At 49.3% G+C, this 139,783-nt stretch overlaps 6 protein-coding genes across 29 annotated transcripts; 2 read left to right on the top strand and 4 right to left on the bottom strand.

Moving 5' to 3' along the window:
* Positions 1–1,697: 1,697 nt before the first annotated feature.
* On the bottom strand, positions 1,698–4,056 carry LOC122372656. Its single transcript, XM_043350153.1, has 2 exons — positions 2,789–4,056; positions 1,698–2,662 (listed from the first exon to the last, which is right to left on the bottom strand). Exons 1-2 carry the CDS (start codon positions 3,509–3,511, stop codon positions 2,108–2,110), a joined length of 1,278 nt encoding a protein of 425 aa, XP_043206088.1. The 5' UTR covers positions 3,512–4,056; the 3' UTR covers positions 1,698–2,107.
* Positions 4,057–30,079: 26,023 nt separating this feature from the next.
* Positions 30,080–45,986, top strand: LOC122372655 (ribose-5-phosphate isomerase-like). Of its 13 annotated transcripts, none has more exons than XM_043350146.1 (9): positions 30,088–30,139; positions 32,318–32,394; positions 36,476–36,551; positions 37,207–37,267; positions 38,323–38,572; positions 38,997–39,138; positions 39,516–39,618; positions 40,023–40,775; positions 45,931–45,986. In XM_043350146.1, the coding sequence occupies exons 2-8, from the start codon at positions 32,336–32,338 to the stop codon at positions 40,103–40,105; spliced, it is 774 nt and encodes a 257-aa protein (XP_043206081.1). In that variant the 5' UTR covers positions 30,088–30,139; positions 32,318–32,335; the 3' UTR covers positions 40,106–40,775; positions 45,931–45,986. The 13 variants fall into 13 exon arrangements, with proteins under 13 accessions (XP_043206075.1, XP_043206081.1, XP_043206082.1 ...); XM_043350147.1 differs by having other exon boundaries at positions 32,315–32,394; XM_043350143.1 differs by having other exon boundaries at positions 30,088–30,150.
* A 239-nt stretch (positions 45,987–46,225) lies between these two features.
* Positions 46,226–56,900, bottom strand: LOC122372654 (KAT8 regulatory NSL complex subunit 3-like). Of its 3 annotated transcripts, none has more exons than XM_043350137.1 (13): positions 56,833–56,900; positions 54,757–54,916; positions 54,376–54,500; positions 51,537–51,689; positions 51,017–51,278; positions 50,562–50,711; positions 50,147–50,291; positions 49,398–49,840; positions 48,906–49,128; positions 48,451–48,737; positions 48,082–48,259; positions 47,250–47,402; positions 46,226–46,913 (listed from the first exon to the last, which is right to left on the bottom strand). In XM_043350137.1, exons 2-13 carry the CDS (start codon positions 54,877–54,879, stop codon positions 46,534–46,536), a joined length of 2,622 nt encoding a protein of 873 aa, XP_043206072.1. In that variant the 5' UTR covers positions 54,880–54,916; positions 56,833–56,900; the 3' UTR covers positions 46,226–46,533. The 3 variants fall into 3 exon arrangements, with proteins under 3 accessions (XP_043206072.1, XP_043206070.1, XP_043206071.1); XM_043350135.1 differs by lacking the exon at positions 56,833–56,900 and adding an exon at positions 56,122–56,300 and having other exon boundaries at positions 54,757–54,950; XM_043350136.1 differs by lacking the exon at positions 56,833–56,900 and adding an exon at positions 56,122–56,300.
* A 1,452-nt stretch (positions 56,901–58,352) lies between these two features.
* Positions 58,353–69,376, bottom strand: LOC122372650 (insulin-degrading enzyme-like). Of its 2 annotated transcripts, none has more exons than XM_043350123.1 (2): positions 69,255–69,376; positions 58,353–62,428 (listed from the first exon to the last, which is right to left on the bottom strand). In XM_043350123.1, exon 2 carries the CDS (start codon positions 62,281–62,283, stop codon positions 59,314–59,316), a length of 2,970 nt encoding a protein of 989 aa, XP_043206058.1. In that variant the 5' UTR covers positions 62,284–62,428; positions 69,255–69,376; the 3' UTR covers positions 58,353–59,313. The 2 variants fall into 2 exon arrangements, with proteins under 2 accessions (XP_043206058.1, XP_043206057.1); XM_043350122.1 differs by lacking the exon at positions 69,255–69,376 and adding an exon at positions 64,154–64,230.
* Positions 62,917–135,995, top strand: LOC122372652 (BTB/POZ domain-containing protein KCTD9-like). Of its 9 annotated transcripts, none has more exons than XM_043350127.1 (7): positions 62,917–63,063; positions 106,587–106,706; positions 106,932–107,102; positions 107,344–107,495; positions 108,250–108,678; positions 108,912–109,045; positions 135,338–135,995. In XM_043350127.1, exons 1-7 carry the CDS (start codon positions 62,990–62,992, stop codon positions 135,452–135,454), a joined length of 1,197 nt encoding a protein of 398 aa, XP_043206062.1. In that variant the 5' UTR covers positions 62,917–62,989; the 3' UTR covers positions 135,455–135,995. The 9 variants fall into 9 exon arrangements, with proteins under 9 accessions (XP_043206062.1, XP_043206069.1, XP_043206068.1 ...); XM_043350134.1 differs by lacking the exon at positions 62,917–63,063 and adding an exon at positions 100,669–100,720; XM_043350133.1 differs by lacking the exon at positions 62,917–63,063 and adding an exon at positions 100,669–100,816.
* On the bottom strand, positions 69,857–72,758 carry LOC122372651 (uncharacterized protein K02A2.6-like). Its single transcript, XM_043350124.1, has 2 exons — positions 70,264–72,758; positions 69,857–70,024 (listed from the first exon to the last, which is right to left on the bottom strand). Exons 1-2 carry the CDS (start codon positions 72,671–72,673, stop codon positions 69,966–69,968), a joined length of 2,469 nt encoding a protein of 822 aa, XP_043206059.1. The 5' UTR covers positions 72,674–72,758; the 3' UTR covers positions 69,857–69,965.
* Positions 135,996–139,783: the final 3,788 nt, after the last annotated feature.

Below are 139,783 nucleotides of genomic sequence, written 5' to 3'. Positions count from 1 at the left end.
CATATAATTTCACAGGATAGGCCATGACGAGTCGTTACTGTTTAGACGTGGGCGGTGGTTCCTGATCATCAAAGACTCGGCTATTTTTCGATCCGGGTGGTCCTTAGACCTGTACATGACTTTCACAGTGAGAGGTACTTTGCCATCTACTGAAATATTAGAGTGGGAGGCCTGGAATGCTCTCCCATGGGAGTATCTGGAGTTCTATTTTTGAGGTCACGTACCTACATGCTCGTTGAAGCGCAGTCGCAGGGGGCGCTTCGTTTCACCTATGTACACACAGTCATGTCCATCCTGGCGACAAAGTTCACATCGAATTTCATATACAACATTTTTCTGTGTACAATCCCCCATGAACCCAGTTGAACATGTGTGGCATCTCCTACCCCCCGGACAGGCTGGCTTCGACATAGCGGATCGTACTAGTTTGTTTTTTTTTTTTCCTTGTTTTGCCACGCCACCCGTATGTCTAAGCCTGATCTTTTGACCTTACTTTTAATCTTGCACAGCAGCTCCTCGTCTATGTATGGTAGACAAAGGAACCCGTCAAACTGCGCTCGGCGCTGATGCCCATCAGCCGAAGGTCTTCTCTGTGCTCTCGCCTCTCGCAGAAGCCTTCGTAGAATGTGATTAGGGTACCCATTTTGTTGTCTACCATACATAGACGAGGAGCTGCTGTGCAAGATTAAAAGTAAGGTCAAAAGATCAGGCTTAGACATACGGGTGGCGTGGCAAAACAAGGAAAAAATAAAAAACAAACTAGTACGATCCGCTATGTCGAAGCCAGCCTGTCCGGGGGGTAGGACTAGGAGATGCCACACATGTTCAACTGGGTTCATGGGGGATTGTACACAGAAAAATGTTGTATATGAAATTCGATGTGAACTTTGTCGCCAGGATGGACATGACTGTGTGTACATAGGTGAAACGAAGCGCCCCCTGCGACTGCGCTTCAACGAGCATGTACGTGACCTCAAAAATAGAACTCCAGATACTCCCATGGGAGAGCATTTCCAGGCCTCCCACTCTAATATCTCAGTAGATGGCAAAGTACCTCTCACTGTGAAAGTCATGTACAGGTCTAAGGACCACCCGGATCGAAAAATAGCCGAGTCTTTGATGATCAGGAACCACCGCCCACGTCTAAACAGTAACGATTCGTCATGGCCTATCCTGTGAAATTATATGTATGTACATTGTACCTACATGTGTGTATATGTGTTGTGCGAACTCCTTTGAGATATGTATTAGTGATTTGGATTGTTTATTGATGTGCTTGTTTTCATTTGATTTGTATAGACTCACCTTCCACACGCGGTCTTCACAGATGTTAGGATAATTTCGTCTTAAACTGTCCTTACTTTCTTTCGGTCTAAAGCCTTTGTCATGATTTTCTAGCTTTATGAAGGTATCTAAACCTGATTATAGGTATTGTTATTGGCCGGTAGGTGTATCTAAACCTGTGTACTCATAGATAGAGTTTTCACCTTTCAACGGAATTATAATACTTGTACAGTGGTACGATATCGATTTTGTCACGAACTGATGTACGTAATTTTGTAGAGGCAGTTGGAACGCGAGCGGCGAAAACGAAACTATTGTTTATCTTGTTATATATGTTCACAAAGGCCAGTGGCCGAAATATCACATATTTTCTGTCAATAAATTACATTTTTCGGCACTTTGTTTTATTCAATATCGAGGATAGGTCATGCTTATATATTTTCAAATAACTATTACAATGTTCCTCGCACAAGCACTTAACTCCATCAATAAAAAAAACTTAGCTATGTAAATCTTAATTTCTTCTGATAAGAGCAATTGACATTGAAAATGTGCATTGTTTTTCATTAAAAACAGATTATATATTGCGGTAAAGTGTCTTTATTTTAGTGGTCGCATTTTACTAAGAATGCGGCATACACACCGCACACCACCGTCAATGCCGCAACGCAGCTTAGATTTCGAAAGTAAACATTTATCCTCGCCCGAGACAGCACGATATATACCGTATAATCATAGTTCATAACATCCCTACCGCACGGATGCCAGCGGTATTATCTGGAGCTGGACCTTTGATCATCCGACCGTCCATTCCATGCGCGGTCTAGCCCTCCGCCTTGGTGCTATGCAGCAGCCTGATCAACTGGGTGGCCATGCGCAGTTTCCTCCATCCCCAGCCGCGCGTGCGTGCCGGCCTCTCTGGCACCCTCCTCTGAGCGGCCAGCGCCAGCCGCGTCCACTGGCACGAGCAGCGGCCGCGGCACCGGCAGCACACGAACATGGCCACCACGCAGTCGGCCGTCAGCGTCAGCCGGTCGTGCGCCAGCGCAAACTCCACCTGGCACCAGGCGCCGCGCTCGGCCGCCTCTGTGACCAGCGCGCGGCTCTCGGCCGCGTCCAGCCGGCTGTAGAGCAGCCGCTCGGCCAGGGGCGGCGCGCCGCGCGCCACAGACGCCGCGCCCACGCCGGCGCCGGCCGCCGTCGTCTCCACCTCGATGCCCTCCTGCCACTGCTGATCGTAGTGCTGCAGCTCGCCCGTCACCTGCGTGGGGTCAGCCTGGGGCGGCGGCGGCGCGTCGCTCCGGCGGCGCCGCTCCCGGGCCAGTCGGCAGTGGTGGTCCCGCACCCAAGCGGCGTGCAGCCGCAGACTGGCACGGGTCTGAGGAATAAACTCGTTAATGTTCAATGGCGTTACATCCAAACTGTAAACATTCATTACCAATAATTAAGCCTTACTTTACTCTCATTCTCAGCTCACGGTGTAGAACACATAGCAGCGGCCCACCTTCATAAGCTCGTTGGTGCTGTGTTTGCTCTTCTGGACGCAGCTGAAGTACTTGCGCAGGCAGTGGCTGTAGTCGGTGACGGGCCGGTACTGAGTGTCGCGCCGCTCCGCCAGCTGCGCCGTCTCCGTCTCCAGCTGCCGCAGGCGCTCCAGCAGGCGGCGCTTGTCACACGCCTCCTCCAGGCTCAGACCCTCGATCAGCCACGGTTTGACGGCGGCGGCCGGCGGCGGCGGCGGTGGCGCGGCGGCCGCGTCCCCGGCCGCCGGCTCGGCGTCCTCGCTGTCACGGTCGGCCAGCCGCAGCCGTTCCCACTTCCTCAGCAGCCGGCTCGGCAGGTCGGTCGGCGGCGCCGCGGCCAGCTGCAGCTGCCGGCGCGCCTCCGCCAGCAGGCCGTCCAGCTGCCTCTGCTGGTCGGCCAGCAGCCGCCGCCGACTGGCCAGCTGCGCCAGGCGCGGACGGCAGGCGGCCTCGCTGCGGCTGCGCCAGCGGCTGGCGAGTCGGCCACGCAGAGCGCGCCACTGCCTCTCCTCCAGCCGCTCGCTGGCGGCTATACAGGCCTCCAGCTGCTGAAAGGCGGCGACCAGAAGCGGTCGGGAGCTCGAGGAGCGCTTCAGCAGGACGGTGAACTGCCGGCGGGCCTCCTGGAACGTCTGGCGCACGGCGGCAGCAGCGGCGGTGCGCGGGCCTACCCTGGTGACAGTGCGGCCGGCAGCTTGCTCCATCCTCCACTGCTACCACCAACAGGTCAGTAACGATAGTCTGACCACCGCCAGCGCTGGAGGCTTGGTTACTAGCTTGGTTTGGCCTGGTTTAGCATATGTTGCGGTCTTTATGCTATAGGTATATGTACATACATACAGATAACCACATTTATGTGCCAGGTATTTTTATTATTAACAATGCTGATGGGCTACACTAAACATTAGGCGCTTATGGTGATCGAATATGTTACAAGTTCGCACAAACTTCATGCGATTCGTAGGACGTAGATAGTTTGTAGGTAGGTACTTATCTACCACAAACCCATGTACCAAGAGGTCACCGACTGAAGCTTCCAGGGCACTAGAATCGCGCAATGGGCATTAAAAAAACGAAAGTTACTCTAAAAAAAGATTCTAACGTAGGTAGGGTAGTGCACAATACGAATACAGAAGTTACCCGAAGATCTGAACAAGCACTCCGGTCAGCACCACCAGCGCTGAGGCTCAATTGTTAAAGCAAAATACAAGCAAAATAGGTACAAGAACCCCAAGAACCTTTAAAATGCCTGCGTTATGACCGGACAAATATGAACTAAAATCACTGTCTCGTGTTGTTTTTGCTGTCCCGCTTCCCGAAAAGTTTATTTTTCATCATTTCGGTCGCTTGCTATGCTGGGACGAAACTGTCGCGAAAAATGTCTTAACCCTCGCCCGTAAACGGCGATCTGCCACCTTCGCCCATGCAGGGGGGGGGGGTTGGTGCGACCCCCCCTTGGCGTTTGAAAACGGAGCGTCGTAGAGCTTAGCGGAAAAGACCAACGGATTGCTCTCGCCGAGATCTCGCGATTGGTGGTATATTTTTTGGTCCTAGGTCAACATTTGACCTACTTTTGACCGGTCAAAGGTCAAATTTTCGGAAAAATAGACTTTTCAACTTTCCGCGGCGATTGCGGCAAAACGGTGGGAGATATCGACTTGAAACCTTCACTATCGTGTTCCTTGATCAATTCTCTATCGTTTGGTATGTATTTCGTTTCACTAGCTCTAAAAATGGCGCGTTGGGAGCGCCGGAAGTCGGCAAGGTCACAGTCGGCGGCAGAAATTCGAAAAATCAAAATTTAAATTTTTGAAATCTTATTGTATTTTTGGATTTGGAAGGTCCATTTGCTCCCTATAGAAGCTAATATTGCTGCATATTCCCATTGAGGTGACAAGAATTAGCAAAATAGTGGTTCGGGCGTTTTTCAAAAATAGTACCGGACGCTGTTCCTCTTGTGACGTCATAGCTCCGTGACCTGACCTGACCCGGTCAAGTTTCTTATACCATATGATAGCCAATACTTGCCCCAACATGCATGGGAAGTTTCATCACGATCCATCAACCGATGTCCGTACCACCGGCAGGAAACCTCGGGCGTTGGCACTCAGTTTGTGAAAATCCGGCCGGAGGCTGTTCCCTTTGTGACGTCATAACTCCGTGACCTGACATGACCCGGTCAAATTTTTTTTATCAAAAGATGCGCAAGGTTTGCCTCATAAGGTACCCAAAATTTGGCGGCGCTGCGCGCCGCCGTTTTTGCACTATTTCCGAAAAACCTCGGGGGGGGGGGTTGCACCAACCCCCCCCCCCCTACATGGGCGAGGGTTAACCCGGCACCGCCTGGGCTATTTCCGTACCAACGACAGCCTGGGGGGGGGTCGGATCCGACCCCCCCTGTTATCCCAAGAACCAATGGTCCTATCGAGCCCCGCTAGGCGGCGTTTGAAAGATCTCTACGAGAACTTCCCAAAGCACTCTTAAGATTTTAAGAGTGAGGTCAACTTTCGGGTCAAGATCAGGTCAAAGGTCAAATTCTGGGGTTTTGCATGATTAGGCTTGCGGACAGCGGAATCGATAGCTGCTGCTCGAAACTCACCAAAAATCACATCAAAGACCTAGTGAAGGTACCATGTGCGTATAGGGGTCATACTAAGTACGGGTCAAGGTCAGGTCAGGTCACGAAAGGTCACGGTTTTCACTTTCTGCTACATGGGCGTGCGACACATGTTTTATGGCTTATTTTTCACGCCGAATCCGATGGTAATGGTTACCTACATGTGACCCCAAGTCACTGTGCTGGTGTTAAGTGTGCATTGTAAGCATAAAAATCGTTTATACCATACAAAACTAAACGAGGGCTAAGAAAAAAGTCAATTTTTCAACTTTTTACTTTTAACATAAAAATGCACTTTTCTAGACGAGCATTGTCCCAGGAATCTAGTAGTGGTGCCATTGGTTTTCACATACGATATTCAAAAGTGCCTCTAATTTGCAAAAATGCTTATGACGTCACCATGCCCAATGCATGTTGGAGCTATTTTTTACAATTTGGGGGTCAAAAATCAAGATAGAAAGTTGAAATTGGGACAACTTATGTTCTAATAGAGCTCTATAACATATATTCCGTTTTTTAATACCTATCAAAAGTTTGGATTTTATAAGCTGTTAAAAAAAAAAGTTTTTTGAATTTCTAGGGGTGAAAAACGCATTTCATGGAAAATCCGAGATAGCCATTTTAAAGAACACGTTGAGCTGCGTCTGTTCATGTCCCTAATTTGCAATTTGCTTTAAACCTTGCTCTTGGCGATTTTTAAACATTTACCACTTTTTGACTGAAAACGCCATGTAGTTACCTACATCACTGAAATCGATATACCTACCTAAAAAATGGGAAAAAATGTTCTTAAAAATTACACAGGAGATAGAGGTGGCAAAATGTGGACCCTCGACTCGGAGGGTGCTTTCCCCAATTTCTAGTACCTACCAATTAGTTCCATATAATGTTGAACTCAATGGGCAGTGCCAATTGCAGTTTCAAATCAGTCCCAAATGATACCAAATGCATTGCCGCGCGTGTTAACCCGCGCCGGGCCGGTGCTCTGAGATTCCGCGCCGGGCCGGGGGGGTGTCTGAACACCCCGCTTCTAACTCGGCTCCTGGACCAGGTAGCTACACGTGGTAACCGGCAATCGAAAGAACGTCCAAAATAAGGATGAAAACACTTCGGTCATTTTTTCGGTCAGGTCAAATGTCAGGTCACCAGAGGTCACCAAATGTAAAATGTTGACTATTTCAGCATTTTTGAAACTGCCAACGGCTATCTCGAGAACCGATAGAGCTACAGCGCCGCGGAAAAGCGCATTCGATAGCCCTTTTACAGACCTTTCTGAGCAATGTTCTCAGATTTGACTTCAGGTCAACGGTTTAGCCTCCAGAGGGCAAAAACTCCAAAATAGCCGTTTTTACGAAAAGCGTTTTTTCGGCAATAACTTTTGACTCACAAGAGCCATGACATTACATTTGCCAGCATCGTGTTCCTCTCGTCGAGACGCGTCGAATGAACTATAATTTGACCTTGAAAGGTCAACTTGAAAATTTGCCCTCAGGTCAAGGTCATGACCTGACCGGAAAAGGTCATGTTGTATATCAGTTCATCGGCAACGTCAAGCCGAACACATCTAGGGCATTTTCAGCGCTTTAGCACGCCTCTATCAGAAGTTATTAGCGAAAAACTGTTAGATTCTGTTCGTGACCTGAGATGACCTCGGGGACATATCGGGGGTCACAGTTGCCATTTTCTGGTTCAGTCAGTGTGTCAATTTCACCTACATCTTGATGTTTGAGAGTGTCTAGAATAGCGTTCGTGCAAAACAGACGCTTTTCAATTTTCTCCCATTGACTTATAATGGAGAGGCCGCAAAATTGACCTGACCTTAGGTCACCGATATCAAAATTCCGAGACGAACATTTTATAGATAGTGTTGCTCTAATCAATCGCTGAAAGTTTCAAGGCAATCGTTCAGTCGGTGTAGCTATGACGAGCATTCTTATTTTTTCTGAGGTGAGGTCACTTGGCGTGACCTGGTGACCTGACCTAAGGTGACCTTGGTCTGAAATTTTCACAACATGTGCGGAAAAGATGTACAAACAGGTGTGCCAAAAACGGCGGCGCTCTGCGCCGCCGTTTTTGAGATATCTGCGAAAAAACGCAGGGGGGGGGTTTCAAACACCCCCGGCCCGGCGCGGGTTAGCATTTGGAACTACAGGGTGGGGCAGCATAATCGGGAATAAATATCAAACGGGATTATTTGGTCATGAATTTAAAAATATAGCTCCAAGCACTATTTTAACAGCATCCCATCAATCGGTCACCTTTTACCTATCCCTCATCCTATTTGACCGCCCTTCGCGTCGATGACCTTCTCAAGGCGGGTCCAAAAGCACGCGCATGCACGTGCAGCCTCCTGCTTGTCCATGATCGCCCATCAGCTTCGTACCTTGCACTGAAGACCGTTTTTACTGATGATAAGTTATTCATTAAACTTCTACCAAAAAACGCTCCATATAAAGAATTTGGTCGGATTTAAATCGGCGGAGTTGAAGGACCAGAAGTTTTTGGTTCATCTCAGGTGGAGGTGCCCTACACAATAACATGTCGTCCTCACTGCAGTACCAGCACGGACAGAGTCCTCGTAAGACGTGATCTGGACCGTCAGTGATCCTCTCTTCCGACGACTCCACGTGAGTCTGCCAGAGTGTGGATGTATTTACCAGAGGTGCTCGTTTTATCCGGGCTCGATGAAGTAGGGTGCACCACGTGCACCTCCCTTGAAGACCACCCATAGGTCCATCACCTCAACAGGATGTTTACTTTGCATGACCGCTGCAATATTCTCGATACAATCCCCTATATGGCATGCCATTCTTTTTTATCGTATTCCAGTCGGTGATAAGATTTTTGGTCGCTGAAGTTTTGAACATTGTTTCTTTTTAATATGCTCAAGAGCTTCTTCCTTATATTCAAGTGAGTCATCTTGTATGTCCTCTGCTAAGAGTTATTTTACGACGATTACGTTAACTTTTTGTCCTAAGTATCCCCACACAATCCTTATCGTCCGTGATAACACGTTGACCTGTCCAGCAACCTTTACGTGGAATGGCATTGTTTTAAACAAAATGTTCTTGTTTTACTCGTTTAACATTAGTGTCTATGGGCGCGCGCAAAGCACTTGGAGCACCGTCGAACTATTTTGCTGCTCTTTTCCAGGAAGTTGCATGCTCATGGATGTAGTCATGTCAGATGATGCACAACTTTTGGGCGTTTCATTGCCATGATATAATTTATCAAAATAATGCCATGCCTACTCATGACCAGAGCCCAAAAAGCATTCCCGATTATGCTGCCCCACCCTGTATTTGGGCCGCATTTGGGACTCATTGGCACTCGATTGGGACTGCCGGCCAGCGGCGGATCCAGCGGGCGGCGGGGGAAGCTGGTTGTCTTCGCCCCGTTTCGCCGGCCGGCCACAGGGTGCGCTAGCGTCGACTGCGCGCGGCGGCAGCCGGGCGGGCGGCGCTGAAAGAACGTAATAAAATGACAACATAAAAATGTTTTATCTTACATATCTCCGCTCACATTAGTCGCAAAGATTTGTTCTTGGATTCAATCGAAGGCGCTTTCAACAAGCTATGTTGCTATGCAAGGTTTATGCCCGGATATAGGTAGTCGTCAAATGAAGTTATTAGTGTTTGAAGCCGTTTATTTGTCCTATTATTTCGCATTTTGCTACGTTTAGTTGTTGCCTCCTCTTTACCAGCCCTATCAACCGACACGCCATGTTGCTATGCATCCTTTCTGCTAGGATATGATAATTTAAGGAAGTTATTACTTATTGGTGCTTGGAGCCGTTTGTTTATCCTATTATTTCGCAGTTTGCTACGTTAATTGCTGCCTTCTCTATTCCTACGGCTGGTATCATTTTGACCCTCGCACTTGATCCCCGGTATGATGGCGACCTCATGATGGCGAGGTCAGGAGTCCGAAATGACCTCACGTGACCAGGGGTGTCGTTTTCGGAAAATGATTGGTAGAGCCCAAAGGCGGCGGACGTCCATATATGACGGGGGCTTACCAAGGTAGGATACCCCCAAATCTGCCTTTCTCATCGAATTTCGGCCACTTATTTTTCCGTTTTGATCACTGACAACTACAAGGCAGACTAATTTTTTTTTTTAATCTTGGAAATCTAGTCGCTCACCGGTGACCGGACTCGATGCACACAATGTGCAGTTATAAAGGCACTATTATAGTGTCAGCGGAACACATGCCATTCTCAAAGAATCCCACGCCGACTAAAAAAGACTGTTGAGCTGAAAGGGGCACCCGGCAGGAAATAGAGGTGGCAAAAGGTGAAAATTTTGGGAACCAGACTCGAGCCAGACCCGGCTGCGAGTTACCTAAGTGTGGAACTACCCAGCGCCGAGCCGGCCGGATGACGTCACACCACGGCCAGTGCCGGCGCAGCGGCAGACTGGCCGAGATTGGCATGGTCTTAACTTGGCGAAGAGGCATCGAACGCCAAACTTCTGCTGCAGCTATAAATCACATTTCATGTGTTTCTTCCATGTGTATGAGCTATTAAGTCCTTCGAATACCTAATGTGTAAGTGAGCGTACCTGCATTTAGCAGTGTGTGCTATGCTATGTGGATTGAAAACTGGGGGCACATCCGACACACTGCGCAATGGATTCTGATATTGCTTGGCTGATTCTGGTTTTGTGTCTTCGCACGAACCATTGAAAGGGAGGACGTCATTTTTAAAGGTTGTCAGGTGCACTCAAACGTTTTAATAAGCAACTGCTAATTGAATTTCTGGCGAGGGGTGGTGGAACGTTCTGTTCACAAATGAGTATCTACCTACCTAGTGCCTACCTACATTGGCAAATAACTTGGTCGCGGTCAATTAGGCATGATTCACGATGTCCCTTATCTTTTATTAGACTTATTAAGCCCAATGTGCAGCATTTGCGTCTTTTCACGTTGCATCGGGTAGCAAATGAGAAAATTTGCCTCTTCTCCACAGCCCTCAATTAAAAAAAAACGTCCTTTTCCTTATCACACCATTCCATAACATAATTTTCAAACATGGGTATCCTCCCCACAAAAAAAAAAACTGAAGCAGTTTCATTCGGCTCCAATGCGCCGCTCACCCAGGGAGACGGAAGTGTTATATTCTCGGCGGTCCAGTCTGCATTCTGCAGCACAATTAAACTTGGCGGACCCCCAGCGCACGACTGAACGATTCGTATTGTTGTGACTTGTGAGTGACTGTGACGACCGACCCCCACCGGACACGATTTGGTAGCCGAGGTCTGTGACGTCAGCCGGGCGTGAAGTTTTCCCTTCACCATAGGCTTTACACACAAACTGGCCAAAGTTCAAGCCAGGATAGCCCGGCCTGAAAGTGCAAAAATGATTAAAGTTTGCCCTCATTAGATTCAGTGCTTCATTTTATAACTAAAAACGTCCATTATTAGGCCTCAATGAAGGTACAAAGTACTCAAAATCGAAATTCAAGAAGATGCTGTCCGAGCACAATCTGGTAGCATCACGTGACTTCTTTTCAGCAGATTATAGATAATTTCAGGATATATTCACACGATTGCTGCCAAAACATCATAATAATACATTTGCAGCATTTATTACTTCCGTTAAAGTCATAACCTCGTAAAATGCAAAGTGTATCATGGTAGTCACGTGACCAAAGGTATAACAGGGGGTTGGGACAGACACTCAAAGGATTTCGAGTTTATTATTTAAATTATATAATTTTCATGGTGGAATTGAAAGATTCTATTTTTTCCTAAAAGCATACAAATTTTCGTATGTAAAATATTTTCCTTACGGGTGAAATTCTCCATATAAGAAGTATCAGTGACGTCACCAGGGCTTTACTACGGCTTTACTCAAAACATCGGACCTACCTGTTTCTTATAGGTATCTTGGTGACGACAGCAAATGAATTCACTGGTGGTTTCGGAATAATTAACAGGCGGCGCAGCCCAGTGCCTCTTACAATGAATTACAGTGGCGAATGCACTATTGCAGAGAAGAAATGGATTGAGCAGATGCCCAACCTCGCTGTATTATCAACTAAACATTAGATACGCTTTACATTTTAATCAGGCAATCATGGAAGCAAACGACTTGCGAGTTGCGACCCTTCCGCCTTACTCGGCAGAATGCCCCTGAGTCGGCTAAACTACACTGCATCTCTTCAAACCCTAAGTATTTTACAATTTACCACTCAGCTATGCAACAGGCTTATAATTCACTGCTAAAGTCTCAACTCCTTTTCCCCTATCATCTTCTTGGCACCGTCAATCGCCATCTGCGCTGCCCACTGTCCAGCAAATAATCCGGCCGTCTCCAGTCCTCTGACAGGGGCTTCCAAACTCAAGCGAACTCGCCGAAGTTTCGCCATTCAATGCGCAGGATCTGTACAATTCAGTTTGAGAGCCTCTGGGTTGGCTCCGCTGCGCCGTTGGTCCGGCCGACCCCACCAAACACGATTTGGCAGCACTGTAAAGACGTCTGCTGGGCGTGAAGTTTTCCCTTCACCATAGGGTTTACACACAAACTGGTCAAAGTTTGAGCCAGGATATACTAGTCTAAAAATGCAAAAAACGAACAAATTTTGGCATCAATAGATTCAGCATTTCATCGTGTGCCTCAAACCGTCCATCATTTGGCCTCAAAGGAGGTAAAAATTGTTCAAAATCGAAGTTGAAAAGATGCTTTCTGAGCACATAATCTGGTAGCAATCACGTGACCTGCTATAAGCAGCTAATCGATAATTTACAAACATAATTATTAAAGGGACCCTCCCACCTTCAAAAAAGTTAATGAATTGGCATGAAAGTGATGTCGCTCGGTTCAGAAAGAGCAAAAACGAATATCTACTAATGTTTCATCGAAAAATATTCACCGGTTTTCAAGATATTAGACTTTTACTTTTGTTTACTTTTTGGGATCTCCGCTGTTCCTAGCGACTTTATTTGAAAGTGCGGCATTTGTTTCGCGCAAAGCAGCATATACCACCGCGCGCTACAAAACGTTTTAGTCAAACATTTAACGGACGTTCGAAAGCCTGATGACGTCATCAGATTCCCGTAATGGTTAAGAGATAGGGACCACGCTGGTCCCACCCTGCAAGTAAAGGGAAGAAATTTCTTGAACACCATAAAGCTGCGGGGGTTGCGACCAGGATAAATGGTGGTTTCTGAGCCTGGCCGCAAACTTGGCTATCTCAACTCAAAACTAATGTTAAGGTGGGAGGGTCCCTTTAATATGCTGCTTTAAATAACATTAATCATTCATTTTGAGCTTTCAGTACTTTAAATAAGGTCAAAACATCGCAAAACACAAAAGTTAATACAATAGTCACGTGGGTGTCAGGAAATGTCACAGGTGCGTCAAATTTGTGACTGGGGCTTTACTTTCAAACATCGGATCTACCTGTTTCTTATAGGTATCTTGGGTCCGGCCAAGTACGCGAGTGACGTCATGCTATAAGCGTCATCCCCCGACCAAAGTCACCAATCAGAGCCCTAGAATCGACTTAAAACGCACATGCTTTTGACCCAAGACAAGCGACAAATGACTTTGACTGACATCCAGATGGCCTTCAACGACCTGGTGGAGGACCACCCGGGTTATCGCATCCTATATACTGATGGGTCCAAAATAGGAGATTCCGCTACCTGTGCTTTCACGATAAATAATGCCTTTTTCTCGTTTAAGCTCCAGGACGGTTTGTCCATATTTACTGCGGAATTGGTGGCTATAAGAGAAGCGATCGGGTATGTTCGCGCAAAAAGCATTCCAAAAGCCCTTATTTGTACGGACTCTTTGTCCGCTATCAGGGCCTTGAAAAATAAAAATGACGATCATCCGATTCTGGAAGCTATTCTAGAACTAAACCACACCAATGTATGTGCTGGCTTAGAATGTACCCTAGTCTGGATACCAGGTCACAGCGGTATTGGTGGCAATGTGAAGGCCGATTACTGGGCCAAAAAGGCACATGATAAACCAAACGTGACAAGGGTCGCGGTAGGACCGCGGGAATACATACCTATGGTGAAAGACCGCGTAAGGGAACTCTTTTCGAGGCTGTGGCAAGATTACCGCAACACCCAGTTGAAGGTCATCAAACCGAACATTGGTTTCTGGTCATCATGTGTACGTGAAAACCGCAAGGAAGAGGTTGTACTTTGCCGGCTCAGGATAGGGCATACTGTACTTACTCACTCACACATCATTGACCATGATCCAGCGCCTGTGTGTGAGGTGTGTCGTTGCCAACAAGACGTGGGACACATTCTCCTTGATTGTCGACAATATCGTGTGGAGAGACTGCGTCTGATCTCAGCCTGTAGGACCAGAGGCATCCGCCCTACAGTGGAGAACTTGCTTGGAAATGATTGTGAAGTACTTGATGCTCTGTTCTTGTATCTTCGACAGTGTAACCTTCTAGATAAGCTGTAACCATACCCGTCCGTGGATCTCCAATGTAGCACTTCTGATTACAGTGTGCACTCAAAAATACTAGTTTTAGGAAATCGAAAGTGATCATTGTCTGTCATTATCTTTCCGGACCGGATAGTGATCGATCGCAAAGTTGTTTGGTCGTCGTCCGTCTGTGTGTTTGTGTATTCATAGTCCTGTCAAAACTGTCTTGTTCACATCTGCGTACTTATGTCTTTAAGCGCTCAATTCCTCTGTGAGACACGGTGCTCTTGCGCACCTGTCTCTAGTCCTTACTACATCTCAACCTTATTTATTTACTTACTTATTTTTTGTTGGTTTCTGTTAAGTTGTAACTAGAAATACTGTAGCGTTTGTTTTTCCCATTTTTTGTTTAGCCTTAGAGGCCGCTTATTCCCGCACTTAGTAAGTAGCTCGAATGTAGACGCTAGCATTTCGTAGTTTACCCTCCCGTTGCAAATCCCACCTCGCAATATCTCTATCCTGTTTACTCTATACTATTACGTGATATACCTTGCTTAGTACCGCTTAGTACCCCTCTTTCACGGAAAAGGGAAGTGGCAAAGTTAAATGCTATCAACATCTACCAAAACGGAAGAGACTAAAGTTTAACGCTACCAACAAGACCGAGGTGACTAAAGTTTAACGCTACCAACAAGACCGAGTTACAAGACCAAGAACAAGACGACCAGTGAAGTTGGACGCCTGGGTCTCGAGGCTGCGCGTCCTAACCCAGCAAGCAAGCAAGCAAGGTAACTCGCGACCCGGCTGGACATTTCTGGAACCAGTCAGACCCGGTATAAGTTGGAATCGGAACCAGTTGGACGGGCATATTTTAACCCTCGCCCTGTCAGGGCATTTTTCATAACACGGCCTGGCAGGGGGGGGGGTCGATGCGACCCCCCCCCCTCGCGATTGGCTCCTATGGCACCTAGAAACACCAAATTTGGTAGGTAGGTGGTCCCCCTGGAGATCTCGCACCTGTGCAAATTTGGTTGCTCTAGGTCAATATTTAGGGGGGTTTTGGGGGGTATAAATGTAAAAATTTCGCTAAAAACAGGTCAAACGTTTTTTCGCTTATAACTTTTGATCTAATTAAGATAGAGCAAAAAGAAAAGCACCAGTGAACTCAGCACGTCAAGGCGCGTCGAATGATGTACTTTTTAGCTTGCTGATGTGTGCTTAAAGTTTTTCTTAAATTTTAAGTAAACTTAAATTAATAAATTAAGTTAAAGTTAACCAAATTGCATCATATCGCATATCATTCGATTCGGCTGATCACCAGGAACACAATGATACCATTTTTTAAGCTCTAGCGTCATTATGTGCCAAGTTATTGGCAAAAACGTCATTTGACCTCAGTTGACCTCATTTGACCTGACCCATGGATAAGTACACCAAACAAAGAAGCACCAAGTTACCTGCTGTTAAGTACTGAGGTTTCAAAGCACAAAAGTGATAGAACGAAGCGGATATCTCCAGTATTTTCCGAATTTAGTATTTTCCCATAGGCTTAACATTACGACGTAATGACCTCTAACTGACCTCAGGTCAGTGACCTCAAAAAACCCGAACTATATGTTATACAACTCGGTGAACTTAGCACATCCTGAAAGTTTGAAGGAAATCAGTGCAAAACTGTGAGTTGGACAGGTGCAAAAAGAAAATTGAAATTTGACCATGACCTTGTACCGGTTTTCTGACCTGGTGACCTGACCCAAGGTCACCCGGACCTGAAATTTTCAGATCATATGTAAAAAGGTTGCCCCATAGGCTGTGCCAAATTTGGCGGCGCTGCGCGCCGCCGTTTTTACGCTATCTTCGAAAAACCTTAGGGGGGGTCGCATCGACCCCCCCCCCCTGCCAGGGCGAGGGTTAACCCGCGCACCGACGGGGGTCTGCGCCAACTTCGCACCGACGGGGGGGGGGGGCGGATGACCGCCCCCCCCTGAGATCTCGAGAACGAAGCAAGATAGCGACAAGCGGTAAACGGCATCGGATACGCACGGACAAGGTCTACAATTTTTACAAAGGTCATTTTTAGGTCAGGTCAAAGATGACGTCACAGGGGTCGAAAAAGTCAAAATGGCGGCGCTAGATATGGAGAGAGTTTTTCTCGAATAACTTTCGAATTAGTTAAGATAGGAACAAACTAAGGGCATCATCGTGATCCTCTCGTCAATCCGCATCGAATGATATATATTTTGACCTCGAAAGGTCAAGGTCAAAGGTTGACCTCAGGTCACGTGACCTCGAGGTCATCATGTATATCATTCGATGCGTCTTGACAAGCTGAACACAATGAGACCATCCGCGCGGCTGTATCTTGTTCCTGTACGGAGTTATTGGTAAAAAACATTTGGTGACCTTTGATGACGTCACATGACCTTACAGCTGCCCAACAGAAAAACAGACCTCAAGGTAGTGAAGGTTGATTCATGTATATGAAGTCATGTATAGTATATGGGGCCATTCCGACCCGTTTTAGTGGTAAAAACAGGGAGTTGATTTTTCCCCATTGACTTATAATGGGGAGGTCGCGAAATTGACCTGACCTTAGGTCACCGATATCAAAATTCCGAGATATACAAATTGTAGCTACTTATGACCTAATAACATCCTGCGACTTTCAAAGGCCTCCGACATCTACTGTGGCTCTAGCACGGTGACAAAGTTGCAAAAAAGTGACTTGAGGTTGGGTCATTCAAAGTGACCTGGTGACCTGACCTTAAAAGTTAGGAGGTTCAAACTTGCACACCATGTGTAAAATTGATGAGAGAATAGTCGTATCAAATTTCGCGGCGCTACGCGCCGCGGTTTTCCCGCTATCCGCGAAAAACCTCAGGGGGGGCGGATATCCGCCCCCCCCCGTCGGTGCGCGGGTTAAGGATTTTTTACTGCGTCCCAAAGGTGTCATACGGCACGTGTTTCGATCGGAAAGGGCACATTGCAAGCGAAATATAGTAGGTATATAATGCAAGTGAGATAATGTACAGACAGATATTACTCATTGTGTACATAATGTGCTGGTGAAGGGGCAGCAAGCGGGATATTGGGAGCAGGCTGTTGTAATTGCTTTTGGCCAGTATCGAAATTCGCAATTGTGGGACGCAGTGGTCCAAATTTCGCGAGCACTACGTCCCAAAGGCAGGGGGCTGCGTCCCAAAATGGGACGCAGTCAGTGTGTTAAAATATGCCCTGAGTTGGACCCGTTCCCCAAAAGTCAATTAATACAAACCATTTGTAGAAATCATTAGCTGCATCATGTAAAACAGCCTTTCCCCACTGGGAATACTTATGAGCTACAGTGTGGAAAGGAACATGCATGAGCAAATGTTTTCTTTCCATTCACTTCATATTTTGCAATCAGGCGTAGTGTGCAAGATGTATAATGGTTTATTGCAAGACCCGGTTGGACCTGTAGGGTAAGGTGCCTAATTAGCAACCCTTTCCGGTTTGCGACCTACCTCCCTACAGAAAAACTGGCAGGAGAAAACGGGGTAAAAACATCGTCAAAAGGTCAGCCATACTTTGGTTATCAAATTAAATTATTTTCCGGTCGTCGATGTTTCTGGTGGGACGTTTCAGGTGCGTTTAAATAAAAATGTCGAGTTTCTTATCCAAAACGTGTGTGTTTGGACCCTCTCTGATGAAAAGCGATGCACATTAGGATGATGCACCTTTTTTTATTCTGAATCGACATTCCTTTTTCAATTGATTGCCGTTTTCCCATAGTGAATCGCTCAACTGTGCACAGCATGGCGGTTAAAAATGTGTCGCAACTCATATTTCCTATTTGCGCCTGACATGGTCGCAAATAGCTCAAGAAGGGAAAGAAAGGGGAAAAGAGAGAAATGAAAATGAGGTGTTGCTGGCGCTTGCAATGTGTGGCAGGGGATGCCAAATGTCGTCACGGACTGCAGGGGTGCCGAATTCAGCGCGGACCTCGAAAATCATACGAGATAGCCCGCAAAATTTGGGTTTCCGCCTTCTTTTCGCCTTCGGTGCATCACGTGATCAGTTTTTACTTACGTAAATGTGTTGGATAAACGTTCCTGTTCGAGTGATTGAGTGCTTTGCGTATAGGTAACCTTTTCAGTGTCCCAAAATTGAGTTTTGTCTTGGGTGTCAGAGGGGAAAATTGCCCACCAAAAAGAGGAGAGAGTGGAAAACTGTTGATTCGGTTAGATCCAAAAAGAGTGAAAAACGACAAAAAGCATACATTTAATTCTAAGGTGTAGAATGCTTGATGCTAAGCCGGGCATCCACACAACTGTTTTTCTATAGGTAAAACAATCTAGGTTTTCTTGGTTGGGAGTGGAAAATTGTTCTTAAAAATTGGTGGTGAGAGTGGAAAATGAATTTCATTTGCATGTCGTTTGCCACCCAAATCGACAGATTTTGGGACATTGTACCTTTTTGAGATCATATTTCATCTTTTCAGGCGTCGCATTTTTTGCCATATGGGGAAACCCATAGACTTATTAGCGACCCTCTCCAGTCGCTAATCGGGAAGAGTTCCCTATTAGGATTTTTGCAATGGTTTGCCAAAATGTTCACTACAAATAAGTTAGTGAATTTTGGGGCAGAAAATGACTATATTTTAATAGAAAAATGAACGGTCTCTCCGAAAATCAAGCCAGAAATACAGTGGCACCCACAGAGCGTGAGCAATGACGGTTCAAATTAAGGGGGTCGCTAATTAGGCACCTTACCCTATAGCGGGGCGTGGCTGCAAGAGATTTATTTGTTTGTTTGTTTTGCGAGGCTGGTCAGTCACTGGGGTATATAGGCTGCTACACTGTGCGGTGATGGGTCATTGGGCAGGGTAACTTTTAAAGGGGGAAAGGGGGAATTTCCCCCCTTCGAAAATTCCACTCCCCCTTTCAAATTGTGCGTGAACGGCTAAGGAGGGAAGGGGGAATTTCCCCTTTTCAAATTTATTCTTGAGCCCATTTTCAATCAATTCGCTACTCAGATTCTATAATCATCGTTGATCAGACTCTAGTCATCAATCAACGTTGCTGCCGCTTAGATAATTTTCAATTTGAGGTTCCATCCAACCATTTTACGTTCAGTGCAGCGGGAACTCCAGATTTGACCCGATACCGATCGGATGGTCGGTGGGACCGTCTCTTGTCTTGTCTCTTCCGTCTCTTCGCAATCACTGACATATCGCTACAGGTGTCGGCGTATAGAAACCGGCGGGGTACGGGGTCATGACCTCTCTGAACCAAGGGTCTTCCTTCGAACCAGGGTCCTTCAATCGGTCTTGGCCTAACAAAAATAGTCGCGTGTTAACCTCTCTCTATTTAGAAAGGCGCTACTTGATGTTTGGCCAGGGTAAGAGGTTGATACTATACTACTGATTGACAATTGCAAGGGCGCAGTCAAGTTGGGACCTCCCCCGCCCCTTACCGCCATGGTAGGTACCTACGTATAGCTTTTAGCTATTTTTTTTGCAACCTAACAATATAAAGTGGCCAGATTCCGGGGAGAGAGTAGGATTTGGGGGTAGGTAAGGTTCTGCAGGCGCCATCCTAACAAAAAACCTAATGGTATTGGCCCCCCTTTCAGATGCCCGTGGGAACCCTCAGAGGTTGGGCACGCCATCAAACCCAATCATCATCATCAGATGCCCGTGGATCCGCCCTTGCCCCGAACCTTATTCCCCCTCTCGACTTTTCCTGTAAAAGTAACCCTGTCATTGGGTTATGGGCATTCAAAGAGGATAATTTACTCAGGTTGACTGCCCGAGGCTCTCTCTCAACCCGGTTGGGACCCTCCATTAAACATATTTTTAAGGTGTAATATCCGAACACACTTGACATCACGGCAACTGCACGGAGGCGGATAACTCCCACTGGATAAAACACATTCATGCTTCCACACGATCATCCTTCACCCATGCGCTCATTCACGTCCCTTGCATACAGATAAAATGTCAGATTTCCAGTCTGATCCCTCCCTATTTTCCTAACTTCCCCCAGTGGTGTACAGATTCAGAAGCTCGTTAAATGTAAGCATACTAAATGTTAAACCCATGACATCGTCGAACAAGATCCTACTCGAAATGACCAATGCGCGCCCATGGCTACGTGCAAGGCCATGCTACGTGGCTGTCAACGACATGGCCAGTGTCGGTTCGCAGCACTCACGTGTTCCGCACGCGTGGTATATAATGTTACCTGGTCGGCCCCGGAACTCAACTAAGCCGGTTCCCCGCGCCCTCCTGGCGTCTCCCGCGCCCTCATGGCGTTTCCCGCGCCCTCATGGCGTTCCCCGCGCCCTCCTGGCGTCCCCCGCGCCCTCATGGCGTTTCCCGCGCCCTCATGGCGTTCCCCGCGCCCTCCTGGCGTCCCCCGCGCCCTCATGGCGTTTCCCGCGCCCTCATGGCGTTCCCCGCGCCCTCATGGCGTCCCCCGCGCCCTCATGGCGTCCCCCGCGCCCTCATGGCGTTCCCCGCGCCCTCATGGCGTTCCCCGCGCCCTCATGGCGTTCCCTGAACCGACCTCCATACATGCTTATTTCCCTTGCCACTTATTTACCGCATCAGATCAGTTTCCAGGTCACCAGATCACACATCGCAAGATCCTTCTCCGACCAAACCTATTCAGAAAGCAGTAATTCCTCTGTAACCCAGCCGTTTTAACCTATCATTCCGGAACAAACCAGTCGCTTAAATTAAGCACCTCTAAATCACCAACGTTAACCCGCGCCCCGCTGGGGGAGGGGGGGCAGAATCTGCCCCCCTCTCGTTTTTCGCCAATAACTTCTAAACGCGTTACGCCAGCGACGTCAAACTTTCAGTACCTTATCATACATCAATTTGACACGTTCCCTGAAAATTTGAGCGAAATCCGTCGGAATTTTTTTTTTTAGAAAATGACGTTTTAGTGACGTCATGTTCGCCATTTTCGCCTCAAAAATCGCAAAATTTCAAACGCCGCTAACATCTTCATTTTTAACCCGCGCCCGGCTGGGGGTCCTGGATTTCCACGCCCTGCTGGGGGGGTGTTTGAACACCCCCCTTCTAACTCGGCTCCTGGGCCACGTAGCGATACGCAGAAGGCGGCGTTCGAAAGAGCGTGAAAAATAATGAGGAAATTACTTCGGTCAATTTTTTGGTCAGGTCAAAGGTCAGGTCACCAGAGGTCATTGAAGGCAAAATTTCGCCGATTTCCGGGTCGAATGTCGAAAATTTCCAAGAAGCCAACGCATAACTCGGGAACCAATAGAGCTACAGCGCCGCGGAAAAGCGCATTCGATAGCCCTATTAACGCCCTTTCTGAATAATTCTCTCAGATTTGACCTAACGTCAACGGTTTTGCCTGCAGGAGGCAAAAACTGCAAAAATAGCCGATTTTTCGGAAACAGTTTTTCTGCAATAACTTTTGACCCAAGCCTTGTACGAGCTTACTTTTACCGGGATCGTGTTCCTCTAGTCAAGACGCATCGAATGAACTATAACTTAACCTTGAAAGGTCAACTTGAAAATTTGACCTCAGGTCAAGGTCATGACCTGACCGGAAAGGGTCATGTTGCATATCAGTCGATCCGTATCGTCGAGCTCAACACATCTAAGGCGTTTTCATCGCTCTAGCATGCCTCTATCAAAAGTTATTTGAGAAAAACTGTTAGATACCATTCGTGACCTAAGATGACCTCAGAGCATAAACAGGGGTCACGGACACCATTTTCATGTTCAGTGTGTCTAAACCACTTGCAATTCGGTGTTTGGGAGTGTTTATAATGTCTTTCGTCCAAAAGAGGCGCATTTCAATTTTCTCCCATTGACTTATAATGGGGAGGTCGCAAAATTGACCTGACCTTTTGTCATCGATATCAAAATTCTGAGATATACATTTTGTACATGCTATTGCTCTTAGCAATCGCTGAAATTTTCAAAGCGATCGGTTACTCGGTGTAGCTATGACAGACATTGAAACTTTTTATGAGGTGAGGTCACTTCAAGTGACCTGGTGACCTGACCTTGAATGACCTTGGTCTGAAATTTTCACAACATGTGTAGAATTGATGTATGATAAGGTGTACCAAAAACGGCGGAGCTTTTGAGATATTCGCGAAAAACCACAAGGAGGAGGGGTGTTCAAACACCCCCCCCCCCCAGCAGGGCGCGGGTTAAACGAATCAAGACGTAACAAAAAAGGTGATACGTGATTCTACTTTGTCTATCAAATGGCTATCTCGGTTTTTTGAAAATTTTGGATTTTGGCCCTTTTTTTTTCTAAAAAAAAACGACTTTTTGGGGAAAATAATTATAAAATCCAAAATTTTAAGTGTATCGAAAAAACGGATTATATGTCAGAAAAGTGGTTTATGTGCACTTACATACCAATATTGAGAAGAATCAGTTCAAAAATGTGGGAGTTATTCAAAATTTTATGACGTCACGACACACAACATTTTTGAAAAATGATTTTTTTGGAAGTTCTAGACCTCGTACGGAAACAAAAATAGCACCCTTCGACTCGCCGTGAAAAACGCATCAGATAGATACTTTTTTAAGCCTTAACCCGCGCGGGGCTGGGGGGGTAAATTTTACCCCCCCTCGCGAATTTTTGCGATATCTCAAAAACGGCGGCGCGCAGCGCCGCCAAACTTTCAGTACCTTTTCTTACATCAATTTGACACCTTCCCTGAAAATTTGAGCGAAATCCGTCGGAAAATTTTTGAGAAATTGACGTTTTAGTGACGTCATGTTCGCCATTTTCGCCTCAAAAACGGCAAAAGTTCAAACGCCGCTAACATCTTCATTTTTAAAGGAATCAAGACGTAACAAAAAAGGTTATACGTAATTTTACTTAGTCTATCAAATGGCTATCTTGGTTTTTTGAAAATTTTGGATTTTGGCCTAATTTTTTTCAAAAAACTGATTTTTTTGGAAAAATCATTATAAAATCCAAAATTTTGAGTCTATCGAAAAAACCGGAATATATGTCAGAGAAGTGGTCTATGTGCACCTACATACCAAATTTTAGAAGAATCGGTTCAAAAATGTGGGAGTTATTCAAAATTTTATGACGTCACGACACACAATTTTTTTGAAAAATGACTTTTTTGGAAGTTCTAGACCTCGTACGGAAACAAAAATAGCACCATTCGATTCGCCGTGAAAAACTGCATCAGATAGACACCTTTTTAGGCCTTAACAACCAACTTCAAAATTTGACCTCACTTGACCTGACCTTGACCTGACCTCGACCTGAAATTCATCCAGAGGTGGTCCATATCACTTATTGAGTGTGCCTATTGAATTCTATGAGTAAAATGACCCATAAAACATGTGTCGCACATGCCCTTTTCTATATTTTGTTTTTTGGTGACCTGACCTGACCTGACCTGACCTTGACCTTGACCTCTGAATGATATTGTATGCAACTAATATTGTCTTGGTAGCCTAAGAACACGTTTTGGGCGATCAGTCTCAGTCCATGACTCAATCCTTCGGCAACTACGGTGCAAGGCCGATACTGTAGAAACTTGCAATTTGTACACTTGACCTGACCTTGACCTTGACCTCAAACTTTAAATTAAGTACATGTTTTTGGTAGTTCGTGATGAGAGCTTTCGATTGGCGTTTGAATTTTCCAAATCGGACCATTAGTTCGGGAGATAACAGGGGGGGGGGGGTAAAATTTACCCCCCCCCCCAGCCCCGCGCGTTCGGCTGGGGACCCCAGCCCCGCGCGGGTTAACAACCAACTTCAAAATTTGACCTCACTTGACCTGACCTTGACCTGACCTCGACCTTAAATTCATCCAGATGTGGTCCATATCACTAATTGAGTGTGCCTATTGAATTCTATGAATAAAATGAACCATAAAACAATAAAACATCACATGTGTCGCACATGCCCTTTTCTTTATTTTGTTTTTGGTGACCTGACCTGACCTGACCTGACCTTGACCTTGACCTTTGAATGATATTGTATGCAACGAATATTGTCTTGGTAGCCTAAGAACACGTTTTGGGCAATCAGTCTCAGTCCATTCTTCTGCAATTATAACGGTGCAAGGCCGATACTGTAGAAACTTGCATTTTGTACCCTTGACCTGACCTTGACCTGACCCCTGACCTACTTCAGCAAAAAAAAATGAGCTCTTGAGATTCGCCTCGTTGAGAGCTTTCGATTGCCGTTTTCCCCGTCTTTCTACGACCATCGGTTCGGAAGTTAGACAGGGGGGCAGAATCTGCCCCCCCCCCCCCAGCAGGGCGCGTATGACTGAATAGCGCAGCGGGGCGCGGGTTAATCCCATACCGGCCCTCCGAGGGCGCCACGTCAGTGCACTCATTGCCCCACACCCCTCCATCACATACGGAGCGGGTAAACTGTGTTATACCTATAATAGCAACGATTTTACCACCGTTGTACGTTATGTTTTTTCTCAAACTGACTCAAGCTGGTGCAGTATAAAATCTGGCCTGCCAAACTTATGGCCAAGATCAGGCCCAAATCAAAGCGGGATGACAATAGCAGATGTTGTTAACCCGCGCGGGGCTGAGGGGTAAATTTTACCCCCCCTCGCGAATTTTTGCAATATCTCAAAAACGGCGGCGCGCAGCGCCGCCAAACTTTCAGTACCTTTTCTTACATCAATTTGACACGTTCCCTGAAAATTTGAGCGAAATCCGTCGGAAAGTTTTTAAGAAATTGACGTTTTAGTGACGTCATGTTCGCCATTTTCGCCTCAAAAACGGCAAAAGTTCAAACGCCGCTAACATCTTCATTTTTAAAGAAATCAAGACGTAACAAAAAAGGATAGGGTGAATAGGTCAAAAACGCCCCCAGTAAGCGCGAAACCTTCTGACACTCAACCCAACCCAGATTACTCAAACCTTTGGGCACCATCATGTAGCTCATTCTTTTTACTACGCTTTGAGACCAAGAAAAGACACTTGCGTGTTGTATTTAACCCCCAAAAAAGGTTTCCGCATACCCTTACAAAAGGGCGTTTTGCCCCACACCCTGGGTAATACGCCCACACCCATGTGCAAAGCGCCCCCACCCCATCCATCAACAGAGAAAATGATGAACATGGCACAACTTGACGTCATTCTGACGTCATTTGTGGTCAACCTATCATAGCCTTTGGAATAAAATGTTGTTGCAATGTGTAAAATGGATGCCCGGAGGAGTCCTGAAAGTTTGGTGACGATATCTGCAGTCGTTTAGGATGTATCAGCAAAAAAGGACAGGGAGAGGCCTTTTCGGCCCCGACCTATAGGGCGCTACCCTGCACTCTCACCACCGTGCAAAACGCCCCCCTTTCAGAAAACTAGGGGCGTCTTGCCCCATGCATCGAGTAGGCGTCTTTCCCCATCCACTCCATTTCCGGTCAACAAAATATTGACAAAAAACGCGCCACTAACGCCACAGCATAATAAATTCAACAGAATGACAATAAAACGCAGTTTTGAGTGATGTGCACAATAGCAAGTTTTGTGAAATAAAGAGGGCATCAAAAGCTTAGGAATCTTCTGTAAAAACAACAAAAACAACAGCCAAAACCAACATCAGCACCTACCCACGCTGCTCCCCAAGACGCAGAACCGGAAATAGAGAACTACGTAAACAAGCAGCTGACTGTTCTGAAAGACAGGATAAAACACCTATCCGCCGATAAGATCTACGATTTTTTTAGGGGAGGCGTTTAACCCAGGGGTGCGTTTTCCCCACAGTTACCCTATACGTAATTCTACTTTGTTTATCAAATGGCTATCTCGGTTTTTTGAAAATTTTGGATTTTGATCAAATTTTTCCAAAAAACTTAATTTTTGGGGGAAAATAACTATAAAATCTAAAATTTTGAGTGTATTGAAAAAACCGGAATATATGTCAGAGAAGTGGTCTATGTGCACCTACATACCAATTTTTAGAAGAATCGGTTAAAAAATGTGGGAGTTATTCAAAATTTTATGACGTCACGACACACAAAAAAATTGAAAAATGACTTTTTTGGAAGTTCTATACCTTGTACGGAAACAAAAATAGCACCATTCGATTCGCCGTGAAAAACTGCATCAGATAGACACCTTTTTAGGCCTTAACAACCAACTTCAAAATTTGACCTCACTTGACCTGACCTTGACCTGACCTCGACCTGAAATTCATCCAGAGGTGGTCCATATCACTTATTGAGTGTGCCTATTGAATTCTATGATTAAAATGACCCATAAAACATGTGTCGCACATGCCCTTTTCTATATTTTGTTTTTGGTGACCTGACCTGACCTGACCTGACCTTGACCTTGACCTCTGAATGATATTGTATGCAACGAATATTGTCTTGGTAGCCTAAGAACACGTTTTGGGCGATCAGTCTCAGTCCATGACTCCATTCTTCGGCAACTACGGTGCAAGGCCGATACCGTAGGAACTTGCAATTTGTACCCTTGACCTGACCTTGACCTTGACCTCAAACTTAAAATTAAGTACATGCTTTTAGTTGTTCGTGATGAGATCTTTCGATTGGCGTTTGAATTTTCCAAATCGGACCATTAGTTCGGGAGATAACAGGGGGGTAAAATTTACCCCCCCCCCCAGTCCCGCGCGTTCGGCTGGAGACCCCAGCCCCGCGCGGGTTAAATCGATACCTAACTGTATCAGCAGAAACCATTCAGATGGCAAGGAAAATGCCATGTGTTGATGTGTACATGTATAAAGGAAACATGAAGGAAAAAAGTCCGGAAAAGGGAGGAAAGATCTTTTCTCGCTGCCTCAATGTTGAGGGGGCGCCGCCCCCTCGGCTCTCAAGTTGGGGGGGGGGGGCAAGCGCCCCCGCTGCCCCCCCATGTTCCCGGGTCTATGCGAGTTATTCGCGAAAACCGAGTGGGGAGGTCCACTCGACCCCCCCCCCCCCCACCCACACACACACTAAAATCGACCCCCTAGAATCAGCGCGCGCAGATGTCGCGGTTTATATGTATAGCATTGATGTCGCAACTGTAGCGATACGTGCAGTGCAAATAGTAGCAGACCGCAGTAGTTTCCCCTACAAAAGTGGTGGTTTTCTACCACAGACGCTCGTCGAGGTCGGAATTTCCAAATACGCCGCTCGTCGAGGTCGGAATTTCCAAATACGCTACGAAAACAAAATCTAATCCTGGATGAAGGAATTAAAAGAAAATATGGTATCATTATATGAAACATGAAAGACGCGCTTCAGACGATAGCGGCGCATGCGGTTTCTCCCGCACGCGTATTTACAAATTGCAACCGAGCTCCGCCGTAGGGTATTTTATTTCCGCCGTAGTGTATTTCACTTGGGGGATTTTCTACCATACATCTGCCTGAGCTTAGGGTAATTACAATTTGTTGGCGACGTTCAAAAATGATGCACCTTTTTTCGCAGTATAGGATATCGCATGTGCATATTTCTGCCTTTTTGGGTGCGCTTTATCGGTTTTTCGTGAGTAACTCGCGTAAAAACCGTCCGATCGCGACGAAACTATCAATACCCCCGATTTTATCAATTTTACACCTACCCTGAAAATTTCATGACCCTGACCCAAATGACCTTTGACCTGTGACCTATTTCTCGAGACCATGTTTGGCCCGAATCGCGATTCGGCGTATGTCGGCTCGCATTAGCCGCGCGGTTGCAGTCTTCACACGTGGTTTCAAGCGTTGAAACATGTGATATGATGCTGGTCCCATGCATTAGGGTGGGTGTCAAGGTCACCTGAAGGTCAGGTCAGCTCAATGACCTTTGATGACCTCAGTTCACTTTTTCGAGTTTTACATGTTTCTAGGCTAGTTTTTGGAGCTGATTTCGAATTTAGCAACCATTCGAACATCACAGGGGGTGTAACAAAATTATCCGGACACCTTCCTTCCCGCTGTAAAAGCAAAACAATCTGGTACTTTTTCTTTTAACTGAGCTTGTAGCCACCTTTCATAAAAAACACAGTTTACTTACCTCGTATACTCACCTCGTTGGTTTCTGCATATCTTTGGAGTGGTTTCAAAGGACAGTCAGAGAGGAAATGAGGAACCCACACAGTGGCGAATGTTCTGGAGCATTTCAGCCAATGGATTCTCCAGCACACTGGCTTTGATGCGGACCAACGCCGTCTAAACCTGTGCCTGCGGTTGAACAGTGCTTATGGCGGGTGGCTCTTCATACATCTCCTGCTAAACAAGAGCCCACAGGTTTTCGATTGAATTGGGATCGCGACTTTTTCCAAGTCATAAGCGTTAGCCCAGAATGATTGAAGGTTCTATCGGCATCACTTCCCGTTCTTTTAGGGACTTTTAAGTAGCGCGCTGCCACGCATGAAGACAGCGTGGCTTGAATCAGGCATCAGTGCGCGTTCAGAAACCGTGCCCTCCTATGCCGTGTGGTTGAGCGCCTCCAATCATGCTCCACCACCTTCCTTGGAAAAGCTCCACCCTTGCCTATGGGGCAAAATATAAGGGACAAAAACACAAAACAAGACAGATAAAAACAAAGCAAAATTAACTCATTACCTAATGAAATTCAGGCTGGAGCAAAAACATAGGTAATAGGTATCTATGTCAAATTAGAATGAAAGATTAAAACCAACCTGATCAGGCCTTACGGTCTGACCGGGTCCTAACCACCTTACTTCGCCTAACTTGACCCAATTCAACCTAGCCTACCACAACACCTGCAGAGGTACCTTCCTGGAAAAATGACGCCCAGGGAGGTGACTGTCCAACTTATTGGAATACTACCATGCAGGGCTGCGGAGTCGGAGTCGGAGTCGGAGTCGGTCGGAGTCGACAGTTGTGACCGGAGTCGGAGTCGGAGTCGTAGTCGATTTTAGAAACCCGAGCCGGAGTCGGAGTAGGAGTCACCGAAAATCTGTCGACTCCGCAGCCCTGCTAGGTCTGCGGAGTCGGAGTCGGGAGTTGGAGTCGGTCGGAGTCGACAATTCTGCCCGCAGTCGGAGTCGGAGTCGGAGCTGGTTTTTGAAAGCCGGAGTCGGAGTCGGAGTCGCCGAAAATCCATCGACTCCGCAGCCCTGAGTCCATGAGTGCTTGTCAAAATGTGTGTCATCATGCTCTTGTTTGACGAGTGATGTATAATAAATAAATGTGATATATAATAATTATCTCCTGACTGTTGACTGTTGAGTGATCAAAATATTCAAATAATCAGGGTACAATCCTGTGCATAGTGCACACTAATCATGTTGTTTTTGTGTAGGCCCTCTGCACATTGTTGTGTGCACTGCTGTGTGCACCTTAAGTAAAAAAGTGACTGGTGGTACATGACAAAAGGTTGAGCAACTGTGAAGTTCATGCCCTTGGTCTTGCTGGTGCCAAATGCCTATAGCTATAGCAGGATCAGTGAGGGTTGTAGACATGCTACATACATTGTGCACTGCATTGAAGATATTGGCACAAAGTTCATCCGTAATTATACTATGCTTAACACCTAATGTAAGAAGCGACATAAATGCCCAGATGATAAAGCTCTCTGGTAACATCACACAAATTTATTGACATACTTTGCAGGTACATATTTACATTCATGGCAAATACTTTCAATTTGATTCAGAAACTAGTTGCTAGTAAGCTTGCATTTTTGTAGGTACAACAACGACCATATATTAAATCATAAAAAAACCTTCTCATGGCATTCATCACATACCTTTTAACCAAACAAGTACCTTACACCTAGCTCCCATGCAATGATTCTAAAATTTGTCCGCAATCCATCTATATCTCAACTGACACAATGAATTTCAAATACCCTAACAAAACCCATAACTGTACAATTGTACATAAGAAGAATGCAATAGATACTACAAGAATTATGAATTTCTGAAGTTATTCTCACATGCTGGAATGTTGAAACTCTACTTTTGTCATCCATTTCCATGTTTGATTGAGCCATCATATAGAACTGTTTTCGTTCTTCAGTCACAAGCTTTCCCACAAATCTTGAAATTTTACACATCATCTTGTAAAGAAACTCAAATAATCCACAAATTGTTATTGAAACACTCCCACTCCAAAAATTCACAGCAATAACCTGTTCAAGTTCAGAAGCAAACAAACATTGCGCCACATTTCGTATGAAACGCGCCATCGTACTGAAGTTTCTACCACAGACGGTAGTTCAACCGCAGCCGTAGTGCGAAAACCCCTGCCCACCTTACCCCACGGCGGAGCTCGGTTGCATTTTGTAAATACGCCTCCCGCACACCTTCGCCTTCAAGGCCCTATATACCGGGCCTTGTTCGCCTTGTAATCAAGCGCGGCGGTGCGCGGCGGTCTCTGCTGGTCAAAACACGGTCATAAATTATTACGGTCGAATCGTGACGATTGAAGATAAACACATAAATTGTTCTGCACCAGGTCAAGTACCAGCAAAGTACCAGGCTGTGCCCTGAAATATCAAATCAAAATAGGTGCCTAGGTGGGTAGTGATTTCGGTAAAAGTATACATTAAGTCCGGGTGACTGTTAAAAGATAAAGTTTTCATATTCTTACATTATTTGACATCCTGAATCCAAAAATGATACTTATATGTCCTGGAAATAAAAGAAAAACATAATCAAACCTGACCTAACCTTACCTACTTACCTACAACCTACCAACCTACAACCTACAAACCTACAACCTAACCTAACCTAACCTACAAACCTACAACCTAAAACCTAAAACCTACAAACCTACAACCTAACCTAACCTAAAACCTAAAATTTTTGCTGTTACATATTTGTATCAACAGCGTCACAATTGTCCACTCGGACCTAATATATACTAATACCGTGATTTCGATGATTTTGTTATTGTATCAGTATGGTTCTTGTATAAAATACTTGACAATATCAATCTAAAAATATTTTTGGTAACTTAACCTCCTGCCAATATCAAGAAAATATTCAATTGTCAATGCTTTCATTTGATTAAACCACTTGATTCTACACAGCGTTCATGCTGTGTGCCCATACCAATACTGATACTGTAAATTTTAAGTGGATTTGAATGTGAATAGTGTAAAGGTGCGTAAGTAAGCAGGTGGATGCTGAAATTGATTTTAGTGCAGAAAAGAAACATTGCCAAATGTGCTCATAACTGGGAATTCTTGTATCCATATTCACCATCCAGACTGGAAAAAATACATGTTAGGTATGCCAAATATGTCCAGCGTAGGCGGGATTGCACCAAAAATTTCAGCGCACCTTCAGTGTGACTTCGCATGCGTTTAATTCAGCGCATGACGGCGGACAAATATTTCGGCGGTCGCATAATTTTTTGCCGAAAGACGGTCACCAAATTTATGCGGTACGCTGGTCAATCTAGCAGCAGATTCGCCTCGCGGGCGGCTCTGGAGAGGTTGCGGGACGAGACGTCCCTGCCCCGGTTGTCGCGTGCTCGTACTGGCGAGCCGCCCTGAGTCTACTCAGCCGAGGAACGGCCGCCCAGGTGAGGCCTCAACCTTCGACGTAGAGATAGGTACCTATGGAAAACCTTGTTGAACGTCGCCAAGTGTCGTCAAGCAATAGCAGTGGGTTCCTGCCCACTGCAGTATCGAGGGGAATGAGAGTGCGGAGTGCGGACGACCTGGTAAAACTGGCGGCCGCCCTTCCCTCAAACTCCCGATCGCTGACCAGGGCGGTTCATTGTGCGGCCTCGATCAGTGGCGCGACAAATGCTCAGAATCATTATTCAAGCCACTCCTCGGGACCACGCCGCCGCTCCCTATCCCCGGAGAGGACCGAGAGGATGCCATTTCGGTGCACCAGATGAGGGCGGGCCACCGGGGCCACTCGCTCCAGTACGGCACCGAATCGGCTGTCTGCACTCCGCCGCGTGCCAGCAGTGCCCAGACAAGCGATGCCCAGCGGCGGTCTGCACCGTGAGCCGAGAAGAGGCTGATGTGCCAGAGCACGTGCTGCTCCGCTGCCCGGCCCTCGCTGGCTCCCGCCGAGGTATTGGTTTACGTGGAAATAAAACTCATTCGGATGCTAAACATGGGAGAGCGTACAAAGCCCCGAAACCCTCTGTCTAGTTGATATAGCCTTGGTCAGTAGATTAGCACATGTGCTTTATATGAAAAAGGACTCAATTTTCGCACAAATAGGCATCTAATTTTTTGCGCAAATCACGCAGAAATTTCAGCGCAAAATCGCTTGCGCTGAATTCGGGCGCAAGCTGGTCTCACGGACGTCCGGCGTAGTGTATGGATGTTTTCCAGTCTGGCTTACCATTAGGGGCTATCATTCTCCTGTGGGAACATTTCAATATGTATAAGAGGATGTTTGACAATATAATTCTTTGTTTGATGCTTTTTGTTGAATTTGTAAATGGTGACTTAAATATTTGAACACTCACCCTATCTCCTATGGAATGAAAGTACCTTCTTTGCATAGGATGGATGAGGCCCTTTTAATTTTTAATGGACATTTTAGCATTAGATATGCTTATACTAATGCTCAACCTCATTTGCAGCAGCAGTTATCATAAGGTACTATGTTTTCACTGTGGTTTTGCACAAGGCTGTCAGTCAAACCTTATTCCTTGATAGTCAGGTAAGTTTTATGGTGTTATAAGGTTTATCTGTAGAGCCTGTCAACTTGATTTTGGACATCTGAATTACCTGAATCACAATGTTACCAATGTTCACATTGATGTTATGCTATCAATCTATCACATGCTATCAATGTTGTCCAGATCTCTTAAATGCACATCCAAATAACTTTTAGCAGGTCAAAAATAAGGATAGCATTGCTCTTGTCAGTTATATGGGTATTCTTATCTGCTATAGAGTTTAATAAGTTTTTCTCTCATACTTTTTTTACCATTTTTGATAAGCATAGTGGTGGTTTGCAGCTTTATTGCAATGCAAGCATAGGCAGGTACTCAGTAAATGTTTTAAAGGGATGTTCACAGCCAGTGTAAGGCTCTCTTTGGATTATGGATCGTGAATGCTGTATTTGTTGCCAGCTAGACATTTGTTGGGGTTCATGGGAGGAAAACAACTTAGAGGTGTATCATGTAGCAACTTGCTTCTGGGGCATTCCACGATAGATCGACCAAAAATAAATAAAATTTACACCCTCATATTTTATTTTTTGCTTAAAATTGATCTAAAGGGTTGTGACGGGCGGAGAACCCAGCTGTGGCAAGGATTTTTTTCTTCGAACAACGGTTTCCGAGATATAGCCTCGGGCAGTTCCTGAATGTCACACTGCAACCCTATGTTTGGCGGCTTATAACTCAGAAACTATTGGTTTTCTATCGTAAAAACTTTATATGAAGAAATAGTATTTAAAATCCTAACTACATAAAACTTTATATGGTTCAACTTGCAATCAACCAACAAACGTTTTGGCTATCTCGGATTTTCGATTTTTGAAAATTTTCATCACGTGACATCTTGACCTTTTTTCGAAGAGTGACCTTGATATTATCCCAACTGAAAGTCGCAATTTTGTCTGATGACGATTAAAGCCTTATCAATTGTCATTCATATGCGATAATAAAAAAGTGGCTTTCGGCCTGCGTTGACCTCAGGTCAGGTCATTTTTATGACTTTCCCATTATTACGAGCGGGAGCGACAGCGAGATCTCGAGAACGAAGCAAGATAGCGACAAGCGGTAAACGGCACAAAGTACACATGGATAAGGTCTACAATTTTTACTCAGGTCATTTTCAGGTCAGGTCAAAGATGACGTCACAGGGGTAAAAAGAATGTCTTAAAGGAAGACTGCCACATTCAAAAAGTTTTCTCAGATCGGCCTATGATTTATTCCCTGGACAAAACAAAATTTTAGAATTCACCTGACAAAGTATCATCACGTGAATCGCGAAAAAAATTGTCGATTTTCATACAATTATCAATCGGTTAATGTCTAGCGACAATGTTTACACATCACTAGACTTCAAGGTCATAAGATTATTACATTTTATTTGAAAAAGTAAGGTATTTTATGATTTACTAATATATGATTTCATGAGAAATTGGCCATGTTTAATTTATTTTGCATTTAAGTTCGTAAAACATTAAAAAAATCATGGCTCATTTGGAATGGGTCTGGCCCATGTTAAACCCCATTTCCCACACTTTTTTGGAAAAAATGAACTACTGAATATACAAGTTTAACTTTTATTTTGACACTCCAAAATTCTTCTCTGATCTCGAAACAATCAAAGTTTTGACATATATTTACCAAAAGATAAGAAAATTCATGTTTCAAAGTTATCGATAAACAGTAGAGATGTCGGTTTTCTTGGACTAAAAAAATGGCATCAAACTGAACTTTGGTCTCCGATTTCTCGCAAACGGGTTCGAATTTCGGAAAACCGACTTCAGTCTGGGACATAGGTGGCTCAGCTCTAGTGAAAACCGTTTTGTGGAAAAAAGGTGGCAGTCTACCTTTAATGGCGGCACTACATATAAATGAAGTTTTTCTCGAATAACTTTCAAAGTGCCCCAGCTAGGAACAAACTAATAGCACCATCGTGATCCTCTCGTCGATCCACATCGAAACATGTGTATGTTGACCTCGAAAGGTCAAGGTCAAAAGTTGATCTTAGGTCACGTGACCTTAACCCTCGCCGACACAGGCCATTTTGCGTCCTTTAACGGCACAAGGGGGGGGGGGGGTTGGTACGACCCCCCCCCTCGCGTTTGGCCCCTGATCGAGCTAGAGCTTCGCAGAAAAAACGAGCGTGCTGCCCGTCACGAGACGAAGCCGATGATACCCAGTTTTAAGGTCCTAGGTCATCGGGTGACCTTCCAGGTCAGGTCAATGACCCGAAAACCGGGAAAATCGGGACCTGTTAGAAAGTCGTAAATTGTGGCTGCTATGTGGTTTTCCGGGGTGCTGATCACGAATATCGTGTTAGTTTTGATCAGAGATGATGTCTTTAAGCATTTAGACCAGGTCGGGTCAGGTCAGGTCAGGTCAACCGGTAGGGGTTGTGACGGGTATTCGTAATACGTGTCAACCGCCTCTGACAGCTTCGTAACATGTTACGAAGGCACTAAAACTACTTCGTAAATGTTCAAATGGTTGCCAAATTCGAATTCAGCTCCAAAGACTAGCCTAGAAACATGTAAAACTCGAAAAAGTGAACCGAGGTCAACCGAGGTCACCAAAGGTCAATGACCTGACCTGACCTTCAGGTGACCTTGACACCCACCCTAATGTATGGGAGCGACATCAAATCACATGTTTGAACGTTTGAAACCACAAAAAGCTTGCAAACGCGCGGCTAATGTTAGCCGACATACGCCGAATCGCGATTCCGGCCAAACATGGTCTCGGAAAAGAGGTCACAGGTCAAAGGTCATTGGGGTCAGGGTCATGAAATTTTCAGGGTAGGTGTAAAATTGATCAATGCGAGGGTACTGAAAGTTTCGTCGCGATCGGCCGCTTTTTACGCGAGTTATTCGCGAAAAACCTTAGGGGGGGGGTTGCATCAACCCCCCCCCCCCTGTGCCGGCGAGGGTTAAGGTCATCATATATATCATTCGATGGGCCTTGACGAGCTGAACGCAATGAGCCTATCCGCGCGGCTGTATCTTAAACCTGTAAGGAGTTATTAGCAAAAAAAAACATTTGGTGACCTTTAATGACGTCACATGACCCAAGAGCAACGTCACAGTTGACCAAGAGCAAAAAAGGTCTCTAGGTAGTCAAAGTTAGTCGTATATGAAGTCACTCATGGTATATTAGGCAATTCCAACGCGTTTTAGTGTAAAAACAAGGGAGCTGATTTTTCCCCAATTGACTTATAATGGGGTGGTCAAGAAATTGACCTGATCTTGGGTCATCGGTATTGAAATTCAAAACGAACTGGCGCTAGGCGAAAGCAAACACAATGGTGCCTGTTCCACGTCTCTTTCTTTATTTGATCAAAAGGTACAGCCAAAACTATTTTGACTTCCTTTTTACCCCTGTGACGTCATCTTTGACCTAACCTGAAAATAACCTCCGTAAAAATTGTAGACCTTATCCGTGTGAATCCTGTACCGTTTACCGCTTGTCGCTATCTTGCTTTATTCTCGAGATCTCGCGTCGCTCCCGCTCGTAATAATGGACAGGTCATAAAAATGACCTGACCTGAGGTCAACGCAGGGCGATAGCCACTTTTTTATTTTCGCATATGAATGACAATTGATAAGGCTTTAATCGTCATCAGACATAATTGCGACTTTCAGTTGGGAAAATATCAAGGTCACTCTTCGAAAAAAAGGTCAAGATATCACGTGATCAAAATTTTCAAAAATCGAAAACCTGAGATAGCCAAAACGTTTTTTGGTAGATTGCGAGTTGAACCATATAAAGTTTTTACCATAGAAAACCAATAGTTTCTGAGTTATAAGCCGCCAAACATAGGGTTGCAGCGTGACCTCCAGGAATTGCCTGAGGCTATATCTCGGAAACCGTTGTTCGAAGAAAAAAATCCTTGCCACAGCTGGCTTCCCCGCCCATCACAACCCATTAGACCAATTTTAAGCAAAAAATAAAATATGAGGGTGTACGGCTTTGGTCGATCTATCGTGGAATATTCTGTTAGTCATGCCATCACTCTGCTTTGCTTTGTACTGAAATGCATCCCCTTCGGATCAAAAAGTATTCACCAGACACATTTTTTTTCAGACTCTCAAATATGAGTTCTGCTGTGGAAGAGGGAAAGAAGAAGGCAGCTTACATTGCAGTTGACAAGTTTGTCCAGGTACGCAAGCATACTCATAACTCCAATGCCATTTATATTATATTGCCAGGGTCTTCATGTCACTTGCGGACCTCAGAACTGCTGGGCTGCGGAGTCGGAGTCGGGGTAGGAGTCGGTCGGAGTCGACAGGTGTGACCGAAGTCGGAGTCGGAGTCGGAGTCGATTTTGGAAACCCGAGCCAGAGTCGGAGTCGGAGTCACCGAAAATCTGTCGACTCCACAGCCCTGCCAGGTCTGCAGAGTCGGAGTCGGGAGTTGGAGTCGGTCCGAGTGACAGTTCTGCCTGGAGTCGGAGTCTGAGTCGGAGTTGGTTTTTGAAAGACGGAGTCGGAGTCAGAGTCGCCGAAAATCCATCGACTCCGCAGCCCTGTTTAGGAGTGTAAATAATTATTCTTACTAACTGATAAGCTGAATGATTTTTGGTTTCAAAGATTGATGTGTTATTAGAAGGTGCATTTATTGTTAGTTATCATGGGTTTTCCATGCATGGCATTCAATGAATGTTGCCATTTTTTATTATAATGTCTTTCTTGTTGCATTGCTCAATGTTGTGCTCAAATTGCGAATTTCCTTCATCCAACCATAAACAATTTTGTAGCTTTATAACTGTTGCATATATATTTTCACTCCTACTACTTATGTGCTCTTGTCTTCAGGATAACCAAAAAATTGGCATTGGCAGTGGATCTACTATCGTGTATGCAGTAGACAGACTTGGTGAGTAATAATAAAGCTAACTACAGGGTGATCGAAAAAAAGTGTCACCCCTAACTTAAAATCTACATAACTCGCGACTGGTAGGTCGGATGACTTCGCGCCAGGCAGCATCGGAAAGAGCAGGCAATTTCTTTTCAATTGAATGTATTCATAATTGTTTTCTATTCCAAATCATGTCCCCATGGGCTCAAAAACCAGTCAATGTGCGGCTTTCACGTGAAACGAAATTCACCGAATGGGATCGGATACCGCTGAACGAGAACAATGAGTATCGTAACTCAACATGACACACACCTTGCACATTACACATGGAGTGTATGTTGTTCACTGCAGACTGTTTTTCAGCTGACCTTAGACTCGTTTCTCAGCTGACCTTAGACAAGGAAGACCTTATCAGATCTTCCTTGCAAACATGCGGCCTCATTATTCACAAATTCGCCGGTAACTAGCGAAACATTGCGACAACCTATAGGGCCTTGCAACCTGCACTACCGGATTATCAATTTTATGCAGCGGTAACCATGGAACAGTTAAGAAAAATGCTCACGTGAGCTGTCACGTGAGCTGTCAGATCAAAAACTCTGTCAAAAGTACAAATCTGCACAACCAAACTTTTGAACACTCCAAATTGCGTCCTTAACATACTTTTTGAATAGCTACATCTTCATTTGCGGCATAAACCATGCATATTTACATCCATTCGAAAGGAAATTGTATGCTCTTTCCAAGGCTTCCTGGCGCAAAGTCATACGACCAACCAATCGCGAGTTATATGGCTTTTAAATTAGGGGTGACACTTTTTTTCGATCACCCTGTATAATATTTGGCAATGGCCATTGTGTGAAATCGAAACAAGTAAGCTTGACTTAAAACATCAACGTACATTGTCACTAATAACAATGTTAAAGCAATTAATTAAAGAAGGCAATGCAATCAAAAATCTCTTCCACCCCACAAGATATGCAGCCAATCGCTTGCCCGAGTGCCGCTCTGCTGGTGTGCACTGTCTGGTGTGGTTTTGACGCTCGACCGTCGGGCGCCTGTGCCCGCTGCAGCGGAGCGAGTGTCGGCCGAGGGCCTGCGCGTCCAGTGCGTGCCGACGTCGTTCCAGGCGCGCCAGCTAGTGACGGCGCGCGCGCTGCCGCTCACCGACCTGGAGCAGTGTCCGCGGCTCGACCTGGCCATCGACGGCGCCGACGAGGTGGACAGGGACCGCGTCTGCATCAAGGGCGGCGGCGGCTGCCTGGCCCAGGAGAAAATCGTGGCCGCCGCCGCCCAGCGCTTCGTCGTCATCGCCGACACCAGGTGTGTGTGTGTGCGTGTCGGGGAAGAGGGACATTGATATCGGGGGAGGGTCAAACAGCACTGGACACCAACACCATAGAAGGGAAACACAGCACGGGACGCCGACACCAGGGAAACGAACACGCATCAGGAGAGCAGATATACCGAGATCAGTATAAATACATCAGGAGAGGTCTGCAGGGAACAGAATGGAACACCAACATCAGGAGAGCAGGGAACAGAACGGTGCACAGACATCAGGAGAGCATTTAATACAGCTACATTGAACCCTTTATGCTTAGCGACTCGCGAGCTGTGTTCTCTCCATCTAGCATCTTTTCCACTAGTTTCCACTCCTATTACCAGCTGTAAGCGTCGCCTGGCAGCCGTCCTGTGCCAGCGAGTCTCCGTGTTTAACCGGTATCGGCGCGCCGTGTGGTTGCAGTAAGCGCTCGCAGCGTCTGGGCGACCACTGGAAGCGCGGCGTGCCGATCGAGGTGCTGCCGATGGCCTACCGGACAGTGCAGCTGGCCATCGAGGGCCGGCACGGCGGCACGGCGCCGCTCCGACTGGCCAAGCAGAAGGCGGTACGGCGCGCCTGGGGAGGGGGAGGACGTGTGGTGGAGCGGGGCGCAGGAGAACGACTTACAGGACTGTATTAGGGTGGATATTTGGTTATGTTATCCATGATTTCGTTCTCTCTAAAAGCTTGGTGAATATGTGTGTCTTCCTACCCGTTGTGCTTCATTTATGATCATTTTTCTATCGTTCGAGCCACCGTTTCGCCCCCATCCCACTCCCAAAACACTGTTGCTCGATTGTTAGCAAGTGTGTCGTCTGTTCCATTGGCTACTATCGTGTCGACGGCGCCCCGGACCGGGATTGTTCAACGGCCGGAGACGGCAGATCATCACCGTCATCCGGCTGTCCGCTGATCTCCCCCCCCTCCGGTCTCACCCCGCAGGGCCCCGTGGTGACCGACAACGGTAACCTGCTACTCGACTGGCTGTTCCCCGACGGAGACCACGACTGGAAGACGCTCAGCGTCCAGCTCAAAATGATCCCCGGTGAGGACGCGACTGCCGGCTCGTTTGTTCGTCGTCATGGGCCGCGCGAGTTCGATAGGTTCACCGTGTCCGGTGGTGCATGAACCGTGAACGAAAGTCGATAATTGGATGGTCGGTGTGCTTCAGTATTGGGCTATTCATTTGGGAATGGGTGTGAATACTCGTATACATAAACCTCGCTGGTTATATGCGATTGAAGAGCAAACAAAGGCTGTTATAATTGTTAGCAGCCTGTAAATTCAGGATAATTGATTTGATGTTTTTCAGTAAATAAGTAAATTAAAGTGGGTCGTGTGTTTCTACCAGTCACGCACGGGGCGTCGATTAGGGACGGTGTTGCCGGTCAGTGTCGTCCCGTCGGTGACCTCTGAGCGACCTCTGGCTGACCCCGCCCCTGCCGACAGGTGTGGTCGAGACGGGCCTGTTTGTCGACATGGCTGAGTGTGTCATCTTCGGCGGGCCGGACGGCACAGAGGAGCTGCACTGAGAGCGGACAGAGCTGCTGAGGAGCTGCACTGAGGCCGGACAGAGCTGAGGAGCTGCACTGAGGCCGGACAGAGCTGAGGAGCTCCACTGAGAGCGGACAGAGCTGCTGAGGAGCTGCACTGAGACCGGACAGAGCTGAGGAGCTGCACGGAGCAGCTGCTTGGGACCTTACCGAGCTGCACTGGGGACCTGCACAGGCCGGACCGAGCCGCTCAGAGGGCGGATCAGCCCCTCAGCCGCAGTTTGGACTCTCTCCGCGCCGCAGCGGCCGCCGGCCTCTCCACACGGTGGTGGGTTCACACTGTCCGGCACACCCTGTATAGGAACGGCGGGCGGCTCCGTGCGAGGCAGGAGTGTGACCGTGTCTGGCCGCTCCACACCGTCTCACCCGGGCCAGCTGCCTCCCTCCGGTCCCCGCCAGAGCCGCACTCCTGACATGCTATCGCTTACCAATCATGTTACACTGTAGCGCGATTATGAAATACTCAGCCTCAAAGGCTCTGCCAGCCAGCCATTCGGTGGCACTGACGGCACCCGCTTTTTGAAGTATTGTCTTCCATGTCAGATTTATATCTAAGTGTAAAGAAGTGTTAGCAGATCGTTTATGTGGCTGTGGTGGTATTTTTCTCTAGTCACCGCACGCTTTTACTATGAATTTGTATACCTACGCATGTACAGGGACCCGCAGTTGCTACTGTACACATATATTACCAATTTAGAATGGCGCTATTATTTGCTAAGTGCTGGCCATTGGAGAAAGGAAATGTAGCGCAAAGTATGGAGGAATAACACATGTTTGCTCCTAGGACCTACGTTTTGTATAATTCCTCTTACCGCAACAGATATTCTTCTAAAACTACAATCGTGCTATTTTTCCGCGCCGGTTGCCTCCCCAGAGCCCGTCCTTGGTATCGCCTATAGCTTCCGTTCCCGCTACGTGAATGAAAGTCACGTGACTACTACAGGTTTGCGCTCAGTACTAACACACCTAGCCCGAGGGCCGGTCCGTAGTGGGGAGGGGTAGAACGCCAGAGCTCCAGCGCAGTGGAGGTGGTGGTGGCCCGTATCATAAAGAGGCAACCGTAAACAGAACTACAGTTGCCGCAGTATAAGATTATGATCAAGTTTTCTTTAAATGTATTGAATGACAAGAAAGTGCAATGCTTATCCGATATAATAAAAGGTGTCCAAGGCCTTGGAAGAACTATAAAACATATTCAGCAACGTATAAATTTCTGATACAGGCCATGACCTTTCACCTTGCCTCCGGGGAGGACCGCTCAGGAAGCCACATACCGAACGAATCGAGGCCTCGCAGCGCGGCGGCAGAGGAGAGTGGATAAACCATCGCCAGATCTTTCGGTTACTTGTGTTTCCAGAAGAAGGAGGGGGTGGGGGGGGGGGTGTGGAGGGTGAGGGCTGTTTTCAACCCACTCACCAATTTTTTCCTTATTAACTTATAGCTTACCGAAAAATGCAACACAATGGTGGCCGTCACGAGATGTAGCGAAGAGTGCCTCAGGCTCAGCCACACCGGTTTTGAGTAAACTTTAAGCATTGGAATTCAGGCCAGTGATCCTGAAGCATTATTTTATTTTTTGTCGTGCATAAGCTGGGATGACGTGGTCCAAGTTAATTGCGAAGAAACGGTTTTAGTTTCAGAACATTTATGAGGCTATAATATAGTCGCGCCAAATAGTATACGTTTGTTGCAAAATGTCAAGTACGACATTTTGCAACAAACGTTGACGTGCTATCCAGATGATGGAATTTATTTGACACAAGAAGTCAAAAGGCCTGGCTACACTATGCGTTTTATGCGTGCGTTTTTTGCGGGTTTGCGTTTTTTGCCTAATATCGTTCTAGAAAAAGTAAAAAATAATATAATTTTTACATTAGCTATATGCAGAAGTTAATAAACTAGAATTAAATATAAAAAACATCACAAAAACGTAATATCGTTTATTTTTCTAGAACGATATTACGCAAAACCCGCAAACACGCAAAAAAAAGCACGCAGAAAACGCATAGTGTAGCCAGGCCTAAAAAGTGGCATCGTTAGTCATCCTGCATACCTATAAATCGATTCGTCACCTTGGTTCGAGCTCAATAGTTCTTTTCGCGGATGATCGGTTTCGTTTTCTTTCTTGTTTCTTTTTTGGGGGGGGGGCAGTTTATGAGCCAGTAACCACCCTCCCCAGTCCCCCAAACAATTGTTGACAAATACTGTGATGGCCTAAAAAATGCCCTCAATTGTGTTACGTAGGGGAGAATGAGGTAAGTTGAGCCGCATTTTGTTTTTCGTTAGCTACAGGCTAACTTACTGATCATTTTTTCTGCGTTTACGGGTTGGACGGACAGAGTGGTCAGTTGCGCATGTAATGGTGGCCAGAAATGTTCCATACCGCTTATTTTTGTACTGAAAAGGCTACGTCAAAAGTCATCTTGCACGTTGCTCATCTTACCCCATGGGCGGGGTAAGTTGAGACACGTCGTGGGGATAGTTGAGCATGGATAGAAAAAGCGAACCTCTTCTTTTCCCGGGCGCGGCGAAGAGTGGGCTCGCTCTTTTATTTACTCCATGGCATACATACTTATGGCAAAGTTTTTTTCCTCCATCAAAAACTGACTGTTTTAAGCCTTCCAATAACTCGTCAAGGTTTCTATCACGGAAGAAATCATTTTATCCTTCAGATAATCTGCAAATCACATACAACTTGTGTAATCAACAAAGAAAAATTGTTTCCTACCATTTTTATTCAGCAGAAACAAGCGCAGCTCAGTTTGGTTTTCGACAGCGGAGACAACAATGGCTTATCCGGCTCATCTTCCCCAGGTGAAAATGGCTCATCCTGCCCCACCCGTGGCCATTTTCGATTAATGACACCCGCTAAGGAAAATAACCATGCACCGCAGATAACAACCATCTCATTTTAAAGGCAAAACATGTCTTAGTTATCAGGGGCGATACCACATGTTACCGGGTGCTGGGCGTGAGAACGTTGCCGTCTCACGTGAAAGACTGCAGCATCGTAAGCGAACGGCACATGGATGCTCAAGTCAATTAGCGCCATAGGAGCTGAGAAACATGGGGTGGCTAAACTTGCCCCTTGGCTCATCTTACCTCTCCCCTATTTGGGGCTCTCAACTTTGATTTGTTAAAGTTATTTGTTCATTATGAAAGCTGTCAAATTTGCCGTATCATTAAACTTTTAGTGAGTTTGTATTTCACACTTATCTAAAATGAGCAATTTTGTCACCGGCTTCTTTTATGAATGGAATTGGATGGTCGCATGAATGAACGGATGAATAGCTCCATTTGAGCATCAGCTGAAATCAATCCTAAAATTTAATCTACATACCTGTCTGCAACGAAAGGGTTTAAAATTCCAGTGCAAGTTAGGTGCAGTTTCTAATCTATGCCGTTTTTTATTAAGTGTCTCATAGCTCCTTAATCTTGAGCCGCTTCTCTCACGATTCATTTTATGTGGTGCTTACATTGTTCAAGAAGTTATAGTATTCGAGCTCGTTGGTCTTAAAAACTGCTATCGAAGTAAATTAAAGTGTTTCGGGCTTCGGCACTTAAAAACGAATCGATATTTAACCCTCACCCATTTAGTCATTTCTTTTCAGCGTCTTACATGTAGCGGAGGGGCGTAGAAACCCTCAGCCATTCGGCCCTTGATAAAAAGAGCCAGAGCTTCGCTGAAAAATAAAAAGAGCGAGCTGCTCGTGACGAGAGAAATCCGATGATTTGAGGGTCCTGGTCATCGCTGACGAGAGAAAGCTAATTATTTTTATGTCCTGGTCAATGCTGAGATCCTAGGTCACTGGTTGACCTCCCAGATCAGGTTAATAACCCAAAAGCACGGAAAATTGAGTCCTGCTAGAATTTCTACAAGTGAAGTTCGCTGGGACTTGGCTTGCTTCTGACTCCAAATTTGCACTTGCTTTGATCAAAGATGATGTATCAAAGCATTTGGGGTAGGACGGGTCACGCCAGATTACCCATTAGGCGTTCTGCCGGCTATCCATAGGATGTTAACCAGCACTTACAGCCTTGCAACATATTGCATAAGCACTATAACTGATACCTAAGTATGCCTAGTTTTCAAATGCTAAAATGGGTGCTAAATTTCAAACCAACACTTCCTAAAAACCACAGTAAAAAGGTGTAAATTTAAGGAAGTTAACCGAGATCATTTCAAGTGAATGACCAACCTGAGTTTCACGTCACCTTGGCACCCACAACAATCAATGAGACAAACATTAGATAGTATATTTCACATGCTGTCACGTTGCTAATCACGAAACGACTATGGAAACAGAAGATGTGCGCTGACTTTAAATTGCTATTCTGGCCTGACATGATCTTGAGAAAAATAATCACAGATTAAAGGTAATTTGGTTCAGGGATTTAAAATTCTCAGACAAGATGGAAAAATGATAAGGGCTATTTAATTTTCCGGGAAGTTGTAAAATTGTTTAACTCCAGGGCACCAAAGAATCGTCGCAATCCTTCGCTGTGCCGCGATTTATTGGTGAAAAACAGGGGGCGCGGTCTACTTAACTCTTCTTATATGTGTGGTGACGGCTAATATTCATTTTATCTGTGTTGATGAATATGCAACAATTTCTACATGAACTGAGACCAGTCCATATGAGTATGTTTTTCTCACGGACAATGACAATATAAAAACAATGCGAATAAAACCAAACGTTTCGGACAACAACGTGCCTTCGTCAGTGAAGAAAAATAAGTGTATAGGTTTAACATCGATGAGAGCTATATGCGGCACCGTCTCGGTCTGGCCAGCCGGGTTGCCGATAAAATACACAAATGTTTATAAGCGTCCATGATGTGCTTAAAAACTGCTGAAAATATATCTTAAAAAAATAAAGATAACTACTTCATCAATTTTATTGAAAGAAAACATGTATGCCTAATAACTTATTTTTTGCCACTGACGGAGGCACTTTTTTGTGCGAAACGTCTGGTTTTATTCGTATTGTTATTGTATTGTCATTCCATGTGAGAAAAAAGGATAACTCTTCAGTTAGTAACCATAACAGCGAAACGGCTCAATGTAACACAATTCACTGTATATACGAAACCTATAAGTCCCTAAAAATAATCCTATTTCCAATTTTTAAAAAGATACAGCTTAGACAGTTTAGGCATACAATTTTTTTCTGCATTAAGATAATATTCATTAAGATAATATTAATATTCATTTATCTCCACAGAATATGGTAAATTAGTGCTGCTGAAGTTCGCTCTCGAAGCGTCTCCTCCAGGCATTCCACAGCTCTCGTGCCATTTTGGATCACGGAACATCGCTGGGCGCAGGACAGGTCGTCTGCGAGCTTGGACGGACCACGTGACGACCTCCTCCCCTCCCCCTCACTCCCGTCCCCTTCCCCAGCAGGGCGTCCGATCTAACCGCGCCCCAGGCAGTCGGCTCGGTCCGACCCTCCCTGGTCGAGCCACGGGCCGGCGCCGCCCGAGTTTGTGCCGGGTGCAAAACTGGAGCAGTAACTAGCGCCGGAACTAGTAGTCAGCACGACCATCGTCAGATGGCAGGAGTAAATGGAATAAGCGGTTCCAGGTTTCAGAAGGAATGGGGCAGGAAAAAGCGCTGAAAACAATGTTTTGCTGATATAGCCATAAAAAGTTCATTGAATTAGGAGAGCAGCACATCAGTTTAAAGCCCTTCAGATGGTGGTTTCAATAAGCACACAATCATTTCCCAATTCGCCTCCAACGGTGTCACAGGCAAAGAATACGCTGAAATACTAGTGTGTACAGAAGCAACTGCGGGTCCCTGTACATTCCAAAGTGGCATCGCATGTTAGCTGAATACACTATACCGTCGAACCAGTCCCATTGATTCACCCGGACTAGCTCTCAGAGGGAAAAAGGAGATCATGGACGGGAGGGCAGCTGCAGCGGACATCCGTCGTCACAGGAGTACTTTCAAAAATTCGATCCGCTGTTTATTCCAAAAGAAAGTTAACCTTTACCGCTGGCAGCCAGTGCATGTCTGGCTCCTGTTGATATAACTATGTAGTGTGAGCAGCGCGACAGCAGACTGCACCATGCAGCACTTCTCTGGCCAGATGATACACGCGATCCGAACAATAAACACAGAGAACTTATGTCGAGCCTAGGACTCAGTGGACAACTCAGGAGTCTGATGGCGTTTTTAAAACGGTAGATGGCGAGGAGTAATGTTTCGTTAAAAAGAAGGAAACGCAAAAAAATGTATTACGATGGCGCAGACAGAAAAATATGTTACCTAAGCGCGCCGCCGCATCTCACAAAATTGACATTTTCAAACACCTAACAAACATTCCCCGCCCATTACCATCGGGTTACCGTGTTCGTGGGCCGGGCCGCTCACACGGTATACCGCTCCGACCCCTGTCTCAGTCGCGTGCGCCCGGTGTCGGGGGTGCGGCGGCGCCCTCCCGTCGCGGCGCCGGCTGACCCGGTCGCGGGTACAGCGCCGAGCGCACATAGCGCGGCGGGCCCGGCCCGGCGGCCAACTGGTGCTGCGCCGGCCGCGCGCTGGGCACGTAGGTGACGGTGCGCGAGCGGCCGCGTGTGACCACCACCTGGCGACTGACGGCGGGTCCGCGCCCGGGGCCAGGCAGCAGCCGGCGCTCGGCCGGGACGCCCGGCGTCGCAGCGCGCGCTGTGGGCACCGCCAGGCGCGGGCTGGGCGCACAGGCGCGCACCACGCCCGACGGCGACTGGACGTAGACCACCTGCTGCGAGTGACTCGGGGAGCGCAGCCCGGATCCGGCTGGAACAGACAGAGAGCGGCGTCACCGGGCGGAGAGACCCGGGGGGGGGGGGGGGCAGGACAGGACAGGCAGAGGGACGGGAGACTAGACAGACACACCGCCAACACGCTGGGAGCGATCCGAACACCTACACGGCAGTTGGGAAGCAAACATACCCGCTATCATCACATGTCATCTGAGCACAAGCTGAATTTATCCCTACTGCGTTCCGGGTACTCGTGATTACAATTCAACGTTACATAAATTACGACTGGGAATCCTTTCAGATTTCACTCCCCCGCCCGCCGGTATGGTATTGTACCGCCGGTATGGCGGTATGGCGGCGTGGCACTCACCGGTGTGGGCGCGGCCGGCGGCAGCAGACCCGCCCGCCATCGCGGCGCCGGTCAGCCGGTCGGGGCCGCTGGACGGGGGCAGCAGCGAGCCCGGCACGCCGAAGTCGTGCGCCACGCCGTACTGCGGCAGGCGGGACCGGCCGCGGCCGCGCGCTGCCGGCACAGACAGGCTAGGTCAGTGGGGGTCAGCTCGCGCCACGCCGTACTGCGGCAGGCGGGACCGGCCGCGGCCGCGCGCTGCCGGCACACACAGGCTAGGTCAGTGGGGGTCACGTCCAGTCTGCAGCACAGAGGTCAGGTCACAGAGGCCGACCGTCACGCCCCAGTTCGCAATGCCCCACGACCCTGGCCGGTTCATGAGCGTGCTATCGATGGATGTCGCCGAAGGTACGATACTGTCAGTTGATCACACAGTGTACACGGGAATTGGCAGCCAGGCATGACGGACTGCGGCAGGAGAGTCGACCGGACAGGAAGACAGCAAAGAATGAATAGCCACTGAATCAACCAGTAACGACGGCAACAAACGGCTGTAGTGGACGACAGACGGGCTTCGTCGCATAATTTAGTGTTCATAAATTAAACCGTTGAAAACCTGAGGTGCGACATGAGTATCGAGCTATTCAAAATTGTGGTATAACATCAAGAGTCGTGCTTCTTTGAAAAAAATGTTCACCTGGAATTAAAATAAAGACAATTTATGTTTGGAATAACATGACAGGAGAGCTGACTCGAGTTGGTACACCAATCGCCCGGAGAGTGGCGATGCTACTGAGCCGACGACTGGCACTGTGTCGGGCGGGGCGGGGGCGGGCTCGCTCCCCGGACCCACCTCTGAGTCGGCCGGGGCCCGCCGTGCCGCCGGTGGCGCCTGTGTCCGGCCGCTGGGTGACTTTCAGCCGCCCGGCCCGGCCCGAGCGGGAGCGGAAGCCGCCTCCGCCGAACGGATAGGCAGCCGGCGACCATCCGCCGTCCCGCGACGGCCGCTGGCCAGAGTACGACTGGCTCGGCTGTGGACAACGGCCGATCGCTGCGGTCAACTTCCCCACCAGATTCGACTTGCCGTGGCGTGTTAGGAGCTGATAACAGACGCTGTGATTACCTACTCTCACAAATTGAATCTCGAGAACAAACAACACCTTTCCCGCCGACCACCCTCTCACTCTCGCTGTGTGACCGGCCCCGCGCCCGGCCGTCTCACCATGTACGGAGGCGTGGTGAGCAGCTTGACAGAGTTGTGGACAGGCGCCGGAGCGGCCGACCGCTCCGGCTCCGGCGTCACCACGACCACCTCCGGCTCCGGGTCCGGCTCCTGGATCAAGTCGATGATGGGTGCATCCGACAGCGAGTCGTCCCCTCCGGCGGGGGCGGGGGCGGCCGGCGGCGGCGGGGGCGGAGGAGGCGGCGGTGGCGGCGGCGGCGGCGGCGGCGGCGGCGGCGGCGACTCCTGCTCGGGCGGTCGTGGACGATGCTTTCTCGGCCGGGTCGCTGTCACGCAAGAGAAAAGCGAAATGAGCGCTGAGTGATCGAAGGCACGTACACACTGCAGACTCGGGAAAGAATTTACTAGATAAATAATTGTCTCGACTAGATATTCAGCGACATATTTGGAGCATTTCCAATTGAAACATTAAATCCAAGTACTGTGTCACTCACCGGATCTCGGCGGTCGGTCCCCTCTCCGCTTGGCTGACTGCTGGGCGGCGGCGGTCGGGGAGGCGGCCGCCGCGCCGATCGGTTTGCGACGCTTCTCGCGCGGCTGGGCCTTGCTCGGCATCTCTGGCCGCTGCTGGGGCGGCGTCGGCGGCCGGGAGAACATGGGCCGCTGGCCGTCCACCTGTTCGGCCAGAATACCCGACAGGAACCCGGAGATCTCCTCCTGCGGGGGACGGCCGGGGCGGCGCGGTTATTGACTAGACTGGTGTACCAGAGGCATGGACTATCGTCAGTCACCTAACATTCAGAGTGTTGGCTAATATAACTGCAACATTTCCAAACATGTAATCAGCTGTAGATCCCTCACTTCTGGCTGGAACAAATGAGCCACCCAATCATAGCACCGCTCCAAGATTCCTGCGCCCTCCTCCCCGTGTTGTCCCTCGCTCTACACTTTCTCCACACCGGCGCCGTCCCGACTCCCAGTCTCACCAGCACGGCTCGGTCGACCATGCTCTGTGTGAGCCCCTCCCGCTGCAGTTTGCCGCCGTTCACCAGAAGCCGACTGTCGGCGCCGCCCACCACCACCAGGCCCGTGTCGGCGCGCATCCGGTCGCGCATCAGCTCGAGCTCGTGCGGCGCGGCGTCGGCGGCCGCCTGTCCGACCAGCAGCAGGGAGGGGGCGCGCAGCTCGAGCAGCGGATCGTCGGGCTCGCCGCGCCGGCCGGCCGGCGACCAGTAGGGGAAGCCCAGCGCCACCACGGCGCTGACGGGCTCGACCAGCGCCAGGTGGGCGGCCACCAGGCCGGCGGCGCCCCAGCCGAGCAGCACCAGCGGCCGGCCGGGCCGGCGCAGCTCAGACACCTGCTGGCGACACGCCGACAGGATGTGCGAGAGGCTCTCACTGACCGAGATGCCTCGCGCCGGCGCGCCGCCTGCGGAGCACGGACAGGGCGCACCGTCAGCTCGGGTGCCGGGCTGGTGTGTCACGGCACGGGATACGTGCTGCATGCTGTCACATTGCAACTGCGACATACAACTAAAATGCGGGTTTCGATCAGCCAGAGAGATTCAGGTGCCTCGCAAGTCGCAGCTACACTCACGCCATCCGCCGCCGTTCCAGTGAGATCTGAGCTGATGTAACCCTGGGTGCCTCATTCTGGCCCGATGAAACAGACCCTCACGCTACTACTCGTTGCGGAGTCCCCTTCTCCTCGTATCCCTGCACAGTCGGCGCTCACCCTCACACTCGCTGATGGCCACCACCTTGCCCAGCGCAGAGAGCTGCCGGTGCCAGAAGTCGAGTCGGCTGGTGCCGTAGCCGTCACCGCCGTGGCACGGAGACGACGGCACCAGCACCAGAAGCGGGTTGTTCGGAAGACGCTTCTGCAGAGGACAGACGTGTAGATACGAGGTCATGCGGACGATGATGATGAATTGGGGTTTTGGGCGCCCGGACTACAGTGGTCATCGGCGCCCATAGCATAGCTCTACCGAAATAGGAAAATTGCAACAATGAAATGACACAAATACAGCATGTAATACATAATACAACTGCGGTATTAGTCAAAGACAAAGAATCACAGCAACCCTGATTCCTGAAAGAGCACAGCGCACTCGAGCGGCGGCGGCAGCTGAACGCCTTATCATCCTCACCGGCTTGTGCTGGATGACGAGGTGCGCGGCCGGGTCCCAGGGCCGGCGCAGCAGCGGAGCCAGCGCCTCTGCCGACAGCGGGCCGTGGCGCGCCGAGCCCGACGACGGCGTGAGCCGGGTCACCAGAGAGGGGACCTTACTGGTCAGCGTCTGCCGGCACAGGCGGACGGCCGTACAGACTACATATTTCACATGACTGGACCGTCGAACGGACGTCTGTTCAAAACTATCCAGAATGTCACACGCCCATAAACGAGTCCTTTCTTCACGCTGCGCCTAAATCACCCTCTAATGGACATTACTAAAACTCCGTAAAAATGTATCAAAATTTAATTGCTTAATCTTGAACATACGTGGTCACAGCTCTCAGCATCCTAAATCGTAACACAGCAATATCACTAGACCAGGGCACATGGCTCACTCAAACCGATCATGAAGTCGTCTGGCACCCTCACCTGTAGCACCTCCAGGTAGAGCGCCAGCATGTCCTTGCCCAGTTTCTGCAGCAGCAGCGTGTGTAGCCACTGGCAGAGCTGTCGCTGCCAGCCCACGGCCGCCAGCGCCCGGCGCACGCGCGCCGCACACCGGTCGGCATGCACGCGCGCTACGAAGGCGGCGCCGCGGCGGCCGAGCACGGCGCGCCGGGTCAGCTGGTAGCTGCTGAGCGCCGCCAGCAGCCGGCGCAGCAGCTGGCGGCGCGGCGCGCTCCACGACGACCTGGCCGGGCGAGACGGCCGCTCAGAGCCCAGAGGGGAGGTGCCGACACGGGCAGCGGGGCCGCTAGAAAACGTTACGTTAAAAAAAGTTAGAAAAGTTAGGTCGTTTAAGTGCACAAAAACGGACTAACGACACATTTACCCAACCACTCCGATTATAGTCAGCGCTCAGCCTCCCTAGCACAACACCCGTGTCTGCCACTAGCTCACGCCTCCCCCGGCGGACCCGTCGCCGATCCCGCCTGCCGGCGCCACTCACTGGTCGAGCTGTTCGATCAGGTCGTCGGACACGTCCCGCGCCGACGCCACGTGCTCCTGACACTCGTCCATGGCGGCCGTAGCCTTAGCCTCGTCCGCCTCGGTGAGGTTTTCAGGCTCGTCCACCGTCTCCACGTCAATGTGGGTACTCTCACTGCCGAGACCAACAGAAGACGATAACAAGATTCATTATTCGCAGCTGAATTAGTGTCTTTGAGTAGGGAATGCGGTGGCTATCAGGATACAGATCAACACGCCCTTACTTGGTACTATAGTTCGTTTTTTAAGTTCGACCCTCACTGTAAACATCTTTTTGAACATAGCATGATAATTGCTAGCTTAAGTACATATTGAGAAAACTGGTCAGCGCACATTGTATTGGAGATATGAATAATATTTTCGAAATAAGTTTTGAACACCGACGATGTACTGTTGTGTAAAACGCCGTGCGATGCATTATTAGTTCAGTTATTCCTGACAGGTCATCTACTCCTGTGCACTTTGTGCGCCAACCAGTTTTGTCAGTTATTCAGCTAGAAATTATCGTGCTGTGTTCAAAGAGACGTTTACGGTGAGGGTCGAACTTAGAAAAAAGAACAATAATACACAATATAGCAAGAAACGAGCAGACGCATGGCAAATCAAGTTTCAGCTTGCTATCATTATGTTCATCGTCCATGACTGAGCAGCCTGTTATCTTTGGTTGCAGGCATCTGATATCGGTATCGCGTAAATCCCTTTTATCGCATTCCTAGTAGGGCCAGTGACAGAGCGCACCGTCGTATGACAACGACAACGCTCCTTGTGCGACTGCGGACATCTGACGTCGCAAAGACGTCAGTTTACACAATTCGTCTGTCAACCTAAATACTGACAACAGTGATCCCAAGCATTGACCTCTGGTGACAGTTATATCCAGGGCTGCCGAGTCGGAGTCGGTCGGAGTCGACAGTTCTGCCTGGAGTCGGAATCGGAGTCGGAGTCGCCAAAATCCTACCGACTCCGACTCCGGAGTCGGAGTTAACCCTCGCGGGCCCGGGGGGCGTTTTTCGCCCCCCCCCCCCTGGCGAATATTTGCGATAGCTCCCGACCGCTTAGGGATAGGAAAGCGAAACTTTCAGTACCTTTTCTCCCATCAATTTGATATCTTCTGACGTAAAAATTTGGACCTAGCCCCCTTGATGACGTCACAAGGTCCATTTTTCTAGACCACTGCACGGCAAACTTCGGCGTCACAGACGCAAACTTCAAATAGCTGCTAAAAATAGAGTTTTAGAGATAAAGACAAATTACGAGCACGGTTGTGTAGCGTTTGACCTAGAGAAAAAATAGAAAAAATAGTTTTGGTGACCTGAGGTCAGAGACCAACGACCCCGTCGACCCCCAGAGGTCAACGACCCCGAAATGTGGTTTTAGTTTTTCGCAAATAACTTCGACAAAAATGGTCCTAGAACTACAGCAGTGGTACCATCGCATTCGCCTTGTCAAGCCGCTTCGAATGATATATATTTTGTTCGGAAAAGGTTAAGTTTTATGTTGACCTCATGTGACCTCGAATGACCTCTGGTTGACCTTGACACATGAAAGGTCGTTTATGATGGATTTGTACCCGCTGTTCACGAATCTGGCATCAATTTTCCTCCAAACCTTCATTTAGAGCTTCCGGATGGCAAAATTGTCTGATTTATTATTACTAACTTGAATTAGTGAAATAGCCTCTAGCAGGGATACTCTTCAGTGACCTTGACCTTTGAGCAGCCTTGTATCGTAAGAGAAACCACAAATAGGGAACTGATAAACCTCAAAACATTTCAAAACATCTTGAAAGTTAGCACGCAAGAAGTGCGAAAAAGTGCCAAGTTTGAGGTCAATTTTGAGCGTGACCTTGACCTTGACCTTTGATTTTGAGCACATTTTCGGAATCCTCAGATTCTCTTCTTTCGTTTGACACCCAATTTTGCCGGTTTGATGCCGCCTGCCGTCCTCTAGAAGGCTTAACTTCCGGTTTTTGCCTTTGACCTTGACCTCTGACCTTGAAAATTGACCTGAGGTCAAAAACTTTAGGTGCTTTAGAATCTTCTCGTAAGGACCTTTTGTTTGGTATCGCTTTTGTTTCCGTAGCTCCCTTATTTACGGAGTTAGACGGGGGGGGGCGAAAAACGCCCCCCCCCCCGGGCTGCGGTGGTTGGGATTACCTCCCGGGCCCGGCCGGGTTAACGCTGCATGGCTTAGCGTCATGCACTGCACCTGTTTAATTGACGATACTGCGCTCGAAATTAGATTTTGTCGAAAAAAGGTCATTTTTCTGTTTTGGACGAGCGTTTACAGCGAAAGAAGCACAAGACCCAGAATTCCCCAGAACCTGCTTTTTAATTATGCATATTATTTTTAATGCAAATTTGCAACGCAACCCCTTGGAAAGCACAAGAGATCGTTTCAGGCAAGATAAAAACATATCCATTATGAGCTTCCATATCATGATATGTATTTTAATAGAACCGTCCGGAGTCGGAGTCGAAGTCGGAGTTGGAGTCGGAGTCGGAGTCGATTTTTGAAGCCGGAGTCGGAGTCGGAATCGGAGTCACCCTAAAATCCATCGACTCCGCAGCCCTGGTTATATCACATACAAACGTCAGTCAATGTCCCACCCAGACATCAATTCACACACCGAAATCGAGCTCAGCTCACAGGCCGACATTCATTCACCCCATACACTGACATCAGTCATCCCACACTTCAATGTCAGTCATCCTAAACACCAATCACCCCGCACACTGACATCAGTTACCCCAAACGCCGACGTCACCCGTATGTCGGCGGCGCCACCGGCCGTCACGTACCGGGCCGGTCTGCTGATGGGGTTGACGAGCAGCAGCCGGGCCTGCTGAGCGGGCCCGCCGTCCGAACGCCACGCCCAGTCGCGCGTGTACAGGTGGTCCAGCGCGGCGCAGTGCGCGCGCCGCGTCTGCCGGAACGAGGCGGTCACATACTGCAGTCGAGGAGCGAAAACGAGTACTAACCAGAACGAAGACGAGAAGACGAGTCAGACGCAATAATCAAATGCCAGAACATTATCGTTACATTATAACACGCAAATAAACTTCCAAAGTGTACAGCATTGAACGCTGTGATACATTGATCACTTCTGCACTATTCAAACCAAACAGGACATAACGCAAACCATGAAACATGCAATGGTTGCTATCTATCTCTGTGCTCACCGTTTGGGACACATGGCGCAGGAAGAGGGCAGTCTGCGGCGGCCCGAGGTCCTCGCCCTCGGCGCTGTCGGCCGGACTCGGCGGCTGTTCCGGCGAGTGAGGCCGAGACGCCGGGGCCGACATGGTCGCAGTCGACCCGGTCACACCCAGTCACTCCGGCCTGGGACCGAGCGGAGAGCCCACTCAGCTCGACACTGGGCAGCAGACGCAGCCAGCATTCACCCAAATCAGCTTATGGAATAATAGCTATGGATGAGTGAATGCAAGTGGAGAGTACACTCAGCTACGACCTTTTGGTCAGATCAAGTGGTCAGGTCATGGCTTTATCCTGAGGTAAGCTTTCAATTTGACCTTTCATGGTCAAATTATGGTTCATTTGACTCCTGAACTAGTGAAACATGGATGAAGTATTCCTGGATAGGACACTGCCTTTTCCCTAACACTAGCCCCGGCGACCAAGCGGCCTCTCTGGTGGCAGAGCACCAAAACATTTTTCCATTCCATTCCAGAATGTTTATTGCGCATCAACAGCCTAGTAAAATGATCGGAAAATGAACAAATATGAACATCGTTGGCCAGGGCACCGGCGGCCGCGGCAGTGCTGAAAACGCGGTAATTGAGAGCAAAATTAGCAAGTTTTAGCTGATAAGACACGGTTTTAGACACTGTTAACATATTTCTAGCCCTTCCTCAAGGCTGATATGGCTCAATTTTGAATCACTGTCACATACGGAACCATTATCCCACGCCCATAAATTGGACCGTTATTCTTGATTTGCCGATGCAAATTGTCGTCTAATACATATCCTCATTCCTCAGCAATCCAAAGTTCTTGTTGATGAATTAATATAATAAACATCCAGTTCTTTTCATGTTGTTGCATAAAAATTCACTTAATTTTAACCCTCGCCAGGCGAAGGCCTTTTTTAGCCTTTTACATAACCCGGACAGTGAGGGAAGGGGGGGGGGTACGACCCCCTGGCAATTGGCTCCTGTGGCACCTATAAACACAAAATTTACAGGGCAGATAGACCCATAGGAAATCTCGCCTCTGTGCCAATTTGGTGACTCTAGGTCAATATGTAAGGGGGTTTAGGGGGGCATAACTTTAAATTTTGAGTTTTTGCCCTCTAGAGCCTAGACCGTTGACCTTAAGTCACATCTGAGAACAATGCTCAGAAAGACCTTAAAAAATCTATCGAATGCGCTTTTCTGCAGTTCCGTAGCTCTATTGGTTTCCGACTTTGCGCCAATTTGTGAGAAGTTGTCAAAATTGAGAAAAAGGTTGTAGACTTAGGTAAGGTTAGGTCAGGTTTTGGTTGGGTTTGGGAGAACACACACCGGTATATACTGCCTTGCACACACCTTTAATTTTTCGGCAAGAGGCTTCAACTTGGACGACGGTGAAGGCGCCTGGGGCGATTTGATCAAGGTTCGTGAAATTCACATGTGACGTTCAGCATGTAGAAGGCTCACGGAGGGGGAGAAGTTCCAAATATCACATCTATCACATAACTAATATGCCTTCCGGCGCCCACCCCCACCGGCGTCGTTCAACAGTATATAGGGCCTTGCGTTCAACTTAAAGGGACTATCCCACCTTCTAAAAGGTTGTTAAAACCATTTAAATTGTGCCCGACTTTATAGATTGGATGACCAGGAACACGGTTCTGGCATTTATTTTTCATTAAACATCTTAGGCTTCCCATATTCCAAACACAAACTTTCAAATATGTGCCGTCACAGCCCAAAATTACCTCCTTCCCCAGGCCACATTACTGTCATAAAGCTGATTCTTTTTACTCTGTAGGCACCACAACAAAGTTCAGACCAAGTTTTAAGCGATTTTTCAACGAACAAACCCATTTAAATCAGAATGACTAAACGAGGTGACGTCACACTAACGGTCGCTCCATGTTGAAGATAGGGCCTTGTACAAGGCCCATTTTCAAATGAAGGGAACAGTCCCTTTAACCGATAGTAGGCACAGTGCACACTCTTACAATCGCGGTTATAGATACTATCATAGATACAATCATACATATCTATGCTCTGTGTATAATTATCTATGCTTACAATCAGATATACACAGGGTATATTGACTTGGTATACAGACGCTTACAATCAACCAAGGTATATAAAATCAACCTCTTTTTTTTTTTTTTTTTTTTTTTAGTGGCCCTAACTTACGTTACCGGCCTCGCGAGGAGGGCGGCGACCTAACTACGCCGCGCAAAACAAACCGGCCGTCCTAACTAAGACCGGTGGCCACTTTTACAGCAAGACAACATGGGAAAACCCATATCCATGTACTATGCCATGAATATGGGAAAAAACCCATGAATTTACGTTAAGACACATAAATGACAGTGAAACTTACCGGTAAATTGATGTTTTTTAGTGCCCTGCACAAATCAACAACAGGGAAGGCATCAGGGATAACAGAAATGTGCATAAATAACTAAGGAACTCCTCGCGTTAAATATGACGTCATAAATGAATATGACGTAATTAAAATTTCTGCAATTTACTACGCCAGGCACAATCTATAAATTACATGCATATAACCAAGAATTATGTACGCCTACTTTGTTACTAGGTATCTATGTAGATGGTCTTGAGTAGCAACATTGAAAATTATATATAAAAAATAGGCTGCGGAGTGCGGTCCATTCAAGGGGTAGAGGACTGAAGAGGGAGGGAGAGCGAGAGAGGAAAAGAGAAATATGCAAAGAATAAAGAGCCGCGATAGAGAGAGAGAGAGAGAGAGAGAGAGAGAGAGAGAGAGAGAGAGAGAGAGAGAGAGGGAGAGAGAGAGAGAGAGAGAGAGAGAGAGAGAGAGAGAGAGAGAGAGAGAGAGAGAGATAGAGAGAGAGAGAGAGAGAGAGAGAGAGAGAGAGAGAGAGAGAGAGAGAGAGAGAGAGAGAGAGAGAGAGAGAGAGAGAAAGAGAGACAGACAGAGACAGAGACAGAGACAGAGACAGAGACAGAGACTCTGATTGACCGGTCCCGTAGCTCAGTTGGTTAGAGCGTTGGACTCCGCGTGGTGAGAGCACGCGTTCCCGGTTATGACAGTCCGGGTTCGAAGCGCGACGGGCGCTCGACATTTATGGGCCTCCTGACAGGTATGACTGCGGTTGGTGGCAGGCCGTAGCCAGGCGAAGTCAGCGAGGGGACCGGCCGTGCGCGGCTTTGTGCGCACGTTAAACTTTGGACTCTAAATTCTGCCATAGAATCGGAATTGCGCGATCGGAGGGTAGAGGGCAGGGTCATCGCAACAAGCTTCGCTTAGCGGTGGCTCTGTCCTTGTGAATCCTTCCCATCAAAAGGTTCGGACTAAATTTATAAAAAAAGAGACAGAGACAGAGACAGAGACAGAGACAGAGACAGAGACAGAGACAGAGAGAGAGAGAGAGAGAGAGAGAGAGAGAGAGAGAGAGAGAGAGAGAGAGAGAGAGAGAGAGAGAGAGAGAGAGAGAGAGAGAGAGAGAGAGAGAGAGAGAGAGAGAGAGAGAGAGAGAGAGAGAGAGAGAGAGAGAGAGAGAGAGAGAGAGAGAATTGCCGGCGGAAGAACGAATGACATAAAAAACAATTAATTGAGGTGTTCGTGACTTTATTCATTCATTAGGTACCTTGTCATAACCATAATCCACGGCCGTTTAACAGCCAACAAAAATGTGCCTCGTCGACATGGGTAAACAGACAAGAAACAACCGAATCAAGTAGGTACTTGTTTCAAGCGCACCAGACGCAAAATACCCCAAACGGACGATATTGACACGAGCCACGGAGCATGTCCGCAAGGCTTCACAACGCTGGACTACAGCTACTGGTGATTTGAGGTCGCAGCAACCGCAGTTACCAACAGCGCAATATCTGAGAATTATTTTCGGGTGGGCGATTAGCAATATTTGTACTGCAATTTCAACATATACCAGAGGCGCTGAGCTGCGTTGATCTTTGTATCGCGTCATGCCGTTATGCGATCAGGGGAGAGCAAATCTGTACAAATTTTAAGGGACTGTCAGTAACTAAACTCACTGGAGAAGCCGCGAGCAACAAAATAATTACGAAACAATATGCTAAACGCATAGAAACCAGCCGCAATCATGGACCCAATGAACGAGTACAAAAGGCCCCTGGCATTAAAAATTACGACTTTTATCTCCTAACGGATAAAATCACTTGTTTAAACACAGTATAACCCCTACCAAGCAGCATTAACAATTTGATTCCCAGCCTTCACCAAGAGGTATTTTCTTTCAATTATTAGAGGAGCACACCAGTCGAATGGGCGGAGCTACTAATTACTGGCGGGTAAGACGCGAGCACGCATGCCACACTATGATGTTGGCCTCAAAATCACCTGACAAAAATGATGTTCGACCGTATGACACTTATCATCACACACGCACGCCATAAATGAATGATTGTCCGAACGGTGAAAGCAAATAACGGAGGTCGTTAGGTCACACTCGAAGAGTATGACTAGAGTCGTAGAAGGCACCCACGAGGTGCAAGATGCCGCTTGAACTAGCTCGCCGGTGGGAGTCAGCCTCACAGCTTCGCCTGCGGGGAAGCCACGGTGACATCGACAGCCGGAGGCACGTGTGGGAAGTGTCCGTGAATCGCTTTGAACGCAGGGACGTTCATGATTTCTTCGGCGTCCTGGTAGACTGGCGGCGCACAGAGACCATCTGGCAGGCACGGCGACAAGTCCTCACACAGCGTCGAGAGCACGTGTGAGGCCAGCTTGCGGCGCCTCGGCGCCGTGTGACAGATGTGCGTCTCAAAGAACTTGAGTAGTTCCTCGCGCTCTACGGTCTTCAGTTGCTCAACCTCATCCAGCTCACGACCGAAGCAGTACTGTCGGATCACGATTTCGTCCCAGTGCCGTGTGAACTCTTCCACCAGGTTCTTGGGCTTCTCCAGCTTGCGTGTCTTGAGAGCCTCCTTGTGGTTGGAGAACTCCTCGGAGCTCATGTCACGCAGGTGATCCACCATGCTGTGCAGGAAGGCCTCGATACGCCGGTCAACGTATTCAGGCGGCTTGTCCGACTGGACGATGACCCGCAGGCCTTGCGTAGACGTCGAGCGACGGACAGTGCAGAACACAATGTAGCCTAGCTGCTCCTTGGTACGTAACTGATCGAAGCATGGTTCGTTCAGCATCTGAACCAGCAAGTCCAGCAATGTGTTGTCACGCACACTCTGGAGGCCACACTGATAATAGACGTCAATGCTGGAACTCTTGTGAACCTTGTTGGACTTCTGAAGCATGTAATACTTGCCATCATCTAGCATCGTCTCGCGATCAATAGTCTGTAGAGCTGCAGGTATCGGACGTGTGCCAAACCCATCGCGCAGTCGTGTCTCGACGACCTGCACGAGCTCTAGGGCACGATCGCGAGTCAGATTTCCCTCCAGAAGGCACTCGAGATGAAGCTTGCTGAGCAGCAGCGGTAGAAGACGTTCCACGGCCTCCGCCGTCAGTTCGTCAGCAACCTCCAACAGATCTTCATCCTCCCAGTACTTCTCCGAGAGAACAACATGCATCTTGTGAGCGGCGTGAACATACGGCTGTTCCGCTGAGAAGTTGCGCAAGGACCGCAGGTACTTCTCCTTCAGAATGTCAAAGCGCTCTCGGTCAACTTTAAAGTCGACCAGCACGTCCATGACTTTGCGCAGAAGAACGTCAAGTTTGTGACTAAACCCAGCCACCTCCATCATCATGCCGCGCCGGCTGAGCCCCAAGTTGTAGCGGACGCCAGCCACGCTTGCTGCATAAGCGTAGTCGTTCAAGGCGTCTTTGAAGAGCATCGTGAAGAGCTGTGTCACGTTGACCATATGTGGATCCGAGTAGGCCAGTGGGTTGAAGAGCTCAACCTTGACGATGGACTTGGGCAGCTTGAACGTGTCGTCCTGCTTGAACCACACACGGCAGAGTGGCGTGTTGGAGATCATGACGGGCACCTTCGGCGCCTCTGCGTCCCGCTCCACTATGTCAAAGTCTGAGGCGATGAACTCGTTTGGCTCTGGCAAGTGCAGCGCAGCGTTGGACTCTATGTTGCGCCATCTTTCCAGGGTAGTTTCCGGAATGTCTTGAACGTTGTACTGCACTCCATACCAACGCTCAGTAGAATCACACTCGGACTCGTACACCTTTCCAACTAGAATCATGCGCACGTTGTCGGGATTCAAGAGGTCAGTCACCTTTTTTAGCACCTCTGGGTCGTACTTGTCCGTGATGTATTCCGCAGAAAGAACTTCTTCCATCGGATAGTAGTACAGCAGCGTTGCCAGGTTAGTAGCGTAGTTTGTTGGCTTTTCCTTGTCCTTGAAGCGGAACGACATCTCACGCAGCTGACGACACTCCTCGAACACCCACTCTTGTGGCCCTCTCTCCCTCAGCATGGCCAGGTACTGGAATACGTGGTCGGCCACTTCATCAACGCATCGCTCACCCTCTTCGGTCAGGTCGATACTGATGTTGATGAACTGGTAGCCACGGACGGGAGCACAGGGGCCCCCGATAAGGGAGTTAGCCCATCCCCGCCGTTTCAGCTCGGCAAACAGGCTCCCTGGACCCTCGTGCCCGACCAAGTGGCCGACGTAGTGGCCCGGGTCAGTATGATACCACGGATGCAGGTCCGGCACGGGGAATTGAAGCTTCAGCTTGCGAAGCTCTTTGATGGGTGTGACGCGCACACACTTCCCAACTTCGTCGGGGCCGCAAGGATGCTCGGGCCACGTGGGAGCCTCCACGGACTTGTCTTCAACGCCAGAGAACAGACTGACGGCCATTTCCTCGAGCTCGTCCAGTGACTCCTTGCCGACCATCACCAGGCCCATGATATTAGACGAGTACCACTCACCGTGGAATTGCAGCAGCCGCTCACGCACGTCCGGCTGGTTGAGGGTCTCGCGGTTTCCCGTGCTGAACTTGCAGTGTGGGTGACCAGGTCGCAACGTGCTCGACTGAACCCGCATCAGTCGCCACTGGTCGTTGGCCACGTTTTTCTCGTGTTCCGAGTGCACGGCGTTCATTTCGCGCTCAGTGCTGCTTTCATCAAACAGAGGAGAGATGAAGAATTGAGCGAACCGGTCCAGCGCGCCCTTGAAATGTTCCGGCGCAACGTCAAAGTGATAGTTCGTTTCATCGTTGGACGTGTACGCGTTGCTGCTACCACCGTGGTCGTTTAGAAACTTGGTGTACTCGGCCTCATTGGGATACTTTTTGGTACCCATGAAGAGCATGTGCTCGCAGAAGTGAGCCAAGCCCTCGACGTCCTGCGGGTCCGAAAGGTGGCCAACCTGGACGGCCATGGCGGCGGCCGCCTTGTCGGCCTCTGGGTCGCTGACAAGCAGGACGCGCAGGTTGTTGGCCAGCAGGAGACCGCGGTGTCGGCGCCGGTCCTCGGCAGACTGCCGGATCGAGTCGCAGCGCTGCTTGACTGTGGCCCCCATCGCCAGCGTGGAACTCAGACGCCGGCCAGATGAGGTGAGCCCCGTCAGCGTGCGCAGCATGCCACGCCCAAAGGCGAAGCTAGAACAGACCACAGCCACCAGTGACTAAGTAAAATACCTATCTGCCAACCAGGCTTCTTGTGAAATGAAAAGACTAGATTTTATCGTTGCATAGGTGCACAGGATCAGAAAGTCCTTATTCTCTCTGAAACAAAGAAAACATGTTGTAAGCAGGTATGTACATAAAAAATACGATTAGCCAATTCAGGAAAAAAACATATGCATTTGTTTGAAAATTCAAAGTAGGTACGCTAATAACTTATATGACTTCATCTATGGAAGAGCACTAGTTGTTGGAAACAAACGTCTTATCGAATATCGATTGTTGATTGAGTCAACAAATACATATAAAGCATATCATATTCTCAACTTCAGTAGCACTTAGTAGTCATAAGTTTTTTTTTTGTAAATTTAGTCCGAACCTTTTGATAGGAAGGATTCACAAGGATAGGGCCACCGCTAAGTGAAGCTTGTTGCGGTGACACTGCCCTCTACCCTCCGATCGCGCAATTCCAGTTCTATGGCAGAATTTAGAGTCCAAAGTTTAACGTGCGCACATAGTCGCGCACGGCCGGTCCCCTCACTGACTTCGCCTGGCTACGGCCTGCCACCAACCGCAACCATACTTGTCAGGAAGCCCATAAATGTCAAGCGCCCATCGCGCTTCGAACCCGGACTGTTATAACCGTGAACGCGTGTTCTCACCATGCGGAGTCCAACGCTCTACCAACTGGGCTACGGGACCGGCCAACTGAGCTACCAGAGGACAGTTCGCTCCTGGTGAGTGATTGTGATGTCCTGCGGGCTGCGGGCCGAGATTAGCGGCAGTTGCTCACATTACATGTAAGTTGAAGTATGACTGTGGGAGTTAGTGACGACAGTGACTCAGAGGTGGCCTAATCTAGACCTGCTATGTTCCATGACAGGCTGCTACCCTGAGGCCACCAGGTATTACTTGGCAGTGGCTTTTAGCAGTGTTGTATGCAACAGGGCCCGGGTGTACTGCTAGAGGTCAGGGGCTAAAGCCAAATCAACATGTGCTTGCTCCATACCTACATACTTTTCTGAGGGTTCTATGGAATGTAAGAATGAGATACTAACATTAAAATCATGCTTGTAACTACTTCTTGTTCTTCTTGGTGGATTACGGCACATTGCCAGCAGGCTCAAGCATCCACTTATGATGCTCACAGACAGAGGCAAAAAATGAATGATGAAAACTAAACCATTAGAAGGTAGGTACTCTATACCAAGATTCTTACAGACCCTATCCTATACATAGCTAGTTTTTTTTGTGCACTGGCCTGAAGCCAAAATGGAAAAACTTCTGTACATTACGCCAGACGCCCATGCACCGAAATTTCACTGAAGTGACTTTGCGCTGAAATTTCAGAATGGCTTGCGCCAAAAAATTGGATGCTTATTAACCCTAAAACCAAGCCACTTAGCACATTTGCAGAGTGCACACCTACACCTGTCTGACCAAGGCTATACATAGGTATCAACCAGACAAAGCGTTCCGGGTCAGAAGAGACGGTGCATCTCACGAGACATGTTTATTTCTGGCAATGTCGATGCTCTAAATTAATAAAGTTGGCTTTTGCCTTTTGCACATCAAGTCGTATTCACTAACCCAACACCATGGAAATGTAATTTTATAAAAACGGGAATTATCAATAATGTAGACCGTCATAAGATGTTTCATATATGGAGCCGCAGCTTGAGGAGCCTTTCATGATGATGAGGCATGGCTGATGCGACGGTTGTTTTCAGTAGTAACTTCCTTGTATTCTACAGAGAAAAAAAAAATACGGAAAAAGACCTGTACGTAAGCCAAAAAATAAAAATGAAGAATTCCGGGACACCCTACCACTTCAGAGCCAAGGCCTTCAGAGCCACAACGAAAATGCCGAATATCAACGTTTGGCTGGAGACGAGAAGTCTAGTGGAGATTCAAAGATTTTTGTGACGTCATTTGTACGTCATTTTGATAGTTCTCTGATAGAAATTGACAATTTTGTAAGGCATTTTTTGACTGAACCATGGATGAGATAATAATGAAATGAGATAGTGTTATATCATCCATGACTGAACTGGCATAATAAATCATATAAGATTTTAAAAAATAGTTTCCTAAAACAAGCCAATGCTATGAAAACCATCCTTGCTGACCTGCGTTTGCGTTGATAACGGAAAAATTATCTAAATGTCTATGACGTCATTATCGTATTTTGATGCCTAGAACATTGACGGGGGGCTATTAAAGCATCCAAGAGCGCAGCATCCAAAATACGCAACAACCAAAACCGCAGCATCCAGTGATCAAAACCTCCAAATAACATCCAAAATCGGCCCTTTTGGGAGCATTCAGAGCATCCAAAAGCGAAACATCCAAGGATGCAGAATCCAAAACCGTATCATCCAAAATGGCAGCACGAGAATATCTGAGAATCGTATCATCCAAAGACGGTTCATCCAAGAGCGAAACATCCAAGCATGCAACATCCAGAATCGTATCATCCAAAACAATGCAGAAAAGATGGATCCACTCAAGAGACTCAGAAGCGCCACCTGGCATATTTGTTATAAACTATTAGCTTTAGGCTCGCTTGACAGGTGGCGAATGCGTCGTGTTTAGCGGCACATCTTCACGATGTGACGTCACTAGGTAATATGACGCCACTAGGTATTATACAGTGGATCCCGCTTCAGTGCTGCCAGATTTGGAGGATTTCCGCAAATCTGGAGGATTTTGAACTATATTTGCGGACAAATTTCGCGTTTGGAGGATTTTTGATTCTGGAGGAAAATCTGGAGGATTTGTCACCCGATTAATATATTCAATTTCATGGAAAAATACAACGCGTTCAAGACTCAAAAGACATTTTCCTGCCCAGCTTCACCCTACCCGTTAGGATATATCACTGCCCTTTATCACCGTGAGACTGGAATGTCTCAGTCTGTAGCTATATCCACGAATATCATGGTGACTATTTGTTCCTATTTCGTGTACGATTGTACCATATGTTTTTGAAGGTACCGAACTACTGGCGGATCAAAGGGGGATATTTGGCGCAAATTCCCCCCCCCCCTCCTGCAGCGTCCAAAATCGAAGAAAATTTTCGTTTTTTTTTTTCAAGGATAAAACGAAAACTAAACAACTTTTATTATAAAAAAGCATCTTTTAAACTACACAGCAGTGCGAAAGGAATCGAAATCCGATGAGTTTTTAGAATTTGGAGAAACCTTTTCGGAGATATGCCCTCCCGCAGCGTCCAAGACCGCCTATCTGGATCCGCCAATGGGATTTGGAGGAATCTGGAGGATTTTTGTAACTGATCTGGAGGATTACAGCCTTCTCCATCTGGCAGCACTGTCCCGCTTATATTTATTAACAACCAGAGCCGACTGCCGGTGGCTGCTCTGTGCTCCCGCCGCCGCCGCCGCCGCCGGCACTCTGTCTCCCGCCAAATAGCAAGAAAGCGCGGGAACCAAAAGCGCGCCAAATCGGTGCGCCGCGTGCTAGCTCTTCGCTCGCTAGGTGCAGCTGCACTCGGCGCCGGCTGCGCGCCGCGTGGCAACTCGTTGTTCGGCCGGTACAGATGCACTTAACAAAGCAATGAATTGCGGACAGTTAGCTGTTGGCGCCTGGTGGCATTACCGAAAGGTTAGGAGGTCGATGGTATTTGGTTTGTGTTTCGTGTTTCAGTTTCAGCCTTCGTGTTTCAGTTTCAGCCAGCCATTAGCCTGCGGGAAATGCGGACTGGTCACAGTGTGGACAAAGCCACACTCCCTGGAAAACTCCTGGAAAAGCGCACTGGTAAACTGCGTCCCTCCATCAGTAACCAGCTCGCAGGGCAATCCAAATCGCGCAAAGACAGACTGCATTTTCAGGATAACTTGTTCGCTTGTAATTGACGATAGTTGCAGGATCTCAGGATACCTGGAATAGTAGTCAACAATCACAAGGTACGACTTTCCCTTGTGCTCCAGAATATCAGCTCCGAGCTTCCTCCAGGGACTCTCCGGCAAGGGTGTCGGAATCAGTGGCTCACTCCGCTGTCTGGGTCGTTGAGCCTGGCAGAAGTCGCATCCTTCGATGAAGTTCTTCAGGTCCTCGCTCAACCTCGGCCAGAACACACTCTCCCTGGCCACCTGTCGGCTCTTGTTCAAACCGATGTGACCAGCATGGATCCGCTTCAGCACGTCCCGCTTCATTGACTCTGGAATCAGGATTCTGGATCCGTAGCACAGCACTCCGCTCACCACGGACAGGCTGTCTTGAAGGCTTCGAAACTTCTCCACCTCTGGTTCAGTAGCTGTAGCCGGCCATCCCTTCTCCGTGACCTCTGCTACCTTCCTCAGCACTGGATCGCCTTCCTGAGCTGACTTGACCTCTTCCAGCTTGGCGTCCTCCAGGACACCGGACACCACGGCGTCAACGTACAGCTGGACCTCCTCTTCTAGATCACCAGGCTCCTCGTGGCGGGTGTCTCCTGAGTCAACGTCCAAGGGCTGTCGAGACAACAGGTCAGACACCACCATCTGCTTCCCCGGGCAGTGCTCAGCAACAAACCCATACCGCATCAGTCGAAGCAGCATCCGCTGACAGCGAACCGGAGCCAGATCGATGTCCTTCGAATTAAGGAGTGGGATCAGAGGCTTGTGATCCGTAAGAACAGTAAACTTTCTCAACCCATGAACATATCGGTGGAACTTCTCACATGCATGGGTAATAGCAAGACATTCCTTTTCGATCTGTGCATAATGTTGCTCACATGAGGACAGGGTACGAGAACAGAATGCTATAGGTCGAAGTCCGGCATCACCATGATCCTGAAACAGTGCCCCACCCATACCATAGCTACTGGCGTCAGCTGCCAGGACAGTGGGTAGGTTAGGGTCAAAGATGGCTAGCACGGGGGCCTCCGACACGAGTCTCTTCACCGCCTCCAGTGCTTGCTCCTGCGGAACATCCCAGGTCCAGTGGTGATCCCTCCGCAGAAGATCGTTGAGAGGTCGAAGTGTCTCTGCCAGCTGAGGGATGAAGCGGCCCACGTAGTTCACCATGCCCAGCAGCTGCTTCACCTCCTTCACGTTCGATGGTCTCTTCAGAGCCTGGATTGCTGCTACCTTTGCGGGATCAACTTCTACGCCATCTTCACTGACGATGTGTCCCAGGTACTTCAACCTCTTCTGTCTCAGGTGGCACTTGCTCTGGTTCAGGGTCAGTCCCTCCGATTTCATCCTCTTGAGAACTTGTTTCAGGTTCTTGTCATGCTCCTCCTCAGAAGCTCCGAACACGAGGACGTCATCCATGTAGCAGGCGACTCCTTCGATGCCTTCCAGCAGCAGGTTCATCCTCCTCTGATACACCTCTGGGGCTATGGAAATGCCGAAAGGTAGGCGCTTCATGCGGAACCTGCCGAAGGGCGTTATGAAGCACGTCAGGTGGCGGCTATCCTTGTGGAGAGGGAGTTGCCAAAATCCACTTGAAGCATCAAGCACACTGAACATCTTGGCTCCCGCAAGCCTCGGTATCAGCTCATCAACAGTGGGAAGCTGGTATGTCTCACGTTTAATGGCATGGTTCAGTTTCTTAAAATCTATACACAACCTTACTTTCGGTTCTCCACCATCCCCTGAACCTTTCTTGACTACAGGCACAATTGGGGCGCACCAATCTGATGGAGTGGTAACAGGTTCAATTATGTCGCTATCGAGCATGCGCTGTACTTCCCTTTTGACCGCTGGCAGGAGCGGCAACGCGATGCGCCTTGCGGAGCTCACAGAGTAGGGCTGGGCGTCCTCTCGGAGATGGATCCGGACTGGTTCACCGACCATCGTGCCCAGGGGCTCCTCCTCCGCAGGGCCTTCTGGCAGAACATCATCAATGCGACACACCATCCTCATCTGCACAGCCATCTCACGACTTAGCAGGTTTCTGTCCAGACCATCAACAACATACACATGCAGCTGATGAAACTCATTCTTAAACCTGACCTGAGTCCTGAACGAGCCACAGCATGACACCGAACCCCCTGGACCAGTCAGGTTTTGCTTCACGGGCTGCAGCGCAGGCTTCCAAGACATCTTTGAGTAAGTGTCCTTACTGATTACAGTGACATCAGCTCCTGTATCTATCTTAAACGGAACCTTTTTCCCACACAGTTTCAAGTGTACGATCCACGGTGACTGCTCGGCGTCTACATGACCCAGAAACAGTGTATCTTCTTGTATGTCATGAACAAGTTCCTGTACTTCTGGTGATTTGCAAACCTTAGCAAAATGATTGTTCCTTCCACATTTCGAACAGACCTTGTTACTAGCTGGGCAGTATTTCTTGCCTTTGCTGTGATGTCCTCCGCAGAAGCTGCAGTTCGCAGAATCCCTGGGAGGCTGTCGGCTCTGATGTCTGGGCTGTTCACGCTTCTGCCGCCTGTAGTCCAGCTTGTCCAGCTTCACCTCCACTGGCTGCTGCTGCTGCTGTGGTTGCTGATTCAGCTGACCTCTCACCATCTCACGCCTTCCAGCGATCTGCACAGCCTGCGAGAGAGTACATTGTTCCATTTGCATCAATTGTTCGGTAACTTCTCTGTCGGCTAATCCCATGACAAATCTGTCTCGTATCATGCCCTCTTGATCAGAGAAGTTACACAATCGTGCCAGCACATGCAATGCTCTCAAAAATTCTGATACCGATTCTCCTGGCCTCTGGGATCTATCATGGAAGACTGCCCTTTCATGAATCACATTCTTACAAGGCTCGAAATATTCATCAAACCGAGCCAGAACAGTTGCAAACTTCTTCGCATCTTCTTGAGACAAAGCAAACATTTCAAAGATGTGGTTAGACTCAGGCATACCCATGCAGTACAACAGTGAGCTAACTTGAAAGTCCCCATCTTCCTTATCCACTTTTGAGAGCCGGTGGTACATCATATATTCCGCACGCCAATCCCTCCATTTACCTGGTATGGCATAATCAAACCTTGATGGGGGTTTCGGCACCATGTTTCGTGTTTCAGCTCCCGGTAGGCGTGTCCTTCGCAGTAACTTCCCGGTCCTCTCCAACAATAGGCAGCGTGCTCCCCGTCAGGCGTCTATTTCGAGACTGCTCAAACTCAAACAGGTTTCGTGTTTCAGTGTTTGTTTCGTGTTTCAGCTCCCGGTAGGCGTGTCCTTCGCAGTAACTTCCCGGTCCTCTCCAACAATAGGCAGCGTGCTCCCCGTCAGGCGTCTATTTCGAGACTGCTCAACAACGTACAGAACAATATGGCGTCGAGTTCGGTCACCATATTCGGCGTCGGCTACCAAACTCGCGATAATGGCGCAGTAACGACAATTACGTAAAGGAATACTTTACAGCTCCAAACCAAACAAAATACCACACATCTCCCCCCTTTAAACAAGTTTGAGATCACAGACAAACGCCTCACAGATCCATCCGTCTCGGCGGCCTCACAACTCTCCCGGAACGGGTAACTCGGCCCCGCTCGTCACCGGACCGGGACGCTGCTCCCGGCGTTCCTTCGCCGGGCCGGTCCGCCGAGCCTTCGCCGGGTCGGTCTGCCGTCGCCGAACCTTCACCAGGTCGGTCTGCCGTCGCCGAACCTTCACCGGGCCGGTCTGCCGTCGCCGAGCCTTCACCGGGCCGGTCTGCCGAGTCATCGCCGGGCCGGCTAGACGTACCGCTGGGCAGGACTGCTGATCTCGGGGCTCGGACTTCGCCAGAGGCAATCTGCGGGGTGTCGGCGACGTCAGTACAGGCGATGGGTAACGGACCCAAAAGATGACGACGGTTTCTCCTCCACTGTCCCTGACCATCCGAGATCCAGTACGAACGACAACTTTCCTTTGAAGCAACGGTCATCGGTGAGCTCCACCCCTTCTCTTGATCAGTCCTTACTCTTACTTTATCACCAGGCATCAAGTCAGGCAGCACTTTTGTTCCCTTTCTCTTATCAAAATTCTTCTTACCTTTCATCTTGAGCCTCTCGTCGGCTCGCCTGACCTCATCGTCCGGTCGCCGAAACTTCTGCGGTAGCATCGGGACGGTCGTCCGCAGCTTCCGCCCCATCAACAGCTCGGCAGGGCTGAGACCCAGAGTGTGCAGAGGTGCTGCTCTGTAGGCGAGAAGAGCCATCCAGGGATCAGGCTGCTTCAGCAGGTGCTTCGCAGTGCGGACCGCTCGTTCCGCTTCCCCATTAGCCTGCGGGAAATGCGGACTGGTCACAGTGTGGACAAAGCCACACTCCCTGGAAAACTCCTGGAAAAGCGCACTGGTAAACTGCGTCCCTCCATCAGTAACCAGCTCGCAGGGCAATCCAAATCGCGCAAAGACAGACTGCATTTTCAGGATAACTTGTTCGCTTGTAATTGACGATAGTTGCAGGATCTCAGGATACCTGGAATAGTAGTCAACAATCACAAGGTACGACTTTCCCTTGTGCTCCAGAATATCAGCTCCGAGCTTCCTCCAGGGACTCTCCGGCAAGGGTGTCGGAATCAGTGGCTCACTCCGCTGTCTGGGTCGTTGAGCCTGGCAGAAGTCGCATCCTTCGATGAAGTTCTTCAGGTCCTCGCTCAACCTCGGCCAGAACACACTCTCCCTGGCCACCTGTCGGCTCTTGTTCAAACCGATGTGACCAGCATGGATCCGCTTCAGCACGTCCCGCTTCATTGACTCTGGAATCAGGATTCTGGATCCGTAGCACAGCACTCCGCTCACCACGGACAGGCTGTCTTGAAGGCTTCGAAACTTCTCCACCTCTGGTTCAGTAGCTGTAGCCGGCCATCCCTTCTCCGTGACCTCTGCTACCTTCCTCAGCACTGGATCGCCTTCCTGAGCTGACTTGACCTCTTCCAGCTTGGCGTCCTCCAGGACACCGGACACCACGGCGTCAACGTACAGCTGGACCTCCTCTTCTAGATCACCAGGCTCCTCGTGGCGGGTGTCTCCTGAGTCAACGTCCAAGGGCTGTCGAGACAACAGGTCAGACACCACCATCTGCTTCCCCGGGCAGTGCTCAGCAACAAACCCATACCGCATCAGTCGAAGCAGCATCCGCTGACAGCGAACCGGAGCCAGATCGATGTCCTTCGAATTAAGGAGTGGGATCAGAGGCTTGTGATCCGTAAGAACAGTAAACTTTCTCAACCCATGAACATATCGGTGGAACTTCTCACATGCATGGGTAATAGCAAGACATTCCTTTTCGATCTGTGCATAATGTTGCTCACATGAGGACAGGGTACGAGAACAGAATGCTATAGGTCGAAGTCCGGCATCACCATGATCCTGAAACAGTGCCCCACCCATACCATAGCTACTGGCGTCAGCTGCCAGGACAGTGGGTAGGTTAGGGTCAAAGATGGCTAGCACGGGGGCCTCCGACACGAGTCTCTTCACCGCCTCCAGTGCTTGCTCCTGCGGAACATCCCAGGTCCAGTGGTGATCCCTCCGCAGAAGATCGTTGAGAGGTCGAAGTGTCTCTGCCAGCTGAGGGATGAAGCGGCCCACGTAGTTCACCATGCCCAGCAGCTGCTTCACCTCCTTCACGTTCGATGGTCTCTTCAGAGCCTGGATTGCTGCTACCTTTGCGGGATCAACTTCTACGCCATCTTCACTGACGATGTGTCCCAGGTACTTCAACCTCTTCTGTCTCAGGTGGCACTTGCTCTGGTTCAGGGTCAGTCCCTCCGATTTCATCCTCTTGAGAACTTGTTTCAGGTTCTTGTCATGCTCCTCCTCAGAAGCTCCGAACACGAGGACGTCATCCATGTAGCAGGCGACTCCTTCGATGCCTTCCAGCAGCAGGTTCATCCTCCTCTGATACACCTCTGGGGCTATGGAAATGCCGAAAGGTAGGCGCTTCATGCGGAACCTGCCGAAGGGCGTTATGAAGCACGTCAGGTGGCGGCTATCCTTGTGGAGAGGGAGTTGCCAAAATCCACTTGAAGCATCAAGCACACTGAACATCTTGGCTCCCGCAAGCCTCGGTATCAGCTCATCAACAGTGGGAAGCTGGTATGTCTCACGTTTAATGGCATGGTTCAGTTTCTTAAAATCTATACACAACCTTACTTTCGGTTCTCCACCATCCCCTGAACCTTTCTTGACTACAGGCACAATTGGGGCGCACCAATCTGATGGAGTGGTAACAGGTTCAATTATGTCGCTATCGAGCATGCGCTGTACTTCCCTTTTGACCGCTGGCAGGAGCGGCAACGCGATGCGCCTTGCGGAGCTCACAGAGTAGGGCTGGGCGTCCTCTCGGAGATGGATCCGGACTGGTTCACCGACCATCGTGCCCAGGGGCTCCTCCTCCGCAGGGCCTTCTGGCAGAACATCATCAATGCGACACACCATCCTCATCTGCACAGCCATCTCACGACTTAGCAGGTTTCTGTCCAGACCATCAACAACATACACATGCAGCTGATGAAACTCATTCTTAAACCTGACCTGAGTCCTGAACGAGCCACAGCATGACACCGAACCCCCTGGACCAGTCAGGTTTTGCTTCACGGGCTGCAGCGCAGGCTTCCAAGACATCTTTGAGTAAGTGTCCTTACTGATTACAGTGACATCAGCTCCTGTATCTATCTTAAACGGAACCTTTTTCCCACACAGTTTCAAGTGTACGATCCACGGTGACTGCTCGGCGTCTACATGACCCAGAAACAGTGTATCTTCTTGTATGTCATGAACAAGTTCCTGTACTTCTGGTGATTTGCAAACCTTAGCAAAATGATTGTTCCTTCCACATTTCGAACAGACCTTGTTACTAGCTGGGCAGTATTTCTTGCCTTTGCTGTGATGTCCTCCGCAGAAGCTGCAGTTCGCAGAATCCCTGGGAGGCTGTCGGCTCTGATGTCTGGGCTGTTCACGCTTCTGCCGCCTGTAGTCCAGCTTGTCCAGCTTCACCTCCACTGGCTGCTGCTGCTGCTGTGGTTGCTGATTCAGCTGACCTCTCACCATCTCACGCCTTCCAGCGATCTGCACAGCCTGCGAGAGAGTACATTGTTCCATTTGCATCAATTGTTCGGTAACTTCTCTGTCGGCTAATCCCATGACAAATCTGTCTCGTATCATGCCCTCTTGATCAGAGAAGTTACACAATCGTGCCAGCACATGCAATGCTCTCAAAAATTCTGATACCGATTCTCCTGGCCTCTGGGATCTATCATGGAAGACTGCCCTTTCATGAATCACATTCTTACAAGGCTCGAAATATTCATCAAACCGAGCCAGAACAGTTGCAAACTTCTTCGCATCTTCTTGAGACAAAGCAAACATTTCAAAGATGTGGTTAGACTCAGGCATACCCATGCAGTACAACAGTGAGCTAACTTGAAAGTCCCCATCTTCCTTATCCACTTTTGAGAGCCGGTGGTACATCATATATTCCGCACGCCAATCCCTCCATTTACCTGGTATGGCATAATCAAACCTTGATGGGGGTTTCGGCACCATGTTTCGTGTTTCAGCTCCCGGTAGGCGTGTCCTTCGCAGTAACTTCCCGGTCCTCTCCAACAATAGGCAGCGTGCTCCCCGTCAGGCGTCTATTTCGAGACTGCTCAACAACGTACAGAACAATATGGCGTCGAGTTCGGTCACCATATTCGGCGTCGGCTACCAAACTCGCGATAATGGCGCAGTAACGACAATTACGTAAAGGAATACTTTACAGCTCCAAACCAAACAAAATACCACACAGTTTGATGGATAACTTTACTAGAAGTTATTCGTTGAGGCTGCAGGCAGGGGCGTCGCCACGGATTTTTGACTGGGGGGGGGGGGGACGATCGACAGAGGTGAAATCTAAAAAAAACATAAACAACACGGCCAGGCAACCGTGTTTGGGACAACACGGCTAGTTAACTTATCAAGCTAACAGGGTATCAACATTTTATACATCACGCAAGATAGGGTAGCCTGGGGCAAGACGCCCCAGATAATTTATTTTGCTACATGAATTTTGTCCCAGATTACCTGGAAGGCCAAATTTGTGCTCAATGCGTTCTTTGGACATTTTACTTTAAATTGCACCCCTCAAATTCATCCACTTATGATCGGACTCCAAGCTAGGAAGTGATTTGTGAAGCAACTGCAAATGGGGCATTTTGCCCCAACCCCAGGGCAAAACGCCCCACGGCCTGGGGCAAGTAGCCCCATACTTTAGATTAAAGATTTAACATGGTATTTGGCTAAATCTTATGTGAGAGGTCCGTTAGACCTCTGGAGGCACGGCACTGAAGTTAGCACATTCCATCCTGTCAGGTGTTCAGCTATGACACTATTGTATGAGCAGGTTTTTCACCTACCTCATAAGACCAAATAATAAATTATTGCAATGCGAATGTTAACAAAATACTTCCTTTGCCATCCAGTTGTTGATAAAAATACACATAAAGGCATAGAAACTTACTGTTCGCCAGCTACCGAACATTAGAAAGTGGGTAGCCCGAACAATACATGAGGTAAAACGCCCCAGGGGCTTTTTGCCCCGCGACCTACTGGGGCGTTTTACCCCATCACGTAGTTCGGTCAGAGAACAACGTCTTGCACTCCAGCAAGACATAATTTAACACGAACCAACCCGGCATGATAAGCGTTAGACAACAGTTGTTCAAAATACATAAAAGTCGTTAACCTGATGTGGACCATAAAAGAACGCCATGATACATAATCTGACAACAAAACATAAAAATCACTCCAAAAACACATTTTTGGCTATATCTCCCGAAAGAGTCATCACAATTTCTTTCCAGCCTGCTCATATAATGATAATATAGTGCACGTTTTATAGAAGAGATGATGTTTCCCCAGAACTCTGCCAGCTCCGAGAAACATCGGTGAGGCGTTTTACCTCGGCGGGGCGACTTGCCCCGGTCTACCCTATGTCATAAAAATAAAAAAGAGCTTATTATGCCGGGCTTCCCCCGGCTTCCCCCACTGTAGGGTAAGGTGCCTAATTAGCGACCCTTTCCTATTTGCGACATACCTCCCTACAGAAAAGCTGGGAAGATAAATCGGGGTAAAAACAATGTCAAAAGGTCTGCCATACTTTGGTTATCAAACTAAATTCTTTTCCGGTTGCTGGTACTTCTGGTGGAACGTTTTAGGGGAGTTGCGATAAAAATGGCCAGTTTCTTATCCAAAACGTGTGCATTTGGACCCTATCTGAGGAAAAGCGATGCACATTAAGATAATGCACCTTTTTTATTCTAAATCGACAATCCTTTTCCAATTGATTGCCGTTTTCCCGTAGTGAATCTTGTTACTGTGCACTGCATGGTAGTCAAAAATGTGTCGCAACCCATATTTCCTATTTGCACCCAACACGGTCGCAAATAGCTCAAGAAGAGAAAGAAAGGAAACAGACAGAAATTAACCCTCGCATGTGTAGGGGGGGGGGGGGTCGGATGGACCCCCCCCCATGGTTTTTCGCGAATAACTCGCGTAAAAAGCGGCCGATCGCGACGAAACTTTCAGTACCCTCACATTGATCAATTTTACACCTACCCTGAAAATTTCATGACCCTGACCCAAATGACCTTTGACCTGTGACCTCTTTTCCGAGACCATGTTTGGCCGGAATCGCGATTCTGCGTATATCGGCTCGCATTAGCCGCGCGTTTGCAAGCTTTTCGTGGTTTCAAACGTTCAAACATGTGATTTGATGTTGCTTCCATGCATTAGGGTGGGTGTCAAGGTCACCTGAAGGTCAGGTCAGGTCATTGACCTTTGGTGACCTCGGGTGACCTCGGTTCACTTTTTCGAGCTGTACATGTTTCTAGGCTAGTTTTTGGAGCTGAATTCGAATTTAGCAACCATTTGAACATTTACGAAGTAGTTTTGGTGCCTTCGTAACATGTTACGAAGCTGTCAGAGGCGGTTGACACGTACTACGAATACCCGTCACGACGCCTACTGGTTGACCTGACCTGACCTGACCTGACCGAGTCTAAATGCTTAAAGACATCATCTGTGATCAAAACTAACACGATATTCGTGATCAGCACCCCGAAAAACCCCTTAGCAGCCACACTTTACGACTTTCTAACAGGTCCCGATTTTCCCGACTTTGGGTCATTGACCTGACCTGGAAGGTCAACCAATGACCTAGGACCTTAAAATTGGGTATCATCGGCTTCCTCTCGTCACGGGCAACACGCTCGTTTTTTCCGCGAAGCTCTAGCTCGATCAGGGGCCAAACGGCAAGGGGGGGTCCAACCGACCCCCCCCCCCCTACACATTAGAAGCTGGCAAACGCCGCACACATGCGAGGGTTAAAATGAGGTGTTGCTGAAGTTTGCGATGTGTGGCGGGTGATACCACCTGTCGTCACCGACTGCAGGGGTGCCGATGCCGAATCCAGGGCGGTCCTCGAATATCATGCGACTGATAGCCCGCGATATATGGGTTTTCGCCTTATTTTTGCCTTTGGTGCATCACGTGATCAGTTTTCACCTTCATAAAGGTGTTGGACAAACGCTCCTGTTCCAATGATTGAGTGCTTTGCGTATAGGGGAGAGCGGGGTCAAATGTAACACGGGGCAATTGTAACAGTGTTAATAATTCATAAACTTACCAATAGAATGAGCTGATGTTGAGACCAAAAATGCGTAATTCTATACTGCCTTTCCCAACGGAGTTTGAAGCGAAAGTGTCGGGTATGTCGATGGCTGTGCACAGTAATGTGTTTTTGAGAGCATTTTGTAGATTTTCATGCCGTTATATTTGATTAGCTCATTCCCGCCATTGAAAAGATATCGACTTCATACTTTGTGTAAGCGTTGGCAGGCTTGTTGTCGATAAATTGAAAGCATTAAATGCTGCCTACATGCAACATCTCTTTGCGCCAGTTTCGTCTAAAATATGTCAAGGCGCGACGGGGACGATTGTAACATTTTTGCAGGGGTCAAATGTAACAGGTTATAGGTCAGTGGCCATTATGTCAAAGTCGTCAAATTTTCAAGGGAGATGAAACATTGCTAGAATTAAGAGAACTGTAAGTTTTGTCGCAATCGGCAGCTTTTTACGCGATTTATTTGCGAAAAACCAAGGCAGAGGAGGTCCATCCAACCCCTGTATAAGTGCGAGGTTTTATGCCTTTTTCCTGAGAAGAACCGTCCCTACCAAGTCTAGGAAGATGAGCAAGTGTTCAATACTTTTGTTAAATCAAAGTTTTGGAAAAAGTTGTGTTGCTGTAGCCTGTAAATGAACATGTTACAATTGTCCCCGGGTGGTGTTACTTTTTACCCCGTATCTGGGGTGAATTGTAACAGCTGAATTGACTTTTTCGAACAACAATTTTGACCCGAAAAAGAAGTTATTTCGGAAATGTTTTAACTGCATTTTAAAGACAAAACATCATAGTTTCTGAAAATAAAAGAAGGAGCTTTATAGCTGCAAACGTGTTTGCACCAGATGATAAAATGCAAAAAATGTTACAATTGACCCCGTTCTCCCCTAAGTTGCCTGTTTGGAACCATATTGCAAATTTGCAGGCGTCGCATTTTTTTGCCATTTTTATTATGGGAAAACCCATAGACTTATTAGCGACCCTCACCGTGGTCGCTAATCGGGACGAGTTCCCTATTAACGTTTTTGCAATGGTTTGCCAAAATGCTCAGTGCAAATAAATTAGTGGATATTGGTGCAGAAAATGAATGAATTTTAATAGCAAAATGTACGATCTCTTCGAAGATCAAGCCAGTAATACAGTGGCACCCATAGAGCGTGAGCAATGACGGTTCAAATTAAGGGGGTCGCTAATTAGGCACCTTACCCTACAGATCCGTATGTATTCTGAGTTCTCTCATCTAAGAAAAATGATTTAGTTAAGAAACTAAGCTCTTGGGAGCGATTACCGTAGCTGAATGTTTTGCATCGAAATTGGCCGAACATGACGTCACTCTGACGTTATTTCCGGTTGACCTATGAGAAGCGAATAAATTTTCATTGGAACACGAGGTGTCAAAGTGATGGAGCCGAAGGTTCAAGGTAGTAGGTACTGCAAGTTTCGTGTGCATGGATACGCCCAGTCGTTTAGAAGATGTTGCAGAAAAGCGAGGGGAGTTCTCTGTAGTCCCCCCTGCCCACCCCCAGCGCGGGTTAATGGCAGCCGACCGATTACCTGTACCTACATTTGCAGCCCGATAATTCAACTTAGTACGGTTACAGGCAAAGCCTCTGGGCTTCAATCATTATCGTCGCCACGGGGATGGGGGGGGGGGGGGGGGCAGGCGGGGTAGCTTCCCCGCCCAAGCTCCGACCGTTTTAGCTTAAAGGTAGTGTGCCACCTTTGAAAGATTTCCCATTTTATTTTTCCTAGGATAAGAAGCTTCTGTTTTTACCTAATATCGCAAAAAAAATCAAAAATGGGCCTGGAATAGTGCCTTTTTCGCCTAAAAGTTTATCGGTTTTTAGATATGTATAACAACTGTAGTGGGCTTACCTGCAAACAGGCGTCGGGCAACAATCGCGAATGCGGCGCACTTGTGACAATAAGCAAAGGTCATTATAGTGTTACGACCACTGAACTCTATAATGTTACGACCATACGACGTACGGGAATGAGTTATCAGCTGTCTAATCGTAGACAACACAATGTCGAGGCTTAAACTGTAAGCCCGTATTGGTACTGTTTCTTTTATTTGGCTGTCGAACATTATTTATGGTTTGAAATATGATTTTATGTAAAATAATTGATATGAAAAAGCCGTCTTATAAGTTATGACCCCATTTCACCACACGCAAGTGGCAGAAATGACAATGATCAGCTGACGCATTTTTATTGGCCGAAGTCAGAGCGCGCGGCCCGACGCACCACGCGTATTTGGAAATTCCGACCTCGACGAGCATCAGAAGCCACCTAACAGGCGTGTTCGAAACCGCAGGAGATGATGATGAACGGGTTTATCGAAACTTGATTGGATGAGCATATCGGTAATAGCGATTTCAGTGTGTGCATTTATTGTTCATAGTGGTGTGAAATGTGGTTGGGGTACGACCGACAACCCGTCGGGGCGAATTTCGCACTGGGGTACTCAAAATTTGAAGAATTTAAGACGTTTCCATGAGTTTTGAAGGTATGGATAAGTTCTAAAAATCCGGTTCTCCTTATCTGGGCCATTAACTCCATACGGTCCAAGAAAGCTGGCACACTACCTTTAAAGGTAGTGTGCCACCTTCTAAGGTCCGCTCCTTAACACTTAACTAAGGTCTGGTCACAAAGTCAAATAGCCCTCTAAAAAAAAATGTGGTCCTTTAACCGTATAACTTATTTCCTAGAAGTTTGTAATTTTGTGTAGTGCAAGTGCAGGACTGCGGGATCGGAGCCGGAGCTTGACAGCTCGTCAGCTTGACTTGACAGCTCTGGCCAGAGTCGGAGCTGGAGTCACCGAAGTCGTTTGTACTTCGACTCCGAAGTCAGAGTCGACATTCTCTGGCTTGAAGTCATGCTCATTGCTCTTAACTGGTTAGTCGAAATTTATGAAGCCGTTTTAGCCGATCGTGGGCAGGTGGGATAAGAGCTGTAGGTTCTGTTGACCGTTGTGACTGGTGGACGGTGGTTGTATCAGTAAAGAGGTCAGACCAATATAGGCCCACACTGAGTATTCAAACCTCCTGGACCCTCTCATACCACACACCGTTCCGTCATTTCTATCCTCAGGACAGTCAAATCCCTCTCCTCCACGCCTCAACTCCTTGTTCCGGGCTGGACGGGCAACTTTATCCCATGCGGGAACCCCGATAAGAGCACGACCGTAACCGGGTGCGGTGACTGGTGTGTGCTTGGGGTGCTAGTCGGCCTGCCCCTCTGGACGGGCTCAGCCTCGTCGACTCATCAGGGTGCTCGCCCAGACCAAATGTCCCCCCCGCCCTCCCTCTAATTCCCATCTCCTTCCGGCTCTGAAATGGTCTCGTCAGACCGAAAAGTCCTAACCCAATAAAAAAATATCAGACCGTGGCGAGGTCCTCTGACCTGTCACACCAGCATCAGGTACTCTAAGGTCATGGTGAACTGGTGAGCCCCTTCGGCTGTCGTTTTGCCTAGCACGGGAGGATGGCCGTTTAGAAGTGCTTGAGTATTGTGAATATTCGAATGTGTGGCTTATGCAGCTGTCACCCCACCCAGAGGACCGAACTTCAGCCTTTGGTGAGTGTACAGTCCACAGCAGAACTAATGTGGGGTTTCAGTCATGAGTATGTTCTGCTTATGAAGCTTAGGAACGATTAGCCAGACTACAATGAAGCTTTGAATGTAGCTTAGGTATATGTATCGTCACCCTTGCAGCTGCAACTTTAGCTATTGACATCTTCTTTTCGATCACTCCGCATTAAACAATCGCCAGTCAAAGCCAACCGTTGAGATTGGTAAAACCCTACATTACTTTAGCGGTGGGCTGTACCTGAGCCGCTGAAGTGTCTGAGTTCTCAGTTGTACCGTCGAACTGACCAGCATCAGTAGGTAATCTTTTAAAAATGGTTTATTTCTGTTTACATGACTCCATATTGAATGACCGTTGCAAATAGTCACTTTTGAAATCCTTTATGGCCGATTTTTTTAGGGGACGTCCCCCCGGATTCATCGACTGCCGGCGGGGGGGGGGCGTCCCCCGTCCCCCGCTTTCGACGCCCATGCTATCTATAAACACTCTCAAACATCGGTTTATTGGAAAACATGACACACCCGAATATTGCACCCGTTACCCCTTTGTGTGACCCTGAGGTTATCTCAGGTCATGAAGGGTCACCAGCAGTTTTTTTTAAAACTATTTCTTTTGAATTGATATAAGAGACGACAGACGTGCTAGAGCGGTAAAAACATGTCAGATGTGTTCAACTCGGCGATACGGATCAACTGATATGCAGCATGACCCTTTCCGGTCAGGCCATGCCCTGACCCGAGGTCAAATTTTCCAAATGACCTCAGGCTTAGAAGTCCGAATTTCATTCGACGCGACTCGACGAGGGGAACACGTTGCTGGTAAAAGTAATGTCGTGGCTCCCTTCAGTCAAAATCTGTTACCTAAAACTTTTTTCGTATAAACCAGGGATGCGGAGCCGTGGAAATTTCAGACGGTCCGGCTCCGGGCTCCGGCTCCGGCTCCGAGTAAAATGGTCCGGCTCCGGCGGCTCCGGCTCCTTCTCAGTAGGTACATCCCCTATGCGATTAATTAAATACCTACGGGTGGAAGAGAAAGGGCGATTGAAATTGGATTGGTACACGTTGCCTCTGTATTTGCATAACAAGGCTAATTTGAATAGTGAATACCACATGGCCTTGTACTGTCAAACCGAACTAGGTCAATAATTTTTTCTTCTTAAAAAAAGAGCCGGAGCCACCCCCTTTTTTGACGGCTCCGGCTCCGGTTCCGGCTCCGGGCTATATTGTTTTACGGCTCCGGCTCCGGCTCTGGGCAAAATATGCCGGCTCCGGCTGCTCCGGCTCCGGCTCCGCACCCCTGGTATAAGCGGCTATTTTTATATTTTTTGCCCTCTGGAACATGGAATATATCACATAGGACAGGAAAAAGGTTAACTGTGAAGGAACGGGAGGAGCTGACGATGATAAGCGCGATCTGACGGTGAGATGAAGATCCTTGCGGAGGCTTGGTTACGGGGATAGTGGACACTTCACGACTTATTAGGCACTTCTGGTGTGAAAACAAAGGGCAATTAATAAACCCACTTTCGGTATCGGTCTCCATTATCGACACTTCAGCGGCTCAGCCTACCTACATACGTGCCGCGCTTGGATACGCTGCAATGCGTCTTCATGTCATATGTCAGGTTTGTAGTGGTATCGCAGCGATGTCGCTACCAGCAGCTACGCACCTCCGTCTTGAGGATGTAAGGTCATTATAGGGATGTCACTGTATAGAGACTCAGTGATGTCATACAATTCCGTCACTTATGAACCGTACGTGCCACCACCTATCGGACAGCCATTGAACTAATAGTTTACAGCTTGTACAACAGATGTCACTATTTTGGATGATACGGTCTTGGATGCTGCGGTGCCAAAAATGTTTTTTGGATGATACGGTTTTGGATGCTGCACCCTTGGATGTTTCACTCTTGGATGCTGCAATTCCTCGTCCTTGGTTGCTGCCAATTTGGATGATACGATTTTGGATGCTGTGGTCCTGGATGTTGCAGTTTTGGATGTTTCGCTCTTGGATGCTCTGAATCATCCCTAAGGGGTCGGTTTTGGATGTTATTTGGACGTTTTGATCGCTGGATGCTAAGGTTTTGGATGTTGCGTCCCTTGGATGCTGCGCTCTTGGATGCTTCAATACTCACCCACATTGACCTCTATAGTAACCATGCGTATTTACAAATTGCAACCGAGCTCCGCCGTGGGGTAAGGTGGGCAGGGGTTTTCGCACTACGGCTGCGGTTGAACCCAAGGCCCTAAAACATAAGGTTGGACAAAGTTTTCTACCAAAAATGTACTAGAATAGCGCACGAGTCAAAGCTATTTCCGTTGTTTCTTTACAAATCTGTCGCAAACAAGCTTTTTCTGTAATAAATCATTATTTCGAAGTTAAGCAACCTGGGCCCGTATTCACGTCGACATCTTACGATCAGTTTTCATCGTACGATCGATTTGGTATTCATGTTGACCATCTTAACTTTTTATCGTACGATCAGTCTGGATATTTAGGATACTTCTAATTCACGTTGACAATCTTAAGATAATTTGGTATTCATGTCAAAAGTCCTAGGATTCATCCTACGACCCAACTTAAGATGTCGTAGCAAATCCGAAGATTTGATTTTTAGCAGCATATTCCGGGACGACATAGAAAATGGATCCTCCGTCAAATGATATAGCAAACGAAATATATTCAAACTTAACATTATAAAGGTACCACAGATTTAGTATGCTTCAAAGTTATTATGGAAATTATTTTACCATTAGGTATTATGGAAACTATATTAATATATTACAAATGATCATATGAAAAATAAATTGATAAAATATGCATTTTAACCCTCGCCGGCACAGGGGGGTTGATGCAACCCCCATAAGGTTTTTCGCGAATAACTCGCGTAAAAAGCGGCCGATCGCGACGAAACTTTCAGTTCCCTCGCATTGATCAATTTTACACCTACCCTGAAAATTTCATGACCCTGACCCAAATGACCTTTGACCTGTGACTTCTTTTCCGAGACCATGTTTGGCCGGAATCGCGATTCGACGTATGTCGGCTCGCATTAGCCGCGCGTTTGCAAGCTTTTCGTGGTTTCAAACGTTCAAACATGTGATTTGATGTTGCTCCCATGCATTAGGGTGGGTGTCAAGGTCACCTGAAGGTCAGGTCAGGTCATTGACCTTTGGTGACCTCATCCTTATATCCTCCAGGCCTTATATGAAGGATTGTGTACCGTTTTGACAGTTTAAGACGAGAGGCGCCCATTGCGAAGTCCTGAAGTCCATGCTACTGAAAGCCCGATTTCAGGTTTTTGACCTGACCTTGACCCGACATTGGCTGTATGCATTGGCTGACGATGACGTGGCTGCATTCCTGTGCAAGGCACGCATTCCTCGGAACGAGAAATGGAATATCTTCGTCTAGGGTGATCGTTGAGCCGTAAAAGCTCCTGATTTGTGCTAGTCTCAGCTCAAGCTACGAAACTGCTATTCCAGTTCAAACCCCCATGTTAAAAGTGAACTATTTCCGTTAATATTTTTCAATGAAATTGGGTTGATATTCATTTTTGCTCACTCTCTAGGTACCATGCAACACTACTTCTATGCCAATTCATTAACTTTTTTGAAGGTGGGAGCAGGGAGGGTCCTTTTAAGCACGAGCCACCCTACTAGTCGGTCCCCAACGGTGCACCAAATTTGAGCGCGTGTGCAATTTTGCGCGTGCGCACGTGCCAATTGCGTCACAATTGACTTTTGCTCGGCACCCTCCTAAGCGATTCCTAAAGGTGTACCAAATTTAAGCGCAATCGGCCCAGCCGTTCTCGAGATCCGGAAGCGGCCTCTTGCGCGTGCGCACGTGCGAAGTGCGAACAGGGTCACAATTGGCTTTTGCTCGACAACCTCCTGAGCGATTCCTAAAGGCGTACCAAATTTAATCGCAATCGGCCTAGCCGTCCTCGAGATCCGGAAGCGGCCTGCTGCGCGCGCACGTGCAACCGGAGTCACAAATGACATTTGCTCGGCACCCTCTTAAGTGGTTCCTAAAGGTGTACCAAATTTGGGCGCAATCGGCCTCGCCGTTCTCTATATATGGAAGCGGCCTCCTGCACGTGCGCACGTGCAAACGGGGTCCCAAACGACTTTTGCCCGGCACGCTACTAAGCGGTCCCTACCGGTGTGCCAATTTTGAGCGCAATTGGTCCAGCCGTTCCCGAGATCTAGGAGCGATCACTGCACGTGCGCACGTGCAGTAGTACCCCTAACGTGACACATGGAAATGCATTGCCCGATGAGTGCCTAGTCCTACCCACATACCAAGTTTCAGCGCAATGGGCACGATAATTACATAGTTATTGTAATTGCTACAGACATGACATCTCTTTATTATGCACGTGGCACGTGCAGCCATGGTCACCCACATGCATCGAGAAAAGTCGTGTCCTTGGCAGAATGGATGAATATACCCTACAAACATATTTCCTAGTAAATCGATCCTGTGCTTACTCAGACATAATCCTCTCAAAAACGTAAACTCAGCAGAACGACTTTGGGTTCTGAGTTGACTCCCTTGGCTTCGCAAGAGCCACATGACACGGCGATCACCCAGGTGCATCAAGAGTAGTCAATTACGAGGACTAGGAGGGATGGGGCTACCAAACAAAAAAGACCGCGGTTCAATCGGCCCAGCGGTGGCCGAGATAAAAGCTTCTCAAAAGCGTTATGGGGCGGGCCGGTCCGAGCTGTACCGCTCATACTGATATTTTCCCGTTACATTGAAAACTCTTTTTCGTGCTCGCTCGCAAAAAAAAAATCATAAACAACAATTTCAATGCCTAAATATACAATTCATAAGCATAGGTGACGTCTTACGACAGCTCAGTGAGTAGTCGTATCTTCCCAATACATTCATCATTAAGGTCTTACGATCATCTTAACCCTCGCACGACCAGGCCATTTCTCATAACACGAACGACCAGGGGGGGGGTTGTTACGACCCCCCCCCTGGCGTTTCGAAACGGAAGGTCGTAGAGCTTAGCGGAAAAAACCAACGGATTGCTCTCAACGAGATCTCGCGATTGGTGGTATATTTTTTGGTCCTAGGTCAACATTTGACCTACTTTTGACCGGTCAAAGGTCAAATTTTCGGAAAAATAGACTTTTTTCAACTTTCGGCGGCGATGGCGGCAAAACGGTGGGAGATATCGACTTGAAACCTTCACTATCGTGTTCCTTGATCAATTCTCTATCGTTTGGTATGTATTTCGTTTCCCTAGCTCTAAAAATGGCGCGTTGGGAGCGCCGGAAGTCGGCAAGGTCACAGTCGGCGGCAGAAATTCGAAAAATCAAAATTTAAATTTTTGAAATCTGATTGTATTTTTTGATTTGGGAGGTCCATTTGCTCCCTATAGAAGCTAATATTGCTGCATATTCCCATTGAGGTGACAAGAATTAGCAAAATAGTGGTTCGGGCGCTTTTCAAAAATAGTACCGGACGCTGTTCCTCTTGTGACGTCATAGCTCCGTGACCTGACCTGACCCGGTCAAATTTCTTATACCATATGATAGCCAATACTTGCCCCAACATGCATGGGAAGTTTCATCACGATCCATCAACCGATGTCCGTACCACCGGCAGGAAACCTCGGGCGTTGGCACTCAGTTTGTGAAAATCCGGCCGGAGGCTGTACCTCTTATGACGTCATAACTCCGTGACCTGACATGACCCGATCAATTTTTTTTCGGCAAAAGATGCGCAAAGGTTGCCCCATAAGGTATTGAAAATTTCAGCCCGCTACGACAAGCCGTTTAGCGTGCACTTCGAAAAAACCTCAGGGGGGGGGTTGATACAACCCCCCCCCTAGGCGTTCTAGGGTTAAGATTCGAGTTAAGATGTCCCGACGTGAATCGCACTTACGATCGATCGTACGACAAATGTCTACGACCAAAATTTTGATCGTAAGATAAATCTTAACTGTTTGCGATGCCAACGTGAATACCAAATTATCGTACGACAAAGAGCGATCGTAAGATAAATCTTACGAAAAATTCCGACGTGAATACGGGCCCTGTTGCTATAAATTCGATAAGCAAACACTTATTTTTATATAAAAGCCTAGCTGATATAGTCCAATTCTAGTTGAATAATCAAGTAGCTACTAAATTTTCCAGATGTGACACATATTGCGCACTTAAGACAAATGTGTTGCTAGGGCGTTGCTAAGGACTCTTTCGCATGTTTTGCTGCCTGGTTTTTGTTATGAAATGAGGGAATAGAGATGGACAGGCTTTTTGATTTTTTTTTTCTGGTTTTCTTGGACCGTCTCAATTATTTAACTTGGCATACTTCTCTTGCTTTTTTATCTGAGGCTTTTTCAATAATTGATAGATTCCAGCGTGGAAATAAAGGGGCGAGCAGGCCACAGGGGTAAAAGCAAGTCGACTGATAGTGAAATTTTAAAAGGTAGAAGTGTCTGTTCCATTAGAAATTTAATGTGATGTGATGGAACATGAAGCAACCTGCAACAGGATCAGACGCAAGAACCACCAATTAAGCAGAACCAGCAAGCGCCATGCAATCAAAAAGCAGTCATGGTAACGTTTGATTAGCTTTCAGAAAACCTTGGAAGACGCCAGACGGTGAGCAATCAAGAGATCTTACACGACCAGTAGGTAGTTACTTGAAAACGAGAGCCGCCAGGAAAATCAGTAGATTCTTCAATGGCAACACATCTCAACATCTAGCAATTATTTGCACCAGCGAGGTGCTATCATTGTGTTTTGTGCCTGTATCCCTATACCGCTAAAAAAATATTTGTCAATAAATAAACAAACAAAATAATGCGTCTTTTTCTACTGAAAGTAAGTACTCCAAGTGGCAGGGGATGAATGATAGAAGGTACCTACATATTTAATTGTCATCTATTCATTCATTTCATAGGCAATTCAGGGGCATCGATCGGCAGCGCCCTTACTGTGTCGTACTGCGCTGTGGGTAGCGCGTGGCTGGACGGACGGTCCGTGACAATCTATTGATCTGTGGCTGATCTATTAGAGTGTCCGTCCGAGAGCCGTACGACGGCTGACAGAGCCTGGGGGTCGCGAACTGGTGTGGTAACCGTTACGCCCACCTGGGACGCCCGAGTCGGTACGGCACTTGCGGTGTCGTAACCGGATCGGCGGGAACCAGCAGAACGCTGTTGGACCGGCGGTGAAAGTCGGAACCGAGCACTCGCCCACCAGTGGGGCGTCTGGTCGAGCAGGTCTACCCGCTAAGGCAGCCTGAGCACGAACCAGTGGCAGGGTCCGATCAATGACCGTGATCCGACCAGGGTGTCAGCGCAATGGCCAGTCAGAGGCGTCTTTAAGGGCGCAGAAGCCCACCTCGGTCGACTGTGGCCGGTGCAACCTAGTCAGGTCGTTTGTGTGAATCTCCGTGTTCTTCCCTCGCCTCAGGGTAGCCGCTCTTCTCCAAATGCCCGAGCCGTTTTCTATGTGTATTTGTCTTGTAGCGAACAGCAGAGTCGAGACACGAATTGACAATGTCGCCGAAAACCGCGGTCACATGCTGGCCGTCCCTAGTACTACCAATATGCCCGCAGGCGCGGCGAGAGACAAGCTTAACGTATGAGTCACCGTCCGGCTGCCGGGAGAGCCCCTACCGCGACCTTTGTTCACAGTCATGACGTCACGACAATGGGCTCCTAAACGTACGGGCAGCGGCCGCCTCAGGGGTGCCGCCGTGACCTTTGCACGACACGTTCTATAGCGTATGGCACAGCGGTTACTAGGAAGGTTGAGGCCAGCGGCAGGCCGGTTTACAAATAACAAACTTGACGCGCAATTGACAACAGGTAATAGATTGATTAATAAAGCGGTGACAATATAAATGAAAATGACAACATTAAATGACAAATCGCATAGATGATAAATCGCATAGATGACAAATCGCATAGATGATCCCTACAGTACCCCCTCGCCAGACATGTCGCGGACAAAAGTGACATGGCGATATCTTACCGGAGGTCGTATGACGCGGCCGGAGCGGGTCGTCCGTAGTATCGGCTGAGGCTGCAATGGTGCAGCGTCAGCCCGAGCGACGGCTGCAGGGCGAGTTGGTGCGTCACCGTAGATCAGGAGCTCCGGGCCGCTGGGCTCATTGCTGAGCGGTGGCGCGGCCGGCGGGCCGCTGGACTGAGTACCGTGCGGCTGCACAGTCGGCAGGTCAGACTGTCGATGACCGGATTCGTCTGGCGTCTCCAGGAAGGCGGCCTTACACCGGTCGATGCTGATGACTTCCTTTTTCTGTCGACGGTCGATGGTGATGGTTTTGGTGGTCCTTTCGGTAACCGGGAACGGTCCGTCGTATGGAGCGTCCAGCGGGTAGCGGTGACAGTCCCTGCGCACGAAGACGTGTGTCGCCGTCTGGAGTGCCGTCGGGACGTACGTGGCGCGCTGGACCGGACGTGGGAGTGTCGGCCGCACCTGAGACATGGCGCGCTTCAGGTCTTGTACGAAACCGGCCGGTGATGCTGCTGAGGCTTGGCTGCTGATGAAGAACTCACCAGGAAGCCGCAGTGAGGAGCCGTACACCAGCTCGGCTGACGTCGCCTGCAGGTCCGCCTTGATGGTGGAGCGTATGCCCAGGAGCACCAGCGGCAGCACGTCCGTCCATGACGTAGCCTGGTGTGCACGGAGGCTGGCCTTCAGCTGGCGATGCAGGCGTTCCACCATACCGTTGCAGGCCGGGTGGTAGGACGTCGTCCGAGTTCGCTGGCAGCCCAGGAATCGCTGTAGCTCCGACCAGAGGGCCGACTCGAACTGGGCGCCTCGGTCCGTCGTGATGATGGACGGAACGCCGAATCGGGCGATCCAGTGCTCGAGGAAGGCGCGGGCGACCGTGGTGGTGCGGATGTCCGGCAGAGGGATGACTTCTGGCCACCGAGTGAACCGGTCGACGCACGTCAGGAGGTACGAGTGCCCTCTTGACGGAGGCATCGGGCCGACGAGGTCCACGTGGACGTGGTCGAAGCGTTGCTGAGGTGGCTGGAAGGTGCCGACGTCAGACTTGGTGTGCCGGCCGATTTTGCAGCGCTGACAGGCGAGGCAGGTTCGGGTCCAGCGGCGCACGTCGCGATCCATACCGGGCCAGACGAACCGCTTAGAGACGAGCTTGACGGTGGCCTCGACGCCAGGGTGCGACAGGTCGTGCAGAGCCTTGGCGAAGGGTCGGCGCAGCGCCTCTGGGAGGACCGGCCGAGGCGATCCGGTGGACTCGTCGCAGAGCAGACGGAGTCCATCGCCGACCGGAATGTGGCGCAGGCGCAGTGAGGTGTCTGAGGCCTCGAGGTCTTCCAGCGAGCCGTCTTCGGACTGGGCCTTGGCGATGGCAGTGAAGTCGGCGAGCGGGGGTCGCGGCTGGGCCACCATCGAGACCGTGCGTGACAGCGTGTCGGCGACCACGTTGTCCTTGCCAGGCACATGGCGGATGTCAGACACGAACTGGCCGATGTAGTCCAGGTGGCGGACCTCTCGCGGCGAGTAGCGGTCGGACGAGGAGCCGATGGCCGTTACCAGTGGTCGGTGGTCTGTGAAAATGATTGCTGACCGTCCTTCGATGGCGTGCTTGAAGTGCCGGACGGCCAGGTAGATAGCGAGCAGCTCGCGCCCGAACGTGCTGTATTTCTTCTCCGCAGGTTGGAGCGTTTTTGAGAAGAAAGCGAGGGGCTGCCACTCGCCGGCGACGTGCTGCTGGAGGACGGCGCCCACTCCGCAGTCCGAGGCGTCGACGAAGAGGGCGAGCGGCGCGTCCGGGACTTGGTGTGCGAGATGTGTTGCCGTGGCCAGGGCGTCCTTGACGTTCTTGAAACGCTGCCGCGCCGAGTCTGTCCACGTGACAGGCGCTCTCGAGCGTTTTGCCTTGTGGGTGATTAAGGCGTGCAGAGGCTGCAGGAGCTCGGCTGCCTGGGGGATGAAGCGGTGGTAGTAGGCTACCATCCCCAGGAACCTCCGTAGCTGGGACTGAGTGGTCGGTTCCGGGAAGTCTTTGATGGCCTCGACTCGTCCAGGCAGCGGGCGGACGCCGTCGGCGTCTACCGAGTGGCCGAGGAACACCACCTGCTCTTGTCCCAGGACGCACTTGTGCCTGTTGACGACGACGCCGTAGGTGTTGAGGCGCTGAAGCACTTGGTCCAGGAGCTGTAGGTGTTCTTCGGCGGTCGGGCTGGCCAGCAAGATGTCGTCCAGGTAGACGAAGCAGCCCGGTACGCCGCGGAGGACCTCATCCATGAAACGCTGGAAGGTCTGCCCGGCGTTCCTGAGGCCGAACGGCATCCGAACACATTCGTAGAGGCCGAACGGTGTCGTGATGGCTGTCTTGGGGATGTCGGCAGGTTCCACCGGGATCTGGTGGTAAGCCTTCACCAAGTCAATGGTGCTGAAGACGGTGCACCCATGCAGGTCGGCTGAAAAGTCCCGCAGGTACGGCAGCGGGTAGCGGTCTGGTACGGTGCGGGCGTTCAGCGCTCTGTAGTCGCCGCAAGGACGCCACTCGCCGGGTCTCTTCTTTGGCACCATGTGGAGTGGAGTTGTCCAGCTGCTGCTCGACGGTCGAATGATGCCTTGCTGGAGCATCTTGTTGAACTCAGCACGTGCGATTTGAAGGCGCTCCGGCGGGAGGCGTCGTGGCCGCTGGTACACCGGTGGACCCTTGGTGACGATGTGGTGCGTCACGTTGTGCTTCACCGGTGTTGGTCCAGGTTTTGGTGAGGTCACATCCGGGTACCGCGCGAGGACAGCTGCGAAGCGAGCAGCAGCCTGCTCCCGGACGAGACGCACTCCGATGGAGCACAGCCTTGACCGCTCGGCGCTGGCGCAGACGGTGCCGTCCCGCAGGAGACGCTGGTTGGCAACGTCCACGACGAGGTGATGTGCGGCCAGGAAGTCGGTGCCCAAGATGGGTGTGGTGACGTCAGTGACGAAGAATCGATGTTTCAGGCGGTGCTGCTGACTCAAGGTGACGTCCAGCAGGCAGGTGCCGTGCACCGCGATCGGTGAGCCGTTTGCCGCGACGAGCTGCTGGCCGACAGGAGCAGGGGTCAGCGTAGACCCGTTGGGCAGGCAGCGGCGAGGCAGCACGCTGACCTGCGCCCCGGTGTCGACTAGAAATTGCCGGTCCGTCTCCGTGTCCCTCACGAAGAGTAGTGGCGCGGCAGGAGGGGCGCCCGTGCTTTGCGCCATTAGCACGGGGCGCCTCAGTTTTCCGAGGCGATCCAGGAGCACGGCAACTTGCATCGGCGCGCTTGGGCGCCGAATCGCTGGTGGTACCAACACAGCGTGTCGTCGTGCGGCGACGTTGAAGGACGAGCCGGTGACGGGCGGCGTGACTGGCGAGACGCTTGGCGCGGCCGGGAACGGCTGCGGTCGCGCCGCACGGCGTCCTCGAGTCGTCGGTTGCTGGCCTCCAGGCGCTCCATCTTAGCGACCAGGGAGGCGATGACGGTGTCCAGCGCAGGGGTTGCAGCTGGCGCTGGGGCTGTCACTGCAGCAGCGATGGGCGGTGCCGGCTGTGTGTACGGCTGTGCCGCAATCGCTGATAGCCGTGGGTCCGGTCCGCTAGCTTCCAGATACCGGTCGGCCGCTTCTGCCAGTGCGTCAAGCGTGCTGTCGGCTGGCAGGAGGGCGAGGGCAGCACGGACGGGCTGCGGTAGCCGTTGTTGAAAAAGGGTACGGAAGAGCTCTGTATCAACCGGGGCGTCCCCGGCTGCGGCTAGCTCGTTGCGCATTGAACGCAACAGCGCCGTCGGCTTCTGATCGCCGAGCTGTTGGCGGCCGAGCAGGGCTTGTAGTCGGTCGGCGCGTGACTGTGCCAGGCGGGCTTGGAGCGCTGCACACAGCACGTCAAAAGACCGGGATGACCGAATGACGTCCTTGACCTGGACGGCGATGTTGGCGGGGAGGTTTGCGACGAGGAGCTTAAACCTCAGCTCGTCGGAGTCGACCCCGCTGACGTCGAAAGCGCACTGCACCTGCAGTAGCCACAGGTCGGGCTCTTCCGGAGAGTATGGTGGTAGCCGGAAGCTAGCCATGGGCCGATGAGTTGACTCGGAGGCTGAAGCTGGAACGCTGGCTGGGTCTTGAGCTGCGGCGCCGGACTGTGCGCTGTCCGCGGGCATGACGAGAGGCTAAGGTCGAACAACGGAGATCACGTCGGGGTCACCAATTGTCGTACTGCGCTGTGGGTAGCGCGTGGCTGGACGGACGGTCCGTGACAATCTATTGATCTGTGGCTGATCTATTAGAGTGTCCGTCCGAGAGCCGTACGACGGCTGACAGAGCCTGGGGGTCGCGAACTGGTGTGGTAACCGTTATGCCCACCTGGGACGCCCGAGTCGGTACGGCACTTGCGGTGTCGTAACCGGATCGGCGGGAACCAGCAGAACGCTGTTGGACCGGCGGTGAAAGTCGGAACCGAGCACTCGCCCACCAGTGGGGCGTCTGGTCGAGCAGGTCTACCCGCTAAGGCAGCCTGAGCACGAACCAGTGGCAGGGTCCGATCAATGACCGTGATCCGACCAGGGTGTCAGCGCAATGGCCAGTCAGAGGCGTCTTTAAGGGCGCAGAAGCCCACCTCGGTCGACTGTGGCCGGTGCAACCTAGTCAGGTCGTTTGTGTGAATCTCCGTGTTCTTCCCTCGCCTCAGGGTAGCCGCTCTTCTCCAAATGCCCGAGCCGTTTTCTATGTGTATTTGTCTTGTAGCGAACAGCAGAGTCGAGACACGAATTGACAATGTCGCCGAAAACCGCGGTCACATGCTGGCCGTCCCTAGTACTACCAATATGCCCGCAGGCGCGGCGAGAGACAAGCTTAACGTATGAGTCACCGTCCGGCTGCCGGGAGAGCCCCTACCGCGACCTTTGTTCACAGTCATGACGTCACGACAATGGGCTCCTAAACGTACGGGCAGCGGCCGCCTCAGGGGTGCCGCCGTGACCTTTGCACGACACGTTCTATAGCGTATGGCACAGCGGTTACTAGGAAGGTTGAGGCCAGCGGCAGGCCGGTTTACAAATAACAAACTTGACGCGCAATTGACAACAGGTAATAGATTGATTAATACAGCGGTGACAATATAAATGAAAATGACAACATTAAATGACAAATCGCATAGATGATAAATCGCATAGATGACAAATCGCATAGATGATCCCTACAACTGCATGGTACTGCGGATCGTCAATGGGTTTCTTGATGACTCCGACTCTGACTCAGACTTTCAAAAATCAACTCTGACTTTGATTTCAAATGTCGGCTCTGACTGACTCCGACTCCACAGCCCTAGCAGGTCTGCGGAGGCAATGGTTTTTTGGTGACTCCGACTCTGACTCTGGCTTTCAAAATCGACTGTGACACTGACTCTGGTCAGAACTGTCGACTCCGACCGACTACAACTCCGACTACGGAACCCTGAAAGGTATGCGGAGGGGATCGAATTTCGGTGACTGACTCAGACTCCAGGCTTTTAAAATCTACTCTGACTCCGACTCGACGACTCAGGTCAGAACTGTCAACTCCGACCGACTTCATGACTCCGACTCCGGAGCCCTACTGGCAGCTATCACGCCAGGGAGCTGCAAATCGTATGTTCCGTGGCGGTTTATGGCATTAAAGTCGATAATGCGGCTGAATCGCACTATGAAACACCCTTATTGGCTGCAAGAACCACGAACGTTAGCGCATCACCACTGGAAAACGTGACAGGTTATCGATTAATTGGCCCTGGATTTGGATAAATAACATGTTGATGATCATATTAGCACACATTTACATTGCCATCTATCTCAAGGTTGCCCTTCAGGCGGCTCTAAACTATGGCAATTTCCCTATCTTCAACATGTAAATGCCCTCGGGCGTCCTCGTGGTGACGTAGGCATGGGAGTGCCAGGTTGGTAGGAACTAGACTTCGACGCCCCCCGGTTGAACCAGACAAGTTTATATAGCCTTGGGTTGAACTACCGTCTGTGGTAGAAACTTCAGGACGATGGCGCGTTTCATACGAAATCTGGCGCAATGTTTGTTTGCTTCTGTACTTGTACTGTTATTTGCTGTGAATTCTTGAAGTGGGAGTGTTTCAGTAACAATTTGTGGATTATTTGAGTTTCTTTATATAAACATAATGCTGATATGATCAATTTCTTAGTTTGGGAATTGATACACATTTTGTAGAGATTTGTCTGGCAAATCAAAATGAAATTGAAATGGTGTAATGGTGTAACAAACCTCAAGCCTATCATGATCTGAAGCTGTTATAACAAATCAAAATTGCTTCAATGTTACCTTGTACCTTGTTGGAAAGACTGGAGCATGGTTCAAGATGATGCGTAAAAATTCAAGATTTGTGCGAAAGCTTGTGACTGAAAAACGAAAACAGTTTGATATGATGGCTCAATCAAATGTGGAAATGGACGACAAAAGTAGAGTTTCAACATTCCGGCATGTGAGAATAACTTCAGAAATTCATAGTTCTTGTAGTATTGCATTCTTCTTATGTACAGTTATAGGTTTTGTTAGGGTATTTCAAATTCATTGTGTCAGTTGAGACATAGATGGATTGCGGATTTTTTTTTTTAGAATCATTGTATGGTAACTAGGTACTTGTTCGGTAAAAAGGTATGTGATGAATGCCATGAGGTTTTTTATGATTTAATATATAGTCGTTGTTGTACCTACAAAAATGCAAGCTTACTAGCAACTAGTTTCTGAATCAAATCGAAAGTATTTGCCATGAATGTAAATGTGTACCTGCAAAGTATGTCAATAAATTTGTGTGATGTTGACCAGAGAGTTTTATCATCTGGGCATTTATGTCGCTTCCTACATTAGGTGTTAAGCATAGTAATTACGGATGAACTTTGTGCCAATATCTTCAATGCACATTGCACAATGTATGTAGCATGTCTACAACCCTCACTGATCCTGCTATAGCTATAGGCATTTGGCACCAGCTTGACCAAGGGCATGAACTTCACAGTTGCACAACCTTTTGTTTTGTCATGTACCACCAGTCACTTTTTTGTGCACCAGTCACTTTTTTGTGCTCATAGCAGTGCACACAACAATGTGCAGAGGGCCTACAAAAAACATGATTAGTGTGCACTATGCACAGCATTGTACCCTGATTATTTGAATATTTTGACCACTCAACAGTCAACAGTCAGGAGATAATTATTTAACCCGCGCACCGACGGGGGTCTGCGCCAACTTAGTTCCGACGGGGGGGCGGATAACCGCCCCCCCCCCCTGAGATCTCGAGAACGAAGCAAGATAGCGACAAGCGGTAAACGGCATCGGATACGCACGGTCAAGATCTACAATTTTTACTAAGGTCATTTTCAGGTCAGGTCAAAGATGACGTCACAGGGGTCGAAAAATGCAAAATGGCGGCGCTAGATATGGAGAGAGTTTTTCTCGAATAACTTTCGAATTAGTCAAGATAGGAGCAAACTAGGGGCATCATCGTGATCCTCTCGTCAATCCGCATCGAATGATATATATGTTGACCTCGAAAGGTCAAGGTCAAAGGTTGACCTCAGGTCACGTGACCTCGAGGTCATCATGTATATCATTCGATGCGTCTTGACGAGCTGAACACAATGAGACCATCCACGCGGCTGTATCTTGTTCCTGTACGGAGTTATTTGCCAAAAACCTTTGGTGACCTTTGATGACGTCACATGACCTCACAGCTGCTCAACAGCAAAACAGACCTCAAGGTAGTGAAGGTTGATCGTATATGAAGTCATGTATGGTATATGGGGCCATTCCGACCCGTTTTAGTGGTAAAAATAGGGAGTTGATTTTTCCCCCATTGACTTATAATGGGGAGGTCGCGAAATTGACCTGACCTTAGGTCACCGATATCAAAATTCCGAGATATACAAATTGTAGTTACTAATGACCTTATAACATCCTGCGACTTTCAAAGGCCTCCGACATCTACTGTAGCTCTGGCACGGTGACAAAGTTGCAAAAAAGTGACTTGAGGTTGGGTCATTCAAAGTGACCTGGTGACCTGACCTTAAAAGGTAGGAGGTTCAAACTTGCACACCATGTGTAAAATTGATGAGGGAATAGTCATACCAAATTTCGCGGCGCTACGCGCCGCGGTTTTCCCGCTATCCGCGAAAAACCTCAGGGGGGGGGGGCGGATATCCGCCCCCCCCCGTCGGTGCGCGGGTTAATATCACATTTATTATACATCACTTGTCAAACAATAGCATGATGACACACATTTTGACAAGCAATCATGGTAGGATTCCAATAAGTTGGACAGTCACCTCCCTGGGCGTCATTTTTCCGGGAAGGTACCTCTGCAGTGTTGTGGTAGGCTAGGTTGAATTGGGTTAAGTTAGGCGAAGTAAGGTGGTTAGGACCAGGTCAGACCGTAAGGCCTGGTCAGGTTGATTTCTAATTTGACATAGATGCCTATTCCCTATGTTTTTGCTCCAGCCTGAATTTCATTAGGTAATGAGTTAATTTTGCTTTGTTTTTATCTGTCTTGTTTTGTGTTGTTGTCCTTTATATTTTGCCCCATAGGCAAGGGTGGAGCTTTTCCAGGAAAGGTGGTGGAGCATGATTGGAGGCGCTCAACCAGACGGCATAGGAGGGCACGATTTCTGAACGCGCACTGATGCCTGATTCAAGCCACGCTGTCTTCATGCGGGGCGGCGCGCTACTTAAAAGTCCCTAAAAGAACGGGAAGTGATGCCGATAGAACCTTCAATCGTTCTGGGCTAACGCTTATGACTTGGAAAAAGTCGCGATCCCAATTCAATCGAAAACCTGTGGGCTCTTGTTTAGCAGGAGGTGTATGAAGAGCCACCCGCCATAAGCACTGCTCAACCGCAGGCACAGGTTTAGACGGCGTTGGTCCGCATCAAAGCCAGTGTGCTGGAGAATTCATTGGCTGAAATGCTCCAGAACATTCACCACTGTGTTTTTATGAAAGGTGGCTACAAGCTCAGTTAGCAGAAAAAGTACCAGATTGCTTTGCTTTTTAATTACAGCGGGAAGAAAGGTGTCCGGATAATTTCGTTACACCCCCTGTAATGTTTAAATAGTTGCTAAATTCGAAATCAGCTCCAAAAACTAGCCTAGAAACATGTAAAACTCGAAAAAGGAACCGAGGTCATCAAAGGTCATTGAGCTGACCTGACCTTCAGATGACCTTGACACCCACCCTAATGCATGGGACCAGCATCATATCACATGTTTCAACGCTTGAAACAGTGTTCGCCACGGGCCCCAAAATCCCCAGCCCAGCCCGGCCTGGGCCCATGGGTTCAGAGCCCGGCCCAGCCCGTAGCCCGCTCTGGCAAATATTCCAAGCCCAGCCCGGCCCGGCCCGTCAAAAATAGCAATCTAGTTATTGTCTTAGTCTATTGCTATAATAAGCATGATTGATTACACTATTTTGAGAACAATTCAAACTGCATGAATATTAACATGGCAATCATGACTCCCTTCTTTTCAATGAATATAATCATTTCAAGCACCTATGGCACAAATTTTAACAGTAACAGCAAGCACCTCAGTCAATTAGGTCATGATTACACACCTATAAAAAGTTTACATGATTATATTAACTACATTCTATGAGTAAAGTTATCTTGCAAGGTGATGTGTGTGAACATTATCATTCATAATTGGTGACTCTAATGCATACTTGAAGGAAGTATTTGCAACATACTCTATGCTTCCCAGCACTTACCAGCAGAAAAAAGCTTGACTTATGGGAATTGATGAATCTGTCTGGGATTGACCTTGCTGTTAAATTCACTCCATAGATGCTGCCAAGGCCCTAAAACATAAGGTTGGACGAAGTTTTCTACCAAAAATGTACTAGAATAGCGTACGAGTCAAAGCTATTTCCGTTGTTTCTTTACAAATATGTCGCAAACGAGCTTTTTCTGTAATAAATCATTATTTCGAAGTTAAGCAACCAGTTACTATAAATTCGATAAGCAAACACTTATTTTTTATATAAAAGCCTAGCTTATATAGTCCAACTCTAGTTGAATAATCAAGTAGCTACTAAATTTTCCAGATGTGACACATATTGCGCACTTCAGACAAATGCGTTGCTAAGGCGTTGCTAAGGACTCTTTCGCATGTTTTGCTGCGTGGTTTGTTTTTGTTATGAAGTGAGGGAAGTGAGATGGACAGGCTGTTTGATATTTTTTTTCTGGTTTTCTAGGACCGTCGCAATTATTTAACTTGACATACTTTTCTTTCTTTTTTATCCGAGACTTTTTCAATAATTGGCACCTAGATTCTATCGTGGAAATAAAAGGGCCAGCAGGCCACAGGAGCAAATGCAAGTCGACTGATCGTGAAATGAAAGGTAGAAGTGTCTGTTCCATTATAAATTTAATGTGATATGATGGAACATGAAGCAACAGGATCAGACGCAAGAACCACCAATAAAGAGCCCAGAACCAGAAAGCGCCATGCCATCAAGAGCAGCCATGATAACGTTTGATTAGCTTTCAGAAAACCTTGAAACTATATGCCAGACGGTGAGCAATCAAGAGATCTTACAAGACCAGTAGTTACTTGAAAACGAGAGCCGCCAGGAAAATCAGCAGATTCTTCAATGGCAACACATTTCAACATCTATCTAGCAATGATTTGCACCAGCGAGGTGGCTATCATTGTGTTTTGTGTCTGGGCCTAACTGCTCAAAAATATTTGTCAATAAATAAACAAACAAATAATGCGTCTTTTTCTTCTGAAAGTAAGTCCTCCAAGTGGCATGGCAAGGGATGAATAATAGCAGGTACCTAATTAATTGCCATCTATTCATTTAATTCATAAATCATAGGCAATTTCAGGGCATCGATCGGCAGCGCCCTTACTGCATGGTACTGCGGATCGTCCATGGGTTTCTTGATGACTCCGACTCTGACTCAGACTTTCAAAAAGTAACTCTGACTTTGATTTCAAATGTTGGCTCTGACCGACTCCGACTCCACAGCCCTAGCAGGTCTGCAGAGGCAATGGATTTTTGGTGACTCCGACTCCGACTCTGGCTTTCAAAATCGACTCTGACTCTGACTCTGGTCAGAACTGTCGACTCCGACCGACCACAACTCCGACTACGGAGTACGGAACCCTGAAAGGTCTGCGGAGGGGATCGAATTTCGGTGACTGACTCAGACTCCAGCTTTTAAAATCGACTCTGACTCCGACTCGACGACTCAGGTCAGAACTGTCAACTCCGACCGACTCCATGACTCCGACTCCGGAGCCCTACTGGCAGCTATCACGCCAGGGAGCTGCAAATCATATGTTCCGTGGCGGTTTATGGCATTAAAGTCGATAATGCGGCTGAATCGCACTATGAAACACCCTTATTGGCTGCAAGAACCACGAAAGTTAGCGCATCACCACTGGAAAACGTGACAAGATATCGATTAATTGGCCCTGGATTTGGATAAATAACATGTTGATGATCATATTAGCACACATTTACATTATCATCTATCTCAAGGTTGCCCTCCAGGCGGCTCTAAACTATGGCAATTTCCCTATCTTCAACACGTAAATGCCCTCGGGCGTCCTCGTGGTGACGTAGGCATGGGAGTGCCAGGTTGGTAGGAACTAGACTTCGACGCCCCCTGGATGCTGCAATATCAAAAGCCTGAGAAAGCATACAAAATAGGTGACACTCACTTTAGCACTGTCTTCCAAAAAAAGAGAAAATCCATCCATTTATCAGCAAAACTGATTTAATCTATTTTCAATTCATGCCCACGTGTCAACCGAATCTCTGTGGACAACTATCTGCTACTTTCCTTGCTATTTTATGCTAGGCTCTTTTCAAGATATGGATATCGCTAGCAGCGTAAGCAGAAAACATGGTAAGCTTGAAATGTCATTGGGTACTTTTGCGACTTTTACGCATCATCATCATCAATCGAAAATAAGCGAACACTTCTTGATTGTCGCAGCTGCGGCAGGTAGCGATCCTGACCAACTGTATAATAAAACATATATGATCAAGTTTTTGTTTTGTTTTTCGTTCGAGTTTTCAGACTTCGTGATTTAGGTTTTATTTTTTATTTGTTTGATTTTGTTTTTCACCTTGACCCTTACTTAAAAAACGTATTTATTTGATATACTGTTGTGTATACTACCTGTAGATGCCGCCACATAAACATAGCGCCGCCGCCATGATTGCAAGTTTTGTTGAGAAGGCGCTGGTTTGTTATGATTTATTTTGACAAATTTATGGACATTTAAAGAAGCTTTCATCGCGAAATACTCTGTAGAGTTCCTCGTTACGTACAGTGTGTTTTGTGAGTATCCTTTTAAGGTTCTGTTCGTTAAAAAGCCGTCGGTGAAGGAAAAAAAGACTGTGTTGGAATTGTCTCACTATCGCCATATATAAGTGTTAAACTTAATGTAGCCCTGTAGCCCATCATGGTTGAGTGGCTTCTTAGTTTTTGGAGTTTTAGTGCTAAGTAAGTTATTCTGATGACTACATTTTAACTTTTATTAACAAACTAATGATGCTAGAGATTCTCTGATCTTTTTGGTTGCGGAATTTGTATGAAAACCCTCCTATGTGTGACATGATGTGATATTGGATAATTCTCAAGATTCCCAAAATTCAATATCAAGTAGGTTTTCTTTCACATTGCTTAAATTTGGTTTAGTTTTTGTATTTTCCCAGTGGGTTTTGTTTGCATCAGTTTCCAAATTTTCTTAAATTGACATTAGTAGCAAAACCCATAGTGCACAAAGCTCTTGGCCCGGCCCGTCCATAGCCCGTTAACTAATGATATTTGGGGGCCCGGCCCAGCCCGTAGCCCAGCCCGGCCCATGGCCCGTTGGGCTGGCCCGGCCCGTGGCGAACACTGGCTTGAAACCACGTGAAGACTGCAACCGCGCGGCTAATGCGAGCCGACATACGACGAATCGCGATTCGGGCCAAACATGGTCTCGAGAAATAGGTCACAAGTCAAAGGTCATTTGAGTCAGGGTCATGAAATTTTCAGGGTAGGTGTAAAATTGATAAAATCGGGGCATTGAAATTTTCGTCGCGATCGGACGGTTTTTACGCGAGTTACTCACGAAAAAACCGATAAAGCGCACCCAAAAAGGCAGAAATATGCGCATGCGATATCCTATACTGCGAAAAAAGTGCATCATTTTTTAACGTCGCCGACAAATTGTAATTACCCTAAGCTCAGGCAGATGTATGGTAGAAAATCCCCAAGTGAAATACACTACGGCGGAAATAAAATACCCTACGGCGGAGCTCGGTTGCAATTTGTAAATACGCAGTAACTATAGAGGTCAATGGCCTAGAAAAATATACATACCTGGCGCAGCTGTTACAATCAATGGAAAAATACGCAGGGAAGTGCAGGGAAGTAGGTATAACCTTGGGTATAACAATAACGGAGATGTTTTATCTATGGTTTTATCTTGCCTGAAACCATCCCTTGTGCATTCCAAGGCTATGCGTTGCAATTATGCATTAAAAATAGCGTGCAGAATTAAGAAGCAGGCTCTGGGGACTTCACCGTCTTCTGCTTCTTTCGCTAAAAACGTTCGTCCAAAATGACAAAATGGTGTTTTTTTGACAAAATCTAATTTCTAGTGCAGTATCGTCAATCAAACAGGTGCTCAACGTGAAATCAAATTGATGTTGAGCCATGCAGCATTAACCCGCGCCCTGGTGGGGTCTGTTTATAACGCGACCTGGTGGGGGGGGGGGGCTATTTTTTGCCCCCCCTCGTATCTCCGAAACTACTAAACGGATCCGCAAAATTCAAACGGCGTTCGAAAGGCCTGTCAAATTTGTCGAAGGAAACTAAATTTTATTGACCTCGGGGTCACCGATGACGTCACAGGTCAGGTCAAAGATGAAATGTTTCACCGTTCACGGGTCTTCTAGGGAATGCGCTATAACACCGAGGAAAACGCATTTTGTCGAGAATAAGCGATAGGGCGTCAGTTGCCTAGTAGATATGTTGCTGTTAGAGTTCACTGGTCATACCAGGTCAGGTCACAGGTCAGGTCACCAAGGGTCGCCACATGAACCCAACTTTACTAAGGTTGTGCGATGCATGTTTTATGGCCAGTTTTTCATTTCCAACTCAATGGTGTTGGTTATAAGACCATCAGGTACGGTTTAGGTCACTTTCTGGTGGAGGTCAGGTCAAGGTCAGGTCAAAAAAGGTCAAATTTCAAAATTGATATTTTTGCATAAAATGGGTATTGATTCGATGCAGCTCGTCACGGGGAGTCTAATGGTAGTCTTTGTTTTGCGCTACGAGGTCTAGAATTGCTGAAAATTGAGTTTGAAAATTTGACGTCATCAATTTTGAACAGTTTTTTCGCTATAACTTGGCCAAAAAAAGAGGTATCGATCTCAAATTTGGTATGTAGATAGAAGGCGGTAGGGACTATCACATATATTTCGGTTTTTTCGAAATTCAAAAAACTTTTTTGATTTTTCGGCTATTATATTCAAAAAATCTATTTTTTTATTTTTGGGGGTCAAAATCCAAAAATTTAAAAATATCCGAGATAGCAGTTTTGTAGCCCTGTCCATTCTACAGCTTTTATGTCTGTATCATTTTTCTGTATTTGCAAAGCTATAGGCCTGACAGCTCTTCCCGCGAAACCCTTTTTTGGGTCGAAAACGGCAGAACATGACGTCACTCTGACGTCATTTCCGGCCAACCTATCATAGCCTTTGGAAAAATTTTTGGTCACAATGTGTAAAATTGATGTCCGGGAGGGTACTGAAAGTTTGGTGACGATCGGCGCAGTGGTTCTGGAGATATATCGAAAAGTCTGGAGGGGGGGGGGGCAAAAAATAGCCCCCCCCCCCCACCAGGTCGCGGGTTAACTTCGACTCATGAGTCGGAGTCGGTAAGATTTTTGCGACTCCGACTCCGGGCAGAACTGTCTACTCTGACCGACTGCAACTCCGACTCCGACTCCGCAGCCCTGCTAAGCCCAGGCTCAAAATCAAAATTGAATATAAACCACACCATATTGTGACAAACCAATCAACCTAGAAACTTGTTCCAATGAGCGTTTAATGTTCAAGAAATCGGTAAATGTGTAGATGAAGAACTGTTAAAATGAAAAACAATCTACCTAATTGATCTATGCTTAGTGCTTACCTAGGTACCGAACTACAACCTTGAACCACGTGCCTTGAACATATAAACCTACAGCTATAGGTGGCCGAACGGGGAGAGCACCAGGGCACTGTGCCCCCCTTTGATTTTGGCATTTTAACATTAGCACTATGGGTGTTGCATGGAAAGAATGGGACCAAAATTCGGCTGTGCCCCCCCCCCCCCCCCTTATTGAAGGTGTTCCGCCGGGCTGCAACCTACCAACTTACCAACTGTACTTCATCTATACATATCAATGTATAATGTCTCTTGAAAGTATCGCGACTCTGAGCCCTGAGGGAAGGTGCCACCTGTCCCAGCTGCGGTTGAGCGGAAAGGTTTGAGAGCCACTGGTAGCACTGGCCAAAGCCTGACACGCGAAGGCAGCCGGCGCGGCGGGCCGAGGGGAGTGGTTGCGGACTGCGGAGGGATAGGGGGAGGTGGGAGTCGCCGTCCGTGGTCAACGGAAGCCAATCTGCTCGCAGATGATTTGTTGAGCTTTGTTTCATCGCAAAGTTAGTCATGTCAGCCGTCATCGGCACGACTGTCACATATTTAATCCGGAAACCCGTGCCCGAATACGAAAAAAAAAACATCGGTTGCATGCACTCGCACCCGCTAGCAGAATGCATCCGTGGTTGCAGACGCACCCGCGAGCGGGATAAAAATGAGCAAAAGTTCTCTCTCTCTCTCTAGCCAATTCGCCAATTCGCTCTCTAGCCAATCAGTCCTATATTTGGAGTTCTCTCTTTTTAATGAGCCGGTTAGTGAGAGGCGACAAAAAATGTTAACTGTTCAGCCGTCTTCTTTTTAAAAGCCTTATTTGATGCCAGGCTGTCCCCTCCCCTCATGACCTGTTGACGTCGTTCAGCAGGCCTCTTTACAGTAGGATTATGGCGGAACTTTGCTTCGATGTGATTTTCCCGTCACGCACACTGAGTGATTGGCGCCCACTAAGGCAGACCAACGAGCGCCCGGCTGGTGAGCCCAGGCGGCACCGCTATCCGCCTGGGGCGGGGGACCCGGGGACGGGGTCAAGGAAGAGCGATACGAGCATGACCTTTGGCCGGCCTCCGCCTGTTTTGACCCAGTTGTCAGCCGCTGGTGCCTGCGTCATATAGCAGTTTTCCTCCTACCGCTGGCGTAGAATCGTGTTACAGCGTACTTTTTATGATACAGGCCATGACCTCACTGCTGGGGTCCCCAAACTGAATGGAATAGTTCGCCGAGCCGCTGCAGCCCCTGACGCGATACTTTCAAGAGAGACTATACCGAGCTTTTCACACAAAACATCATGAGTTATACCCAACACACCCAACCACATGTGGGGTCATCAGGTAAAATTGAACTAATGTTGGGTGATGTTAGGTGAGGTTATACTGGGTTTTGTCATCTATGCTTCTTGTAGTAGGTATACCTGATTTCTTGGTATAGGTGTAGATGAAGACTGAAGTATTGTCATGGGTCTTCTGTGTTCTTTGTCTGCATGTCAGCATGCATGCTCATTGCATATGGATATGTGCATGTGTGTGTGTGTGCCCGCCTATTCGTGCGCTCTATGTGTCTGTCCGTGCATGTGTGTGCTGTTCTTCCCGTGCGCTCTGCATACTGGATATCTGGCCGAGGGCTTAACCCGCGAGTTGCTGGGGGGGGGGGGGGGACTTTAAACGCCCCCACTTTTTTCGCCGGGCCATAGCATGCCGCAGGCGCGCCAAATTATCGGTACCTGTAGGGAATTGATTGAAGTCTATTGTGACAAAATTTCAAAAAAAAAATCGCCAATCGGTCGGAAAATTTTTGAGATATCGAGGTTTTAGTGACGTCATGATTTCTGAGTTTTCGACCAAAGACGGCATATGTTCAAAAAAATCATATAAAATCACAGAATAGACATAGAGACATGCCGTAAACGGCATTAGACTGCCAATACCATGAACAATCAAATGGCTATCTTCGATTATTGATTATCGTTTCGCATTTGCCGCATTTGCCAAAATCTTGATCTGAATCTTGGCAATTTCTCGTGACTACTTCACGACCATGATACATACATTCCTTAAATTGAACTTTTTGAGCCAAAGACGTACACATATGATAAAATGAATGTCACCATCGTGTTCTACGCCCCAAATTACCCATAAAACATGTGTCACAGGCTGCGAATACCAGTTTTGATTTTCGGTGATATGTGCCTACCCGGTTGACCTGACCTTGACCCTGACCCATGCTTGACTGACCCCTACATGGGGCTGACACTCTTGTAGGCCTTATATGATGGATTGTGCACCGTTTTGACAGAGTTTATGACGAGAGGCGCTCATTGCGAAGTCCTGAAGTCCATGCCACTGAAAGCCCGATTTCAGGTGTTTGACCTGACCTTGACCCGACCTGTGACCTCAAAATTCAACTTTAAAGTACTCATCTGAAGCGTCTCGTCGCGTTCTTTCGTTTGCCGCCTCGTGCGTTTCGCTGCGCCTATTGGTTCTCGAGTTATCGGCTGGGGGCGTTTAACGCCCCCCCCCCCCCCCCCCCAGCAAACGGTGGGTGGCGAAATACCCCAGCAACTGCCGGGTTAATGCTGCTAGACGGCATTTCGCTGCCGCCTGGTCCCGCTTGCCTGCGCGCATGACTCGTACTGACGGATGGCTTGTTTTCAGGTGCATGCTTCTCAGTTCTCACTTGCTTCTTCTCGACAATACACTTGGCCATTCAACATTCATCTGTTGACCCTACTAGGAGGGGAGAGGCTTTAAGGAACGTCACAGTATGGTACCAAAAGCTTAATGCCATCAGCTAAACATCATTTCAGCTTAACTGAAATGTTTATAAGTCACAAAGCTGTTGTTTTTCGTGATTAAGTTACCAACCAACCAACCATTCCACCAAGACCAACAGTTTTATCAGATTTTCACGCGTTTGTTTTCAGGACAGAGGATGATGAATCATTCAAAGGTTTAATGGATGCTGCTTCCTGTTCTGCTGGGTCTCCAGTGGAGGCCCCAGTCACAGAAAATGGGGACCTCACTACCATTGTTGGTGCTGTCAGGTTAGTGTTAATAGTGTCGTATTTGTATTGTTTGGTACCATCATTCAAAATTGTTTCATTATTTTTTGTTGTTTCATATGACAGCACCTATGGTGCAATGTTATATCTGTGTCCCACAGTCACAAACTGACCTGTGGTGACCTCACCAAACTGACCTCTGGTGACCTCACCTGGCCTCTGGTGACCTCGCCTGGCCTCTGGTGACCTCACCTGACCTCTGGACAGGGACGATGACTGTGCGCCGGCCGGGGCGCGCTCCTGCGAGTCTGCGCTGCAGCCCGGCTCGTCGGACGGACCGCGCAGCTCCCGATGGGTGACGCTGAACGTGGGAGGCAGGCTCTTTACCACCACCGTCGCCACGCTGACCGGCGCCGAGCCGCACTCCATGCTGGCCAGGTCAGTGACCGGACGGCGGTACCGGGACCAGTGCGCAACTCCCCGCGCTGAGGGCATCCGCTGGGGTTGAGTACCTACTCTATGCCTCGGGCTCCGAACAATAATAGAGTGGAACGCAATGCACCGTTTTACATGACTTCGTACCTCACCACAAACAAGTAACCGTTGAATCTGTCGTGGATCGGCAGATATTCCGTTGTTTCTGAGTTTATGACCGCGAGTTTGCGGTGTTGCGTTTCAGGATGTTTTCCGGCGGCACGGAGTGGCTCCGGCCGAGTGACCGGGACGGTTCGGGCGCCTACCTGATCGACCGCAGTCCCACCTACTTCGAGCCGCTGCTCAACTACCTGCGCACCCGGCAGCTGGTGCTCGACCAGGGCGTCAACCCGGCAGGTCAGGGGACCGGGGTAGGACGGTCGGCGGGGGGGGGGGGGCACTGGGTACTGAGACCGTCGGGGGGGGGGGGCAGCGGCTATCGGGCTGTTCGGATTGTCGGCTGCGGAGAGGGCTGATAGATGTCGCGCCAGGCGGGTGGGAAGGCCACGCTCGGGAGCTAAATTCGTGTCTGTTATTTCATTTTAATGTCATTTATTTCAAAAGCCACACACAGGTAAAACCTATTGACGGCGGTCCTCATATTCGTGTATGATACAAATGCATTGATTCGTGTGTTTTATATGTGATAATGCTGTGCAGATTATCCTCGCATGAGGCGAATCTCTCAACATTGCAGGCAAAACTGAACATAGTTCCAGTCTATCCTGTGTCCCAGGTGGAAGCAATCTGCATCTCTGAACACTATCGCCGACTGCTGAACCCCTGCTGTGCCCATGCCATTTTGCTGAGCCTCGCCATCTGAGCCCCACCGTTCCCCAGAGCTCCGCCGTGCCCAGAGCTCCCGCGGTGCCCAGAGCTCCGCCGTGCCCAGAGCTCCCGCGGTGCCCAGAGCTCCGCCGTGCCCAGAGCTCCGCCGTGCCCAGAGCTCCGCCGTGCCCAGAGCTCCCGCGGTGCCCAGAGCTCCGCCGTGCCCAGAGCTCCCGCGGTGCCCAGAGCTCCGCCGTGCCCAGAGCTCCCGCGGTGCCCATAGTCTCACGGGGCCCCGAGTCCCGGACTCCCGCGGTGCCCTGAGCTGCGCCTCTGGCCACAGGTGTGCTGGAAGAGGCGCGCTACTTTGGCATCGACTCGCTGCTGAGCCGGCTGGAGGCGATGGTGGCCGGCGCGCCGCAGTCGCCGCCCAGCGCCGATCACGCGCCGCTCACCCGGCGCGAGGTGGTGCGCGCGCTGCTCAGCACGCCCAGCGAGGCCAGCCTGCGCTTCCAGGGCGTCGACTTCACCGGAGCCGACCTGTCCAAGCTGGACCTGCGCAACATCAACTTCAAGTATGCGTGTCTGCGGGACTGCAACCTGAACAGCTGTAACATGACGGGCTGCTGCCTGGAGCGGGCCGACCTGTCCGGCGCGCGCATGGACTCTGCGCAGCTCTCGTGCGTGCGCATGCTCTGCGCCAACCTGGAGCTCACCTGTATGCGCTCGTGCAACTTCGAGGACCCCGGCGGCACGCGCGCCAATCTGGAGGGTGAGGCGCTCAGACGGGCTCCCGTTTTCTGTTTTGATTATTGTAACAGTGAATTGACGTTGAGTTGTGCGGTAGCTATGACGTGCGCCTCTAATTGTGTATTTCTAAAGAGCCATTTGGCCGTGAGGGTATAATTTCATGGCGCAGTGTTTTCCTCTGTTTTGTAACCGGTTGTTAAAATTTGATGTCATTATGACCCTCCCCTTACATGCGACATTATGTGCTGTCGCCAGGCGCCAATATGAAGGGAGCCATTCTGACGGGCAGTAACATGTCTTCCATTAACCTGCGCGTGGCCACCCTGAAGAACGCCAACCTGCAGGACTGTGACCTGCGGCTGGCCATCCTGGCCGGCGCCGACCTGGAGGTGAGTACCGAGTACCGAGGTCGCCAGTGAGGTCGTCTGTGGGGTCGGCTGGTCAGCAGGGTCGTGGATGCGGTCACTAGAGCCTAGCTGAAGTCATGGTGCTGGAATGGATCTCCTGAAGTCACTGCGTCCAGGCTGGGTGGGGAGTGACAGGCGTGGGGCCGGCGCTGGTCTGAGGTGGCTGGATTTGAGGCGGACCCCGGAACGGGGGGTCATTGGGTGGCTATGGGACGCCGCCGGCCGTCAGAGGGAACGGTGTGATCGACGGCGCTGATGGTACCATCAGCGGTCACTCAGCCGAGCCGTTCAACAGAAATGGGCCGGGGAGCGCCGCGATGGAGCATTCCTCGGTCCGACCCGAACGGACCCCGCGTCACGTATTGTGTGCAGACGCTGGGATGCTGACGTGCGGTTGGATTTATAGGAACAAATGTGAGGGATTTGACTGAGTACTGGATGACTAATATCGGCTCTTCATCTAGTGTGTTCAAGTTCCGGGTTTTTATACTTTTTGTCGAATCCGGCCGTATTTTCATAGTTATTAAGGTATGTTACTTCAAATAATCGGACTCAAACCTAATTGGAGCCATTTCGCCATATCAGCCTGCCTCATATTGCGCTCCACTCATCCATCTCGGTGCCGTCTGATGGTCCAGTCCGACGGACGTATATCTGATCGGTCATGTATCCGAGCTGCCCCCCCCCCCCCCCCGGTACCTACCGTCCCCCTCCTCGGTGCAGAGGTCAGACTGACAGTCCTTTACCCGGTCTGCGGAGGCGCCTCTCTGATCGCTGAGGCCGTGTATTTTCGGCTCCGACAGCAGACCCTCAGTCTCAGGGACTGATGAAATGCGCCCGCCGACCTCGGCGCTCCGTCTTTCGGCAGCCGCTGTTCTCCAATGTGCCAAACAGTGGAACAAAACCCTTGATGACTGCCAGAGACGACCGTTTTTCCGACCCGCCTTGAAACGGCTCTGCCACTCGCAAATGGCGAGCGTCGACAGTCGCAAAGTTCAGATTCGCAAACGAACTTTGGCCGGGTGGCAGCTTCAATTTATCGGAGTGAAAGGCGTCACATTCTGTTTTCGACATCTGGCTTACACCGTCAGAGAAATCGATGCGATATTTACAAGACCTAAGACTTTGTATGTCCCTCATGGATTATTGAATAGCAATGTCATTTTAATAAGTTATTTTGCTATTTTGCTGGCAACGTTATGCTTCGTTTTCAACTTAACCGGCTGATGGCCAATGCCTCGAATTCTGTCAGAAGCTTTTTATCATTGTTTTATTTATGATATCATAATTTACATTTTAGCTGTTGTAAAATTTAATCGAATGTTATTCCAGAAACATAAAGATATATTCCTTTTCTGTCACTTCTACTTTGCACTAAGGTACCACTAGACTATTTTTCCTTTTTAGTAGAAAGAACGTTATAATCGATGGACGTTATCGGGCCTCAAGATATCCTGCATATCCTGCAATACGGCTAAGTCGGTGTATGACTTCGGGACACTGTTCACTGTTTTCCACCATGAGACATAAATCTGCACATCTTTTTCAATGTTGACATTTCTTTTCTGATACAACTACGAATGCATGGCACCACCTCAAGTGTCCACTATATGTGTCTCAACAGCATGGCATTTGCATTCTGAGGATTTTATCGTGGAATAAGATTTATCGTCAGTCTCAACAATCAGTCTCCAACTAATAGCTTGTTTTTAGCCTGCAGTCCAGTTGTCTGAGGCCGCAGTACAGTGCAGTGGCAGCATCTCCACTGTTGGCCCGTGGTCAGCCGGCACCGGCCCTCGAGGCAGTAGATGGGCCGCTGGGTGCACGTACGGAATGGTAACTTATGCCCACATTTCAATTGGCTCGCCAGGACGCACTGCACTGAGTTGTTGGGCTATTTTCGGACCGATCCAGCCATGGGGTGGATTGTATGACGACTGGCCATTATTTATGGCAAGATGGGTGATATTTCCGCGGTGCCAAGTAGGAATCTCGCCTTATGGGTCCCAGTTGCGACGCCGTCTTATTGGACTGCCCAGAGTGTCTGTGTGTGTGTGAGCCCCATCCGGACATAATGAGCACAGTCGGCCGTCCGATGACATTGTGCCCGCTGACCTCGGCCGTTGGCGCCATATGAGCCGCCGTTGATAGTAGACAGTTATGTTTCGGCCACTGGTATTATGCTCAACTGGTGACCCTGTGATTTCAGAGCGTTTGGCCATGTGCACTTGAATGAGACGTTTTCATTTCTCTGGACGCCATTAGGCTGGCGGTAAAGTTAGCGGCTGGTGGTGTTTTCTCTGCGGAGTGGCTCTCGGACGCATATTAGGGCGACGGTGAGGTGTGAGCAGCTCTGTGTGAGCCGGCCGGCTGCCGCCCAGGGACAGCCACCGTCGTCCCACAGTCAGAACTCCCGTTCGTTCTAGATGATTCCTTTCAAACACCGCAGCGCACTGAGATGGAACTAAGGAATAGCTGTGATGTGATCAGCTATAGGTAATGTAGCGGGGCTCAGCTGCAAGACAATTATTTGTTTATTTGGTTGCGAGGCTGGTCAGTCACTGGGGCATATAGGCTGCTACACTGTACGGTGATGGGTCATTGGGTTATGGGCATTCAAGAGGATAATTTAATCAGGTTGACTGCCCGAGGCTCTCTCTCAACCCGGTTGGGACCCCCCATTAAACCTATTTTTTTACGGTGTAACATCAGAACACGCTTGACATTACGGCAACTGCACAGAGGCGGATAACTCCCACTGGATATAATACATTCATGCTTCCACACAATCATCCTTCACCCATGCTCTCATTCACATCCCTTGCACACAGATAAAATGTCAGATTTCCAGTCTGATCCCTCCCTAATTTCCTAACTTCCCCCCAGTGGTGTACAGAAGCTCGTTAAATGTAAGCATACTAAATGTTAGACCCATGACATCGCCGAACATGACAAAAGAAAACTGGTCCCAAAGCTGCTCAGGTCACTGCAACACAATTACGTCTCGCCGAGCGTCTAAAAACCTTCCCCCCCAAAAAAAACTCCTTAAAATCCCATAGCTTCCACTACCCAACCAATTAATCTAATCCATGTCTCGTTCAGTGGTGGCATATGTCTGACGCACACTGGCATCATCCGTCTTGGCTGGTCATTCCCGTCTCCGTCACTGACCAGTGCACACGCCTGCGGAGGCCTAAAACCCTTACATTAAACGCCACAGTCACATGACCGACGCGAGACGGACCAAGGGTGCGTGGTGGCACGATGTAAACGAGTGCCACCGCCGTCTTAGTGCCGGCATGTGATGGGCCTAACCCGCACGTCGCCGGTGGCGCGGCCGTGCCCTACCTATCCCCCGGGTCATAAAACTGTCAGTTAGGTTCCGCAGGTAACACTACACCGTGGGTTCTATGAGGGACGTAACCTATCCTTTTTGCCGGAGTGAGATTTTAATGCAGGCCGGATTTCCCTGCTTTGTAGAGGGTCCAACCCTCCTTCCGAATCACTCCGGGTGGCCGAAATTTAACGACGACTCAGCTACTTCGCCCCGTGGTGCCCTTACCGCGCCAAACCACGCCCGTGGGGTATTCCATCTTCCCACACCCCCCGGGTCCCTTCCCGCCCAGGGGTCTTGGAGCAGCCGGACCTATCTGCCACTACCCCGCATCTGGCCGGAGGGAGTACTTAGTGCACCTTTCTGGAGCCCTCCCTCTTCCAGGATCTTGAGACAATAATATTGCATCTTTCTGATACGCTAGTCTCCCCCCCCCCTCGGGACGCCACCCGAGCCTCTACAGTCTACACGGCCTTCGGGTTACCGCCCTTCCCTGGACCCCGATATCCCGGCCGTCCCCTCCCTAAACTGCCGTCGCAGACCCTACTCGGAATGACCAACGCGCGCCCATGGCTACGTGGCTGTTCACGACATGGCCAGTGTCGGTTCGCAACACTCACATGGTTCGCACGCGTGGTATATAATGTTACCTGGTCGGCCCCGGAACTCAAGCCGGTTTCCCGCGCCCTCCAGGCGCAATATCCTTCCTGTACCTCCCTGAATGCCTTCCCGCGCTATACCTGCGCAATAATTAGCAGCGTGACCAGGTCCTACCCAATTCCGTTCTCGTGACCTGCTGAGAGCGGGTTCCTGCGGTGGACTCCGTTCGGCAGGACACGCCGGATACATCCTAACTTTTTATCACCGGAGTGGGGAGTTAGAGGCGGGTGGGATGCTTCCTGCCTGAGGGGTATACCGATCCATGCCGATCGACCCTCGCTTTAGAACCACTCCGGCGGCCGAAATCTTGACGAACGGGTGAACAATCCCGTACGGTGGCTCTCTCCGCGACAATCCACGTTCGTGAGACGCTGTGCCCTCACGCAATACCGGGGAAAACTCACACCCTGAATCGAACATTCATGCATGAGAACCTCCCGTAATCGAGCAACGCTTTCTGTGTCCCTCTGAACTGGTCATTGGGGAGATATAAGATCTGAAAGGCACCGTTCTGGCACCTCCCCAAAGCCAGGTGGTGCGACGGCCTGTACACTCATCGTGAATGCTCCGTCGCACCCCACCGGTTTCCCGCCTGAGTTATCAGGACTTATATATCATATGAATCTTAGCCGAGACCAAGACACGGCTATTTATTTTGCCCGACTTACGACGTGCCACCGGCCTGGGGCATCGAACGAGAGCAACCATACAAGAACAAAGCATGCTGCACACGTCGCCCGGAATCACCACCACTGAACGGACCGATAATGAAACCTTAAGTACGAGCCCTTAAAAAAAAACGATATCTCCAAACATGAATACGCGCACTCCCGGCGTCGAACCGTCCTTTGAACTGCAAACCACCAACCAATATCCTCTCAGAGCCTAATTCCAGAGTGCCTACGTCCACTGCAACATGCTTCCAGTAACCCTACAATGACCTGGTTCCCCTGAACCGTCCTCCATACATACTTATTTCCCTTGCCACTTATTTACCGTATCAGACCAGTTTCCAGATCACCAGATCCCATCACCAGATCCTTCTCCGACCAAACCTATTCAGAAAGCAGTATTCCCCCTGTAACCCAGCCGTTTTAACCTACCGTTCCGGAACAAACCAATCGCTAAAATTAAGCACCTCTAAATCGCCAACGTTAAACCCCCTGCCACTGATGCTTTAACCAATAATCCTATTTGTACGTTTAAAGTGAACTTCGGCCCAAACGCTATCAGATCAATCATAATTGCATATTCAATCGTTCCCGTCCCTGTTTCCCATCACCCGTAAGTGTAGACAACCGTGTCGATGAACACAACGTACACAGGGGTACAACACGCATAGACTGGCCTCGCAGCCCCGAATTATTCCCTAATATAATACCTCTTAATTCGATGCGATTTATCTTAATTCCTTTCCTCGAGTTTTACCGATAAGCATTTTGTAGTGCGATAAAAGACCGTGTTCTAATTTCGACAAACCGTGTAACTCTGACAAAGCATTAACTCAAACCATTTGTAAAAGAAAACATTGTCCGACTTAAACAATTGGAAGTTGTAATTGATGCCTGACCGTATTTCAATCATTCGTTATGTTTATGTTAATCCGGGTATAACCGTTAATGACCCGACGGTCCGTGTAGCGATAGCCGCTCTCAGTGGGCCACAGGTCACCTCTGACTGCGGGTTCGGCTCAGCCATTGTAATCCCGCACCCCAGCGCGGTGCGAGCAGCGAGGGTCACCCGCCGATCCCCTGATCATTAGCACGGCCGAGCCCGTCCGGCCCGGGCGTCGCCGCGCCCGCGGGTAGGGGCCCGTCCTCCCCACGCGTCCCGAGACAGCACCTCCTCCGTGACGTCATATACGCAGCAGACCCGACGACACAATCTCGGATTACCGACTGACGACATGAAACGCGTGTTGGGGGCCATGAATGGGAGAGAGAGAGAAAGAGAGAGAGAGAGAGAGAGAGAGAGAGAGAGAGAGAGAGAGAGAGAGAGAGAGAGAGAGAGAGAGAGCGAGAGAAAGTGAGAGAGAGAGAGAGAGAGAGAGAGAGAGAGAGAGAGAGAGAGAGAGAAAGTGAGAGGGAGAGAGGGAGAAGGGAGAGAGAGGGAAGAGAGAGAAGAGAGAAAGACATACAGACAGACAGACAGACAGACAGACAGACAGCCCTACTGACAGACCGACGTACCATCAAACCGTGACAGACCATCAGACCGTGAACGGCAAACTGACGGACTGACAGGCCGACAAGCCGACAGAGCGACTGGCCGACACTCAGAGACTGCATTAACGATCACTCGGAGAAGACTGATAGGAAAGGTGGAATGTCGATAGATCACATTCTTACACGCGTCGCATCCATGATCCGTCTTCAGTCGGTGCTCTACCACCGCGTCGAGTGATCGTGTGCCGCCGTCGGACCTAGCGCCCCATCCCAGTTTCCCTGTGAACCCGCGCTGGACGGCCAGTGGCACGCGCTAATTGCTCTAGCCGCCGCAGGACCGGCGGCCGGGACCGACCGGGTGCCCAAAGATGGCCGCTTCTCTCGACCGGCGCCGGCCCCCCACCGCCAGCGTGCCGGCGGGTCACCGTCTGACCAGCCGCCAGGTAACCCCTCCCCACGAGCGGGACACCCCCTCCTTCACACACATTCCTGGGGATTAGCCGGGTCGGCCGCCGCAGCCGGCTGATGGGTCCGGACGGCGCGGGCAGGGACATTTAAATCGCTCATACACGGTATTGATATCGTCGTTAATTGTCGGAGATAATGAGCGGCGTTCGGGTAAATTTAAAGTTAAGCTTAGCAAAATCGTTCTGGCCACACTCGATCAGAATCGTGAAATCAAATGATGATTATGGGGTATATTGCCGGAAATACAAACCAGGTAACGTTAACTGTTAGGTAGAGCATGTTAATTTCACGGGTAGGTCACGTCTCGATTAAATAACAGTAGAGCAAAACAAAAATGCCGGCCAATAGAATATATTTTAAATCATAACTGAGTCGTCAAGATACTAATCTCCTCTCGGGCTTACGTTAATTTACATCAAATTTGACTGGCTTTTACTTTAGCTCGGGCATTCCAACCCGTCGGAAATGACAATTTCGGAAATGAAAATTTGTTGGTCGTTAATGGCTTATGGTTTTGTTTCGCATATTTACCAACCCTGAAACCTAGAAGACACTCGTCGTTCAGCACTGAGTTACGCTACTTACTGAATGAAGTTACGCATGGATTTCTGGGGCTAAAACGCTCAAAACTTATCGTGACGCTAATTCGCAGATAGTGAGAAATAAACAACGTTTACCGGACATTGAAGCGATCGAGTACTATATACTGCAACGTACGTCGATTTGCACTGCATCAAAAATTAATTGAATCCCATCGTGCTAAATAATAAAATATCGTGATAAATACTAAATCGTGCTGAATAATTAAATAATAAATCCGGCCACATAATTACGAAAAAAACCTGATAGTACCTACTACTGACGCAAATGCCTGTTTACTTTGACGGTCTCGAATCAGAGCTCTATCAAATAACAACCACGAGGACAACAACAACCCAGTATGATGTAGTGTGACCTCCCACCGGTGCCTGTGTTCCAAAAAAAAACATGCCGACGTGTGAACGGTGTCAGAGACGGTGTTCTGCTCGGCCCTCCCATTCTCTCCGAAGTCCGAATTCTCTCGTTCTCTCCTTCAGCACTTTAATCTCGTCAAGTTAATCCATTCATGTTTCCCTCCCAAATAGCCCCAATAGATGTGAGTACTTTTTCAAGATATATTCAGCCAAAACGAAGGAAGAGAAACTAGCAGTGAAACGACAGAGTTTTCAAAGATAAGCAAAACTAGACTTAAACTAGCCACAAACCATAGTGAACTGAGCCGATCCCAAAAACCAGATTACCTATGTCAACTTTAAACTAAATAGCTACTGCATAAAGTGCCGTCCTTTGAGCCTGCAACTGAATATTAGACAATAGACAACCGGCTGGAGTAACCGAGACGAACGTAGCTGAGCATCACACGCATTTTGAAGAAAGTTCTACAGCCTTTCGCGTAATGAAGGCCAAAATTCGTCCCAATGGTCCGTCACTCTGATGCGCCCGGGCGCTCACATTTACACTCACGCACGCACACATTCAAGACCAGTCCTACCCCGCTTTAGACAAGATTGCCAATTTAAGTCTGTTAATTAAAAAAAAATGAAACATATTCCAACCACCCCTTTTTGATACCCTACAACAAGGCGCAATGCCGTTAACTCATTCAACAATTACACAATACACGCTCACACATACGTACATAACATGTCCCAGCCACCTCCATTTTTGATATCCAGATCAAGGCACAATGCGACCCAATCATACAACAAGTTCACACGCTCACGCATACGTATAGACCCCCCCCCCCCAAACGGGCCTAAATAAAATTACATCCCCGGGGCGAGAGAAAAGCCGGGGCAGCAGGCGGGGCACATTGGGGAAGGATTATGATAGGAAAGCAGCTTCATGACCTCCAGTGCCGACCTACCGCTTAGCTGTTGGCTGTGGACGACAGGGCTGACGGCCGGCTGGTAGCAGATTTATCGGCGGGCGGGCGGCACAGCGACGACGGACGGGCGGCAGAGTTGGCGGCAGCCCGCGGAGCGGTGGTGGCGGGCGGCAGAACGGCGGAGCGGCGCAGAGTCCTCCAGTGGCAGGCAGTCCTCCATCCTCCTCCTCCAGAACTATCACCGCCGACTCCTCCTCTCAAACTCTCCTCTCCGCTCGAACTCACTCCCTCCATCGCCTGTCCTCCTCCATCCTGCCGCTACAAACTGACTGTCTCGCCCACCTCCGAACTCCACTTCCCAGCTCTCCAACTCCAACTGAACTGCCGCCTGTGAGCGTCCCCAACGCCTCCGACTCTCCAACTGAGCTGAACTGTCCCCAGAACCGAACTCAACTGCTGCCCAGCGTCCTCCTTTCCGAACTCCACTGTCTGTCCTCCAAAATCCTAAAAGTTTTGCTGGAGCTCCATCTGCCTCGGGCTGTCTCTGAATTTGCCGTCTTCGCTCCGCCTCTTTCTTCCGAGTTCTGCTGCTCTCTGAATTTCTAGTAAGGGCCAATTTTCCATGTCTTCTATCTGACTAACCAGTCTTCTGTATTTTCTGCTGAGTCTGGTTGCCGAAAGGGTGAGATTTCTATTAAATTTAACGTTATGTTGGACCGAAACGTATGCGTTTTTCCGCTGTGCAGCCTCCGGCGTGCCGTTTCCATGGTGACTGCTATCCTCCCTGGGTGCTCCTCCTCCCTTCAAATATTCTGGCGCCGATAGGTGAATTTGAATCTTCTGCCCCTGGCGATGCCGGCAGATTTGCCACGCCGGCCAGGTTTGCCAGCGTGGGAAGATGGGCCCGGGAATGCGGATGTGCCGTGCCATGCTGGAATTTGGATATTGTTACTCCGTCGGCTGTCCCAGTTTCACGATGCTGATTGTCGGCGCCAGTCTCGGCACATCCTGGAAATGTGCTATTTCGAGCCGTGTTTTGAAGAAATTGCCTTTGAAGTGTGATACCGGTGGTCAATTTGGTCCCGGGCGCCCCGGCCTCCCGCTGCCGCAGCGGCGCTGTCGTGTCCTGTTTCCCAGGCTGACGGTGTCCGTTCGCCGCGCGTAGGAGGCTGCGTGCCTTTGTCCATCCGTCCCCCCGGCCCCCCTTGACCGGGGTTGGGACCCATTGCGGGACCCTTCCCACGGTCGGCGGCGGTGAGACGGCTCTGTAAGGGCCGCCGGATAATAGCATTTGGCGGCGCAGTCTCGGATCCGTGTTTGTCCTGCCGTCCGGTGTCGGCCAGATGGTCGGCGGGTCAGCGGTGTCTGGTCGCCGGCGCGCTGCTGTTATGAAGGATGAATTTGGGAACGGGTTGGTTTGGGGAGGGAAAATGAAACGCAACAGTGTTACATTTTCATAACCATCTTCTTTGAGTCGCGCCCCCGCGACTCGGGGTTGGAGCCGGCTGCAAAGACCTTGAGGGGAGATGATGAAACCTGAGAGACGTATGGTTGGGTGAGGTGGGTGGTGAATTAGCGTCAACAGAAGGATGTGGCAGGACGAGGACTTACCCCTGCCCGCTGGTCTCCTCACTCACCTCGGGGTGCACCATTGCAGCTTGTTTGCTACCTATCATACACATGAAACACACACGCAGTTACATAACATTCTTCGACAACGATTTTATGTTTGCCTATCCCTTTTTCATTTAGCAGCTAGCGACAACGAACTCAGCTGACGTGGTTGCCCCTAAGAGCATCAGCACAAAACACACAGCATCATGTTACACGCTAGTAGCACACATTGGAATTTTACATTGGCTTTTTAGTTCCTTGTTTCGTTACTGCCCTTCTAATGGCGGGTCAGGCTGCTGGCCCCGATGACCAGGCCTAGGCTCTAGTGCTGTAGTAGCCTTTGGTCACATAGGGCCTTGTTTCGGTCACCTCCAACACCTGCTCCGTCCGTTGGGCGTCCCCTTCGTGCAGTCAGTAGAGCTGGCTGTGCAGCTCATCAGGGACCGGTGATCACTGCCCCTGAAGCTGCTTCCGCCAGCTCCGCCTTCCTTCCACCGCCTCCTGTAGTCGGTTGAGCGCGCCGCAGTACCGCCCATGCGGTGGGCGGCGCACCCCGGCTGTCACCTTCGCCAGCTCCAGCTCCGTCCTGATGACAGCATCAGCATGCTCAGCAGCCCTGCAGTAGAGAAACGGGGAAGGGGTGGCGCCGGAAAGTAGCCCGGTGATGACGGTGCAGCCGATTGATGCCATTCTGCTGCGTCCTCGCTTCCGTAATGGCCTCGCCTCCGTCCGGACTGGAACCGGTTGACGCCCCCTCCTCCGTCTTCCTATCAGCATTGGCTCCCGCCAGTCCGCTCCAGTTGTCTCAGCTCCTCACCATCCCTCTCGGTCAGGTCCGGTTTCGTGCCTTCTCCTTTCTCCTTCCTCTGGATAGCTGCTGCGGGATGACGTCAACCCGACGGATCCCTGCTGACAGAGCCGGAACATTTCAGCTTCGACTCCGTGGCCAACGTTTACGGGCCACTGAATAGACCAGCCACCCGTGTTCGAAAGCCAGAGGTTGTCCGCTGTCTCCCGTCCATCTCCGCCGCCCTGCTTCTGTTGCCGCCGTTGCCTCCGGTGATTGAGTTCTGCCTTTCAACATCTTCCTGGATATAATACTCAATCCTACAACATCTTCATATCTCCTCAGCCAGATAGTTTTTCAATACTAATATTACCAAACATAAAACCGCCCATCTTTACGATACAGCTGCTAAACGCCTCCCTTGGTGATTCAGTTCAGCTTTCCACCTCATCCTGGGTAAAACGTTCAGACCTACAACATCTTCCAAGGTATATCTGCTCAATAGTACAACATCTTCATATCATCAGTCGCCCTTAGCCAGCCAACGATACTATTAAACGTGTGCCCCGACAACATACAAATCTATCTTCCTTTATAATTTTACTGCAAAACATCCGCCTTTGAGATTGAGGTCCACTTTCAACATCTTCGAGATAACCATGCTCATGCCTTCAACATCTTCATCCGCCGTTCAAACTGTCACTCATGGTTCCCGTTGCAGCCCCAAGTTGCAGAAGATAGTATTACTTATAAAATTACCTTTTACGGTCAATCCAGTCGAACTTTTGACCTGCAACTTTTTCGGTTCGGCTATGCGTGTCAGCCCACCGACTTCGTGCCTCCAGGACATGGCCATGCCCCACGTTGGGCGCCAAATTTCTTGTAGCGGGGCTCAGCTGCAAGACAATTATTTGTTTATTTGGTTGCGAGGCTGGTCAGTCACTGGGGCATATAGGCTGCTACACTGTACGGTGATGGGTCATTGGGTTATGGGCATTCAAGAGGATAATTTAATCAGGTTGACTGCCCGAGGCTCTCTCTCAACCCGGTTGGGACCCCCCATTAAACCTATTTTTTTACGGTGTAACATCAGAACACGCTTGACATTACGGCAACTGCACAGAGGCGGATAACTCCCACTGGATATAATACATTCATGCTTCCACACAATCATCCTTCACCCATGCTCTCATTCACATCCCTTGCACACAGATAAAATGTCAGATTTCCAGTCTGATCCCTCCCTAATTTCCTAACTTCCCCCCAGTGGTGTACAGAAGCTCGTTAAATGTAAGCATACTAAATGTTAGACCCATGACATCGCCGAACATGACAAAAGAAAACTGGTCCCAAAGCTGCTCAGGTCACTGCAACACAATTACGTCTCGCCGAGCGTCTAAAAACCTTCCCCCCAAAAAAAAACTCCTTAAAATCCCATAGCTTCCACTACCCAACCAATTAATCTAATCCATGTCTCGTTCAGTGGTGGCATATGTCTGACGCACACTGGCATCATCCGTCTTGGCTGGTCATTCCCGTCTCCGTCACTGACCAGTGCACACGCCTGCGGAGGCCTAAAACCCTTACATTAAACGCCACAGTCACATGACCGACGCGAGACGGACCAAGGGTGCGTGGTGGCACGATGTAAACGAGTGCCACCGCCGTCTTAGTGCCGGCATGTGATGGGCCTAACCCGCACGTCGCCGGTGGCGCGGCCGTGCCCTACCTATCCCCCGGGTCATAAAACTGTCAGTTAGGTTCCGCAGGTAACACTACACCGTGGGTTCTATGAGGGACGTAACCTATCCTTTTTGCCGGAGTGAGATTTTAATGCAGGCCGGATTTCCCTGCTTTGTAGAGGGTCCAACCCTCCTTCCGAATCACTCCGGGTGGCCGAAATTTAACGACGACTCAGCTACTTCGCCCCGTGGTGCCCTTACCGCGCCAAACCACGCCCGTGGGGTATTCCATCTTCCCACACCCCCCGGGTCCCTTCCCGCCCAGGGGTCTTGGAGCAGCCGGACCTATCTGCCACTACCCCGCATCTGGCCGGAGGGAGTACTTAGTGCACCTTTCTGGAGCCCTCCCTCTTCCAGGATCTTGAGACAATAATATTGCATCTTTCTGATACGCTAGTCTCCCCCCCCCTCGGGACGCCACCCGAGCCTCTACAGTCTACACGGCCTTCGGGTTACCGCCCTTCCCTGGACCCCGATATCCCGGCCGTCCCCTCCCTAAACTGCCGTCGCAGACCCTACTCGAAATGACCAACGCGCGCCCATAGCTACGTGGCTGTTCACGACATGGCCAGTGTCGGTTCGCAACACTCACATGGTTCGCACGCGTGGTATATAATGTTACCTGGTCGGCCCCGGAACTCAAGCCGGTTTCCCGCGCCCTCCAGGCGCAATATCCTTCCTGTACCTCCCTGAATGCCTTCCCGCGCTATACCTGCGCAATAATTAGCAGCGTGACCAGGTCCTACCCAATTCCGTTCTCGTGACCTGCTGAGAGCGGGTTCCTGCGGTGGACTCCGTTCGGCAGGACACGCCGGATACATCCTAACTTTTTATCACCGGAGTGGGGAGTTAGAGGCGGGTGGGATGCTTCCTGCCTGAGGGGTATACCGATCCATGCCGATCGACCCTCGCTTTAGAACCACTCCGGCGGCCGAAATCTTGACGAACGGGTGAACAATCCCGTACGGTGGCTCTCTCCGCGACAATCCACGTTCGTGAGACGCTGTACCCTCACGCAATACCGGGGAAAACTCACACCCTGAATCGAACATTCATGCATGAGAACCTCCCGTAATCGAGCAACGCTTTCTGTGTCCCTCTGAACTGGTCATTGGGGAGATATAAGATCTGAAAGGCACCGTTCTGGCACCTCCCCAAAGCCAGGTGGTGCGACGGCCTGTACACTCATCGTGAATGCTACGTCGCACCCCACCGGTTTCCCGCCTGAGTTATCAGGACTTATATATCATATGAATCTTAGCCGAGACCAAGACACGGCTATTTATTTTGCCCGACTTACGACGTGCCACCGGCCTGGGGCATCGAACGAGAGCAACCATACAAGAACAAAGCATGCTGCACACGTCGCCCGGAATCACCACCACTGAACGGACCGATAATGAAACCTTAAGTACGAGCCCTTAAAAAAAACGATATCTCCAAACATGAATACGCGCACTCCCGGCGTCGAACCGTCCTTTGAACTGCAAACCACCAACCAATATCCTCTCAGAGCCTAATTCCAGAGTGCCTACGTCCACTGCAACATGCTTCCAGTAACCCTACAATGACCTGGTTCCCCTGAACCGTCCTCCATACATACTTATTTCCCTTGCCACTTATTTACCGTATCAGACCAGTTTCCAGATCACCAGATCCCATCACCAGATCCTTCTCCGACCAAACCTATTCAGAAAGCAGTATTCCCCCTGTAACCCAGCCGTTTTAACCTACCGTTCCGGAACAAACCAATCGCTAAAATTAAGCACCTCTAAATCGCCAACGTTAAACCCCCTGCCACTGATGCTTTAACCAATAATCCTATTTGTACGTTTAAAGTGAACTTCGGCCCAATCGCTATCAGATCAATCATAATTGCATATTCAATCGTTCCCGTCCCTGTTTCCCATCACCCGTAAGTGTAGACAACCGTGTCGATGAACACAACGTACACAGGGGTACAACACGCATAGACTGGCCTCGCAGCCCCGAATTATTCCCTAATATAATACCTCTTAATTCGATGCGATTTATCTTAATTCCTTTCCTCGAGTTTTACCGATAAGCATTTTGTAGTGCGATAAAAGACCGTGTTCTAATTTCGACAAACCGTGTAACTCTGACAAAGCATTAACTCAAACCATTTGTAAAAGAAAACATTGTCCGACTTAAACAATTGGAAGTTGTAATTGATGCCTGACCGTATTTCAATCATTCGTTATGTTTATGTTAATCCGGGTATAACCGTTAATGACCCGACGGTCCGTGTAGCGATAGCCGCTCTCAGTGGGCCACAGGTCACCTCTGACTGCGGGTTCGGCTCAGCCATTGTAATCCCGCACCCCAGCGCGGTGCGAGCAGCGAGGGTCACCCGCCGATCCCCTGATCATTAGCACGGCCGAGCCCGTCCGGCCCGGGCGTCGCCGCGCCCGCGGGTAGGGGCCCGTCCTCCCCACGCGTCCCGAGACAGCACCTCCTCCGTGACGTCATATACGCAGCAGACCCGACGACACAATCTCGGATTACCGACTGACGACATGAAACGCGTGTTGGGGGCCATGAATGGGAGAGAGAGAGAAAGAGAGAGAGAGAGAGAGAGAGAGAGAGAGAGAGAGAGAGAGAGAGAGAGAGAGAGAGAGAGAGAGAGAGCGAGAGAAAGTGAGAGAGAGAGAGAGAGAGAGAGAGAGAGAGAGAGAGAGAGAGAGAGAAAGTGAGAGGGAGAGAGGGAGAAGGGAGAGAGAGGGAAGAGAGAGAAGAGAGAAAGACATACAGACAGACAGACAGACAGACAGACAGACAGCCCTACTGACAGACCGACGTACCATCAAACCGTGACAGACCATCAGACCGTGAACGGCAAACTGACGGACTGACAGGCCGACAAGCCGACAGAGCGACTGGCCGACACTCAGAGACTGCATTAACGATCACTCGGAGAAGACTGATAGGAAAGGTGGAATGTCGATAGATCACATTCTTACACGCGTCGCTTCCATGATCCGTCTTCAGTCGGTGCTCTACCACCGCGTCGAGTGATCGTGTGCCGCCGTCGGACCTAGCGCCCCATCCCAGTTTCCCTGTGAACCCGCGCTGGACGGCCAGTGGCACGCGCTAATTGCTCTAGCCGCCGCAGGACCGGCGGCCGGGACCGACCGGGTGCCCAAAGATGGCCGCTTCTCTCGACCGGCGCCGGCCCCCCACCGCCAGCGTGCCGGCGGGTCACCGTCTGACCAGCCGCCAGGTAACCCCTCCCCACGAGCGGGACACCCCCTCCTTCACACACATTCCTGGGGATTAGCCGGGTCGGCCGCCGCAGCCGGCTGATGGGTCCGGACGGCGCGGGCAGGGACATTTAAATCGCTCATACACGGTATTGATATCGTCGTTAATTGTCGGAGATAATGAGCGGCGTTCGGGTAAATTTAAAGTTAAGCTTAGCAAAATCGTTCTGGCCACACTCGATCAGAATCGTGAAATCAAATGATGATTATGGGGTATATTGCCGGAAATACAAACCAGGTAACGTTAACTGTTAGGTAGAGCATGTTAATTTCACGGGTAGGTCACGTCTCGATTAAATAACAGTAGAGCAAAACAAAAATGCCGGCCAATAGAATATATTTTAAATCATAACTGAGTCGTCAAGATACTAATCTCCTCTCGGGCTTACGTTAATTTACATCAAATTTGACTGGCTTTTACTTTAGCTCGGGCATTCCAACCCGTCGGAAATGACAATTTCGGAAATGAAAATTTGTTGGTCGTTAATGGCTTATGGTTTTGTTTCGCATATTTACCAACCCTGAAACCTAGAAGACACTCGTCGTTCAGCACTGAGTTACGCTACTTACTGAATGAAGTTACGCATGGATTTCTGGGGCTAAAACGCTCAAAACTTATCGTGACGCTAATTCGCAGATAGTGAGAAATAAACAACGTTTACCGGACATTGAAGCGATCGAGTACTATATACTGCAACGTACGTCGATTTGCACTGCATCAAAAATTAATTGAATCCCATCGTGCTAAATAATAAAATATCGTGATAAATACTAAATCGTGCTGAATAATTAAATAATAAATCCGGCCACATAATTACGAAAAAAACCTGATAGTACCTACTACTGACGCAAATGCCTGTTTACTTTGACGGTCTCGAATCAGAGCTCTATCAAATAACAACCACGAGGACAACAACAACCCAGTATGATGTAGTGTGACCTCCCACCGGTGCCTGTGTTCCAAAAAAAACATGCCGACGTGTGAACGGTGTCAGAGACGGTGTTCTGCTCGGCCCTCCCATTCTCTCCGAAGTCCGAATTCTCTCGTTCTCTCCTTCAGCACTTTAATCTCGTCAAGTTAATCCATTCATGTTTCCCTCCCAAATAGCCCCAATAGATGTGAGTACTTTTTCAAGATATATTCAGCCAAAACGAAGGAAGAGAAACTAGCAGTGAAACGACAGAGTTTTCAAAGATAAGCAAAACTAGACTTAAACTAGCCACAAACCATAGTGAACTGAGCCGATCCCAAAAACCAGATTACCTATGTCAACTTTAAACTAAATAGCTACTGCATAAAGTGCCGTCCTTTGAGCCTGCAACTGAATATTAGACAATAGACAACCGGCTGGAGTAACCGAGACGAACGTAGCTGAGCATCACACGCATTTTGAAGAAAGTTCTACAGCCTTTCGCGTAATGAAGGCCAAAATTCGTCCCAATGGTCCGTCACTCTGATGCGCCCGGGCGCTCACATTTACACTCACGCACGCACACATTCAAGACCAGTCCTACCCCGCTTTAGACAAGATTGCCAATTTAAGTCTGTTAATTAAAAAAAAATGAAACATATTCCAACCACCCCTTTTTGATACCCTACAACAAGGCGCAATGCCGTTAACTCATTCAACAATTACACAATACACGCTCACACATACGTACATAACATGTCCCAGCCACCTCCATTTTTGATATCCAGATCAAGGCACAATGCGACCCAATCATACAACAAGTTCACACGCTCACGCATACGTATAGACCCCCCCCCCCCCAAACGGGCCTAAATAAAATTACATCCCCGGGGCGAGAGAAAAGCCGGGGCAGCAGGCGGGGCACATTGGGGAAGGATTATGATAGGAAAGCAGCTTCATGACCTCCAGTGCCGACCTACCGCTTAGCTGTTGGCTGTGGACGACAGGGCTGACGGCCGGCTGGTAGCAGATTTATCGGCGGGCGGGCGGCACAGCGACGACGGACGGGCGGCAGAGTTGGCGGCAGCCCGCGGAGCGGTGGTGGCGGGCGGCAGAACGGCGGAGCGGCGCAGAGTCCTCCAGTGGCAGGCAGTCCTCCATCCTCCTCCTCCAGAACTATCACCGCCGACTCCTCCTCTCAAACTCTCCTCTCCGCTCGAACTCACTCCCTCCATCGCCTGTCCTCCTCCATCCTGCCGCTACAAACTGACTGTCTCGCCCACCTCCGAACTCCACTTCCCAGCTCTCCAACTCCAACTGAACTGCCGCCTGTGAGCGTCCCCAACGCCTCCGACTCTCCAACTGAGCTGAACTGTCCCCAGAACCGAACTCAACTGCTGCCCAGCGTCCTCCTTTCCGAACTCCACTGTCTGTCCTCCAAAATCCTAAAAGTTTTGCTGGAGCTCCATCTGCCTCGGGCTGTCTCTGAATTTGCCGTCTTCGCTCCGCCTCTTTCTTCCGAGTTCTGCTGCTCTCTGAATTTCTAGTAAGGGCCAATTTTCCATGTCTTCTATCTGACTAACCAGTCTTCTGTATTTTCTGCTGAGTCTGGTTGCCGAAAGGGTGAGATTTCTATTAAATTTAACGTTATGTTGGACCGAAACGTATGCGTTTTTCCGCTGTGCAGCCTCCGGCGTGCCGTTTCCATGGTGACTGCTATCCTCCCTGGGTGCTCCTCCTCCCTTCAAATATTCTGGCGCCGATAGGTGAATTTGAATCTTCTGCCCCTGGCGATGCCGGCAGATTTGCCACGCCGGCCAGGTTTGCCAGCGTGGGAAGATGGGCCCGGGAATGCGGATGTGCCGTGCCATGCTGGAATTTGGATATTGTTACTCCGTCGGCTGTCCCAGTTTCACGATGCTGATTGTCGGCGCCAGTCTCGGCACATCCTGGAAATGTGCTATTTCGAGCCGTGTTTTGAAGAAATTGCCTTTGAAGTGTGATACCGGTGGTCAATTTGGTCCCGGGCGCCCCGGCCTCCCGCTGCCGCAGCGGCGCTGTCGTGTCCTGTTTCCCAGGCTGACGGTGTCCGTTCGCCGCGCGTAGGAGGCTGCGTGCCTTTGTCCATCCGTCCCCCCGGCCCCCCTTGACCGGGGTTGGGACCCATTGCGGGACCCTTCCCACGGTCGGCGGCGGTGAGACGGCTCTGTAAGGGCCGCCGGATAATAGCATTTGGCGGCGCAGTCTCGGATCCGTGTTTGTCCTGCCGTCCGGTGTCGGCCAGATGGTCGGCGGGTCAGCGGTGTCTGGTCGCCGGCGCGCTGCTGTTATGAAGGATGAATTTGGGAACGGGTTGGTTTGGGGAGGGAAAATGAAACGCAACAGTGTTACAGTAACAGTAGAACAGATCAGTTCTACTGTTTCTTTCAGTTCAGTTCTAACAGTTCTACTGTTATCTATGGAGCTACAAATATTTTCAGCATCTAATACCAGTATGTGAATCGACATCAATTTCTTGTATTGGGCGCTTGTCCTGATGATGATCTGATGAGCGTCACACGACAATCTGCTGGCGCACCACCAACCCGAGCCGGAGCTGATGTTTTGTCTAGCTGGGCAGTGGGCTGTCCCAGGCCCCTCGACTTCGAGAGGCTGGTCGGCCCCATCGAGGTTCTGAGTAGTTGTGCACTGCACTTTGGTACGGACACTGCAGTGACCAGATGATTATTTTATTCGGCTACTGAAAACTACGCATCCTTTTCGCTGACGAAGGCAAAAGTCAGATAGAGTGGCTACCTGAAGTGGCGACTGGTGGCTAGGCTATGCTCCACTTCATGGGCTGTTATGGTCCATAATTGGAAACTGTACTGCTTGAGAATTGGTCATACCACTTGAGAGGGTAATGTGTTGTTCAATTTAAACCTCTTAAAGAAACTGTCCTCCAGAATGGTGAGCATTGAACGAAATTCCAAAAAATGTGTGCCTTCGATATTGCAAATTGCTACTTGACACGCTAATATGCGCTCAGCTTTGGAATAACCTCCGTCAGTACACCCCAAACGACTTGAGGGGCAATCATGTTTATATAATAATGGTCTTTTCCCAGGACGGATTGAGTCAAAAGGACGCCAAAACGCAATTCCCTTCCCCACAAAAGGAGATTTGCTCTTTTGACAAAGTCGATAACGTCTTTGGGATTGTTTCACTTCGATGAAAAATATACAATGGCCCATCCTCAATTGTTTGTGAGGAAAGTAAGAAGGTTGAAATAGTTATATACTACAATACGAGAAAAGGCATGAAAAAGTATTCATTTGCATCCGCTTCGAAGTGACCGAACTGCCTTTATTACTGTTCGAGCCTATTGTGCGCAAATGACCCAGCAAAATTGCAGCCCGCCCTCAAATGCCGAGCAACGAACTATAATGTCCATCGCTTGCTGGACGCCTCTCGTCTTTGTATTTGAACAAGTTCTCGAAAGAATTATTGAAGTTTTCATCGTTTTCCCAACTGTCCAGCGAGCCATTGTACTCAATATAGTGCAATTTGTCTTATTATCCTCTCGGGTATCATTTTATTAGTTGCTGCCTAACTGCGTTGTGCGTTTCTGTAAAGGTCAAGTCATTTCATGTAGTCCATTACAGTATCACGTCGTTTGGAACTCGTACGAAACCGCCGCACTTCCGGCGATTCCTGTAATGGCCTTTTGCGCCGCTCCAACCGTCCTAAAATAGGGTATATCGCCGTTCGGCGGGACTCGAAATCCGTTTTTATCGCGCTCCAAGTGGTTGGTGATCGCCGCACCGCTGATTGGTCGCGTGATGAACGGTCTGGGGTGCCGCACTGGTCAGTTATAGGGGGGGGGGTGCGGGCCGGTCAGCCGGTGAGGGGGCGGCCCGGTCAGTTGGGGACGGGTCTGGGGTGACAGACCCGTCTGCCAGAGGGTGGGGCTGGGCAGGTCAGCCGGGAAGGGGCGGCGAACGGCGCGCTGCTCCGTTCTGTTGCACTCTGCCGGGACCGGCATGGCCTACCCCGGAGTCCCTGCGCAGCCCGAGGCCGCGAGGGGCTAATTGATGAACGGGATGTAATTGGTTAAAGGGACTATCCCACCTTTAACATGGGGTTTGAGTTGAGATAGCCAAGTTTGCGGCGAGGTTCAGAAACCACTATCTATCTAGGTTGCAACCCCCGCGGCCTCTTGGTGTTGAAGAAATTCGTTCCCTTCATTTGAAAATGGGCCTTGTACAAGGCCCTATCTTCAACATGGAGCGACCGTTAGTGTGACGTCACCTCGTTTAGTCATTCTGATTTAAATGGGTTTGTTCGTTGAAAAATCGCTTAAAACTTGGTCTGAACTTTGTTGTGGTGCCTACAGAGTAAAAAGAATCAGCTTTATGACAGTAATGTGGCCTGGGGAAGGAGGTAATTTTGGGCTGTGACGTCACATATTTGAAAGTTTGTGTTTGGAATATGGGAAGCCTAAGATGTTTAATGAAAAATAAATGCCAGAACCGTGTTCCTGGTCATCCAATCTATAAAGTCGGGCACAATTTAACTGGTTTTAACAACATTTTAGAAGGTGGGATAGTCCCTTTAAGCCACGTCAATCAAATATGCATTATGCAAGCACGAAACACTAGTTTGTGGAACTGTTGAGGATTTAGTGGAGAGGTTAAATTCGACCACTTCAACCAATTAAAAATAAAATGGAATCGACAAACAAAGATAGCTAGAGTTTCACAATGTAGACCTATTTACCCGGATATTTTTGCACGGCTAGAGGGGTCGTTGCCTCAAGCTCCTGATAGTGATAGCGATTTTAGCACTGCACAGTGGCCCTTTTTCAGAATTAGCACGCATTAATTCCCACATTACCTGAAAGTGGTGCAAGACATCACCACGTGATCAAGGACGTATTCCCTGCCAATGCAAAGACAAGAAAAGAAACGAACTGCCCAAGGAGATTCGGCCCAACAGCGACAGGCCGCTCGGCCCAAGATTTGGCGCACGTTCGCACGGCTCGCCCGCCGGCCCAGGCCGCTCCGAACGCAAGTGTGGCGAGCCCGCCAGCCGACCGCGCTGCACTGACCGCCAGGACGCCCCAGGGCGTCACGTGACCGCATCTGCAGCTGTTGCCAGCCACCGTTAGTCGGCCCCGGCCGGGCAGCAACTAAGGTCAGCGCGACGCGAACAATACAAACACATAGGCGCTTTTGACGTTAGATCTTAAGCCGACCACGGGACTTGTGCGGCTTGGACATCAAACGCGAACAAGAAATCGGAAGTTTTTCTTGAGCACAGCGTTATGCCTACATGACATTTCAATAAGCACATCTTATGGCAAAAGTCAGGCCACATTTAGGCGCCCACCAGGTGACACCAGCTTCGAGCCAGGTCAATAAGCTTAGTCGTATCGAACAGGAGCCTCAGCCGCTCGCGGACTGAACTGGCTCACGTTATCCACCGTGGAAGCAAAATGGCGCAAAATGGCGCGATGCCCTTTGGTGGACATGGTCAGAAGAGATCAGCGATTCGAACGATGTATAATACGACATGTTCCAGAGTGTGCTACTTAACATAAAGCTTCATATGTATGCCGCCATCTCCAGTTAATAATTGTCCTGTTATTGTGTCCACAATATTCGGCAAAAGTGGTCTATTTAAGTTTATACAATGAAAATTGTGGTTTCTAGGGCTTCTACGTAAACTCAGCTTCACAGCCATGCCACTTATTTTTAATATTTCCTCACCGAAAGCCTTACAAATTGATGTTCATCTCACCCTACTTTTTAGGGTCCGCCGGTGGTGTCCGCGCGCCTCTCGACAAACTTCGATTTTGCGGTCAGTTTTACCAAAGATAATTATTTTTTAGGCGGTAAAAATGGCACCATCGGATAGTTTGGAATGTTTTGCACACGATTAGACTGCTTTTTACTCAAAAGAAGAGAAAAAATATTTTGAATTTATGCGTGCTAATTCTGAAAAAGGGCCACTGTGCACTGGTAGACCTCGAGGTGATGCATCACACCAAATTATGTGGCGGTCGCGGTATCAGGGTGCTGCTTCCCTCCTGTGGGACCTATGCCTTTTGCAGCTGTGGCTGGATGATGCCTGGCTGTCCTCTCTGCCGGCTCAGGTTTAGCATTAATCCATGCGTAGTGCACACTGCACATATAGCTGAGGTTTGCCATTTATCCGTCTGTAGACCGCTGAGCTCTGCCATTTATTTGTGTCCAAACCTCTGAGGTTTACCATGTATCCGTGCGCAAACGGCTGTGGTTTACCATTTGTCCGTGCGCAAACAGTTCAGGCTCGCTATTTATCCATGTGCAGACAGCTATGGACTACCGTGTGCTTAGATCACTGAGGTTAACCATGCACCCGTGCGTAGATCGTTGAGGTAAACTATGCACCCGTGCGTAGATCGCTGAGGTTTACCATGCACCCGAGCCTAGACCGCTGATGTTAACCATTTATCCGTGCGGAGACCGCTGGGGTTAACCATGTATTCGTGCGCTGACGGTGCCCAGACAGACAGCGTGTGCCCACAGCTGACGAGGCCACCGCCGCCTCCGCTCGGCGGTGCTATGGACGCTGGAGAGAGAGAGGTTACCGCGCGCTGACCGGCCGGTGACCTGGCCCAGGGGACGGTAACATCAGATACGCTGGGAGGGGGAGGGCACCCCTTACCGGCCGGTGACCTGGCCCAGGGGACGGTAACATCAGAGACGCCGGGAGGGGGAGGGCGCCCCTTACCGGCCGGTGACCTGGCCCAGGGCGGACAGTGACATCAGAGACACCGGGAGGGGGAGGGCACCCCTTACCGGCCGGTGACCTGGCCCAGGGCGGACAGTGACATCAGAGACGCTGGGAGGGGGAGGGCATCCCTTACCGGCCGGTGACCTGGCCTGCAGGGCGGACAGTGACATCAGAGACACCGGGAGGGGGAGGGCACCCCTTACCGGCCGGTGACCTGGCCCAGGGCGGACAGTGACATCAGAGACGCTGGGTGGTTGCCCATGAGCAGCCGGTGTCTGAGGGTTGATGCTGTTGCTGCCAGCGCGTTTTACCTACCAATCACATCGGCGCAGCAGACACCCACCATTGTATGAAGTGTGATTTCACTGTGAACCCGTGTGTCTGATGAGGCGCACTGTATCAGTGTGCGCCGGTAAACTGTCAGTCTGCCGGGCCGGCCGGCGGCGTCTGCTGACCATTGGCCGTAACTCAGGCCGGTCTGGCGGCAGGATATTGTCTGCCAGCCGCGCTCGGCGTCCTGTCGTCCCCAGCGGTACTCTGTCCAGCTGTCGCCCCCAGCAGGCAGCTGCCGGTGACGGGTCGGAGGGCGGGGGGGGAGGCACACTGCGGGAAACACCTCTGGGCTCCGTCAGGTAGTTCGCAGAGAAGGTGGGAAGGAGTTTATCGGCCGATAGTTGAACACTTCTCGATGCAGCAAAGGTGACATTAAAAGGGTTTCAAAGTCGATTAAACATTGAGCAAGGCTGAAGTGCACCATTGTTACATCTTTTTATTATTTTTCACATGCTACAGAACAGAAATACATGGTAATTGCATAAAGATGCATAGTAAGTATGCAATAATGCCAGATTAATAAATTGTTATTTGTACGAAATCTTTATCCACAGAATACCATTATATTTGGTGTTGATAGTATTTTCTCCATTTCATTCTCAACTGCTCATCTGTTTTTTTATTATCATTATTATTATTATTATTTTTTATGGCCACTGTTGGTGTATTCGGCTCTACTATCGCCCACGACACACCACTTTCCGCTCTCGAACACCTACGGTGACCCCTCCCCGGCTGAGCGGACCGGACCAAGTCGCCGGCAGAGAGGAGCGAGGGACGGAGGGAGGGGACCATTAGCGATCGAGTGGCCGGTGGGAGTGATTACGTTACCGTAACGGGTGTGGCCGGCGACGGCACCGGCCGGCCGGCTCCATTAGCGTCCGGGGGCGGCTTCTGAACCGAACCGGGTCCGACGGCACTCAGCGCGCGCCACTAGGGGCTCACTATCCACGACTAGATAAATAACTGCTGTGTTTACTGTTTTCAATTGACAGACATTCTATATTTTTATTTGATGTTTTCATTGTCATTTTAGGCACTTGATTGTTGTCTTTCCTGCTTACTTTTGTGAATTGCCAAATGTCCAATGGGCGGGAAATGGTCATTACCCAATGCTCATATCCTGTTTGATTCACCTGCCGACTATTCTACGACTGTGTCTGGGTAGCTTGAAGGTTTAAAAACAGCTTTGGTGTAGCCAATATACTCACGAGGGTAATAAAAACCTGGGTAGCGTGTCACCCCGTCGCTAGTGAGCATCATTACACTTAAGTCTTCGAGACTGAGTTTATCTCGGATCCATATATAGAGTGAGGTCATATCGGGCGGTCGTCACTGAATCGAGTCACACCAGTGGCAGTCACCACGCGGATATGTCGGAACTCTCACCGTGTCCGTCCTCTCGCCGTGTCCGGCCTCTGTCGTTTTACAGTTATACATCCTGTCCTTGCTCCGCCGTATCAGTTATCCACCATATCCCCCTCCAACGTATCAGTTATCAACTGTGTCCGTCTTCCACCTTGTTCGTCCTCTGCCGTATCATTTATCCACCGTGTCCGTCCTACATTGAGCCGGTTCCCCACGGCGTCCGTCCGCCGTGCTCTACATAGGCTGCGCCGCAGCGCACGGCTGCTGTGCGGTGCAGTCCGTGTTGCTAACGGTCGTTACACTGCGCGTTGTGAGGGCAGTGATACGGACGGAGAACGCCCCGCGGGCGTTGGCGTTCTGCTTTTAACTCGTTCGGAGAGAGTACAGCCAGTCAGCGCACGCTGCGAATAAGCTGTTCTTGTACGACCAGCTTATTGTATTGAAAATTGCGCGCAGCAGAAAGCCGTTGAGTGGAGAGGCGGCTTGGAGCGGCCTTTCAAACCGTTAATGGGAACTGGATGATGGGCCTTACCATTAGGAGAGTCGCCCCACAACACGGATACACCCACGATCTGCATATCCAGTGTTCTAAGGTGACCTCGGTGCGTGTTAGACGGCGGCTGAGTCCTTTTGTTTGTCGGTTCGTAAGCTCGTTCTCCGCCCGCCTTGCTTTGATCATTTCAGAGCGTCCGCTGCTCGACTTTGAGCGGGGTCCGGTCTACACAGCGGTGGGGCCTCCCTCAGGACGCTGCCCAGCTGTGAATGCCCGGTGACGCTGTGATGCAGTCGTTTGACCCGACACTGACCTGTGAGCTGACCTCTGGCTCTGCCGGTGTGTTGAAGAACTGTAACGTGTCGGGCAGTGACCTGTGCTGACCTCTGATCTGACTTGTGACCGTGCCGGTGTGTTGAAGAACTGTAACCTGTAGGGCAGTGACCTGTGCTGACCTGTGACCTGACCTGTGACCGTGCTGGTGTGTTGCAGAACTGTAACCTGTCGGGCAGTGACCTGCACGAGGCTAACCTGCGCGGCGCCAACCTCACCAACACGGCGTTCGACCTGATGCTCACGCCGATCCACATGTCGCAGACCGTGCGGTAGGCCAGGTCACGGCGGGTCACGCCGGGTCATCAGAGCCGCGGCAGCTCAGGTCACCTCAGGTCCTCCGGCTGAGGCGGGGAATAACGGCCGGCTGCATTGGGCCCAACGCCAAATGTATTTGTATATGTATGTGCGATTGTTTTTCTATAGAATCGTACACTAATTTAATTTGCTACTTAGAATGGGTATATTTATTTCAGAGCTTTTGTAGGACGTTGATCGTGGTCTGTGGCGACGGTGAACTGCTGAGAAATGGACTGTCGCGTGGCATTCCTGAGTAGGATGATGTGCTGATTTTTATACATTTACTGAAAGTGGGATGACAATATGAGTGTTGTCACTGTGTATGCTTCCCGTTGTGTTCTCGCGTTCGTTTGGCTGTGTAAATATGAACTGCCACGCAGCAATACTTCGTGTCGTGAATGGCGTGGTTGGGCCTCGCTGCTTGACCATTATTTATCGTCGTAGTGCTTACTAATGTGGGGAACTGCCTACTGTGCTTTGTTTTGTAATAGTTTGGTAAATAAAGATGCTTCCATCAGAGTCTGTTTGGTCGAAGCGGTTTGGGAGAGATCATGATCGGAAGACCTGCGAATAACTGTCACTCAGTTTGAGAATGAAATAAATCAACAGCAGTAAAATTCACCGTTCATATTTGTAATTAGTCTGATTTGATGAAGGAATTTGTGTAGAAATAATTCGAACCGAATTCAGTAGACGGACTTTTTGATATAACCGGGAGCGTGTCCCGTTCCGCCCGCGTGGGCTTTATTTCGCCTCTATCGTCGCGTTGTCTCTGTACCCCGCCGGCGGTGGCGGCCCTCGGCCGCCGGCCGGAGATGGAGGGGCGGTGTATCGGGCGGCGGTGACCGGCTACAGCTGCCGGCGGTGACCGGTCACAACTGCCGGCGGTGACCGATCACAGCTGCCGGCTGGACGGTCACAGCCGGCTGGACGGCCACAGCTGCCGACTGGTCACAGCTGCCGGCGGTGACCGGTCACAGCTGCTGGCGGTACACCGGATGGCCGCCGATACACGTCATCGCCGGCCACATCTGGGCGCCGCCGGCCATCGGTTACATGTGCAGACGCGGTACTCGTAGGTAACACCTGGTCGCCGCCGAGGCTGGTCACCGGGTCACGGGCTAGCGCTGGGTGGCGCTCAGTCGCCCCTGCGGGCCAGAAGTGCCCACTGGTCAGAGTGGGCAGACAGCTCTCGAGAGTCGTTGTGGATCATCGCACTAAACACGCATTGTAGCTAGGTAGGTAGGCAATAGGCATTGTACATATATTTAATATTAGACACTACCGCATAGACGTAGGTATGCTAGACAATTGAAATAATGGGCTAGGAAAGCAAAACCTGGTTCTACGCTGCGAGCAGAGACCACTATGTGTACGACTGAGAGGATTTGACGCGTGCTTCGGAGCCGTGATGCACGGGCGTCCGGCGCTGTACAGTAGTTGTGGAATCCGCCGCTAGATGACAGTAGCAGTGAGCGCCTGAATGTATGCTGTGCCGCACAACACGAAGTTGATAGGGAGGCAGTTTTGATCGCTTCAACGTTTTTGGTCTTTGGAGGAGCGTCTACGGCATGAAAATGCTCAAAAAGGTTTCTGCCATTACACTTATCATCCGAATTGTCTCTTAGCGAGAATGTATGTGAAATAATGGGTTGAACATCGTCAGTAGGGCGGTACTCGAAGAAGTAGGTAGGGGAGAGTGGGGTGGGTTGTATAAGTTTTTACTCCGAGACCCATAACCTCGTAATTATCCGTGATAAACTCATTATTTCCATACTATCCCCTTCCTTGATTCTTCTGCTTTTTTGTGCAAAGTACCTAACTTTTCCGCTACTTCTACCAGTTTTTCTTCTACGGTCTCCCGAATAGAACAATGTTTTTGATACAACTTGCCCCATGGCTTGGGTGAGTTGTATCACATGGTGGGGTAATTTGTATCACTATTTCACGTTTCAGGGAGTGTGCTTCCTATTGGTTTTGAACATAACAACAACATTAAATGGGGTTAATACAATGTATAGGTATGCTCAAAGGCTTCACTTTATTAGACCAAACTTAGGTCAATGCAATCCAAACGAAACATCAACAGACTAGACGCAAAAGTGGCCCGTTAAGAGCAAAGAAGCCAACACATTGTGCAGGAATGGAACGAGCATTGACTAGCTACCTACAAACGCGAGCCAGGGCTTAGCTTTCGCGATCAAAAGCAACATACCCATACATACATACATACATACAATAGGAGTTACAACATACCCCACCCGGCTCTGATACAACATGTACCTAGCCGCCATCTTGGAAAAAAACATCCTCGTGCTAAAAAAAACAGCGGACAGCTGGAGAAATCCGTTTTCACTCACGCAGCCTTAGAACCTACCCTCACCACCGCTACGGAGATCTTTCAAATTCGTGCACATCTAAATGCCCAGAACACACATTTTCTTGCAACTTATTTTTTAGAATGACATTTAAAAAAAAACATAAAATCGGCTCTCACCTCGAGACGCGTCCACTCAGCATAGACCCGGGAACAGGGGGGGGGGGGCAGCGGGGGCGCTTGTCCCCCCAACTTGGGAGCCGAGGGGGCGGCGCCCCCTCAACATTGAGGCAGCGAGAAAAGATCTTTCCTCCCTTTTCCGGACTTCTTTTCTTCTTGTTTCCTTTATACATCTAAACATCCACACACGGCATTTTCCTTGCCGTCTGAATGGTTTCTGCTGATACAGTATCGATTTGACAACATCTGCTATTGTCATTCCGCTTTGATTTCGGCCTGACCTTGGCCATAGTTTGGCAGGCCAGATTATATACTGCACCAGCTTGAGTCAACTTTGAGAAATACATAACGTACAACGGTGGTAAAATCGTTGCTACAGGTATAACACAGTTTACCCGCTCTGTGTGTGAGGGAGGAGTGTGGGGCAATGAGTGCACTGACGTGGCGCCCTCGGAGGGCCGGTATGGGATTAAAGCTCAGCGACACTAAGCGCTTGTGTAATGTGTGGTGCCTTCGGTTATCGGTAGCACCCTCAGAATCACCGGCGTAGGGCCCTCAGAGCCGCCGGTAAGGGGCCTTTAGATGCCCCGGTGTGGGGCCGCCATGCAGGTGCCGGTGTGGGCGCTCAAAGGAGCTAGTGTGATTCTCTCAGAGGCGCCGATGAGGGTCCTTACAGGCGTTGCTGTGGGCCCTCATAGACGCTGGTTTGGAGCCGTTACAGACGGGTGTGGGCCGTGGGGCCTTTAGAGCTGCTGACGCGAATTCTCTACAAGCCGGCAGGGGTTCTCAGTGACCGGCAAGGGGTCCTTGGGCCGACAGAAGAAGTTCTGTGGGGTCCTTAGAGACCGACATGGTACGTACTGTCAGACGCCGGTGGGGCCCTCAGAGTTACCGGTGTGGGGTCCTCAAAAGTCACCAGTGGGTGGCCTTTAGATGCGCAGGTGTTGGTTGGGTCCTCAGAGCTGCCGATATAGGGCTATAATAGGCACTGGTGTAGGCACTCAGAGTTGGGGGGTGTGAAACCCTCAGAGACACCAGTGTGGGCCCTCATTGGCGCCGACGAGGGCCCTACAGACCACAGTTGCCGTTATGGGGCCCTCAGAAAAATAAGTGTGAGACCATCACAGGCGGAAAATGCCCCTATAACTGGCCCCTCATAGGCCGGAAAGACCTCTCAGAGGCCAGTAACAGGTCTTTGGAGACCACCGAGGTGCCCGTAAAAGCCGCAAGCGGCCCTCAGAAGCCGGCGTGGGGCCCTTATGGAGATCCTTTTCATATGCATCATGTCAGGTATTTTGGGCTCGCCCCCCCAACTTGAAAATCGTTCCCGGGCCCCTGCCACTCAGCCACAAGACAGAACAGGGAAAGATGGCGCCCGGAAAACCTCGTCGGCTGGTCGTGTCGCGAGCGCCATCCATTGGATAAGTTTGGCACAATTCGCCCTGATAAAACTTGGACATGATACAACTCACCCCGCTCTCCCCTAGGCATTGTCTGTGGCTGGCAACGTGATCTAATGATCGTTGTGCAACATTTCTAGCATGATCGGTGGTATGAAGAAGGACCCTATTTGAATATCTTAGCTTGTTTCATCTGCCTGGAGTAGTTCAAAGAAGCTAAATTAAAAAAGCTGAATGGGCTAGCTCAGTTTTAAAGCTTCCTAGTAGGTATGAATGAAAACGTACGATTACGATTGAGTGGAACTTAATAATTCGTAAAATAGTTTTAAAGTTAACTACGGACACCTTGAACTATATCGAAAAGTTAAAATCCATCCCAATCACCTATGCACTGAAAACAATTTCACT

The sequence above is a fragment of the Amphibalanus amphitrite genome, unplaced genomic scaffold (assembly GCF_019059575.1).
Source record: "Amphibalanus amphitrite isolate SeventyFive unplaced genomic scaffold, NRLGWU_Aamphi_draft 001382F_arrow, whole genome shotgun sequence".
NCBI classification, from domain to species: domain Eukaryota; kingdom Metazoa; phylum Arthropoda; class Thecostraca; order Balanomorpha; family Balanidae; genus Amphibalanus; species Amphibalanus amphitrite.
Note: the sequence above shows the minus strand (reverse complement) of the source record. Positions and strands in the feature narration are given on the sequence as shown.

Coding starts and splice junctions, on each gene's coding strand:
- LOC122372656 (XM_043350153.1), bottom strand. CDS start 3,511: ATGGAGCAAGCTGCCGGCCGCACTGTCACCAGGGTAGGCCCGCGCACC. Junction 2,663..2,788: donor GCACCAACGAGCTTATGAAG/GTGGGCCGCTGC, acceptor TTTATTCCTCAG/ACCCGTGCCAGTCTGCGGCT.
- LOC122372655 (XM_043350146.1), top strand. CDS start 32,336: ATGTTTTCACTGTGGTTTTGCACAAGGCTGTCAGTCAAACCTTATTCC. Junction 32,395..36,475: donor CCTTATTCCTTGATAGTCAG/GTAAGTTTTATG, acceptor ATTTTTTTTCAG/ACTCTCAAATATGAGTTCTG. Junction 36,552..37,206: donor CAGTTGACAAGTTTGTCCAG/GTACGCAAGCAT, acceptor TCTTGTCTTCAG/GATAACCAAAAAATTGGCAT.
- LOC122372654 (XM_043350137.1), bottom strand. CDS start 54,879: ATGTCGGCCCCGGCGTCTCGGCCTCACTCGCCGGAACAGCCGCCGAGT. Junction 50,292..50,561: donor TCGTCATCCAGCACAAGCCG/GTGAGGATGATA, acceptor TGTCCTCTGCAG/AAGCGTCTTCCGAACAACCC. Junction 46,914..47,249: donor CGCCGGCCGCGCCCACACCG/GTGAGTGCCACG, acceptor TGTCTGTTCCAG/CCGGATCCGGGCTGCGCTCC.
- LOC122372650 (XM_043350123.1), bottom strand. CDS start 62,283: ATGCTGCGCACGCTGACGGGGCTCACCTCATCTGGCCGGCGTCTGAGT.
- LOC122372652 (XM_043350127.1), top strand. CDS start 62,990: ATGCGGAGTCCAACGCTCTACCAACTGGGCTACGGGACCGGCCAACTG. Junction 106,707..106,931: donor ACCATTGTTGGTGCTGTCAG/GTTAGTGTTAAT, acceptor ACCTCTGGACAG/GGACGATGACTGTGCGCCGG. Junction 107,103..107,343: donor CCGCACTCCATGCTGGCCAG/GTCAGTGACCGG, acceptor GTTGCGTTTCAG/GATGTTTTCCGGCGGCACGG.
- LOC122372651 (XM_043350124.1), bottom strand. CDS start 72,673: ATGGCTGTGCAGATGAGGATGGTGTGTCGCATTGATGATGTTCTGCCA. Junction 70,025..70,263: donor CGAGAGGCTCAAGATGAAAG/GTAAGAAGAATT, acceptor GACACCCCGCAG/ATTGCCTCTGGCGAAGTCCG.